General features: G+C 37.3%; 4 protein-coding genes across 7 annotated transcripts in view; 3 read left to right on the plus strand and 1 right to left on the minus strand.

Annotated features, from left to right (window-relative positions):
* Positions 1 to 804: 804 nt before the first annotated feature.
* On the plus strand, positions 805 to 39,240 carry LOC102805812 (nischarin-like). Of its 2 annotated transcripts, none has more exons than XM_085496714.1 (13): positions 805 to 962; positions 2,812 to 3,075; positions 5,111 to 5,255; positions 7,745 to 7,812; positions 8,375 to 8,470; positions 17,221 to 17,316; positions 19,184 to 19,315; positions 22,480 to 22,734; positions 25,836 to 26,003; positions 26,452 to 26,529; positions 26,690 to 26,816; positions 31,616 to 31,889; positions 35,035 to 39,240. In XM_085496714.1, exons 1-13 carry the CDS (start codon positions 876 to 878, stop codon positions 37,040 to 37,042), a joined length of 3,798 nt encoding a protein of 1,265 aa, XP_085352840.1. In that variant the 5' UTR covers positions 805 to 875; the 3' UTR covers positions 37,043 to 39,240. The 2 variants fall into 2 exon arrangements, with proteins under 2 accessions (XP_085352840.1, XP_085352841.1); XM_085496715.1 differs by having other exon boundaries at positions 26,690 to 26,780.
* A 1,717-nt stretch (positions 39,241 to 40,957) lies between these two features.
* LOC100366981 (alpha-N-acetylgalactosaminide alpha-2,6-sialyltransferase 1-like) lies at positions 40,958 to 93,043 on the minus strand. Of its 2 annotated transcripts, none has more exons than XM_006821242.3 (8): positions 92,724 to 93,043; positions 69,300 to 69,433; positions 65,935 to 66,115; positions 64,666 to 64,843; positions 61,863 to 62,025; positions 61,183 to 61,300; positions 53,140 to 53,297; positions 40,958 to 43,461 (listed from the first exon to the last, which is right to left on the minus strand). In XM_006821242.3, exons 2-8 carry the CDS (start codon positions 69,428 to 69,430, stop codon positions 43,200 to 43,202), a joined length of 1,191 nt encoding a protein of 396 aa, XP_006821305.3. In that variant the 5' UTR covers positions 69,431 to 69,433; positions 92,724 to 93,043; the 3' UTR covers positions 40,958 to 43,199. The 2 variants fall into 2 exon arrangements, with proteins under 2 accessions (XP_006821305.3, XP_085352845.1); XM_085496719.1 differs by lacking the exon at positions 92,724 to 93,043 and adding an exon at positions 70,112 to 70,222.
* Positions 93,034 to 117,049, plus strand: LOC100367137 (uncharacterized). Of its 2 annotated transcripts, none has more exons than XM_006821243.3 (10): positions 93,034 to 93,238; positions 94,836 to 94,952; positions 97,043 to 97,205; positions 98,161 to 98,322; positions 98,561 to 98,742; positions 109,029 to 109,123; positions 109,467 to 109,667; positions 110,440 to 110,555; positions 110,698 to 110,828; positions 112,890 to 117,049. In XM_006821243.3, the coding sequence occupies exons 1-10, from the start codon at positions 93,091 to 93,093 to the stop codon at positions 113,009 to 113,011; spliced, it is 1,437 nt and encodes a 478-aa protein (XP_006821306.1). In that variant the 5' UTR covers positions 93,034 to 93,090; the 3' UTR covers positions 113,012 to 117,049. The 2 variants fall into 2 exon arrangements, with proteins under 2 accessions (XP_006821306.1, XP_085352842.1); XM_085496716.1 differs by having other exon boundaries at positions 93,034 to 93,235.
* Positions 117,050 to 138,222: 21,173 nt separating this feature from the next.
* LOC100367280 (sodium- and chloride-dependent GABA transporter 1-like) overlaps positions 138,223 to 144,179 on the plus strand; it is a 14,625-nt gene continuing 8,668 nt past the window's right edge. Inside the window, exons 1-3 of the mRNA XM_006821248.3 lie at positions 138,223 to 138,535; positions 143,871 to 144,002; positions 144,122 to 144,179. The exon at positions 144,122 to 144,179 is cut by the window's right edge and continues 207 nt beyond it. Coding sequence (XP_006821311.1) covers positions 138,223 to 138,535; positions 143,871 to 144,002; positions 144,122 to 144,179 — 503 coding nt within the window. The remainder of the gene's footprint in view (positions 138,536 to 143,870; positions 144,003 to 144,121) is intronic.

Genomic DNA, 144,179 nt, shown 5'->3' on the forward strand with positions numbered 1-144,179 from the left:
TATACTCAACAGAGGGAACATTTCCATGAAGATTAGTATATATAGGCATACCAGGTAAATGTTTTGTTTGGATATGCAGTTTCATTATTTACCAAGATTACTTAAAGTATTTCTGTTTGCGAACGTTAAATAATTCTTTTTAAAATACAGAACATGTATTTTATTGACATTTTGGAAGTATGGTGTCACTATGTCATTTCTGAATGTATTCAATAGAATTAGCTTAAACTAGAAAGTAGAAGGTTGTTTTAGAATCTATTCGCCATACCAATTTAAACTATACAATAGAGTAGGCTATATCATTATTATGTACATATTATGTAATATAGAGATGTCGTGCTCGTAAAAAAAAAACGGCGAGCCTTTGCTTTATTGAATAGTACAAATGACCCCTATATGTCTGCCACATCTTTTCAACTTTTAATTATTCAAATTGGCTAAATGGCATATTATAATATATGCATTTTAAAACAATACAATCAATATGGCGGATGCGCACATTTTTTAAAAGCTTGCTCATAATTTTTTTTCTGTTTCTGCATCAAAACAATTATTTGTTTTTTTCCCAAATTTCTCCAGCCTCCCCCAATTTTCTAATTTTGCTAAGGCATTTATGAAACTGTTCGTCATGCTTTCCTTTTCATTGCTTCCTGCTAGTTCTATTTACTCGTAAAATGTGGCGTGAAACCTACATTACACATTGAGCTTTAAACACGTGATAGATCAGGTGTTTCGGTCAATTGAGGTCAGGTCATAAACATTAGAATTCCATTGGTTGCTGGCAGTATGCAAATAATAGAATGCAACATGGCGGCGACATAGTGGGTTGAATATTTTCCGGGGCTTGTACTGTTTTGTTCGTTGTGCTACATAAAATGGCATCATTTATTGACGATGTGGATGATATTAGACGCAACAGAAAAGTGACAATAACTGGGACTGATCACATCGAAAATTATACGGTATGTAGCGAACATTTTGTAAAGCTTAAAAGTAATGTATGATGAATTACAATAATGATACTATATGAGTATATCATCAATATTAATAGCTGGCTGGCCATCCGCCCATTTCCTGTTTGGTTCCTCTAATATTTTCGGACGTGTTATATGTTTGGCAAACTTACCACAATTCTTAGCTCCGGTATTCGACCTGCACCAGCGAACAAGAGACAGGTCTGTTGACAACCAAGCCTGTCTGCGTGGTCCTGGTCCCAGACCCTGGGACTGAGACTGCATGCTTTTCACGAGTTTTAGCCAACATTTTGTTAACAGGATACTGTCGTCAAATTCACCTGTCTAACTTGTACTGCATTAATTGCTTTGTGTATTAAATTAGTACATTGACCATTTTATGATTATATTATCCTATTATGTCAATTTCTGATCACTGATCTAATTGTCCATAAAATCAATTTGTAAATTCGGGAACTAGTCTTATGAATCAAATCATATTTTAGACTAATTAGACAGCTCTAAGCGTTGATGGATATGCATTTGTTGCTACCAATGGTTTTTGATTGGTAGCCACAAATTTTCTTTTCACTGCGAGATCTTGTGTATTGCCTGAAACATGGACCGAACATTGATAATGGATAAATGATTTGATTTTGAATTTAAATTTCTCCTTTTTATATAATGTAGCTCAATGCCTATCTTTCAGAGAGAAATATAGCATTGAGATACCCTTACTTCATCAAAATTGACAATCATTAAATGTGTATAGTATCAGAGGTACATTACTTGGGGTTTGTAACTACGGTGACATGATACCAAGATCCCGCCACAATCTCGCTCTCGCATAAACGTTCCAACTCAGAAAAAATGCGAATGCGCATGCCCGAGGTAACTAGGATCCTGGGATGTCCTGGTGGATCAAAATAGCTGCCCACGATATGACGGATTACGAGAACTATATTTTCTGTACATTTTCGATGTATTACATTTTTCACTATGATAGTGACAAGAAAAGTTTATTTTTTTCATTACAAACCTTGAACATTGATATGTGTCATGTCAGAAGGTCGTAGCCTCAGTCTCGCTATCTACGAGAAGAGACTTGAATGGGATCTTGACATGATGTCACCATTCAGTACTATGCGAGTTGCAAACCCCAAGTAATGTACCTCTGATAGTATATTATTAGGCATGGAAATACCCCCTAAAATATGTTGAACGGAAAATGGTCTGTTATGTTGGAATTATTATGAGCTTGTGTCAATACAAAGATATCACTGTAATAAAAAATATACCATTATTATGTCTTCCCCAGTAAAAGTAAAATAAATTAATATAAATATCTTGATGTTTTATCTATCATATCAGAGTGGTACATGTACAACTCTCATGTGACCAATATTCCAATCTGATGATGTCATCACTTGACAGCTGATTCATAAAGACTCAACATGTTGAACTTTGTGACTTGCCACCTTTTTTGTAGTGTCTGGAGCTCAGTCACTAAGTGCCATCAAGTGATTCATATGATACACTACCTGAAAAATTAATTTGGCAGAATTAGTGGACATTCTGATTGTAAAGATGGTATGCTTTTTAGGAATTTCAAAATTGAAGAAATTGAAAAATGAAATATGACATTGGGATACCCTTGCTTCATTGAAATTGACCATCATTACCAAATGTGCACAGTTTCTTATTAATTAAGTATTGAATCCCACATGATATTTTGAAACTACTGCTATCGTATGTCTTGTTTTTGTGTTCAATTTCATGCATAATGCAGGATCTCAGAGTGAACAGAAAATGCTGTACTGATATTGACATAAAATTATTATTTTATTTTCATCAACAGATATACAATATTGAAGTGTCAGTGTGTGATTGTCAATGGAGTACCCGACATAGATACAGTGAATTTGCTGACCTTCATGAAAAACTTGTCATTCAACATAAAGTTGAAAAAGGACTACTGCCACCGAAGAAACTTTTAGGAAATCTTTCCAGATCATTTATTGAAAAACGACAGAAAGATCTAGAACAATATTTACATTCTCTATTGCAGAGGTTTATTTACTTGCCGAAGTCTTTGTCATATTTCCTAGGATTCAATAAATATGTGAGTTGTATATTTTACTTTTTAGATAAAAATGTTGAGCGAAAGCGATTTTTAGGTGTAATTTTAATTTTTCAGGAACCAGATTCATAATAAAATGTTTGTGTTATGGGAAAATCAAAAGTAAAACCAATTTCCCATATTATTGCTACAATACATATTTCTTCTAATGTTTTGTGTCAGGCAACAGTCCCTGGCACATTGAAAGTCACTGTTGTCTCTCCTAACTTTTTTATATGCAAATTGGGAGTACTGACACTAAATAAAAGATGATACTAAATACAAATCTAGAATGCATTCACCACACACTGTTATTTTAAACAACGCCTCGAATACCATCTGCTGGATTGCTTTGATTTGTAATTTAAGAGTAGCTCTATTAGATAAGGGTACCAGCATTTTTTTTATTTAGATATATGGTAACAAAATTTGATTTCAACATTAAAAGATATTGTTTATCAATATTGTTTTTTTAACCATGCGAGTACCTTACTTTTATTTTTTAATTCTTTGCTTGGAAACTATCAGCCGAAGTGCTCTTTTATTTTGTATCTTAAATTCTGTCAAGCATGTGTTGTTTTGTCATGTTATATGAAGTGTTTTTAATTAATAATCCTTTTTGCTTAAAAATTGAATACTAGAATGAGCAACAAAGTTATTTGTACGCCCTCATGTAGTCTACTTTTTCAATTAAATTCCAGTGTTTTGGTAAAATGATCACAAATTAATTTTTTACAATCAACCTGCTTTAGCTGAGCTCTGGTCAAGAAAGAATCAACTGCACTACAAAAAGTCACCATTTCGGCCATTGACCTACATGGATGTCATTTCGGCCATTGACCTACATGTATGTCATTTGTGGTTACTAGCCTCAAATAACTCAAGATGTTTTTATGTTTTTAACTCCTATATATAAATATTATCTAAAAATATTTTCAATTGTTTGTAAACAGGAGTTTGAAAATAGTGCCAATCAAGTCTGACCCCTGGGGACCCATTATAGAATTGAAAAATAAAAAAAGCTAAATGTTCTCTTCCAGTGTTAATAAAAAAACATGTACATTGGATTTTCTAACTGTAAGAAATACTGTGTCTGCTTAAACATGTGTCAACATTATAATGATCTGATATGGAATATTATTCCATAATTTGGCACCACTGTATTTTGGCATAAAAGTGTCTTGATCTGTGTTATAAAATTTAAAACCAGCTCAGAAAAGCTTAAAATTAAATTGAAATATTTATAAATGCTTGAAATGCAGTGTTCAAAACTAAGGCAAACCTTTTGAGCCTAGAGCAGTAAAGCCAAAACATTTTAGAATCCTTCGACCTACGGGTACTCCTCATTAGTCTGTTGATGATTATATAATGATAAATACTGTTCTAAATGACATTAGGTACAAAAATTTCTCATAAAAAAAATTAATTACAAAATTTGCAGTCGATACAGCACTTCCTTTTAGTGTATCCTTTAAGTAGAACAAAAAAAATAATAGTACTAATGTTATTTTAGACGTAAATTGGAGAGAAAACTGTCTTCCATTTTCCATTTGAAATGCAAACAATCACTATGACATAGGCACAGTCGTATTTACCTCTATTTAAGCTTTCAGATGATATATAGGTTGCTGAACTGTGAGTGAATGTCTGAATCACAGATCTATTTTTAAATTCATTTTTTTCTCGCTACCTCAACAAATTTGGTACAAAACTACAATTTTGGGGGAATTACAATAGTGTTTTAAATGTTTCAGTAATTTTTATATAATATACTTTGTGTAATACATTGAAACATTTCAATTTAAAACCAATAATATGAAGAGTGAATCACAAAATAACATTTAACATAATGACAATAAGAACTCATTGTAATTCATCTAATGTATGCCCTGTCTGCGTTATTAACGATGGTCTCAGGCAGCGTCTACATTTGACTTGTTAGAATGGCTACAAGACAGGTAATGACAGTGTGACGTGAATATTCTTTGTCAAATTTCTACACTTGCCATCAATTTATTTGACTCTGTCTACATTTTAGGAAATCCATGGAGTGGTGGAGGCACTGGCTGAGGAGCTATTTGAGAAAGGAGACATGATCCTGTCAGCTGGTGAGGTTTATCACATGACACCCATACAACTTTACGCCATTACAGAAAGGTTGAAGTTAGCTCTTCCCACTTGTGGTGAGTCATCCATTATTAAGATTACCCAATATGGTCCAAGCATTGTGGGTTTCACCCAATATAGCCTCAGCATTGAGGATTTCACCCAATATGGCCCTTGCATTAGGGGTTTCACCCAATTTGGTCCCAGCATTGGCGGTTTTACCCAATCTGGCCCAAGCATTGGGGGTTTCAGCTAATCTGGCTCCAGCATTGTGGGTTTCACCCAATATGGTCCTTGCATTAGGGGTTTCACCCAATTTGGTCCCAGCATTGGCGGTTTTACCCAATCTGGCCCAAGCATTGGGGGTTTCAGCTAATCTAGCCCCAGCATTGTGGGTTTCACCCAATATGGTCCCAGCATTGTGGGTTTCACCCAACATGGCCCATGCATTGTGGGTTTCACCCAATCTGGCCCCAGCATTGGGGGTTTCAGCTAATCTAGCCCCAGCATTGTTGGTTTTACCCAATATGGCTTTTGCATTAGGAGTTTTACCCAATCTGGCCCCAGCATTTGGCGTTTCATTTGCGAATACCTTACTGCAAAAAAATATAAATTTACTCAAAGTTAATACTAAGCAGCAAGATGAACACTGAAATAGTGTCTATGAATAATTAGTCCCCGTTTGGAAGAACTTGGAAAACTGGGACTATTAATTTGGGTTCGTTCCGTCCATCCGTACGTCCGCCTGGAGCAATATCTCGGACACCCATTGATGGATTTCATTCAAACTTTACTTGAAAACAATACATAATGTCTTACATATGCGCGTCAAGTTACTTTATGATCGGGGAATGACCTACTGGCGGCCATTTTGGATGTAAAATTTGCTATTTGTGATACCTAAACGTGTCCGCAGCAGTTTCTCGAAGATGACTGGGCCGATTTGGATCAAAGTTGGTATGATGATCATACATATTGGGTTGTAGGTGCACGTCATTTTTTTTTGTGATTCGAACAAATATGGTGGTGACTGGTGGCCATCTTGTTTTTCATGGTACCTATGCTACTTTATCTTGAATCCAATGAACGTTTCTGTTTAAATTTTGTACAAAGATAGTATACCAATAGATACATCAACATGAACATTATTTTTGTAATTTGATTCAATATGACTGCCCAATGTCCAATTCTCGTGTAATCATCTTATCATCATATTTTTTTACAAATCCATCTCCTATTAATTGTTTCAATCTAATCTCAATGACTTCATCAGCATCAAATTGATATGTCAGATCACACAATTTTGGAAGGGGACTGTGTCATTAACAATGACTTGTTTTAATTATGTTTTGAATATACTGAGAAAAAATGAGATGAGTTGTGTTTGACCCACCTTGTTTTTCTCTCTTGCAAATAACACAATTTTTTATTTGAATAGACAGTGTACCCGTAAGTAATGTAAGTTCATTAAATGGAAGTTAATTGAAAGAATTAAATAATAATAATTTTAATAATTATAATATAAATAAAAATAATAATTTTATAAAAAAATTGGGGAAACTAAAGATGTATACAAGCAAGATGTTTTACATGTTTGTATGAATAGTGATTTGATACAATTTATTGTGTCTTTAGGTTTTAAGCAGAGAGACAAATGTTTTGTCTCCAAAAATGGGACTATCTATTTGGGGTTGCGCCTGTCAATTCAGAGCTATTTCTCTGTTTTTTCAAACCTTGTGAAAACCAGTATATGATGTCATGTTTGGGATTTGATTGAATATACTGACTGGCAGCCATTTTGTGTGTAATACTGTATTTGCTCTATTACAAGCCTATTAAAATACTGTATTTGCTCTATTACAAGCCTATTAAAATACTGTATTTGCTCTATTACAAGCCTATTAAAATACTGTATTGCTCTATTACAAGCCTATTTCCAATAGAAGTGTTGTATATAATGTATATTGATCATTTAAGATTAAAAATCAGACATCTCTTACTAATACAGTGAACGTAAATCCAGAAACTTTTATGTGTTCGCAATCGGTCTCCGAGATAACTGGATTAATTTCAATCAAACTTGATAGGAATTATCCAGGTGCACATTATTATTTTTGTTGCGATCTAATTAATAGTTTGTTTTTTGTCAGGTATTGCATCAAACCATTTCATTTAGGCTTAATCTTATCGACTTCATATTAATTTTAAAATGTAACATTTTGTTGCTACAATTATTATCAGTAGCAGTTGTTGTCATTATAAAACAGTTCTTAATGCTGACAGAGCTGTTGTATTTATTACAAGTATACCCCAAGACAGTACAACAGGAGGGTAGACTTACACATAGTGGAGGGTAATGTGGTGCATATACAGTTACTGTCTGAAAGCATACATGTATACGTATATAGTGTCTTCTTAATAACTTTAATATTTTACATTATTCTGACTTTGTGTTTGAAGTACTTGTGATTGTGAATACCCTTTTGAACCATGCCCACCATCTTGCCTCCACTCTTGCTGACAAGGTGGTGTGCGTGTAATAACAGTTGATAATTTCATATTTCAGAATCAGGTGACAGGAGGCGTGACCTTGGTCATGTCATGGATTTCATTGCAAGACTCAAGTACCTCAAGGTTAGCTCTGACACAAACATTGGAGTACACCATAGTGAAAATATGCAAATTACAAACTAAAAAATAACTGAAATTAGATTTTCAGTACTTTTGCTGCATTGTCTAAAAGTAAATTTCTTTGCTGTTCGTATTTTTTGCATGACATTAAAAAGTGGGTCTTGACTTCAATTTCCTTAAATGTACATAAGTAACACATCTTTTTGTTGATCAGAGTTTTATGTTTTGTCTAACTACACATTTCAATAATGACTTGCCATCTTTGTAACCTTAGTAATGAGTCTCAGAATGATTTAATATTTGTAATTACACATTTAGTATGTCCATATAGCATTCATTCTGGTGATGGTATAAAGTACAGTCACATAATATGCAAATTATACATAATATGGCTTATAAATAATATGATTTTATTTGTGCTGAGTCATCCATTACTCATTTTGCAGGTTACCAAATAATAGTCACCCCAAGGTAGTTTATTATAAAGTGTATATTACACTAGTATGTATGCATGTTTTATTGGAACTAGACTAAATACCTAATACTGTTGTACATTTCCTTGCAGATAACAGGCTTTGATGGAGCACTAGGTACAAGCAGTAGAACTGTCAATGAACTGCCTTTTGATATGTCAATTTTTAAAGCACTAATACAAGTTCAAGTAAGTTTATTCACTACATCTGAGTTATTCCCAATATTTTCTAATGTTTTTGAATGACCCACCATTGTTTACTATGTATACTTGTATTGTTTGCCTTGAAAAGATGTCTTGTTACAAACAACTATGAGTAACACTTTATTTTGCATAATTGACTCATGTGTGCGAAGCACAAAAGGGAGTCTTTGCAGTTACCCTGTCTGTATGTCTGTATGTCTGTATGTATGTATGTATGTATGTATGTATGTATGTCACTTTTTTTGTTCCACCGTTATCTCAAGAACCACTAATCAAATTTTGGTAAAACTTGGTACATAGATGCTCTGGGATAATGCGCAGAGTTGATTAGGTTTTGGTAAAAATCTATGAATATTAATTACCTAATTTGCATGATAATTAGCTGATTTTTAGCTGTTCCAAGACTGTTCCACTGATATCTGAACAACCACTCATTGGATTTTGATGAAATTTGGCACATGGATGCTCTGATCTAATGCGCATATTTCATTAGTTTTGGGTAAAAATCTATGAATATTAAATGCCTAATTTGCATGATAATTAACTGATTTTAAGCTGTTCTATGACTGTTCCACTGATTTTTGAAGAACCACTCATTGGATTTCAATGAAACTTGGCACATGGATGCTCTGAACCAATGCGCAGATTTGATTAGTTTTGGGTAAAAATCTGTTAATATTATTAATTACCTAATTTACATAATGCTTAATCAATTTTCGGCTAATCATAACATTTTAGTTTTTAGGGTAATATCAGTACATATTAATTACCTAATTTGCATAATTAATTAATTTTCAGCTTTTGATATTTCGAGTAGTAATGATCACGTTTCAATGAAACTTAGTACATAGTTACTTGAGGACTGTGCAGAGACCTAATTAGTTTCTGGGTAAACATTTGTGCATATTAATCACCTTATTAGCATAATTAATTAATTTTCAGCTTTTCACCTGATATCTCAAGTACTAATCATCACATTTCAATGAGACTTGCGACATAGATATTCTAGGACTATGCAGAGACCTGATTAATTTTGGGATAAATAAATGTGCCTATTAATTACCTAATTTGCATAATTAGTTAATTTTTTGCTGTTCTATGATGTCTAAAAACCACTCATTGGATTTCAATGAAACTTTTAAAGAGTACCCATCACATTTCAATGAACCTAGGACTATACACCATATTAGTTTTTGGTAAATATTTATGCTTCTTCATCACCTAATTAATTAATACTGATATCTCGAGTATTGATCATCACATTTGAATAAAACTTGGTACATAAATGCTCTAGGACAATAAACAGTCTGATTAATTTTGGGTTAAAATCTGTTCATATTAATTCTCTAATTAGCATAATAATTAATATTTTTTTGGTTCTAATCACATTTCAATGAAACTTGGTAAATTGTGCAGGGGTTATTAGTTTTACACTTAAATCTGTTCATATTAGTTACCTTATTTGCATAATTAGTTTTCAGCTATTCCATCAATATCTCAAGTATAAGTAATTTTGAATTAATTTTTAATGTGTCTCCAAAACTCTCAGCACACGGGAGTTCTTTCTAAGCTTTCTTTGATTTTCTAATTGTACTTAAATCAAAATTGTATTGCATAAAATTGATGATTGTATACAACAAACTGCATAATGTTTTCTATATCTTTTTTAATAATAATTTTAATTTAAAAATTTGCTTGAAAAATTGAGTAGTTGCAATGATAAAGACAATATAAAGACCACTAGTACAGGTTGCCAGGGCATTATTCAAATTGAGTATTCTCTTGCTACAAAAATGTGCGAGCAGTTTTAATGACTACAAATCATTGACTGACTTTTATTCAACTTAATTTTATGGCATTTGTGATGAAAACAATTTGCATAAATCATAATTTTCACTGCTACATGATTTTCAATGGCTCTGGAAATGCAACTTTAGCAGATACTGCTTGTTGCCATGGGAGTCTTTGCAGTTACCCTGTCTGTATGTATGTGTCTGTCTGTGTGTGTGTGTCTGTGTCTGTGTGTGTGTCTATTCACTACGTTCAATTACCCACCATAGACTCCGGTCAGTCAAAATGACTATTTTGAACTGTAGGCATTAATCAGCGATTCTGCCGGTGACGGAGAGATAGAATCCAGGTCAGGTGAAGCCCCATGACCTCAAGATTCTTTTACCCCTTACGTCATGAACCCACGTGACCGAGGCCACCTGGCAGCGCCCCAGGTAGCCGTCCATCACTCTTAATTTCTCTCCGCCTCGAGTGGGGATGAAATCTAGCGAGCTCTGCTGGATCGCCTGCTTTTTTTCCTGTCCGGATTTATAGCTTGGGTTGTTGCCGCTGCTCGGCATCCGACATTGTAGCTGGTAGGATAAGTTTTCCTTGTCATTTTTACCCTCGTGTCGTTTTCCCCTTTGTGTGTAGTATTTTTCACAGCAAAGAAATCAAAATCCGGCGCCACTACGTAACCAGATGGTTTTCATGGCGGCACCTTTTACAACTGTAATTCGTTTCCCTCATGCATGTCGTCTTTTATTTTCAATGTATTTAGCAGTATATAGATGTAATGACAGCACCAGGGCTCGCTGCCATTTTCTTTCTGGTCTCCTCGTGTTTTGAGTCGACCGTGCAGTGGTTATAGTCAGAATTTACCAGCATAGAACCCGCATCTGAGATACTTTGTCGTAGCTACGTGCGGGTTTCGGGGTTTTTGCATGAAAGCGTATTTTTTCACTGGAGTTCTGAGGCCTGAGATTTTCTTTCAGAGCCAACAAAATCGCTGAGACTGACCGCGTCACAGCAAGGTCGCGCGTCCAGTAAACAAATCGGTTAAAGTGAGTTGCGTGTTTGGCATGAGTGGAAAGTCCTCACGCTCGACTACCGGTACTTCATGTACCGGGACGTCGAGTAAGAGGCCCTCGGTCTCCCCCGCTGATCGGAGGGCATCCTCAGTCTGTTTTTTCAGGCGGTGTTTTACTCGATCTTACCGGCTGCAGCGAGGCTGTGCCCCTGGAGGCTTTCCTCCTATGGGGCCTGTTGCGGGTCTCTTTGTGAACCCTTCCTCGCACGGCGCCGGATTTGCCTCCGAGTTGAGGGCTTTGGTCGAAGGACTTTCAGGGCAATTGCGTTCCTGGCAGGCCGGGTAGATCAGACGCAGTTGGAGAGAGCTGTCTCCACTGTGTCCCCTCGGTGGGCAAGCAGGAAGAGACACGAAAGCATGTTTGCATTCAAACACGTCTCTTCCGGGGAACCCCCATTCCCAGGCACGGCTCTCCCACTATTTTGGGGGTGGCCGAGGCTCAGGCTAATTGCACCGGTCCTTCTCTGGATCCTCGGGCACTGAATGCCAACGGGGTGCTGGCAGCCAAGTCTCCGATCTCAGGGCAGGCCTTTCAGGGCAGGGCACTCGTTGACCCCCCCTACTTTCAGCCAGCTAGGGTTCGTCACGCGGTAACGGTACAACGGTAACGAATTTTTCCTTGTGTCCGGCCCCCGCTGTGGGTTTTGACTCCTTTCTTCCGACCCACAGGCGTCCCCAGAGGGAACCGACCCTGTCATGAGACGCACAGTTGAACACGCTCCCTCTCACATATTTAAAGTGAAAGGAGATGCAGTTCGCTCGCGTCGGATACAGCCGGTACTCCGGGCGGTCCCTCAGAGTCTTCCATCTGTATGACTCGGTGAGCCACGCTTTTGGGGTGAGGCGGAGTATCATCGATCCCAGTGATACAATGTATATACCCCCACCCTTGATCCTAAAGCGACCACTTAAAGTTGCTCCAACGCTTATGGGATCACAGGCGTCGGGATCCAAAGCAACCCCATCGGCAAGTCTCTCCCTGTCCGCCTGAGTGCGGAGTGGGGCGCAGAGCACGCAAACGGTGTTGATGGGTGGCATTGGTCAGCCGCGGAGGATGTAATGCTTAAGGCCCCTGGGTGGGGATAACATTAGGCAACACTTCCCACTAGACCAAACGCTACCCGGTCGGTGTGGTTTCAGGATCAGACCCCATAGCGTGGGATGAGACCAAAACGCCCCCAACCGGATTCCAAGGCTCCTTCCCCAGACCCCGGTATCACAAATTTGGCAAACCTGGGGATAGCCGCGTTCCATGGGTGTCTTTGCCAATTGAAGACGTGTTCGGTGAATGGCCAGGCCACAACTTACTTCAGGCCTTGGGGAACTCACCTCATGGGGGAAGGGAGCCCCCCCCCTCCCTCTCGCAACTGCCGAACACATGGCCACATATCCCTGTCATACACAGATTGCACCGGTGTAGTCCGGTTTGGAGACGGTGGGTGACCGATCCCTGGACCTTTCCAGGTGGTCACATCCGTTTACGGGATACCGCTGAAACCTCCATTTCCCCCCATCAGTGTCCCCCCTGTTGGGCACTGCCAGGGTACTCCCACAAGGCGGAAGCAATCAGACAGGAAGTAGCAGTTTGCTGGGGAAAGACGCCATACACAGGGTACATCAGCCGGAACTAAGGCCAGGCTTCTACCCAAATGTGTTCGTAGTACCAAATCTACAAGTGGCAGGCGTCCAGTTTTGGACCTAGGCAGACTGAATCAGTACGTGCTCCTCGACCGGTCCCACATGGAGACACCATTCAAGGTTCTTCTCTCCATCCACCGTTTTGACTGGCTAGCCCCACTAGACGTAAGCGGGGCCTACCTGCACGTACCGATGCACCCAGCGAGTTGCCATCTCCTTCGAATCGCCCAGCTGGGCCAAGTATTCAAATTTCGAGTGCTCCCCGTTCGGGTTAGGCACAGCGCCTTACATGTTCACCAGAGTGATGAAACAGGTAGTGCTGCTGCTTCACCAGATGTCGGTACACCTCAATCCGTACCCAGACTTCCGGTTACCAACAACCCGGGCAAGGGGTAATAGCCAAATGCGTCAGGCTAACACAGGATTTACTTCACCAGTTGGGCTCATAAGTAAATCGACAAGTCCCACCTCGACCCAACGTACAGTTGGTGTCCCTGGGCATGGAGTTTTGACACAGAGGTAAGCTTGGCTTAGCTATTTCAAGCGTATTGCTTAGCGCTAAGCAGCCTAGCTGAATGCCTAGTCAGCATCCCCTCGGTGTCCCTCCATGAACTAATACGGATCATCAAAATGATGACCTCGGTTCGAAGGGTCGTTCCCCAGGCCGCACTACGCAGCCGCTCGGTATAACGCTTATTATAACGCCAAGCTCTCCTATGGGAACTAGATAGGCGGGTTTCAATCTCAAACCAAGTGAAGGAAGCCCTGCCCTGGTGGTTGTCACTGGCCAACCTCGGACAGGGGAGCCCCTTGGGCCCGCTCGCCGTAGGTATGACTCTGGTAACAGATACCTCCCCCTAGGGTTGGGGAGCGCATCTATTGGGCCAACAAGCCCAAGGATATGGCCCCCCATTAGTTTCAGGACTACCATATCAACCGGCTCGAACTGAGAGCAGTGTACTTAGCACTACCACGCTTTCTACCCGTAGTTCGAGACCACAGAGTTCTGCTTGGCACAGGCAACACAGCGGTGGGCTCCTTCAAGGAGGGGGGGGGACGCATTCCCCATCGTCAGTCCTAGCGGAGCAAAATCTTCTTTTGGTGCCTGGAATACATACAATGTGGAGCTATCCGCACACCACCTTACAGGGGTGAGGAACAGTCTGGCGATGCCCTTTCAGGGCGGCTCTGTCTCCAGAACACGGAGTAGCTGATACCCCAGTGGGTAGCCTCTAGGCTGTTTCGGCCGTGGGACGGCCCAAGGTTGGACCGTTTTGCCGCACCCCGGAATGCAAAGCTCCGGACGTACGTAACACTCCTGCTGACTCCAGGAGCCTGGGCCCGGGTCGCTTTGCTAGCCCCGTGGACCCACTTAGTTGTGTACGCCTTTCCTCCCTTCCCGCTAGTTAACCGGGCACCGGAGAAAACTTCGACAGGGGCACACCTGCATATTATCATGGGTTGCACCCAATTGGCCAAGCAAGGCCTAGTTTCCACTTCTGTTGAAAATGCTAGTCGAAGCGTCAGCAGTGCTTCCGGACTTACCGGACCTGCTGTCCCAACCAGACGGCGCACTACCAACGAGCCCAGCAGGTATCACTTACACACATAGAGGCTCTCAGTAGACCTGCACATATGAAAGCCTTATCTGAGCGGGCTGCCAATGTCCTGACCAGGGCGAACAGGGATTCCACCTACGCGGCCTACATTTCTAGGCCGCAAGCATACACTGATTGGTGTAGCGGAAGGGAGATTGATCCATACCATCCCTCTATTGGCCAAGTAGTAGGCTCCTTCGTCCACCTGTTTGACGAAGTGGGTTTGTCCTACGCAGCGAGCGTTGGCTACAGGTCGGTCTTTCCCCCACCACTCAGAACGTACAGGAACAAGACTAGCCGATTGTCCTATTATTAGGAGACTATTTACTGCTTTCCAGACGCCAAGACCCCATACAAGGGAGCCGCCCAACTGGGACTCGTCGGCTGTGTTGTCTGCTCTAAGCAGACCGCCCTTTGAGCCTCTCCAATCAGCACCACTCAAATTTTTGATGTGGAAAATAGTCTTCCTACTGGCCTTCGCCTCAGGTAGGCGCCGGTCAGAGCTAGGCACGCACTGTTTTTCGCGGACGGTTGTGCTGCTTTTATGGAGGATCAAGTTGTACGAAAGACACGAATCAGGTTTCTCGCCAAGAACCAAATCCCAGGACACGATCCTCAACCGATCGTCATCCCCCGGCTGACAAATATTGTCAGTCCGGAGGATCAGGAGGAATTGCTTCTCTGCCCGGTCCGAGCGCTGAGTTGCCACGAGAACCGTACCAGGTTTTCTAGATGGGGAACCAAACACATGTTTTTGTATTACGGCCCTGGCAAACAGGATAAGCCGGCTTCCCCGACTTCCATCTCCAGGTGGATTACTGCGACTGTACTGGAGGTCTATAATACACTATCCTCCTCAACACAGACCTTGCAGAGACACCAAGTACGAGAACATGAGGTCTGTGCGATTGCTAACTCACTAGCGCTAGCGTCAGGTGCCCCCCTCAAACACATTCTGAGGGCAGGCTTCTGGAGAACGCGGAACGTCTTCATCACCCAATCTATTGAGCAGGGTCTCTTCAGGTTAGGCCCCATCGTAGCGGGTCAGGCCTTGTTTGCTGACCCAGCCCGAACGACCACAGGGGCCTCTGCGCATAGGCGATAAGTCAGTCTCGGCATTTTTGCGGGCAGATTGTCTGTTCCACTAGCACTTCCTGGAAGCTCCCAGGTTTCGCTTCTGTCGACCTACGCCCTCATGCGAACTGTTTCGGTCCTACTTCAAGCTTATCACCCCCGAATTCGGCTTGGGTCTAGCTTTCTCGGGCACACCGAACCCTGTCACCACAGCAGCATTGGCTTCTTGCTTCGGGGACAGCACAGACAAGGTAAGACACCACCCTTCTTGGGTCTTAACTTAGGTTTTTGGGTTTGTTTTTCATCCCGGACTGGGGAAAAGTTTTTCATCATTCTCCTTTTTTTTTCTGTTTGCTCAGAAAAAGCCGCCACCTATCGGTGTCTGACTCTGCCTACAGTTCAAAATAGTCACTTTGATTGACCGGAGTCTATGGTGGGTAATTGAACGTAGTGAATTTAGGCAAGGGTTCTCCGAACCCGCCTATTCACATAGTTCATATCCACCATAGACTCCGGGTCCCCCCCAACCTCCCCACTCTTTCCGTCGCGTTGGTTTAAGTCCTTGAGGCGGAGAAAAAGGAACCAGAGTGATGGATGGCTACCTGGGGCGCTGCCAGGTGGCCTCGCTCACATGGGTTCGTGACGTAAGGGGTAAAAGAATCTTGAGGTCATGGGGCTTCCCCTGACCTGGATTCTATCTCTCCGTCACCGACAGAATCGCTGATTAATGCCTACAGTTCAAAATAGTCATTTTGACTGACCGGAGTCTATGGTGGGTATGAACTATGTGAATAGGCGGGTTCAGAGAACCCTCGCCTAAGTCTGTCCTTTCCACAGATATCTCAAGAACCATATGTTGGTTTTTAATAAAACTTGGTGTGTAGATGCTCTGGGATAATGCGCAGATTTGATTAGGTTTTGATTGAAAGCCATTAAATATTGATTACCTAATTTGCATAATTAATCAATTTTTTGAGCTTTTGGTATTTCAAGTACTATTACTTCATTACTTTTCATTGAAACTTGGTACATAGATATTCTAGGACAATGCACAGACCTGATTAGTTTTGGGTTAAAATCAGTGCATGTTAATTACCTAATTTGCATAATTAGCCAATTTTCTGTTTTTACACTGATATCACATGTATTAATTATTCCATTTCAATGAAACTTGGTACATTGATGCTCCAGAACAATGCACAGACCCACTCAGTTTTGACCTAAAATCAGATCATATTAATTACCTAATTTGCATAATAAATCATAATTTTTGGTTCAAATCAAATTTTAATAAAACTTCGTACATAGATGGTCTGTGATAGTACTTATCTTAATTCAATGAATCTTGGTATATATGTACTCTAACACAATGGAATGATCAAATTAGTTTTTGGTTTATATACATCTATAATAATTACCTAATTTGCATAATAATTTACTTTTCAGCCAAGCTTCTCATTTGAAAGTTAATCTTAAATTTTGAATTCATTTTAATGTGTCTCCAATACTCTCAGCACACAGGAGTTCTTTCTAAGCCTTCTTTGATTTTATTTGTCTCCTCTCAGATAGATAAGTGCAATTCAAGAATTATATCAGGATTGGATTATTTAAAGAAAACTTTGTCAACATTAAATGTGCATCAGTCAACGTCAACCATTAGAGTAAGTACTTGTTCAGCTTATCCTCACTTACTTATTTTTAGCTCCACTGTGATATCTTCAGTTCTCTAATTTTCATGACTATTTTTGTCATTTTTGGTAAAAAGTGATATTTTCGACTTATTGTTAAAAACGGCAAGTCTAATGGCTTTGATATTATATATACTACATAGGTACTACAGGTAGACCTTCCTCAGATTTGTTCATTTCGTGATGATTTTGTTCTTCAATTATCTAATTTTAATGATTATTTTTGATAAAAAGTTATATTTTCAAATTTTTTTTGAAAACAGCAAGTCTGATTACTTTAATACTATACATATTGTTCATTTTCTGATGATATCTTCTGTTCTTTAATTGAAATGTGCATTTCAGGCTGCTAGTCTTTTTTGTAGCAGCCACAAAAACCATTGCACCAGTTTTGAAAAAGGCAATCTGACAACCTGATTTTTTTAGCTCCACTGTCGACTTTGTCGAGGGGAGCTTGTCATATGAGTGATTGTCTGTCGTCATTCGTGTTAATGTTTTACTTTTTCGACTTCTTCTTGAAAACTATAATCCTGAATGCTTTGATACTTGGTGTATATGTACCTTGGGTAGACCTCTCTTGGATTTGTTCATTTCATGATGATATCTTCAATTCTCTAATTTTGGTGAATATTTTTGTCATTTTTGGTAAAAAGTGATATTTTCGACTTCTTGTTAAAAACCGCAAGTGCAATTGCTTTGATATTACATATATAGGTACTACATGTGGACCTCTCTCAGATTTGTTCATTTCGTGATGATATCTTTAATTCTTTAATTTTGATGAATATTTTTGTCATTGTTTGTAAAAAGTGATATTTTCGACTTCTTGTTAAAAACAGCAAGTCCAATTGCTTTGATATTACATATATAGGTACTACATGTGGACCTCTCTCAGATTTGTTCATTTTGTAATGATATCTTTAATTCTCTAATTTTGGTGATTATTTTTGTCATTTTGGTAAAAAGTTATATTTTCGACTTCTTGTTAAAAACCGCAAGTCCAATTGCTTTGATATTACATATATAGGTACTACATGTGTATCTCTCTCAGATTTGTTCATTTTGTAATGATATCTTCAATTCACTAATTTTAGTGAATATTTTTGTAATTTTCAGTAAATAGTGATATTTTCAACTTCTTGTTTAAAACTGCAAGTCCGATTACTTTGATATTACATATATAAGTACTACATATGGACCTTTCTCAGATTTGTTAATTTCGTGGTGATATCTTCAATTATCTAATTTTGATGATTATTTTTGTCATTTTTGGTGAAAAGTGATATTTTTGAATTCTTGTTGAAAACAGCAAGTCCCATTGCATTGATACTATACATATTGTTCATTTTCTAATGATATCTTCTGTTCTTTAATTGAAATGTGCATTGCTAACAGTGGAGCTATCTCAGCCGAGAGGCTGCTTGTTGAGTTATCAAATTAAATTCAAATCGATAAACAACTGTGTTGTTTTTGTTTGATTTTATTATTTTCTGGTTTTTCAAATAACATGTCAGTTGGAGTTTATGGCAGAATTATTATAAACTGTCAAAGCCATTCTCCTCTAACTGTTGTTGTTTAATATTCTTGTCTGGTAATCTCCAGATAAATCTGTGAAGCATTATCTGCAAAGCAAATAGTCAGTGGAAGTCACAATAACAATAGCATCTATGAAAGCTCACTTTCCTTTTTTAGCATCCTTGTATGACCTCAGCCCATCACCCATTGTTAGTGTTAGGGTTGTTATTTCTACATGTACAGAATTGGAACAGCACGTTCATCATGAAGAGTATATGTTGCATAATGTCTACCAGATGAGTGATATTTGTTATTTTTGATACAGGACTTGTTACTGCCGACATCCAATCACTGGGAAGCTGGTTCAAATGAGTTTACAGCCATTGTACCAACATGGAGTGTGTTGGCCACAGCAGACTTCAGTCATAACACAATTGAAAACATTGATGAATCAGTGGTGAGTTATTAAAACATTGATACATCAGTGGTGAGTTATGAAAACATTGATGAATCTGGTGAGTTATGAAAACATTGATACATCAGTGGTGAGTTATGAAAACATTGATGAATTAGTGATGAGTTATTAAAACATTGATACATCAGTGGTGAGTTATGAAAACATTGATACATCAGTGGTGAGTTATTAAAACATTGATACATCAGTAGTGAGTTATGAAAACATTGATACATCAGTGGTGAGTTATGAAAACATTGATACACCAATGGTGAGTTATGAAAACATTGATCATCAGTGGTGAGTTATTAAAACATTGATACACCAGTGGTGAGTTATGAAAACATTGATACATCAGTGGTGAGTTATTAAAACATTGATACATCAGTGGTGAGTTATGAAAACATTGATACATCAGTGGTGAGTTATTAAAACATTGATACATCAGTAGTGAGTTATGAAAACATTGATACATCAGTGGTGAGTTATGAAAACATTGATACATCAGTGGTGAGTTATGAAAACATTGATACATCAGTGGTGAGTTATGAAAACATTGATACATCACTGGTGAGTTATTAAAACATTGATCATCAGTGGTGAGTTATTAAAACATTGATACATCAGTGGTGAGTTATGAAAACATTGATACATCAGTGGTGAGTTATGAAAACATTGATACATCAGTGGTGAGTTATGAAAACATTGATACATCAGTGGTGAGTTATGAAAACATTGATACATCAGTGGTGAGTTATGAAAACATTGATACATCAGTGGTGAGTTATGAAAACATTGATACATCAATGGTGAGTTATTAAAACATTGATCATCAGTGGTGAGTTATTAAAACATTGATACATCAGTGGTGAGTTATGAAAACATTGATACATCAGTGGTGAGTTATGAAAACATTGATGCATCAGTGGTGAGTTATGAAAACATTGATGCATCAGTGGTGAGTTATTAAAACATTGATACATCAGTGGTGAGTTATGAAAACATTGATGCATCAATGGTGAGTTATTAAAACAGTGATCATCAGTGGTGAGTTATTAAAACATTGATACATCAGTGGTGAGTTATGAAAACATTGATACATCAGTGGTGAGTTATGAAAACATTGATACATCAGTGGTGAGTTATTAAAACATTGATACATCAGTGGTGAGTTATGAAAACATTGATACATCAGTGGTGAGTTATGAAAACATTGATACATCAGTGGTGAGTTATTAAAACATTGATACATCAGTGGTGAGTTATGAAAACATTGATACATCAGTGGTGAGTTATTAAAACATTGATACATCAGTGGTGAGTTATTAAAACATTGATACATCAGTGGTGAGTTATGAAAACATTGATACATCAGTGGTGAGTTATTAAAACATGGATACATCAGTGGTGAGTTATGAAAACATTGATACATCAGTGGTGAGTTATGAAAACATTGATACATCAGTGGTGAGATATGAAAACATTGATACATCAGTGGTGAGTTATGAAAACATTGATACATCAGTGGTGAGTTACGAAAACATTGATACATCAGTGGTGAGTTATGAAAACATTGATACATCAGTGGTGAGTTATGAAAACATTGATACATCAGTGGTGAGTTATGAAAACATTGATACATCAGTGGTGAGTTATGAAAACATTGGTACATCAGTGGTGAGTTATTAAAACATTGATACATCAGTGGTGAGTTATGAAAACATTGATACATCAGTGGTGAGTTATGAAAACATTGATACATCAGTGGTGAGTTATGAAAACATTGATACATCAGTGGTGAGTTATGAAAACATTGATACATCAGTGGTGAGTTATGAAAACATTGATACATCAGTGGTGAGTTATGAAAACATTGATACATCAGTGGTGAGTTATGAAAACATTGATACATCAGTGGTGAGTTATTAAAACATTGATGAATTAGTGGTGAGTTAGGGACGACGTCAAAAGATCGATGTCGGATAAAAAACTTAATTCTTTTAGTTTTTTCCCAAAACCCCCTAACTCCACTGAAACTTAATTGATAAATATTGATCATGGCGTTAAATTACATTCTCCTACATAAATATTGATCATGGCGTTAGACTACATTCTCCATTAAATACAAATTGATAATCGGACAGTAGTATGGCATAGCAGTTGGTTGTAATATTGAAGCGGAATATACGTATGCGCAAACTACTTTTCTGGGTTCTGTGCATGGTCTAGGTCCATGCCCTGAAATTGACCTCATGTGACGCACATATTTACACTCGAACCAACCCATTTTCTCGTCTTGGATGTTTTTTTTTTCATTTTCTGTTATTTTTGTCTATGATTGAATAAAAAAAAACGAACTACAAATACTCCAAGGTTTTTTTTACTTCATTAAAAAATACAATCGTTTTTGTAGGATGGAAACTTTTTGAGGTCAAAACCCCCCACCCCCAAACTAAAGCAAATAAGTTTTTTATTCGACATCAATCTTTTGAAAACACACAAGTTAGATATAATTATTTATTTTTAGCAAAAATTTTTAGCAACTTATTTGTTTAATTGCATTCCATGATTTTCACAGATAATACAGAGCAATTTAGACTGTTTGCTTTTGGTATTTTCAGTTATGTTAGTTACTTTTCACGTAAATCTCTTCCTAATATGATGTTATTACGAGGATACCTCAAAATATGCATGAAGACAATACAGCGGGAGTATCGACTGGCTTGCATCGGAGGTCAATGCGATGGCATACTGTCTGAGTGCATACTTTGAGGTATCCTCATAATAACCTTATTATTATACATCTTTTCCTTCTAAGGATACATCATGGGAATGCTGAAATCCAAAACCTTTAGAACAGAATCAGCGACTTCTTAGTGTGGAGTCCGGTCAAACCTTGGTGGCAGCCATGTTTGTTTTTATTATTAAAGAACGCGTACGCGCAAAATCATTCCATATTTAGAATTCCCATTTTCTAATATGATAGGATGAAAATTACGGCACGCTGTAACTTATGGTGTTACGGTGACAGATGTATAATAATATGTATCATTGGATATATATACAATAAACTTACATTGGAAACAGTCATGGTATGTTTATACAATAAATCAAGAAATTCTTATCCTAGCCCAACTTTTCTGATATAACCTGTACTTGTCTTTCAGAAATTAATGCCTAGAGTGGAGTATTTGGATTTGAGTTATAACCAGATTGTATCAGTGGATCATTTACAGAACTTGTCATGTCTGACACATGTTGACCTGTCACACAATGAACTAGAGTGTGTTGATGCATTCAATACAAAGTTTGGAAATATTAAATCATTGAACCTTGCTGGCAACCGTATTGAAAGCATATCTGGTCTGGCTAAACTCTACTCTCTAGTGCATCTTGATGTCAGCCATAACAAGATAGAAGAGGTGAGAATCAACAAACTACTATCATGACCCATGTTGTCATAGCAAAAAAAATGCAGAAATTTATTCTTTGATAGTGGATCTATATATGTCACTATAATTACTAGAATGTGTGACCTTTCAATGTCATGTAATTACTAGAATGTGTGACCTTTCAATGTCATGTAATTACTAGAATGTGTGACCTTTCAATGTCATGTAATTACTAGAATGTTCTGACCTTTCAATGTCATGTAATTACTAGAATGTGACCTTTCAATGTCATAATTACTAGAATGTGTGACCTTTCAATGTCATGTAATTACTAGAATGTGTGACCTTTCAATGTCATGTAATTACTAGAATGTGTGACCTTTCAATGTCATGTAATTACTAAAATGTGTGACCTTTCAATGTCATGTAATTACTAGAATGTGTGACCTTTTAATGTCATGTAATTACTAGAATGTTCTGACCTTTCAATGTCATGTAATTAATAGAATGTGTGACCTTTCAATGTCATGTAATGCCAGGATGTGTGACCTTTCAATGTCATGTAATTACTAGAATGTGTGACCTTTCAATGTCATGTAATTACTAGAATGTGTGACCTTTTAATGTCATGTAATTACTAGAATGTTCTGACCTTTCAATGTCATGTAATTAATAGAATGTGTGACCTTCCAATGTCATGTAATGCCAGGATGTGTGACCTTTCAATGTCATGTAATGCCAGGATGTGTGACCTTTCAATGTCATGTAATGCCAGGATGTGTGACCTTTCAATGTTGTGTAATGCCAGGATGTGTGACCTTGCAATGTCGTGTAATGTCAGGATGTGTGACCTTTCAATGTCATGTAATTAATAGAATGTGTGACCTTTCAATGTCATGTAATGCCAGGATGTGTGACCTTTTAATGTCATGTAATTACTAGAATGTGTGACCTTTCAATGTCATGTAATGCCAGGATATGTGACCTTTCAATGTCATGTAATGCCAGGATGTGTGACCTTTCAATGTTGTGTAATGCCAGGATGTGTGACCTTTCAATGTCGTGTAATGCCAGGATGTGTGACCTTTCAATGTCGTGTAATGCCAGGATGTGTGACCTTTCAATGTCGTGTAATGCCAGGATGTGTGACCTTTCAATGTCATGTAATGCCAGGATGTGTGACCTTGCAATGTCGTGTAATGCCAGGATGTGTGACCTTGCAATGTCGTGTAATGCCAGGATGTGTGACCTTTCAATGTCGTGTAATGCCAGGATGTGTGACCTTTCAATGTCGTGTAATGCCAGAATGTGTGACCTTTCAATGTCGTGTAATGCCAGGATGTGTGACCTTTCAATGTCGTGTAATGCCAGGATGTGTGACCTTTCAATGTCATGTAATGCCAAGATGTGTGACCTTTCAATGTCATGTAATGCCAGGATGTGTGACCTTTCAATGTCATGTAAGGCCAGGATGTGTGACCTTTCAATGTCATGTAAGGCCAGGATGTGTGACCTTTCAATGTCATGTAAGGCCAGGATGTGTGACCTTTCAATGTCATGTAAGGCCAGGATGTGTGACCTTTCAATGTCATGTAATGCCAGGATGTGTGACCTTTCAATGTCATGTAATGCCAGGATGTGTGACATTTCAATGTCATGTAATGTCAGGATGTGTGACATTTCAATGTCATGTAATGTCAGGATGTGTGACCTTGCAATGTCATGTAACGCCAGGATGTGTGACCTTTCAATGTCATGTAAGGCCAGGCAGGATGTGTGACATTTCAATGTCATGTAATGCCAGGATGTGTGACCTTGCAATGTCATGTAATGCTGGGATGTGTGACCTTTCAATGTCATGTAAGGCCAGGATGTGTGACATTTCAATGTCATGTAATGCCAGGACGTGTGACATTTCAATGTCATGTAATGCCAGGATGTGTGACCTTTCAATGTCATGTAATGCCAGGATGTGTGATCTTTCAATGTCATCTAATGTCAGGATGTGTGACCTTTCAATGTCGTGTAATGTCAGGATGTGTGACCTTTCAATGTCATGTAATGCCAGGATGTGTGACCTTTTATTGAAAAAACAAACAAAAAAACATTTATTTTCAGTCGAGCAGTCAGTGGCACTAACTTTATTAGCTTCGCTGTCGACAAAGTCGACACAGCGGAGCTGTTCATATTACTGATTGTCCGTCGTTGTCGTCATCGGCGTCCGTTGTCGTCAACTTTACAATTTCAACTTCTTCTTCGAAACCGCAAGTCAGAATTTTTTCAAATTTGATATGCAAGTAACTTGGATGGTTCTTTCTCAGATTTGTTCAATTCATGTCAAGATCTCAAATTCTCTAATTTTGATGAATATTTTTGGTAAAAAGTGATATTTTCAACTTCTTGTTAAAAACAGCAAGTCCGATTGCTTTGATATGACATATATAGGTACTACATGTAGACCTCGCTCAGATTTGTTCATTTTGTAACGATATCTTTAATTCTCTAATTTTGGTGAATATTTCTGTCATTTTTGTTAACAAGTGATATTTTTGACTTCTTGTTAAAAATAACAAGTCCAATTGCTTTGATATTACATATATAGGTACTACATGTGGTCCCCTCTCAGATTTGTTCATTTCATGTCAAAATCTCAAATTCTCTAATTTTGATGAATATTTTTGTTATTTTTGATAAAAAGTGACATTTTCAACTTCTTGTTGAAAACCGCAAGTCCAATTGCTTTGATATTACATATATAGGTACTACATGTGGACCTCTTTTAGATTTGTTAATTTCGTGGCGATATCTTCAATTATCTAATTTTGATGATTATTTTTGCCATTTTTGATGAAAAGTGATATTTTTGAATTCTTGTTGAAAACAGCAAGTCCCATTGCTTTGATACTATACATATTGTTCATTTTCTAATGATATCTTCTGTTCTTTAATTGAAATGTGCATTGCTAACAGTGGAGCTATCTCAGCCGACAGGCTGCTTGTTGTAAAGATTCATGAAATTCACAAAATTGAAGATTTGCTTATCCACAATGCAACATTCACATTATTACCGTAACTATGTTTGTTTTCATTTTATGCAAATCAGTTTAATCCATGCCACGTATTCTTTGTAGGTGATTGAAATAAAACACCTTAAAGGATTGCCATGTCTGGAAAAAATATTTTTCTTAAGTAATCCAGTTACCATAGTAACTGATTATAGAACTAAAGTCCTGGAGGTTTTTAATGATAGAGCAAGTGAGATTACTTTAGATGGTCAGATTACGAGTCAGAAAGAGCTGGTAAGTAATTCTTTCTTAGTATGTTGATATTTTACACATGTACCCATAGTGAAATGAGAACAAGCATCTTATGTGTCATGTCATCTTGTCATGTCTTGCTCTTCTAGTCTCTTCTCCTCTCTCAATAAGTACACTTCACCAGATATAATTACAATCACTTCTTACCACCTTATATTGCTTCATGTATTTCTTGCATTGATCTAGTGCTCACTTTAAAAATGACTTTTAGTCATAAATGCTGTGGTATTTAAACAAAAATATTCCAGTCCTTCACAGTTTAGTCAGATTTTAGATTTAGTTCTACAAACTCTATGTTCATGTCAAGCCAGTTATGTGCTATCATAACATGTATATTACTACTCTAAATAAGACTAATTCAAGCTGCATGTTGTAATGCTCTGATAATTATGTAAAATTGAGGAGAATTCTGGAAAATTCATTGATACAGGATACAGTAGCGGTCCTACAAGCGATCCACAAAGCGAGAGAAGCCAAAGGGAAACAGGGAAAAAATTCACCGAAAAAGGTTTGTTATTCTGAATCAACTGTATAGTTTTATTTTAGCAATACTGTGATCATACCAACACTGAGCACTGGTCAGTTTGTTGCCGTGATAATTTATGCAAATCAGTTTATTGCATCACTTCCCACCTAATGATTTATATTCTTGTACATTGCCATTTCAGAAGCATACAACACATGTGCATGCAGCAGAGATAGCGGAAGCCAATGATGATTCTGATAGCAGTTCACAATATCAACAATATAGTTTTCAAGGTAGTGCTAGTTCTACTCCACCTTCTACTGGCCAAGGTAATCAAGTATGTATCAGTCACAATCAAATCTGCCTGCTGCTGCAAACCTGACCATCTTATAAACTGCCCTCTAGTGGCAATGTTTAACAAATCTTTTCTTTTTATACTCACAAAATTAATGAAATGTTTGATTTAATTATCATGGTAAGCATGATGATGTCTAACTATTTGACTTCATGTGTTGGTATCGGAACTGCCACCATGTAAATTTTCAGTGTACCAAAAAAAAAATAAACAGAAAACAATAAATTTTGTAGCTCAAATCACTGGTTCATTTGCACCTGTAAAAACGGAGGAGTATAAAGTGTTGACCAGTGTTGGAAAAAAATGTTTGAAAGTTATGAAAACTAATACAAATAATAAACGGTATCAAAATGGCCTACTGATTGAAAAATCATTGAATCCTTGTGAAAAATTAAATAAATTATTGCACTTTATATTATTGTGAAAAAAACACAACAACTTGCGACTGTGTATTTCGAAACAAATAAATACAATTGACAAATCTTGTTATTTTTTAATGGTCATAATAAATATAATGTGATATTTGTTATTTGAAAGAGCTGGATTTAGGCAGAGTAGTTTACCTTACTACTGAGATACAGGCTTCTGTCCAATTATGGTGATTTCATCCAATTATGGTGATTTCATCCAATTATGGTGATTTCATCCAATTATGGTGATTTCATCCAATATCCAGTATAATAGATTTCTCAGCACAGAATAAAATTCTGCATTAAGATACCTTTGATAAAAAAACATTTTGTAAAATAAAATAAATAATAAATCTACTAACTCAACTACCAATAAAATTATGTCACTGTTTTGATTTGAAATTGAATGAATTTAACTGTTTTGTGATGACAAAAAATAAATGTGTCTCAATAACCATGCAACTCTTGTTGTCAGTTTCAGTAATAATGAACACAAGTGATATTAGATGAATATTTTAATAAAGTAAATACTCGTATTGATAAAACTATTCAGATGATAGGAAAAGAAAACATGAGATTGGCATATCACAGGCATAAGAGTAATTCATGTGACTTAACATACTATGACATAACAGTTTAAAATGCCTTACGTTAATGAGATGGTTGATATCTAACCTTGATTCAAATGTGATTTTGCTTTTAATTGCACGATATTAATACCACATTTTGGACTCTGAAGAATTTATTTTAAATAAGTTTTACTTATCTTTTATTCATCTTCTGTTTATCAGCAGGGTTTGTATTTATTTTTATTCCCTTTTTTCTCTGTATCTCATTATCTCAGTCTCTCTGCATTTCTGTACCTCTGTATCTCTGTCTCTGCATCTCGGTCTCTGCATCTCTGTACCTCAGTATCTGTATCTCAGTCTCTCTGTATCAGTCTCTCTGTATCTCAGTCTCAGTCACTCTGTATCTCAGTCTCAGTCTCAGTATCTCTGTCTCTGTATCAGTCTCTCTGTATCTCAGTCTCAGTCTCAGTATCTTTGTATCTCAGTCTTAGTATCTCTGTATCTCAGTGTTTCAGTGTCTGTATCTCAGTCTCAGTATCTCTGTATCCAAGTGTCTGTATCTCAGTGTCTGTATCTCAGTGTCTGTATCTCAGTGTCCGTATCTCAGTGTCCGTATCTCAGTATCTCAGTCTCAGTATCTCAGTCTCAGTATATCAGTCTCTGTATCTCAGTCTCTGTATCTAAGTGTCTGTATCTCAGTGTCTGTATCTAAGTGTCTGTATCTCAGTGTCTGTATCTCAGTGTCTGTATCTAAGTGTCTGTATCTCAGTGTCTGTATCTAAGTGTCTGTATCTCAGTCTCAGTATCTCTGTATCTCAGTGTCTGTATCTCAGTATCTCTGTATCTCAGTGTCTGTATCTCAGTATCTCAGTGTCTGTATCTCAGTCTCAGTATCTCTGTATCTGTATCTCAGTATCTCTGTATCTGTATCTCAGTATCTCTGTATCTCAGTATCTCTGTATCTCAGTCTCAGTGTTTCAGTCTCTGTATCTCAGTCTCAGTATCTCAGTATCTCTGTATATCTGTATCTCAGTGTCTGTATCTCAGTGTCTGTATCTCAGTCTCTGTATCTAAGTGTCTGTATCTAAGTGTCTGTATCTCAGTGTCTGTATCTCAGTGTCTGTATCTCAGTGTCTGTATCTCAGTGTCTGTATCTCAGTGTCTGTATCTCAGTGTCTGTATCTAAGTGTCTGTATCTAAGTGTCTGTATCTAAGTGTCTGTATCTAAGTGTCTGTATCTAAGTGTCTGTATCTCAGTGTCTGTATCTAAGTGTCTGTATCTAAGTGTCTGTATCTCAGTGTCTGTATCTCAGTGTCTGTATCTCAGTATCTGTGTATCTCAGTATCTGTGTATCTCAGTATCTGTGTATCTCAGTATCTGTGTATCTAAGTATCTGTGTATCTAAGTATCTGTGTATCTCAGTATCTGTGTATCTAAGTATCTGTGTATCTCAGTATCTGTGTATCTAAGTATCTGTGTATCTCAGTATCTGTGTATCTCAGTATCTGTGTATCTAAGTATCTGTGTATCTAAGTATCTGTGTATCTCAGTATCTGTGTATCTAAGTATCTGTGTATCTCAGTATCTGTGTATCTAAGTATCTGTGTATCTCAGTATCTGTGTATCTAAGTATCTGTGTATCTAAGTATCTGTGTATCTCAGTATCTGTGTATCTAAGTATCTGTGTATCTCAGTATCTGTGTATCTCAGTATCTGTGTATCTAAGTATCTGTGTATCTAAGTATCTGTGTATCTCAGTATCTGTGTATCTAAGTATCTGTGTATCTCAGTATCTGTGTATCAAAGTATCTGTGTATCTCAGTATCTGTGTATCTAAGTATCTGTGTATCTAAGTATCTACGCCAGACTTGCTGCTTCATATACATGACACTTTATTACATTCACCATTCTACAAAATTGTTTTAGTGTTCACTGTCATATTTGATCAATCACTTTATGCATGGCTTCAAAAGCCGATATTCTTTTCAATGTTATCATACCTTTATATCTTGAATTCAATGACATCATTAGGGTTCATCACAAAACCACTGTATGATTTCTATACACTGTTGTATGTCATCACATTCACCCAACATGGTATGTGAAACAACCTCACAAAGTAAGGATTATTGATGTGGATAAATGTACATGACATTTTCAACCAATCACATCTGGCAATACATTACTGTGCTTAGATATTTCTAGCATAGTATCTAGGTGTTAGTGGAGTAGTGTATGCTGTGACTATACCTTTTCACCACCACTTCCCTCTCTATTCAGCACAAATTCACAAAATAGTCCTGTTACCATACTTCCCGAGTATAAGCCTGAACATGTAAAATCGGGAAAATTGGGGTGTGGGCTTATACTCGAGGACCATCTCAGAAAAGATCATTTTTTGGTGGGTTTAAAATTGTAACTATCTTTCCAACCACAAAAAATTATCCAAATTACATTTTTCGTTCACAGCGCCGGTCTCGGAAAAATATTACATCTTTTTGATTTCCACAACACTTTTTACAATGAAGAAACTAACATGTTTATAAAAATACACACATTTTATTACAATATGATTTACATATCGTCTGAATTTACGGTGAAATAATGGGTAGGGTCTGTGGGAAAACTGTTGAAGGTTAGATCTTTATCATTATCTTCGTTGTGGAATGTTTTTGATTGTACGCAAACTCTCAATACAAATCAATAACCGCCATGGTGTTTTTCATCATGATTTGACCTGAACAACTACCTTTGACCTAACAGGTCACGTCTTTTGGTAACTAATCAAAATGCTGTGTCATACAGATGAAGTTTTCAGATTATTGACAAAGTAATTTTTCAACGCAATGCGGAAGTGAATTATCGCGATGTAAAAATGTGATCTGATTTCGACCAAAAACGGTGATTTTTTCCCCTAAAGCTGTTGATTCACAATTTTTGAAGGGTAAACTGAGGGTGGAGGAAGTATTCAAACTTTTTACGGTTTCCAACAAGTCATGTCAAAGAATAGTTTGCTCGTTCACATCCCATTCACAATGGTCTCAATGGACGCGATTATTCAGAAAAGTAAAATGATGTTCAATGACCAACGACTTGACGATCACATTTTTGGCGTTTCTAAAACTACTACTCAAAAGAAATATGGATTACTTCAGTATTGCAACATCGGGGTTCATCCTGAATAAATAACAGAATAGAAAAGGTGCAAACCATGTTCCGTACGTTCGCCGGCCATGCACGTTGAAATTAATGCGAGTTTTCTCGCAAAAGCAGGAACCACATTACCATATCAGTCATGATTATTAAGCAATGAAATGAAATACACTTTTTACATGCATATTTAAATAAATGTCATCAACACCCTGGGTCTATACTCGGGATGCCCTCAACTTGTTAAATGTCTAAAAACGGAGGGGTGGGCTTATACTCGGGGAGGGGCTTATGCTCAGAAAAGTATGGTAATAGTCTGCATTTCCCTTCAGAAGATTGGGACCAAAATAGCCAAATTTTTCAAGTAAAAACTGAAAATTGACCTGAATTTTGTCTGTTGGCTCCAAAATTAGGGTTCGTTTTCAGAAATATTGAAGAATACAAGAAAAAAATACAGAATAATGTGAAAGTCTGGTGGTGAGAAGGTTAATATTGACTGATCAGTGGGTTATTGCTGAGTGATCATTGTGACCTGTACCTTTGTATACAATTCAGTGAACAGTGTTATCAGTGACTGAGTGATTAAGTGCATGTTGTAATGTTACTGGTAAATAAATTAATAATACCAATTCTCTCTTTACAGTGACAGAAGGTACAAGTCCAATTGACAGCGAATTTCGCTCACAGATAGAAACAATTCGCAACATTGGGGGAGAGGGATGGTTAAGAATGCTGAATGAGATACAATCCCCTGAGAAACCAAGTTCATCTACTACATCTCAAAATCAACAGGGAACTCCTCATGTAGCTGAAAAGATGGGAAGGGCTGAAGGAGGTCATGGGACTATGAATGCACATCAGTCACTAAAACAAGCAGTCATGGAGGAAATTGCTGACGGAAAGAATGCTGACAGTCGGTATGTCACTTGTATTTGAAAAGAAGCTGTGAGCATCATTCAGCAGCAAAACTGATTATGAAAATCTCCATAGCAATATCCATTTTAATACTACATTATCTCATGAAACAATGTTGTTAGCAGCCTTTGTTATGACTTTGCCTTCAACCACACTCCTTAAAGTGCCTGTGCAATGCCCACCCACGCGTTTCCCCTTTTAGATTCGTGTCCCACTGAAATTGGCAGTTGAAAATAGTTACTCGTATCCAAGTAAATTTGAGATATTTCTCGCCCACCTTTACTGAAACGGTCGACTGTTTCCGAAAATGCGCCACCAAATGTCAAAATATGAGAGGAAGCTGTAATTTTATAACACTGCGTTATTCAACATACTTTTAAACGCGCTTCTGTTTTTGTCAATTATATTTTTTTTGAGACAGAGTTTTTAAAAGTTGTCTTCAGCACAAATATTGATGGTGAAACGTTGTGTGGTGGGCAGTTGCAGTAATACGTATAGTCATAGTGTAAGTACCGAATTGGATGTGGATGAAAGCCGTGAAACGAGAAAAGGTTAGGGTGGACCTTCTCCTTATAGCGTCATATGTAGTGTCCACTTCACCTCAGATTCTTTTTTCGAAAAACTGTCCGTGAAAAATCAACAAGGTTTTAACGAGAAATGCCGACAACTTAAACCTGGTGCAATACCAACACTTTTGAAAGAAATAGATTCCGGACCAGCCCATGTTCACCGAGGCGGATTTCAGAAGAGAGAGAGAGAGACGTCAGACAAACATGAAATTACGCAGCCCTGCATTTTCGCAGGCTAAAAGTTTCTGAATTGCTCGGTGATTGGTGTTGAACGTCTAATTCACACCTTTACTTGCAGCTTGATCTGCATAATAATTCATGGAATAAGAATCTGGGCTTGGTCTGTCAATGCGTTTCCACCAAATAAATGTTTAATATGATGTCATGTTTATGACAATCACGCTAACTCAAATTCGCTCTGATTTTGTTTGTATATGTGTCGCTCTCAATTATTTGTGTTATTCAATTAAATGCTGCCATTCACGCACTTGTCCTCGTCGTGACCATACGCGTTCACCTATTTCAACTGAATGTCAATTTATTTCCACGTGGCTGTCACTTATTTAGTAACCGTGATTTGTCTTTTTTTTTTAATTATTTCTCTATTTTTTTATCACTATAGTTTAATGTTTAGAATGTCAAAATATGTTAATTCTTTTTATTTTAATTTTGAATGTTTGTTTTTGTTTTTTACGATCCATGAAATAAAAGAATGTAGTGACGTGCCCAGTAACCTGCTAAATAAACGAAGTTTAAACGAAGCAGGCAATAATTCTGAGGAAACTCATGATCTAAGTTTATGGAGCATAATAAAGAGTTCACACATACTTCTTTAAAGTTATCGATAAGATATTTTATAAAGAGTAGTACGCTAAACCTCTTACTGTCAAGCAGCAGTGTACAAATGTGCACCCGTGACGGTGACGATCACAGTGACTAGCTACACCAGAACGGACATAGTTCGCATCTAACTCAACCCCATGCAACATATTTGATACTATGTGTACATTATGGTCCATTCTTCCTTGACAAACAAGTACATAAGTGACAATTTAGTCAAAGATAAGAAAAGTGCACAAGATATTTGCCTTATTTACTCGTATCAGCAATGGAAGCTGCCCAACGAGTTCCCCTTCTGACATCACAAGGGGAATTTCTGTATGCAAATGAGAAGCTGATGAGGAGCCTCGTTTCGAAATACACAAAAATAAGTTTAAGGTAGAAGCCTACTCATAAATTAAAAAACCCAGAATTTATTCATTTTGCAATAAATTGTACCCCAAGGCAATATAAGGATATTGACCTGAAAAAAGTTGGGTGTCACCAGCATTTTTTTCGAGAAATTGAGGGTTTTATTTTAGTGGAAAATCGCCATTTTGACACTATTATAATGCTTTTACCACAGGTTTTTATGGCAGCGATATTATGCAATATCTCAAAATCTAGCCTGGTGACATAGGCTGAAAAAATCATGTATTGTTAATGATGGAGTACTTTTTGTTGTTCTGAATTATTTAAAAAATCTGGGTTTTAAAAAGTGTCAAAAAATGCAGTTTTTCTTTAACATTGTGTTCTATGGAAATGTTCTAAAAATAGCAATTTTCAAGAAATATTAGGACACATTTCTCAAAAAGCATAACTAACACACAAAATAATGCTATTTCATTATACCATAAGACATTAGCTTCATGATTGTACATAATAAACTAATGAACATTGTCATGCGATTTATGACCAATTTTGTCAAAAATTGTGACTAGGCTTCTACCTTAAAACCCATTTTTTCACTTAAAAAATTAATTTATGCTTAGAAACATAAAAAATAATAATATTTATGTATCAATGGATAATTTTAGGCGTGAAAATAGCAGCCATTTCACAGGAACTTTAAATTTGTGTCAAGTGTCAGCTTGTTGGAAATAAAAATACCAAAGTCAATTGATACTACTAATCATACAAGAAATCTTGTATCAGAGATTGACAGGTAGATAATGGTTTGCATTATCAGTTTATTTTGGTGCACACTGTAAATATTCATTGGTAAATGTCCTTGAGAATATAACTAACTGATCAGTATTTGTTTTAGCATGAGGGCTTGATTATCTGCTTGTTTATGTTGATTTTCACCAACGAATAGTGTTTGTTATATTTTGTTAGGTAAATAATGATAATAATAATAATAATAATAATGTTTATTCAACCTTTGTATCGGCAGCATGAAAACAGTACATATCTTTAAATTACAGATGTTTGTGAAGAGCATCAATGTCCAATATTTCATTATACATCATCAAGTTTGTCAGGGCCATCATTTGCCTGTGTTTCTCTGTGATACAAAATGTTAGGACATTGAGTAACGAAACCTTTGAGTTTCGAAATCAACTATGCCCATATTTTAGAAACCACATTGTAACTCAATGTTCAATTTACAGTTAACTAAACCTCAAGTTATGGGCCACATACATTTTTGTTTTTGTTGAACATCCACATTTAGTAACTCAAACTTTAATTAACAGTTAACAAAATTTATGGACAATCATGCTGAATGAAAAGTAAAATGGTGTTTGTTTATTCACAGATCCATGAACTCATTTGATCAGACAGACAAAGACGGTTGTGGTCAAGGAATCCCATTACCTGCATCACAACAACAGTTTCTGTGTATACTAGAATCTATCTCCAAACACAGCCAGGCTGATGAGTTCCCTATTGAGGATCTTTTACTCACAAGGATTCCAATTCCACCTGGAGAGTATTGCAACTCATTGGACAACAGTGGTGAAATGGAGGGTGAGGACAGCAGACAACCCCCAGAGGGGGAGAGTGATACATCCGAGGCTGAGGCAACACCTTCTGAAGACAGTCATATCAAGAACCAAGACCAGACGCAAAGCTTGCAACATTATGTCGATAACATGCCAGTAAATCAAATGAAGGATTTTGTGCAATATCTGGTTGAGTTGTGTGTAGGAGCCAGAGCTGCTCTTGGAGATGTCTCTGTTAAAATGGGCGTGGTTGAGAAGTTCCGGGAGCATCTGGAGAAACGTTTGCAGACACTGATGCCTGGTGCATTGTTTGAAGTAATGAATTCAGCAAGAGAGAGGATAACTCCCCAATCCTCTCTCAGAGTTACTTTCAAAGCTGGTTCCACTGAAGAGATTGCTGTCACATCAGAAGCAGCAATATGTCTGCCAGCACCACTACCTGTACCAGTAATTGATCCAGTTAGGATTTACTCAGAAGAAGCTTTGAATGAGCTTTCCAACTATAATGCAAAAGCTAATCTTAGGGTCCCTGATGCAATGAAGAGTTTGGCTTCTCTTAGAGGTTTGGCTTTGGTGAAATATTACCATGAGAACATTGCTCAGATCAGCAGTGATCTAGAGGAGTTGAAATTTATCATGTGGTGTGGCGTAATTCCTCACAGTACGCCAACCAATGAAGTAGTGACCTGTGTGATGCTCAGTTCCAGAGCGCTCTATTTTGTTTCTGATGAAGAAGTGGAGCTGTGGAGAAACCAACCCACAAGTGTAACAGACTCTTGGAAGTGCCATCGAAGAATGCATAGTGATTCTATACTGGAACATATGCAGAGAGCGGCAAAGGGAAGATCTAAATCATCTGGTGGTAGACATGAAGGCACAAGTCATTCTAGCGGTGTCATCATGGATGTGAGTCCTGACAGCAGCCAAGGGCAAGTCAGATGTTTTCATGTGTTACAGCTTAACAACCTCAAGCAAGTATTCATAGGGATGTTTGATCAGAGTTTGCGTCTGACTGGACCAGATACTGCAAACACACTTGCCTGTATTACCAGAGACTACCATCTGACACATGGATTCCTTGACGCCCTCATGGCAGCTCTCTGTTTTGTCAACATTGCAACGCCATCCCCAGAGATGGAACGCAGTGCATCTGATTTTGAAGTCTACAGTGCTTCTGCGAAAGCAAGGTCATGTTCTGAAAACTTAGAGTTTGTTCACCCGAGTAAAGTGAGATTTGTCTACCCAAATGAGGAAGTTGTAAGTGACTTGACATTCACCATCATTGACAGCATCAAAGAATATGACCCAGTCAATGATGTCACAATCTTGATGTATTCACTACTATTTCAAGTTTCTCCATGTGAAGAAGAATGTGACGAGTCTTCAAAGCTACCGTCAACGTCTATTACATCCAGGCTGCTTGAACCCAGAACCCTAATAGTGACCAACTCACACGTCATGATCTGCCTACAAGACCATGTTAGCTATCCACTACCAGATTTCGCTAAAATCCTCCCTGAAAACGCACAGTACAAGGTGTTAGAAGCAAAGAGACTGACTGATCTCAGGAGGGTGGTAATCAGTGACTTCGGAGCACGAGACATTGCCCTGGTCTTTGAAAAGACTGAAGTGGTGGTTGATGTCACAAGGGACTATTACAGTGCTCGTGATTCTCCAATAACGGATGAAGCAGGTCAGCAAGAGATCCAGTGGACTTTCATCTTACAGACGGTGGAAGAAAGAGAACGATTAACAAAGTTGCTTTCTAAACAATGGACAAACATTACAAGTAAAGAGTTATCAGTGCAAATAAATACATGACTAGACAAGATAAAACATGATTGACTGTATGGTATCTGATTATACAGCTGGATCAATATGGTCGATATTATGGTTTATTCTGTTATGAAAGTGACATGCTTTGTTGCAGCCAAGTCTAATAGCGATTCACCATTGGTGAAGGGTTAGACCAAAAAAAAGTGTTGCTTCTCAATCCATGGTAAATTGAAAAATGAAGTATCATGTGGTTTTAATTTTTTTTAATTGATATTATTTAATACAACAAGATACATGTACAATGTTTATCACTTATTGAATACATGCATTAAAGCTTGATTTGAATCAACAAAACATTTTCTTAAACTGAAAACAAACATTACCCTATTTTATCATATGTGGTACACTTTACTGGTACAAACAAAATTTGTGTGTTGCAGATTTGAAACTGATGCATGCGATGGCAAAAATCATATTAATCCATGGGGGGGGGGGGCTTAGTGGAAGCTCAGGTCTAATGTGACTCGTTATTCAATTGTGTTCTGTATGACTACTGTGGCATTTTAAAAATTATGATTTCAGTATAAATTTTGAAATTCTGAAAACAATAAATCAGTTGCCATATAGACAGAAAAAATCATGACACTTATGTTAACATAGCAACAGAAATGACGCCTACATTTACTGGAATTATGTCTCATCTTTTCTATATATATAATGTGTATCACAAAGAATGTGAATACTGTAAGGCAGGACTTTTTTTATTCCTTGTTTCTCAAGTTTTTATATAGGCAATTTTTTTGAGGAGGGCGAAAAAAAAAAAAAAATTCTTTTTTTCCCCATTAGATTTGTGTGATTCACAAAGAATTGTAAGTGAGATCATTGATCGGAGAGAAGAAATGAAATAAAATTTTATTCCATGTATAACCTTGCGCGAGACTTCGGTACGAAAATGCAACTTGAATTTGGTATGAGGCGGGCAGCAAAAAAATGAAGATAAAAAAAAATATTTTTTTAGCAATTTTTTGCGCTTACAAGTCGGCGGGCGCGAGAAATTACGCTGAAATAAAATTTTATTTTTATTTCATTTTCAGCTCCTGTTCATTCGGCAGGTTCGCGAAACAAGGGATAATAAAAGTCTGGCCTAAACAGGATTGAAATGTTGATATGCTGATTGTGATCTTATCATTTGATTATGAGATTAGATTTAAGGGTAAATTCACACTGAGCTGTATCCTAAGCTGATGGTTAGAATCCAAAAAACATTGAAGACAGAACCATGTAAATTTTCTCTTTCTGAGACAAGTTTTGACCTGCATATTAAATTGGAGACCACTGATCATGTTCGACATCAGGGTAATTCATGATTGTATGTATCTCGTAACTATTAGCAGTGCTACCAGATTTAACCTAGCTGAATGAATTATCTTATGTAGCCATGTCCGTGTGATGAACCATTTTGAGTAGATGTATTTAGAGTTGGAGGGCACTAAGACAACATTGCTGAATAATACTAATAAGTAGTTATAAACATTTGTTTATACTATTTCCAGGTGCTAATCTTTGAATGTTAAGTCTATATATGGGCAATTTTGTTGCCACTACAGTAAAACTGATGAATTATTGAAAATGTCTAACTCTGTATTACCATACAATCAATAATTGTATCTCACAAAGCATTTAAATGAGCATTGCAGATATTGTCTAACATGTCAGTCTTGAAAGAAGCTTTACCTTATGACTACTGTGGGTTTTATAGTAATGTACAGCACTGTGGGCTGTAAGAAATGTGTTGGTGCCAATCGATCATGGCCAGTAAACTGATATTGCATTATTCAATGTCAGTATACTTGGAGGAAGGCTTTAGAAAGATTGTTGAATTTATTATCAGCTTGACTCCAGATTTGAACTTGACATAATTGTTATCTTCAGTTGTTTCTGGGGAAGTGACAAAATCTGTTGGATTTGGGTTGTAGTAGGCATTGGCAAAAACTATGCATAAAACTGTTTATGATATCCCTTACAATGCAATATTCAATGCAGTTATAGCTGTGTTAATTATGACTTGTCATGGAATCAAAACTGATTAGTGTTGTAAAGAGTGCATTTTGAAATTGTTTTTAATCATTTTTTTAAAAACTTAATTGAATTTGTTATTTACAAAAGTTGGATATGTGGCTGATTAATATGCAGATTATTGTATCATGTGGTTAATTTCATACAGTAAAATAGCATCGAATATACTTTTGTTTCACTGTTTTGATTTCAAGGGTGCAAACTCCCCTAGGACATAGTGCATAGAAATGTAATATGGGCAATCTCAAATTCCCCATCTAGCCAATTTCAATCAATCACATTTATCATAAGCCTTTTCAGTTTCTTATCTTCATTCAATCTGATTAGTTTTTTTTATGTATTAATTCTGAACACAAAAAAATGTTGTGAATAATATATCTTTATTACTACACAATTGCACCATCACAGGGTACTGCAAGGTGAACAATCTGACAACTGCCCACCAAGTTACCTTAGATACCTAGTATCAAAGCAATTGAGCTGGTACTTTTCCAGAAAAAGTCTAAAATAGCATTTTCTACCAAATATTTCAAAAAAAAATTGAAGACATCTTTACGATATACATGGTTATTCACCAAGTATCGAAGTAATTGGCTTGGTCGTTTTCAGAAAGTCAAAAATTGAATTGTTGACAGTTGAACATACTAGGATCAACAATCACCTATACATGTATGAACAGCCTCGCCCAGTCAGAGCTAAACAAAATTATATCCCAATCCCTCACCATTTAACATATTTGCTGTACATCCAATGGAGCAACCTTGCATACTTATTATCATATACGCATTGGATAGAATAAGACTTTTTCGTAGTCAAAGCAAAATGGTCATCTTGGAATAGAATGTGACCCTTTCATGCTACGATTTTACAGCAGCAAAATGCTGTGCGTCTTTAAGGAAATAAAACATGTAGATAATCACTGTTTTAGTATTCAGTTCAGTCACAGACATGAGAAATTTTGATAATAAATTTGATTAACAAAATTTGCATAAATTAAAAATTCAGTAAAATACATGTTTATCCATGGTAGTTCCTCCATTAAAAGCACACTTACACTAACAATTGAATTTATTAACACTGGATCTTTGCATGTCAAATGTGATTTTGACCAGACATGCCATGCGAGTGCATTGATTCAAACATGAAATACTAAAGCTGTTTGGCACTTTCCAAGCAACTTGTGACCAATTGCACATTTCTGAATTAAATGACTGTTCACTTGCCCGGATAAGGACTGTTCAAGTTAGATCTATGCACTCAAGAGTTGCCGAATGCGTGTATGAGCGATCTGAACTGAGTATGCATGTAGTGGGGGAAAAATGTGCCTGATAGAAAGCCAAGATCTACCTTGCTGCACATGCCAAAATCATTCCCCTTGGTGGTGAACTTAAAGGGGAACCGCTCAATCCCATGGATTGCACCAAAGAATCATGGGACTCTATTGTTTATGTTGTTCACAATGTTAATCTATCTTTTGTTATCCATTGTTATTTTAATCCAGAAAGTAAATTTGTTGTGAGATTAGGCTCAACTGGAAGGTGCCCCTTTAAGAGATAATATATTACACTATTGCAATATCTTTTTACCTTAAAATGCAAACAGTACATCAATGTAATGGCTTTGAATTCTACATTGTTGATCCTGGGCGGTGCAATTTTGATGATTAACAGTAGGTCCTATTAAGCATCAATAGTCCACATAAAGGAATATAATATTTGGCACATGGCGTATCTTGCAATGCAAAACGCACCTACAGCTTGCTCATTTTGTTTCACAAATTTACTGTGTATCAAGACAAAAATAGACTTGTGTATGAAGCCACATATCTATGTACAATAGTCCCCAATGTGTCACAACTGTCACTTATTCATACAATATAACGAGTATTGTTAAAAACATTTTATTTTTTATATAAGACTATACATGAATAAAAAAGTTAAAAATATATTGTTTTTATAACACAATTTGCATGTTTAGTATTTGGGATATTAAGATTAATCAATAGTTTCACATACTTGGGTTGGTTTGAACTGAACATGTGAAAACATTTTATGACATTGTATTAGCACAGGGCTAACTATCGACTGACATATATACAAGTAGATTAGCCTCTATCTATCGCTCTCTATGTTGAGTTTCAATAAAAAAAGAAAAAAAATGTTTTGATTGAACAGTTATGTTTCACTTCCTTCTACATATTCTCCTGTATTAATACAAAGATTGTTTCAAAAATGTTGTATAGCAATAAGCAATTTATTTACAAAGTATTTCAAAGCCTTACCTGAAACTGTTATGATCAACCTTTACACTTTATCAGCAAATATTGGAATACAATTAAAAAATATGAAAATGAAAACATTTCTCTAAATATTGGAATTCATTGTGATGCATACTGATAGAAACAACAAGTTGAAATAATCAGTGATGCAATCCGTTCACACAAGTACATGTAATTTACTATACTATCAGACATGGCAACACTGTACAACTCAAAAATTAATAGGTTTAATGCACACTGTTTCCATGACAACTACAGATGCCAATCAGTGGAATGATACAAGTATTTTTTTTGAAAATTATCTTGTGCATGATATAGTAATATTAATGATGGTAATTTTGAAAAATCCATTGATGTTTGGGAATAAGTTATTTATTATTTCATTGGAATATGAAAGTACTTGTATATGCATTTATTATTTCACAGGGACATGAAAGTACTGGTATATGCATTGATTTATGGAGAACAAATTTTTGCTGGGAAAAATACATGTTTTATCAGAGAGTTGGAGAACTTGATTTTTTTACAAATAAATGGAAAGCATTCCATGTACTTTTGAGTACTATGGAAGAACCCCATGCTCACCCTGATGTTTGTGATGAATCAAAGTTACTTGGTATTTTTATGCAAGTGAAAATACAACAAGGATACACTACATCAAAGAATAAACATGCATTTTAAAGACGTCAATTAAATAACATTCATTTGCATATCTTTTGAATGTGAATGTATTTTAAAGACAAAGCTAACTCTTGTTACCTTTACAAAATAAACTCAGGTTGCAAAAAATACAGTGCTAAGTATTTTGGGGAAATGAACTACATAAACTGTCAATCAAAATAACAAATCAATGCACTTAACATCATTTAAATATTGTCATTGTCTATACTATTTTATGTTTAGTAAATATTTGTAGTCAAATTACACCCGTATAAAAGTGACGCTATATGATGACTTATATATCTAACACTCAACAGGTTAAGTAGAAACAAAATGACTGTGCATCATGTGTTCAAAAAGTCATCAAAACTGTAATCACAATGTACATGTACTTGTAATGTAACAGACCCCATAATACAAACCATTTTGTACAAAATTGTCAGCATTCCATTGAGACAATGGCATATGTTGTCAATAAGCTGAGAAATATAGTGTATGGTTTGTGTGACAAATCAAAGGATGATTTCAATGCTAGCATACTTTAGTCATTACAACAAATATAGTATTACATGGGATCCTACTCGTCCTTCTTAATAGTAAAATGTCAAACATAAAATAAACATTATTAATTGGTAGAGGGATACTATAAAAAATAATCACCAAAACCATTTGCATTATTGTGTTTTGCCACTCCAGATACATCGCCTTGTTAAATAGAAGGTACTGGTACATTGATGTGTAACTGTACACTGTTCTAACTTATATGGTCTCAGATCACTACACAAAATAGCCATAAATCTTTTGGAATTACAATGAACATAGCAATAAGTTATTACTGAATGCTACATTCACAATGGTCATCAAGAGTGAAGTACTACAGAACTACTACAATTCCATGGGTCTAATTTATAATATATTAATGCAGAGGGGATGATGCTGGCTGGAGAGGCCTTTAGCTGTCTTCACCATTTAACAAAATTTTCAGGCTTGTAATTTTCATGAAATATAAACATTGATTGGAAAATATTTGTCATATAACAAATGTGCTCTTTGTCATGTAACCATGTTAAAGGTATAATAAAATATAATTTTATGTTATAGACTATTATAGTGTGACAGCCTATAGAGTATGAATTAATTTTAAATTGACGTTGGTTGACATTAGTGTATGCTACAAGCACAAATTTTCTATGAAAACTGAGCAATATCTCTTTTATACCATGTGACCACTCCATCTTTATGAAGCTGATGCATGAGTGCGATTTCTCTCTGATAATCATGACTACCAGTTACTTTGTCATATTTGACATAGTCTTTATCATAATAATGCATGCTATAATCATAGGTATATCCCATGCCATATATGGTGACGTGATCACATCCTCCATGCAAGGCAGTCATCAACATCATACCTCCTGTAGTAGGACGAAAAGATTTGGTATTTTCCCAGCTGCAATAAATAAATAACATAGATATAAAATAAGGTGCACATTCCAAAGCTGATGGGGCTAGGATTCCAAATATGATTTACACACAGATATATATTACTAGGCTGGTGTGGCTTGGGATATCTGGGACTGATTTACACACAGATATGTATTCCTGAGCTGGTGTGGCTTGGAATATCTGGTTCTGATTTACACACAGATATGTATTCCTGGGCTGGTGTGGCTTGGGATATCTGGTTCTGATTTACACACAGATATATATTCCTAGGCTGGTGAGGCTTGGGATATCTGGTTTTGATTTACACATAGATATGTATTCCTGGGTTGGTGTGGCTTGGGATATCTGGTTCTGATTTACACACAGATATATATTCCTAGGCTGGTGAGGCTTGGGATATCTGGTTCTGATTTACATACAGATATGTATTCCTAGGCTGGTGTGGCTTGGGATATATGGTTCTGATTTACACACAGATATGTATTCCTAGGCTGGTGTGGCTTGGGATATCTGGTTCTGATTTACACACAGATATGTATTCCTAGGCTGGTGTGGCTTGGGATATCTGGTTCTGATTTACACACAGATATATATTCCTAGGCTGGTGTGGCTTGGGGTATCTGGTTCTGATTTACACACAGATATGTATTCCTGGGTTGGTGTGGCTTGGGATATCTGGTTCGGATTTACACACAGATATGTATTCCTAGGCTGGTGAGGCTTGGGATATCTGGTTCGGATTTACACACAGATATGTATTCCTAGGCTGGTAGGGCTTGGGATATCTGGTTCTGATTTACACACAGATATGTATTCCTGAGCTGTTAGGGCTTGGGATATCTGGTTCTGATTTACACACAGATATGTATTCCTAGGCTGGTGTGGCTTGGGATATCTGGTTCTGATTTACACACAGATATATATTCCTAGGCTGGTGAGGCTTGGGATATCTGGTTCTGATTTACACACAGATATGTATTCCTGGGCTGTTAGGGCTTGGGATATCTGGTTCTGATTTACACACAGATATGTATTCCTGGGGTGGTGTGGCTTGGGATATCTGGTTCTGATTTACACACAGATATGTATTCCTGGGCTGTTAGGGCTTGGGATATCTGGTTCTGATTTACACACAGATATGTATTCCTAGGCTGGTGTGGCTTGGGATATCTGGTTCTGATTTACACACAGATATATATTCCTAGGCTGGTAGGGCTTGGGATATCTGGTTCTGATTTACACACAGATATGTATTCCTAGGCTGGTGTGGCTTGGGATATCTGGTTCTGATTTACACACAGATATATATTCCTAGGCTGGTGAGGCTTGGGATATCTGGTTCTGATTTACACACAGATATGTATTCCTGGGCTGTTAGGGCTTGGGATATCTGGTTCTGATTTACACACAGATATGTATTCCTGGGGTGGTGAGGCTTGGGATATCTGGTTCTGATTTACACACAGATATATATTCCTAGGCTGGTGATGGTTGGGATATCTGGTTCTGATTTACACACAGATATGTATTCCTGGGTTGGCGTGGCTTGGGGTATCTGGTTCTGATTTACACACAGATATATATTCCTAGGCTGGTGTGGCTTGGGATATCTGGTTCTGATTTACACACACATATATATTCCTAGGCTGGTGAGGCTTGGGATATCTGGTTCTGATTTACACACAGATATGTATTCCTAGGCTGGTAGGGCTTGGGATATCTGGTTCTGATTTACACACAGATATGTATTCCTAGGCTGGTAGGGCTTGGGATATCTGGTTCTGATTTACACACAGATATGTATTCCTGAGCTGGTGAGGCTTGGGATATCTGGTTCTGATTTACACATAGATATGTATTCCTAGGCTGGTAGGGCTTGGGATATCTGGTTCTGATTTACACACAGATATGTATTCCTGAGCTGGTGAGGCTTGGGATATCTGGTTCTGATTTACACATAGATATGTATTCCTGGGCTGGTGTGGCTCGGGATATCTGGTTCTGATTTACACACAGATATGTATTCCTAGGCTGGTGAGGCTTGGGATATCTGGTTCTGATTTACACACAGATATGTATTCCTGGGCTGGTGTGGCTTGGAATATCTGGTTCTGATTTACACACAGATATGTATTCCTGGGTTGGTGTGGCTTGGGATATCTGGTTCTGATTTACACACATATGTATTCCTGGGTTGGTGTGGCTTGGGATATCTGGTTCTGATTTACACACAGATATATATTCCTAGGCTGGTAGGGCTTGGGATATCTGCTTCTGATTTACACACAGATATGTATTTCTGGGCTGGTGTGGCTTGGAATATCTGGTTCTGATTTACACACAGATATGTATTCCCGGGCTGGTAGGGCTTGGGATATCTGGTTCTGATTTACACACAGATATGTATTCCTGGGCTGTTAGGGCTTGGGATATCTGGTTCTGATTTACACACAGATATGTATTCCTAGGCTTGGGATATCTGGTTCTAATTTACACACAGATATATATTCCTGGGCTGGTGTGGCTAGGAATATATGGTTCTGATTTACACACAGATATATATTCCTAGGCTGGTAGGGCTTGGGATATCTGGTTCTGATTTACACACAGATATATATTCCTAGGCTGGTAGGGCTTGGGATATCTGGTTCTGATTTACACACAGATATGTATTTCTGGGCTGGTGTGGCTTGGAATATCTGGTTCTGATTTACACACAGATATGTATTCCTGGGCTGGTAGGGCTTGGGATATCTGGATCTGATTTACACACAGATATGTATTCCTGGGCTGTTAGGGCTTGGGATATCTGGTTCTGATTTACACACAGATATGTATTCCTGGGCTGGTGTGGCTTGGAATATCTGGTTCTGATTTACACACAGATATGTATTACTCGGCTGGTGAGGCTTGGGACATCTGGTTCTGATTTACACACAGATATGTATTCCTAGGCTGGTGAGGCTTGGGATATCTGGTTCTGATTTACACACAGATATGTATTCCTAGGCTGGTGAGGCTTGGAATATATGGTTCTGATTTACACACAGATATGTATTCCTGGGTTGGTGTGGCTTGGGATATCTGGTTCAGATTTACACACAGATATATATTCCTAGGCTGGTGAGGCTTGGGATATCTGGTTCTGATTTACACACAGATATGTATTCCTAGGCTGGTGAGGCTTGGGATATCTGGTTCTGATTTACACACAGATATGTATTCCTGAGCTGGTGAGGCTTGGGATATCTGGTTCTGATTTACACATAGATATGTATTCCTAGGCTGGTAGGGCTTGGGATATCTGGTTCTGATTTACACACAGATATGTATTCCTGAGCTGGTGAGGCTTGGGATATCTGGTTCTGATTTACACACAGATATGTATTCCTGGGTTGGTGTGGCTTGGGATATCTGGTTCTGATTTACACACAGATATATATTCCTAGGCTGGTGAGGCTTGGGATATCTGGTTCTGATTTACACACAGATATGTATTCCTAGGCTGGTGAGGCTTGGGATATCTGGTTCTGATTTACACACAGATATGTATTCCTAGGCTGGTGAGGCTTGGAATATCTGGTTCTGATTTACACACAGATATGTATTCCTAGGCTGGTGTGGCTTGGGATATCTGGTTCTGATTTACACACAGATATATATTCCTAGGCTGGTGAGGCTTGGGATATCTGGTTCTGATTTACACACAGATATGTATTCCTAGGCTGGTGAGGCTTGGGATATCTGGTTCTGATTTACACACAGATATGTATTCCTAGGCTGGTGAGGCTTGGGATATCTGGTTCTGATTTACACACAGATATGTTTTCCTAGGCTGGTGAGGCTTGGGATATCTGGTTCTGATTTACACACAGATATGTATTCCTAGGCTGGTGTGGCTTGGAATATCTGGTTCTGATTTACACACAGATATGTATTCCTGGGTTGGTGTGGCTTGGGATATCTGGTTCTGATTTACACACAGATATGTATTCCTGGGTTGGTGTGGCTTGGGATATCTGGTTCTGATTTACACACAGATATATATTCCTGGGCTGGTGTGGCTTGGGATATCTGATTCTGATTTACACACAGATATATATTCCTAGGCTGGTAGGGCTTGGGATATCTGGTTCTGATTTACACACAGATATGTATTCCTAGGCTGGTAGGGCTTGAGATATCTGGTTCTGATTTACAAACAGATATGTATTCCTGGGCTGGTGTGGCTTGGGATATCTGGTTCTGATTTACACACAGATATGTATTCCTAGGCTTGGGATATCTGGTTCTGATTTACAAACAGATATGTATTCCTAGGCTGGTAGGGCTTGGGATATTTGGTTCTGATTTACACACAGATATGTATTCCTAGGCTGTTAGGGCTTGGGATATCTGGTTCTGATTTACACACAGATATATATTCCTAGGCTGGTGTGGCTTGGAATATCTGGTTCTGATTTACACACAGATATGTATTCCTGGGTTGGTGTGGCTTGGGATATCTGGTTCGGATTTACACACAGATATGTATTCCTAGGTTGGTAGGGCTTGGGATATCTGGTTCTGATTTACACACAGATATATATTCCTAGGCTGGTGTGGCTTGGAATATCTGGTTTTGATTTACACACAGATATGTATTCCTAGGCTGGTAGGGCTTGGGATACCTGGTTCTGATTTACACACAGATATGTATTCCTAGGCTGGTGTGGCTTGGGATATCTGGTTCTGATTTACACACATATATTCCTAGGCTGGTGTGGCTTGGGATATCTGGTTCTGATTTACACACAGATATGTATTCCTGGGCTGGTGTGGCTTGGAATATCTGGTTCTGATTTACACACAGATATGTATTCCTGGGTTGGTGTGGCTTGGGATATCTGGTTCTGATTTACACACAGATATGTATTCCTGGGTTGGTGTGGCTTGGGATATCTGGTTCTGATTTACACACAGATATATATTCCTAGGCTGGTAGGGCTTGGGATATCTGGTTCTGATTTACACACAGATATGTATTTCTGGGCTGGTGTGGCTTGGAATATCTGGTTCTGATTTACACACAGATATGTATTCCTGGGCTGGTAGGGCTTGGGATATCTGGTTCTGATTTACACACAGATATATATTCCTGGGCTGGTATGGCTAGGAATATCTGGTTCTGATTTACACACAGATATATATTCCTAGGCTGGTAGGGCTTGGGATATCTGGTTCTGATTTACACACAGATATATATTCCTAGGCTGGTAGGGCTTGGGATATCTGGTTCTGATTTACACACAGATATGTATTTCTGGGCTGGTGTGGCTTGGAATATCTGGTTCTGATTTACACACAGATATGTATTCTTGGGCTGGTAGGGCTTGGGATATCTGGGTCTGATTTACACACAGATATATATTCCTAGGCTGGTGAGGCTTGGGATATCTGGTTCTGATTTACACACAGATATGTATTCCTGAGCTGGTGAGGCTTGGGATATCTGGTTCTGATTTACACACAGATATGTATTCCTGGGTTGGTGTGGCTTGGGATATCTGGTTCTGATTTACACACAGATATGTATTCCTGGGTTGGTGTGGCTTGGGATATCTGGTTCTGATTTACACACAGATATATATTCCTAGGCTGGTAGGGCTTGGGATATCTGGTTCTGATTTACACACAGATATGCATTTCTGGGCTGGTGTGGCTTGGAATATCTGGTTCTGATTTACACACAGATATGTATTCCTGGGCTGGTAGGGCTTGGGATATCTGGTTCTGATTTACACACAGATATGTATTCCTGGGCTGTTAGGGCTTGGAATATCTGGTTCTGATTTACACACAGATATGTATTCCTAGGCTTGGGATATCTGGTTCTGATTTACACACAGATATATATTCCTGGGCTGGTGTGGCTAGAAATATATGGTTCTGATTTACACACAGATATATATTCCTAGGCTGGTAGGGCTTGGGATATCTGGTTCTGATTTACACACAGATATATATTCCTAGGCTGGTAGGTCTTGGGATATCTGGTTCTGATTTACACACAGATACGTATTTCTGGGCTGGTGTGGCTTGGAATATCTGGGTCTGATTTACACACAGATATGTATTCCTGGGCTGTTAGGGCTTGGGATATCTGGTTCTGATTTACACACAGATATGTATTCCTGGGCTGGTGTGGCTTGGAATATCTGGTTCTGATTTACACACAGATATGTATTACTCGGCTGGTGAGGCTTGGGATATCTGGTTCTGATTTACACACAGATATGTATTCCTATGCAGGTGAGGCTTTGGATATCTGGTTCTGATTTACACACAGATATGTATTCCTAGGCTGGTGAGGCTTGGGATATCTGGTTCTGATTTACACACAGATATGTATTCCTAGGCTGGTGAGGCTTGGAATATATGGTTCTGATTTACACACAGATATATATTCCTAGGCTGGTGAGGCTTGGGATATCTGGTTCTGATTTACACACAGATATGTATTCCTAGGCTGGTGAGGCTTGGGATATCTGGTTCTGATTTACACACAGATATGTATTCCTAGGCTGGTGAGGCTTGGAATATATGGTTCTGATTTACACACAGATATGTATTCCTAGGCTGGTGTGGCTTGGAATATCTGGTTCTGATTTACACACAGATATGTATTCCTAGGCTGGTGTGGCTTGGAATATCTGGTTCTGATTTACACACAGATATGTATTCCTAGGCTGGTGAGGCTTGGGATATCTGGTTCTGATTTACACACAGATATATATTCCTAGGCTGGTGAGGCTTGGAATATATGGTTCTGATTTACACACAGATATGTATTCCTAGGCTGGTGAGGCTTGGGATATCTGGTTCTGATTTACACACAGATATATATTCCTAGGCTGGTGAGGCTTGGAATATATGGTTCTGATTTACACACAGATATGTATTCCTAGGCTGGCGTGGCTTGGAATATCTGGTTCTGATTTACACACAGATATATATTCCTAGGCTGGTGAGGCTTGGGATATCTGGTTCTGATTTACACACAGATATGTATTCCTAGGCTGGTGTGGCTTGGGGTATCTGGTTCTGATTTACACACAGATATATATTCCTAGGCTGGTGAGGCTTGGAATATATGGTTCTGATTTACACACAGATATGTATTCCTAGGCTGGCGTGGCTTGGAATATCTGGTTCTGATTTACACACAGATATGTTTTCCTAGGCTGGTGAGGCTTGGGATATCTGGTTCTGATTTACACACAGATATGTATTCCTAGGCTGGTGTGGCTTGGGATATCTGGTTCTGATTTACACACAGATATGTATTCCTGGGTTGGTGTGGCTTGGGATATCTGGTTCTGATTTACACACAGATATACATTCCTGGGCTGGTGTGGCTTGGGATATCTGGTTCTGATTTACACACAGATATACATTCCTGGGCTGGTGTGGCTTGGGATATCTGATTCTGATTTACACACAGATATATATTCCTAGGCTGGTAGGGCTTGGGATATCTGGTTCTGATTTACACACAGATATGTATTCCTGGGTTGGTGTGGCTTGGGATATCTGGTTCTGATTTACACACAGATATGTATTCCTGGGTTGGTGTGGCTTGGGATATCTGGTTCTGATTTACACACAGATATACATTCCTGGGCTGGTGTGGCTTGGGATATCTGATTCTGATTTACACACAGATATATATTCCTAGGCTGGTAGGGCTTGGGATATCTGGTTCTGATTTACACACAGATATATATTCCTAGGCTGGTGTGGCTTGGAATATCTGGTTCTGATTTACACACATATATGTATTCCTGGGTTGGTGTGGCTTGGGATATCTGGTTCCGATTTACACACAGATATGTATTCCTAGGCTGGTAGGGCTTGGGATATCTGGTTCTGATTTACACACAGATATATATTCCTAGGCTGGTAGGGCTTGGGATATCTGGTTCTGATTTACACACAGATATATATTCCTAGGCTGGTGTGGCTTGGAATATCTGGTTCTGATTTACACACAGATATATATTCCTAGGCTGGTAGGGCTTGGGATATCTGGTTCAGATTTACACACAGATATATATTACTAGGCTGGTGTGGCTTGGGATATCTGGTTCTGATTTACACACAGATATATATTCCTAGGCTTGGGATATCTGGTTCTGATTTACACACAGATATATATTCCTAGGCTGGTGTGGCTTGGGATATCTGGTTCTGATTTACAAACAGATATATATTCCTAGGCTGGTGTGGCTTGGGATATCTGGTTCTGATTTACACACAGATATAAATGCCTAGGCTGGTGTGGCTTGGGATATCTGGTTCTGATTTACATACAGATATATATTCCTGGGCTGGTGTGGTTTGGAATATCAGGTTCTGATTTACACACATATGTATTCCTAGGCTGGTGTGGCTTGGGATATATGGTTCTGATTTACACACAGATATATATTCCTAGGCTGGTGAAGCTTGGGATATCTGGTTCTGATTTACACACAGAAATGTATTCCTAGGCTGGTGTGGCTTGGGATATCTGGTTCTGATTTACACACAGATATATATTCCTAGGCTAGTGAGGCTTGGGATATCTGGTTCTGATTTACACACAGATATATATTCCTAGGCTGGTGTGGCTTGGGATATCTGGTTCTGATTTACACACAGATATGTATTATTAGGCTGGTGTGGCTTGGAATATCTGGTTCTGATTTACACACAGATATGTATTCCTAGCCTGGTGTGGCTTGGGATATCTGGTTCTGATTTACACACAGATATATATTCCTAGGCTGGTGAAGCTTGGGATATCTGGTTCTGATTTACATACAGATATATATTCCTAGGCTGGTAGGGCTTGGGATATCTGGTTCTGATTTACACACAGATATATATTCCTAGGCTGTTAGTGGCTTGGGATATCTGGTTCTGATTTACACACAGATATATACATGTATTCCTAGGCTGGTGTGGTTTGGAATATCAGGTTCTGATTTATACACAGATATATATTCCTAGGCTGGTAGGGCTTGGGATATCTGGTTCTGATTTACACACAGATATATATTCCTAGGCTGGTTAAGCTTGGGATATCTGGTTCTGATTTACATACAGATATATATTCCTAGGCTGGTAGGGCTTGGGATATCTGGTTCTGATTTACATACAGATATATATTCCTAGGCTGGTGTGGCTTGGAATATCTGGTTCTGATTTACACACATATATGTATTCCTGGGGTGATGTGGCTCGGGATATCTGGTTCTGATTTACACACAGATATATATTCCTAGGCTGTTAGTGGCTTGGAATATCTGGTTCTGATTTATACACAGATATATATTCCTAGGCTGGTGTGGCTTGGAATATCTGGTTCTGATTTACACACAGATATGTATTTCTGGGCTGGTGTGGCTTGGGATATCTGGTTCTGATTTACACACAGATATGTAGTCCTGGGCTGGTGAGGCTTGGGACATCTGGTCCTGATTTACACACAGATATGTATTCCTAGGCTGGTGAGGCTTGGGACATCTGGTCCTGATTTACACACGGATATGTAGTCCTGGGCTGGTGGGCTGGGGATCGGAATTGAATTTAATTTAATTTTTGTACCTCACACATGTATGGTACACGTGACCAGAAAAGACACTAGACTGATACTTACATTTTATGGATGTATCTCACAAAATCTGGATGCAAAATGCGCAGAGATTCACTTTTCACTGACATTTTTTGTTTTCTTGATGAAGTTCCCTTTCCAATAATGCTTAAAAGATAACTAAGATCAGCTTTTCTGCAGGGCATGAACACATATATGGTACCCTGCAACAAATAAATGAGCATATAATATAAACATTTTGTTACTCGTTGTTCTCTTCAATTTACTTCAGTTTTAATGATGCAAACAGATGTCCCAAACAGATGGACAATCCAAATCCACATATACTCAGGTTTCTGTAGAAGAGAGTGATCTTCTACTCTGATTTCGTATGTACACTAAAAAGTGGGAGCATATCACATGACTTAGAGTTTAGACTTATGTTTAGTTAAGAATTTAGTGAAGAATGAGGAATAGAATAGAATGGAATAGAATAGAATAGAATAGAATAGAATAGAATAGAATAGAATAGAATAGAATAGAATAGAATCTCACTTCAAATATTTTATAGAGTATGTATATTGATTTAACTCAATAAATATAGAAGAAAGAACTCCCATGTGCTGAGAGTATTGGAGGCATATACAAGATTTATGGTATATAAAGTTAATTTTAAGATTAGCTTTTTAAACAAGAAGCTTGCTGATTAATATTTTGAAAACATTGTGATCCAGTTTTGAAGTTTATTACTACCTTATACTAAAATATGTAAAATACACCACGAATATTCACTTTTGAGATATCATTTTTGGTATGTGTTGGTTCTTGGATAAATTCTGTCTCGTCGTCCTGTACTTCGTTTAGTAATTCAGACTTCTCAGATTGCGTAAAAACTGATAGTTTTGTGATTTGGCACCTGAGCTAAATCATTTGCCGGGGACGGCCACTTAGGTACATTGTATGTGCACTGTAACTTGCAGCACATGAACCTACAAGCGTTAGGTAATCAAACAAAAAAAGACGTTGTACTAAGATACATAAAGTATGTTCAAGGTCTTCACTTGTTCATAGCATAAAAAACGATTTGCTCCCTCCCACACCCTCAAATCGACTGATTTCCATTCCCCTTCGGTCTTAGTTTAACTGTTTAATTTGCATAAATCTTGCCTAATTAATGTTGTTGGAGCTTAACAGTAGTATGGAAACCATGTTTCGGAAAGACCAGTTCGTTTCCTATCTACTTCTTTCACCATGGAGCCCTGGGCATGGAGCTACCTCCATGGTTTCACAAACACCATTCGTACGCAACACATCAGAAATCCCAAGATTTATTTATTATATACCAGTACTACTATTAGCTTCGCGGTGAGTGGCTTTCGCGGTAATTGGGTTTCGTATCTGTAGGGTTTTGCGGGGAGTAGGGCTTTGTCTCAGTAACTGGTCCTTTCATCCTTGTTGAGAACTAAAGTTTTATGTTTCTTTAACAACTGGCACTATTCTGGGAATACCATCCTAGCAGGAGTTCCAAAATAAGACCCATGCTCTGATAATGCCTCTAGTTTCAAAGACCAATAAACATTACCATTATGATCTTATTGGTGTTGCAAAGGATAGTTGAATATTGTTTATTGAAATTAATAATCCCCATAACCGTTTTCCAATATAGATAAATTGTAGTACGTAACAAACTGTATTACTCAGTCTCAACAATGAAATAAAGGAATGTATACATTTACACTACCCCCGGTATTTATACTGTACTGATAGAAATACAGTATTTCTAAAGATGCAATAAATATTGTTATTGTTATTACTAATGCATTGCAATACAACTAATTTAAATTGAAAGAAATTACAATATAAAGTATTCATCAGTAATATTTCTCAAAGGCGTATTTATTAAGATATACTAACAAAAATGAAATATTAATTATTTCATATTTTATTATATAACCTGCACAACAGTAATCAATATTTTTCCTTGCTAGAATGATGTGTAACTTTATACGGGAATCCTGATAAAGTTCACAACTGGCGATTTAGCAGTATTAAGGATTGTCAACTACCCGTGAATTTGATTACCTAACATGATTAGGTTCATGTGCTGCAAGTTACATAGCACGTACCTAAGCGACCGCCTGCCCAGCAAATAATTAAGCCAAGGCGGTTTTGATATCGAAATCAAGAAACTCTCCGATTTGACACAATCTGCGAAGTTCGAATTACTAAATGAAGTACAGGACGACGAAGCTGAAATATCCAAGAACCAACACATACCAAAAATCTCAAAAGTGAATATTCGTGGTGTATTTTAATTCTAATCAGACCTGAAGTGGGAATTTGTTAGTACTCTAAATAACATATTGGCGATCCGCTCTGCTAGGATTGCCCTTAAAATGCGTGTGTGTGTCTGTGTGTGTGATTTCCAGAGTTTTCACGTATTATTTCTTCTGTGATTTTTTTGGCTTTGCTGATTTTGCTCAAAATTGGCAGGAAGGTCACACTTTCACCCTAGTTCTTTAAAATCTTTAAAAAAAAATTTGACCCACCGTAGCTTCGCCCCAAATGTATCTCCTATTACAAATTTAGGATAAAACATTTCAGACATAGCTCATTCTACTCAGCTTGAGTGTGTAGTACCGCCACTAATTGAAATACTTTCGCCCCAAATTTATTACCTATTACCAGTCTTGTAATAGCAGTGTGTAAATGGTCATGCTTTTTGTTTTGGCTAAGTTGCCTGCACACCGGTAAGAGATCACCGGCGCCGACATTGCAACTTTGAACTTTGAATGAACTGTTAATGCTGCCTTCAATCTAGAAAATACTATTGCAAAAAGGTTGGAAATAACAAATTTAACAGCAGAATACGTCCTAGCAATAAAATAAAGTGACTTCTAAAGACTGAGTGTTTTCTTTGGCGAACTTTGTATACAGTGCCCAGTGCCTACGGTGGCAACAGCCGAAAACATGCTTGTTTTTTTTAGAGGAGTCATCGCCAACCAGCCTACCGGCTTGTTTTAGTATAATCTAGTAACAACTTGTCAATAATTATGGGATGATTTGTAGGCATAAGATTGTTATGTGAACTTCGTTCATTAATAGAATACAATGTACTGTGCGATGACACTATTTTCAGGGCCTAACTGATTCAGACTCTATTGACTATGTCCCGGGCTGTTTACTGGTACCAACCTACTTACTTGTCAGTGTCTAACTGTTATATACAGCCATGGAGCTAATTTTTAGCTCTATGATACAGCCCAGAACATGTCAGAATAGTAAAAAAAAGTCAGCTAATGTCAGTTGCCCGTGCCATGAAAGCCGGCCACACAACCAAAACAATCTGTCAGCCTTCGCCACCCACAGCATTGATATGATTTTATATTGCATAGAAATAAACACTAAATGCTATCGAACCTGAAACAAAAGTAACCGTTCGATCTAAACGACCTGAGTCTATGAAAATTGAGTTTTATCTCCTTTGCGTTTCTGATCGACAGAAAGTCGGGGCCAATCTACCATGATTGTTTGCTTATCATCAATTCACAAAGGTCAAAAACATTTTCAAACATGAATTTAACGACGAATGTTTTTGAAACGAATCAATGTTCTGGTTATCTCTGGTGTGATCGACTGCAGTCTTTGGAACAAACTTGAGGAACAGTAACACGGAATTTATGGTACACGACTTAAAAACGCAATTTACACGTGAATTTAAATGTTTTAGTTGTATGTGGTGTGGCACTAGTGTGGAAAGCTGTCGAATAAAATGGCAACAACCTTCGAACGCATTGTTATGCTAATTTGATTTCCGGCATGTTAGTTGACAAAGAAATGAAAGATTTCTTGAATTTTTGGCGAATAGTTACGTGGATTTGAACCAAAATGTTATCGGCAAAACTCAGAATGCGACAGTGACAGCCACTGAAACGTAATTAAAGGCAAATGAACACGTCAAGCAAAAGAGACTTTTTCCAGTCGTAGCATAAAATGGAGGCACATACCATTTTGACTCTTGAGGGGAATGGAAATCAGTTGATTTGAGGGTGTCACAATAAGCGAGGGAGTAAATCGTTTTTATGCTACAAAAAAAATGAAGACCTTGAACGTACTTTTTGGACTTAAGTACAACATCATTTTTGTTTGATTACCTAATGTTTTTAGGTTCATGTGCTGTAAGTTACCAAGCACATACCTAAGCGACCATCCCTCAGCAAATAATGAAGCAAAGGCATTTTCAATGTTCTCAAGTTCTGATGTTTGAACGTAGAGCTGTGGAGATGACTTCATCAAAACAAAATGGAAAACATTTCAAGATTAAGAGAAAGAAAATTCTGAGAATGAGTGCAATCGGCAACAGAAGACAGGCGCCACCAATTTCCGCTCCCCCATACAAAAACCACACTGCCATTTTGGCTTCAAATAGCGAGAAGACGACCGAACAAGAATTTCTGTCAGCTCTCAGCAGAGTAACAATAAAAACATTTTTCCCGAGAATTTACGGAGATAATACTATTGTGATGCACTTGTATATACTTTGTATATACTTTATTGTGTATACTTTGACATAGTCTATTATTAACGTTATTTTATTATGACATCTGCGAGTCAGATTTTATCCCAGACCCCTGGTGAGTCAGATTTATATACAACCAGCTGATCGGTAATTTGCATACATGTGCGTACAAGCTCCACCCACTGTTGACTTTATAAACATAGCGAGACATCAGAAGCTTGGCTCACGAAGACAGTTTCGCCAACTCCGCATTTTGTAGAACAAAAACGCTCACACAAATAGATTTTTTTTTTTTAAAAACAGTGTTGTTCTAGTTGTGCTACTCGTTCTTTTCGTGGTGTTTCGACAGTGTCCAAAAGGTATGCAAAGCAACATTCATGGTTTCGCGTAGATTTAAACAAAATGGTGATTATCTCAACTTCATTTTTGACTTCAACCAGGAACTTCAAAACTATTTAGCTCCCAGACTATTTTGTCATTTCCTTTGGTATTTTCAGGAACAATTGTTCCGGTCTGGCACATTCAAAGTGCATCGTGTGAATTCATTGTTCGAGAAGAAAAAAAAAAATCGGCATCAGCGTTAATTACCCATCTATTCAAAAGTGTGGAACATTTAGAAGGCATTGTGAAAAAAATATTCAATGGAAATACTACAAACTTTTGTTCTATAATCCTAGTGAACATATGTTTTAAACAAGTCAAACTGCCATTCGATAAACCTATGCGTTCGGAAGTTAAATAGTTTTAAACACAATTTAACCAAAAACAGGCATTTTCAACCCATTTTCGATACTGTTAGCAACCACAAAAAAATGCATCATACTGTTGAAAAGCTGGCAAAATAAGCTTTCAAATGGTATATAACATGACAAAATTAACATATTTGTTAGCAGTGTAATTTATTGTTTAAATTTCCTATAAATCATGGTGCATTGCCATCTTAAAAGTCAACAATGGTTTAGTTCAATGGTTTAGTTTTGGTGGTGGTCACTGCCATCCCTGCCATCATGCCAATAACCTTTTGGTCCCAATTTACGTAGATATCACTGAAACAAATTGCAACTATTGCAAATGGTGAACGCCTATGTTTTGACCTTTGTTGCCATGTTTATTTCACGATTCACTTTCCAAATCTTTGTTTCCTGAGCGCCTCTAATAAATCTAACAATTAATCTAACTGCTGGACTAAATTAATGACATAATCAAAAATTCATAGCAGATTGGGCGAAAAATCAGTCATTTTTGACTTCAAACTTTTTTCACTTGGAAACGCTAGGGCGATAAGACTAGACACAGGTCATTTCAATTGGGCGGTTTCTTTTGTTTTGAGTTTGTTGTTAGCCTGGAACAATAACCCGCTGTTTTGGTTAATGTAGAACAAGTTCTATTCAACATGTTCTATTCTATTTTGATGTGACAATCCATAGACATGTATTTTTAAGGTCTAAGGTCAATCAAGCAATTTAGTAATTCTTACTGGAAAGTATCCTGTATACATTTAGCACATCTTACATTGTAGCAATGTTCACGTCACTGCACATAAAGACACTTGAGCGTTTTAGGATAGTGTGAATATAAGCAAATAGATGGTAATACCATTTATATCACTCATGAACATTTTCAAATACTGGCCGTGATAGCCGTATTTAGTGTTCATTTCAATGCAATCTGTCCATACTCGCTGTTCTCAATTTTTATGTGATCACTGCTGTGGATGGCGGTGGACGACAGATTGTGATAGGCTTTCAGCTTTATTATTTCACATTTATGATATTTTCCTGGTCGCATTTTGTATATACCAGTGCAAATTACGTATTTTTTAGCTCCGCTGTCGACTTTGTCGAGCGGAGCTTATCATATGAGTGATTGTCCGTCGTCGTTCGTCGTTGTCGTCCGTCGTCGTCGTCCGTGTCAATGTTTTACTTTTTCGACTTCTTCTTGAAAACTACAAGCCTAAATGCTTTGATACTTGGTGTATATGTACCTTGGGTAGACCTCTCTTAGGTTTGTTCATTTCATGTTGATATCTTTAATTCTCTAATTTTGGTGAATATTTTTGTCATTTTTGGTAAAAACTGATATTTTCGACTTCTTGTTAAAAACCGCAAGTGCAATTGCTTTGATATTACATCTATAGGTACTACATGTGGACCTCTCTCAGATTTGTTAATTTTGTAATGATATCTTTAATTCTTTAATTTTGGTGAATATTTTTGTCATTTTTGGTAAAAACTGATATTTTCGACTTCTTGTTAAAAACCGCAAGTCCAATTGCTTTGATACTACATATATAGGTACTACATGTGGACCTCTCTCAGATTTGTTCATTTCGTGATGATATCTTCAATTCTCTAATTTTGGTGAATATTTTTGTCATTTTTGGTAAAAACTGATATTTTCGACTTCTTGTTAAAAACCGCAAGTGCAATTGCTTTGATAGTACATATATAGGTACTACATGTGGACCTCTCTCAGATTTGTTCATTTTGTAATGATATCTTTAATTCTCTAATTTTGGTGAATATTTTTGTCATTTTTGGTAAAAACTGATATTTTCGACTTCTTGTTAAAAACCGCAAGTGCAATTGCTTTGATATTACATATATAGGTACTACATGTGGACCTCTCTCAGATTTGTTCATTTTGTAATGATATCTTTAATTCTCTAATTTTGGTGAATATTTTTGTCATTTTTGGTAAAAACTGATATTTTCGACTTCTTGTTAAAAACCGCAAGTGCAAATGCTTTGATATTACATATATAGGTACTACATGTGGACCTCTCTCAGATTTGTTTATTTCGTGATGATATCTTCAATTCTCTAATTTTGGTGAATATTTTTGTCATTTTTGGTAAAAAGTGATATTTTTGACTTCTTGTTAAAAACCGCAAGTCCGATTGCTTTGATATTACATATATAGGTACTACATGTGGACCTCTCTCAGATTTGTTCATTTTGTGATGATATCTTCAATTCTCTAATTTTGGTGAATATTTTTGTCATTTTTGGTAAAAAGTGATATTTTCGACTTCTTGTTGAAAACTGTAAGTCCGATTGCTTTGATATTACATATATAGGTACTACATGTGGACCTCTCTCAGATTTGTTCGTTTTGTGATGATATCTTCAATTCTCTAATTAATTTATTTTGGTGAATATTTTTGTAATTTTTGGTAAAAAGTGATATTTTCGACTTCTTGTTAAAAACTGTAAGTCCGATTGCTTTGATACTATTCATATTGTTCATTTTCTAATGATGTCTTCAGTTCTTTAATTGAAATGTGCATTGCTAACAGCGGAGCTATCTCAGCCGATAGGCTGCTTGTTTTATTATTAGTTTGCAGAATTTCAATCCAAAACTAATGAGGTCTTTAGATTGTCCCGAGCCATCTATGTACTATCGGTAAGTTTTATTGAAATGCAATACTTTGTTTTTGAAAAACTGAAGATTGGCTAATTATTTTAACCTACCCCCTGTAAATTAATTACTAGATGTTTGTATCGTCCAGGAGAATCTATTCATTAAGTTTCATTGTAATCTGACATATAGTTCTTGAGATAAGTGGGTTTAGATGAATGAATTATTACCTCGTCTGTTGGTAAATTATCTTTACTTGTACGTGCTAACGATCTGTCAAAAAACACATAATGGGTAAGTTTGACCCCAACATCTTTCTCATATCCTTTCCTCACAGCATTGTTGACTCTGAAAAAACAATGTATGATATATTATTTTGTGTTAAACATCTGGTATATTTACCCATATGCTACAACACTGTACAATTACAGATATTAGAACTTGTGTGCGTGTCATATTATACACATAGCTTAATATTATTGAGATAGTTTGCTACTATTAAAACTTATCATATTTTTCTTGACTTTTATTTTATGCTGTTCACAAAATTCTGATAAAAAATATGTTCACCAAACTCCTTTTTGCACAAAAAATGTGTCAAACACCCACGAAAATAGAGCCATTTACCATTGGTTATTATGGTAAAAGGACACATAGTAGCAGATTTGATGTTTACAATCTATCCAACTCCAGAGAAACATTTGCAATCATTCATGCACATTCATTTTTATCTGTTATTCTCTGTTTAGTATATTTTGAGTGCATTTAGAAAGCATAGCCTGTAAAATTTTGATACAGCCTCCATAATGAACGAGTGACACATGAAAACATATTGTTTTGTTACATATTATGTATTATGAAGTATAAATGTAGAGAAAGATCACTTTCCATCTGTAGTGACTATACATACCTAAACACCATATCATGACTGTCAATTTCCCTGCCCATATTAGAACCATTTAGCACTCCACCAGTGCCAACAACTGCACATGTTATGCATGGTGGTCTTGTCTTGCCAGGAAATGTAAATATACTATCTTCAACTGGAAACTCTTTGTACACATCATAAAGCTCTGCAAAACACAATTTAACTATTAAAACTCTGCTCTTATTAATATGGGATAAACAGACTAATTATATGTCTGTCAGATTGGATATTCAGGAGTGTCTCCCACAACACTGCACTCACTTCATCTCACATGTGAGCCTAGTCAATTTAGGTTAACAAAACCAGACTTCGGCTTTTCAAAACCCGATTGGTTAATTCAGCTTTACAAAACCAGATTGGTCAATTCAGCTTCACAAAACCAAATTGGTTAATTCAGCTTTACAAAACCAGATTGGTCAATTCAGCTTCACAAAACCTGTTTGGTCAATTCAGCTTCACAAAACCTGATTGGTCAATTCAGCTTTACAAAACCTGATTGGTCAATTCAGCTTTACAAAACCTGTTTGGTTAATTCAGCTTCACAAAACCAAATTGGTTAATTCAGCTTTACAAAACCAGATTGGTCAATTCAGCTTCACAAAACCAAATTGGTCAATTCAGCTTCACAAAACCTGTTTGATCAATTCAGCTTCACAAAACCTGATTGGTCAATTCAGCTTTACAAAACCTGATTGGTCAATCCAGCTTTACAAAACCTGATTGGCCAATTCAGCTTTATAAAACCAGATTGGTCAATTCAGCTTCACAAAACCTTATTGGTCAATTCAGCTTTACAAAACCAGATTGGTCAATTCAGCTTTACAAAACCTGATTGGTCAATTCAGCTTTACAAAACCTGATTGGTTAATTCAGCTTCACAAATCCTGATTGGTCAATTCAGCTTAACAAAACCTGTTTGGTCAATTCAACTTTATAAAACCTGATTGATCAATTCAGCTTTACAAAATCTGATTGGTCAATTCAGCTTTACAATTCCTGTTGGTCAATTCAGCTTTACAATTCCTGTTGGTCAATTCAGCTTTACAAAACCTGATTAGTCAATTCAGCTTTACAAAACCTGATTAGTCAATTCAGCTTTACAAAACCTGATTGGTCAATTCAGCTTTACAAAACCTGATTGGTCAATTCAGCTTAACAAAACCTGATTGGTCAATTCAGCTTAACAAAACCTGATTGGTCAATTCAGCTTCACAAAACCTGATTGGTCAATTCAGCTTCACATAACCTGATTGGTCAATTCAGCTTCACAAAACCTGATTGGTCAATTCAGCTTTACAAAACCTGATTGGTCAATTCAGCTTCACAAAACCTTATTGGTCAATTCAGCTTTACAAAACCAGATTGGTCAATTCAGCTTTACAACACCAGACTGGTCAATTCAGCTTTACAAAACCTGATTGGTCAATTCAGCTTTACAAAACCTGTTTGGTTAATTCAGCTTCACAAAACCAAATTGGTTAATTCAGCTTTACAAAACCAGATTGGTCAATTCAGCTTCACAAAACCAAATTGGTCAATTCAGCTTCACAAAACCTGTTTGATCAATTCAGCTTCACAAAACCTGATTGGTCAATTCAGCTTTACAAAACCTGATTGGTCAATCCAGCTTTACAAAACCTGATTGGCCAATTCAGCTTTATAAAACCAGATTGGTCAATTCAGCTTCACAAAACCTTATTGGTCAATTCAGCTTTACAAAACCAGATTGGTCAATTCAGCTTTACAAAACCTGATTGGTCAATTCAGCTTAACAAAACCTGATTGGTCAATTCAACTTTATAAAACCTGATTGATCAATTCAGCTTTACAAAATCTGATTGGTCAATTCAGCTTTACAATTCCTGTTGGTCAATTCAGCTTTACAAAACCTGATTAGTCAATTCAGCTTTACAAAACCTGATTAGTCAATTCAGCTTTACAAAACCTGATTGGTCAATTCAGCTTTACAAAACCTGATTGGTCAATTCAGCTTAACAAAACCTGATTGGTCAATTCAGCTTAACAAAACCTGATTGGTCAATTCAGCTTCACAAAACCTGATTGGTCAATTCAGCTTCACATAACCTGATTGGTCAATTCAGCTTCACAAAACCTGATTGGTCAATTCAGCTTTACAAAACCTGATTGGTCAATTCAGCTTCACAAAACCTTATTGGTCAATTCAGCTTTACAAAACCAGATTGGTCAATTCAGCTTTACAAAACCTGATTGGTTAATTCAGCTTCACAAATCCTAATTGGTTAATTCAGCTTAACAAAACCTGATTGGTCAATTCAGCTTTACAAAACCAGATTGGTCTATTCAGCTTTACAAATCCTGATTGGTTAATTCAGCTTAACCAATCAGGATTTGTGAATTCAGATTAACAAAACCTGATTGGTCAATTTAGTTTTACAAAACCAAACTTGATGTAATCTAAACTTGCATTAAATATTGTCTTCCAGTCATGTTGATTACAGACTGATTATTTCAAACTTGGAGATAAGCACAACTATATAATGTGTCAAAATGAACAAAAGATTGACAGGGGACAGCTAAGATGCTATGACAATACTGCACTCTGTGTATCTCACACAAGATATGCAAAGTTCGTAACAAACTGATGAAAACAACCATAATATAGTCTATGTTATTCACAAGAGAAGTGGCAAATCGGTCAAAGCAATCTCCTTAGACGGATGACTTCCATAACGTGACTTTTCTACTAAATCTACAATTTGTAATGAACATCTTTTTTTTTTAACAGATTCGTCATAAGAATTACCTTTTTCTGTGATATTCTCATGGTATTTGTATCCAAATGGCATCCAATAAGGCAATAATCTTTCATATTCAGATGTATTCAATTTATTCTTGTTTGTCAGTAAATTTATATCAGGTCTGTATTTCTCCCGAAACCAATCAGACTCAATCACCTTTCTCTGCAATGAGGTAGGACATGACTATAAAAAAAGAAAGCACATATTGTCAATTTCAATATTTTCACTGGATGTAATCTTGTATTGTTCCTCAGCACAGGTTGAAAAGTCAAAAATGATGGCCTATACAAAGAAAACGTTCATGAATGCTTAGTTAAGAAACAAAAAATCATTGTATATTGGTAGATTTATTATTATAGTCATAACCATTCATTTTGGTAAGTCAATTCTGAAATGACTACCATTGTGAGCACATCCAAATATGATTCTCAGACAATGAATTTTGCCTGTTATTCTGTAACTTGTATTTGCATTTTTTTATAATCATAAATGTAAACTAAAATGTACACCATCCTGGTTACTATACTGAGCAAGGACTGGAAATTTGTATATTCTTAGTGAGTTTGGCAATCCCTCGGTCTGTACTAATTATTGGTCTCTCACAGACATGATTGCAACTGGATTTTGCTGATAACAGGTTGTTTGAATTAGAATATGAATAATTTCAAAGTGTTATTACTTGTTATAAAATGCACAAAACAATTTTGAACACAATTCTAATGATGCATTTTGCACCAGAATTACCAAATCGCTTGCTGATGCTAATTTTTTTTCACATTTATTTTAGCTATCCATGGTGAGGTTAAGTGTATTGAATGAGCTACACCAAAGCAATTACATGTACATGTCAAGTACAATACAAATTAAATTAAAGATATGTATGCAATAAAAGAGGTGAAGCACTGTTATTGGCAATGATATCTGACATGAATATTAGAAACCTTTATTTATTGTTGATATTTAAATTTGTACATGTGTTCATTTCATTTCAATTGTTACACATATAAATATCTAAGAGTATTGTAAAAAATAGAATTTGAAATAGGTATAGGTATATATAACAATAAGTATGGTGCTGTTAATAAATTCAAACCATATGAAGCTGTGTTTCAAGCCAATACTTAATCATTAAGTAGATTAATTATCAAACTCATTTATCAAGACTGTGATTCTATTCATATTTATTTGTAACACTGAAAACTAGAATTCAGCTTTGATTATGTTTAAATGTATTAAAAATAAAAGTTATTTGGCAGCCATCATCATCAACTTACTGAATGCTGAAAGTTAGGGTTGACTCGAAAATTGAATTCTTCTTTTTCCTCACTGAAGGACACAAGTCCATCTTTGAGTAAGCCAGCAGTGAAGGGAATTTTCACATCAGATACAGACACTGGTACTTCTTTAACGATGTACTTGGATTCTGCCATATGAGTCTCACATGGTGATTCAGGACTGTCAAGTGAAGAAGAACACTAATCAGAGAAAATTATAGTGGTTTTAACACAACAAAACCTTGCCTGCCATACAGCTGCATAGCAAAAGAAAACACAGTGAAAGATACAACAATGCATTATAAGTGAAATTCGCTGCCATACTTGATAAATTTCTATTTTTATTACAAATATTCACAGCAAAACAGTCTCACACACCATTGCAAGTGCATAGATATATAAGCGAAGGTCTGATTCCTATAGCTTGCCTGGATTTCAGATCACATTGTACCCACCCTACAAACTATGTTCATTATATTATTTTGCTTCTAAGTTTCATGAGAAACAATATTTTTTTGGTGTGCTCAAAAAAAATCATTGCATTCACCTTCAAATTCAAGATGGCGTCCAATATGGTTACTGAATGGTAAATGTACACATATCTGGCTAAATACATATGATAGAATGTTAGTTTAAATGGCTGTACGCATGTTTATTGACTAAATAATCCACATATTTGCATTCCAAGTAGATATCAATAGTTGATAGCAATATGTCCATGCTAATTGAGTCCACACTCACATTTTAGTGAATTGTTCGTCTCGTAGACCTGACAACTTTTTTTTAGTAATTATAGAAGTACCAATTAGCCATTCTTCAACAATCAGTAGTCAAGAAAAATATACTGACAAAATCGATGGAATCGGAACATCATAAACCCCCATAAGGGAGTCAGACCAAGTGCACGTGAAAGGTAAGCATCTGCTGCGGGCATGTCGAACCCGCCGTGATGTTCCAGTCATGTAAGCGAAAAATGTCAAAACAAGTTTACTAGACAAACAACCACACCAAACCACAAGGACAAACAGTTGTCTTGTATGATATTGGATAGTGAATCTGTTTTAATGATACATGTATAATATTGCTCACTTCAAATTGACAAATATATACCAAATTGTGTACAAACAATTGCGCAATGAGCAGTTCATAACTATATGCCGGGCTATGTTTTTCATAGCTGTGTGGACCCTATACATAGGGTATTATATACTGTTTATTTATAAACTGCTAAATTTATTTGCAGATAGAAAAAACAATTTGCAATTGAAAGTTTGAGTGACTTTTATTTTGAAATGCAGAATATAAAATATACAATGGGCAATTAAAGCTATCATTACTGGTTACGAATATTTATAATTGTGTGCGGCACACACACACTAACATATCAAAGTAACACACACGTTTTAGTATTTAGATCTGAATAGTAACTACCAGTATATGATAATCGGAAATCGTTTAAGAACATTTTTAAGCGAAACGAAACTTTTACTAATTAAAGTCCATATATTTTCGGCAAATGTTTCATCTAGTTACGACACGACTGAAAGGTGAATTTACTGGTCAAGTTTCGAACGACAGTTGTAAATATTGAACGTGTGAGATCCTTGTTTTTTTATTATCTGTAATCAGCGAAATGAACCATTTACTGATAAATATAGTTATTTTCTGCAAATGTCATACTAGTATACACACATTACTGAAAAGTGAATATACAGTTCAAGTTTCGACCGATAGTTGTAAATATTGTACGTGTAAGACCCTTGTTTCGCTGATTAGGTATTTTTAATTATCTGTAATTAGCGAAACGAATCATTTACATATTAAATATTGTTATTTTCGACAAATATATTGTAAATATTGTATATATAAAACCCATTGCTACTGATTACAGTTTAATTTTCATTATGTGTGTTATCCCCTCTTCGTTTCGTTTCTTCGATTACAGTAAGCCAAAATGTGCCAATGACACGTTAAATCTCAAAGGGCCTTTTAAAACTGTTTGTCCACTTTTTGGTATGCATTGCTAATTACGACGACAAAGCTGCCTTTTGCTGATCACAGTCTTTTGAGGAACTGTGTGCTGAATGAGTTCGATTTTCTCGTTCAGGATTCTTTATTGATATTTCTTGATAGGTGCCAATCAGTCAATGTACATATGCTGTACATCTCGTGGGAACCTGTCTAATTATCAACCTCGGCACAATTCCTGCCAAGTCACCAAATGTGGAATTGCTATTTACTTTCAGCTGCTGAATAAGTGTCATGGTATGAACAAATGGATCATCAGTTGTATACATAAAACGTGGTTTGCACCAAATATTGGTGAATATCTTACAGTTTGATAAGAAACAATACTTTTATCATCATGGAGTGTTAGTTCGTGAACTTTTTCTTTCACAAAAACATATATTTATCCACTTTCACAAATATTCTATCACAAATGGAACCAGCTATATTAGGTTGTACAGGCTTGGTCGCCATCTTGGACGCCATCTTGGATTTGAAGGTCACCGCAATAACTGTTTTCTAGCACACCAAAAAATTATGGTATCTCATATCATAGAGATGCAAATAAACACAGTGAACTTAGTTTTTAGGCCGGGTACAATGGGAGTGCCTATTATGTGGGATCAGACCTCGCTTAATATGTAAATAGCAGTTTTTATGATCAGTTTATTCTGACAACCATTGTAATTTCTGACACAAAACTCATTATAACACAATTGTTATAAGAGTTATAAGTCTCTCTCTACACATGATGTCCCTTGCATATACAGCATCTCTTTACAAGATTAGGTTAGCTTTGGTTTAATTTACATGTACATATGTACATGCAGTATTGGTACATGTATTAATATCAATTGAAAACTGTAAACTGATTCAACCTTGCAAAAAAAAAATTAATTTGATATCCAAAAGCATTTTTGAGGATGAGATTCACTGTGACTTAAAGAGGTTTGAAGAAGTTATGTCATGTTTGTAATACTATCATAATTATAAGTTCATACCATCAGAATACAGAAAATAAAATAAAAATTATCATAGAAAATGGTTTTAAAATTGTCATTTTTACACAAGTAAGTTATTTATTTATCTCAAAATTTTGCATGAAAAAGTTGTATATTATTATTAATATGAAATCGTACATTGATAAATCATATCAAAAAATTGATAAAATTTTAAATTAATAATTTAGTTTTGCTCAGTAGTGCAAAATTTGAATGTCGCTTAAGTTGCCTTAATGACCTTGAACGAAATGCTCACCACAAAAAAAATTTTGTACATTTATCTTAAATTGAAGTGGTAATACAGTATTCAGTCTTTTTCATTATGCTTATGATAATCTGCAATATAAGAAGACCTACCAACTGCACCTTGTATCTTCCTTCTTTGTGAAAGTTACTATAGATGTCGGGAAGATGGCAAAGTTAAAGATAGCCAGACATATGACAAGCAATACTGCTACAAAACTTAACCGACGGGTTATAAGGTTCATCGCCTGTGTAGACACAAAAATATAATACATTGTATTCATTAAATCCCAATGCAACTTGCGATATAAAATGGATCAAAGGGGAACACAGTATTTAAGGTACAGATGCACCAAGTGAGTGTGAATATCCACAATGGCTGTACACTTTGGGTTTCCTTGAGTGAGTTGTGTGTGACCCAGATGTTGTTCACCAATTGAGTCTGTACTAAATAATTAAAGAACGGTGATTGATGCATCTTGTCCTGTTCAATATGGGTCTCATGTGATGTGTACACTGTAATTTACTTCATGATAAATTATTACTTAGTGTGTGTATCAACATGCAATATCAAACAGAGATAAACAAAATACACTTTGCTTTTCAGAAATATTTTGAAGAGTCAAATCAAATTCCTAATTTCCGAGTTACTATTTTTCGCACGAAATTCGATAGAGGGCGTTCTCAAAGTACCCGGATGACAGTCCGTTCAACGTTCGTGGTGGGGTTGAAATTTAAGCAGCCTCTGCTGTAAGCAATATACTAGTAGTTACTGTTGCCGAATTGGTCAAGAATTGGTCAAAATTGTTAACTGGTATTGTAATGCCCCAGGCCATTCCCGGGGTTCGATTAAAAACAAAATTAAAATCAAAATTAAAAAAAAAAACAGCGAAATATCCTGAGATGAAAGGCGTAACTTTTCATACATTTCTTTCGTCCAAGAAATCAATACTTCAACGCCAGTGAATTCGAATGCGTCGTCGGGAACCTGAGTGGACGCCAAGCTATATTCCCGGGTTTGTTCACGGCATTTTCCATCCTGCGCCAGTATTTTTTAGTTCAATAACTGGAGACAGCCATCTTTCAACCCCAGTTATACATCGATTGAAAAACGAAGACTCTGTCAGCTTTCCGAGACGAGCGCAAACGGAAACATTGAGCCGGATTTGATGGAAAATTAGCTCGTTGCCGATTCCCACATCGATCTTCTTGTTCAAAATCCTTATGATGGCATTTGTTGCGAAGTTGAAGTTAAAATAACTACGGAAGGAAAAAACATGTGTCCATTTATGATAACTGCATCTGCTGATCGCCTGGTGAATAAAATATTAAATCAAACTTACTCTACACAGTTACACCAGAAACTATTTTAGAGTTTGATTTAATAATAAACCATGGCTTGTAAGGATTTTCCTTCATGGACCATTGCCGAATACACTCTGCCATAATGAAAATAAATTCTGTATTCTGCACATGATGAAGCTTTATGAAAATGATGATTCGAAGTAATTAACCTTTATCAAGTCGATATTCTTTCAGTCTGGCTGTTGTCCAGTCACTTCGATGCAACAAATATGCGAACATATCAGCTATTTCAAACAAAGGCAAAGTATGAAGGTTTTTTTTGCCAAGATTTTACGTTACACAGATCTACCAGAGTTATCGTCGACTCACCGTGTTTTACAGTACGATGATTGTTTGACTCTTGGCGAACATTTAACTCGTTTCCTAACTCAACAAGTTCAAAAAGTTTAGCTTTATGAACATTGCTGCAAGTTATACTACGATCCTGAAGAAATTTGCGAAGTTCTGGATTTTTTTGGCTTATCCAATCTATTGATTTACGCATGTAAGAATACAGAACTTCAATAAAAACAACCCCACTCAGGCTCGTCATCCGGATATTTTGGATGCGCCCTCTAGCGGAATTCTGTAGAAAACTAACAACTCGAAAATTAGGAATTGACAGGGAACCCACCCCTTGTCCTCTGTACCTCTCTCTAAGTACACATACATACATGTCACAGAAAAAAAAACGTTAGTTGGATTACATGTTACACATATATCTGCTGAATAGTACAAAGTCATTAAAACCATAAGTCATGTGTGTATGAGAAGAGACAGACGCTGAGATGATAATAAAGTACACACAATAAATCATACTCTGTTGGTTTTACAGGCTTGCAGAACCTTTCAAATATAAATACAGACAGAATATAAATATATTACAATTCTACTTGCTGTTTTGCATACAATGTATTTGAACGCTGAATGCTGATGGAGGAGGATAATGCGTTTAAAACTTCAAATGTGTAGAATTATCAATAAACAAACTAAAAGTGAAAATTAATAATTTAAAAAAGAGAGGGGTGGGGAGATGATAGAAAGTGAAAAAATGACAGAAAATATACACATAATTGAAAAAAGCAAGCATTTATACAGTAATATCATCCTAAAAATTAATCCATTTAAAATACTACAAGAGCTCTTAAAATAAATCAACCTCAAAACTGATAGTCAACCCAAAAATCACCAACAACATTGTATGGCGAGTGTGTAAATGAAATATTCAAGGTTATTATATAGAAAATACATATATGACAGAAATGAAGCATATTAAAAACAAAAATGTTAGTGTTCCATATGGGTCACATACAACTTGTGGAACACATGGTAATTACAAGCAGCCTGTCGGCTGAGATAGCCAAGCTGTTAGCAAGGCACACTTCAATTAAAGAACTGAAGATATCATTAGAAAATGAACAATATGTATAGTACATGTATCAAAGTAATCAGACTTGCGGTTTTTAACAAGAAGTAAAAATATCACTTTTTACCAAAAATTACAAAAGTATTCACCAAAATTAGAGAACTAAAGATATCATCACAAAAGGAACAAATCTGAGAGAGGTCCACATGTAGTACCTATATATGTAACATCAAAGCAATCAGACTTGCGGTTTTTATTCAAGGTTATTATATAGAAAATACATATATGACAGAAATGAAGCATATTAAAAACAAAAATGTTAGTGTTCCATATGGGTCACATACAACTTGTGGAACACATGGTAATTACAAGCAGCCTGTCGGCTGAGATAGCCAAGCTGTTAGCAAGGCACACTTCAATTAAAGAACTGAAGATATCATTAGAAAATGAACAATATGTATAGTACATGTATCAAAGTAATCAGACTTGCGGTTTTTAACAAGAAGTTGAAAATATCACTTTTTATCAAAAATTACAAAAATATTCACCAAAATAGAGAATTTGAGATTTTGACATGAAATGGACAAATCTGAGAAAGAACCATCCAAGGTACTTGCATATCAAATTTGAAAACATTCTCACTTGCAGTTTCGAAATAGAAGTTGAAATTGTAAAGTTGACGACGTCGACAGACAATCAGTAATATGAGCAGCTCCGATGTGTTAAGACAGCGAAGCTAACAAAGTTCATTCACACAAAATGTGAACAAGTGTTAGGTAATTTTTATTTGTTTCAAGCCATTGCAAATCAAAGAATTTAAGAAAGATCTATTGTGTGCTGGGAGTATTGGAGACACATTAAAAATCTATTAAAAATTACTTGTACCTAAGATATTGATGGAAAAGCAGGAAGCTAATTTTGCAAATCAGGCAATTAAAATGAACAGATTTGAGTGTGAAACTAATAAGGTCTGCAAAATCTAACAGACCATATATGTACCAAGTTTCATTGAAATGTGATTAGAAACAACAAAATTATGAATTATTATGCTAATTAGAGAATTAATATGAACAGATTTTAACCCAAAATTAATCAGGCCTGTCTATTGTCCTAGAGCATTTATGTACCAAGTTTTATTGAAATGTGATGATTAGTACTTTTAATCAGTGAAAAAGCTGAAAATTACCTAATTATGCAAATTAGGTACTTAATATGCACAAATATTTATCCCGAAACACTCGATCTCTGCATACTCCTAGAGTATCTGAGTACCAAGTTTCATTGAAATTACTAATTTCAAGTATTACTATTTGAAATATCAAAAGCTGAAAATTCATTAATTATGCAAATTAGGTAATTAATATGTACAGAAAACTGTTACTCTCCAAAGAATACAATTTTTACCTCATTATGCAGTGCGCACACCCCCACTCCTTTTCTGTATCCATTCAGTGATGTCAATGCATATCATGAATAAATAATAGCAACAGATTAGCTGCAGATAAGACCAGTCTGTGGTGGTTTCGCGTTCACCCCACCTTTCGCAAAACTATTTTTTCCAATTTTTTTTTATAAAAATCACCACAGCTGGGCTAGTCTAATATAACATCTATGTACCAAGTTTCATTGAAATGTGATGACTAGTACTTGAGATATCTGTGGAAAAGCTGAAAGTTTACTAATTATTATGTAAATTAGGTATGCACATTAGTTCAGAGCATCTATGTACAGTACAAAATTAACTAATTATGCAAATTAGGTAAATAATATGAACAATTATTTACCCCAAAACTAATCAGGTCTCTGCATATCCTAGAGGATCTATGTACCAAGTTTCATTGAAATGTGATATTAGCAGTTGAGATATTCGTGGAAAAAGCTGATGATTAATATTCACAAATATTTACCCCAAAACAATCAATCTCTGCATAGTCCTTGAGTATCTATGTACCAAGTTTCATTGAAATGTGATGATTACAACTTGAAATATCAAAAGCTGAAAATTAATTAATTATGCATATTAGGAAATGAATATGTACTGATATTACCCTAAAAACTAACAGGTCTGTGCAGTGTCGTATGACATCTATGTACAAAGTTTTATTGAAATGTGAAGATTAGTACTTGAGATATTAGTGGTAAAGCCAAAATTGACTAACCATTAGGCAAATAAGGTAATTATTATGCACAGATTTTTACCCAAAACTAATCTGTGAATAGTCATAGAGTATCTATGTACCTAGTTTCATTATAATGTGATAATTAGTACTTGAGATATCAGCAGAAAAGTAAAAAATTAACAAATCAATATGCAAATTAGATAATTAATACGCGAGTGATTTCTACCCAAAACTAATCTGCTTTGTCCAAGAGCATCTATGTATCAAGTTTCATCAAAATCCAATGAGTGGTTCTTTGGATATCAGTGGAAAAGTTATAGAACAGCTAAAATTCAGCTAATTATCATGCAAATTAAGTAAATAATAAGCACGGATTTTAACAAAAACCTGATCAAATTAGCGTATTAGCCCAGAGCATCTGTGCATCAAGTTTCATCAAAAACAAAAATATGGTTCTTGAGATATTAGTTGAACAGACGGACACACACACATATATGCATACATACATACATACATACATACATACATACATACATACATACATACATACATTTGAATATTTTATTCTCGGTTAAAAAAATCAGATAACATTGTCTAGTTTAAATACAAACGAAATCATATATCAGTAAGTATAAAACATAATCGAATATAACGTATACAAAATATCGATATAAAAAAAAAACGAGGTATAAATTAACAGTACAGGTAAACAGTCATTCGAGTAAATATAGCAAAATATACAGAGTAGAATTGTAATCGAATATATACAGAAAAACGATTTCGAGAACAAATCAAATGTCTGATTTTATTATGAAAATAATCTCATTGTTTATTACATATATTAAAAAATTCTAAAAAACCAGCTGAAAATTATTGTCCATTTAAGTCAAAATTGGCGATATTATAAGTTCGTCTTGATCAATGGTAGCTAGGACATCGTTGATGCACCACTGGGCGATGAATACTTTGAGCGAGTGACATAGGAGATGGTACTTATATTCAGCTCTTATTCTTCCTTTCAGTCTATGCTTGAAGCACTGTACGACATCAGTTTCAGGTATATATACATAGTCATACATACATTTCTATTGTTTTATTCTCAGTATAAAAAATATTACATTATTTAGTTACAGATTTAAAAATAGTTTCATGTTTACGATCAAAAAATATATTCGAGAGTCAATAAACAATAAGGTTAGTGTACACGTTTACATAATACTCGAGATATGTGCAATATTAAAATATTGTGATAATAGAGTAAACGCATTACAAAAAAGTTCATGTATAGTAAAATTACGAGTTATTAAAAACGGTAAAATCGATAATGATAGATTGTTATTTCATCAGATATTCTCGTATTTGCAGGTTCATGCCATCTGCAGCAGCTAGGACGTCGTTGAAACACCATAGAGCTTCAAATCCGGTACGACATTTTGCCAGTAGATGGTAATTGTGCTTGTTCTTTATCCTGGATCTGATACGGCCTTTAAAACATTGCAGCACATCTGTATCAGCTAAGTCCTTGATTTTATTGTAGCGCGTTATATGAATAGCTGCTTTAATATTTCCAACAATAAAGCATAGGAGGCATTGTTGTGGCGACACTTTTTTTGACTTCCTAGGTGAGCCCAGAATATAATGTGACAACGGAAGTAATCGCACATCCAGCAATTGAGAAATTAATGTATTAAGAAGAATAAAAACAGGTACGAGTCGTTGACAATCAATAAAAATATGCACCAAGTCATCCTTTTCTCTACAAAAGGGGCAAAGGTCTGAATCTTGGAAACCAGTTTTGAGCAGAAAGCCTCCAGTGGGATAGGCACCATGTAGAATTCGCCATGACAAGTCTCCGTCTTTCTTTGTAAGTGGCGGCAAATAACACTCTGAAAAGTTGGGTTTTTCATGTGGACTCAGAGAGAGATCGTGCCACACTGTACCATCTAAAAGGTTATACATACAGACATACAGACATACAGACATGCTAACTGCAAAGACTCCCATAGTGTGCTTCGCACACAGGCGTCAAAAACCGAATAATTTATTTGTACCAGTATGAGAGCTTTCATAGTTTTTTTCTTTCGTGGTTTCCTTTTACGCTATTTTAAAGGCTAGTAAAATATTATTACATGTAATCACATTTGCTACAAAATTATCCCATGGTCACAAGCTGACTACCAACTCTTTCAGAAAAAAATTATCCAGCAATATGAGAACAAAGATCATTTGATAAAATGATGTTAGAGTAGTGAAGAGTTTGATGTATTGAAAATACAATTTATTCAAAAATTTGTGACTGCAATTGTGAGACACCAGACGACAACAGCTTGAACTCTTTCAACACATTACCTTTAAGATTATAATCTTAACAAATAATTTAAAAGTAATATTCATATTTGTAACATCTGTCTGTAATGATAATCCCGTTCTGTTCCCGTACATATTGCACAAACTCTGTTGGCTGGTGTTCTAGATACATATAAGTTAGAACATGCATTTACGTAAATGACAGATACATTGTATAAGTGACAGTCTATTATGATTCATTGTACAGTAAAAATAATACAATTTTGCATGTGTGCTTCTATTGCAGACGAGCTTCTATTAGAGCAAATACTGCATGTACATGTCAAGCACTTGTGAGTTGAGCTTCTACTGAAATAAAAATATATTTAGCCATGATGGGTAATACAACATAGTTATTTTTGTCATTTACCAACTTTATATTAGCACATTTGCAAATGTAGGCAGAGGGTTCTCAGAACCCGCCTATTCACATAGTTCATACCTACTATAGACTCCAGTCAGTCAAAATGACTATTTTGAACTGTAGGCATTAATCAGCGATTCTGCCAATGATGGAGAGATAAAATATAGGTCAGGGGAAGCCCCATGATCCCAAGATACTTTTTCCTTACGTCACAAACCATGTGACCGAGCCCATATGGCAGCGCCATTACGGCTGGGTATTCACTCTGGTTCCTTTGTCTCCGCATCAAGGACTTAGACCAACGCTATGGAAAGAGTAGGGTGGTTGGGGGGGCGACCCCGGAGTCTATGGTGGGTATGAACTATGTGAATAGGCGGGTTCAGAGAACCCTCTGCCTAAATTCACTACGTTCAAAAAACCCACCATAAACTCTGGTCTGTCAAAATGACTATTTTGAACTGTAGGCAGAGTCAGACGCTGATAGGGGGCGGGTTTTCCGAGCAAACAGAAAATGTCCAGTCCGGGATGATACACTATACAACAATCACTCAACACGTTAGTTAAGACCCAAAACAGGTGGTGTCTTACCTTGCCTGTGCTGTCCCGGAGCAAGAAGCCAAAATGCTACTGCAGTGACAGGGTTTGGTGTGCCTGAGAAAGCTAGACCTAAATCCAATTCCGGGGGTAGTATGCTTTCGAAGTAAAGACCGAAACAGTTCTGCATGAGGGCATAGGTCGAAAAAGCGAGACCTGGGAGCTTCCAGGGAATGCTGATGGTAGAGAAATCTGTCCGCAAAAATGCTGAGACTGACGTATCGCCTATGCGCAGGGATCCTTGTGGTCGTTCGGGCTGGGTCAGCAATCAAAGTCTGACCCACTACGACGGAACTCAAGCTGAAGAGACCCTGCTCAATAGATTGTAAAGAGATTCTGCAGTCTCCAGAAGCCTGCCCTCAGAATGTGTTGAAGGGGGGCGCCTGACGCTGGCGCTAGTGAGTTAGCAATCGCACGGACCTCATGCGCTCGTACTTGGTGGCTCTGCAAGTTCTGTGTTGAGCAGTGTTCGAAATTAGATGAAAATCATAAAAGGCCTGAAGGACCTATGTCAAATTGAAACTGTAGGTCCTTCTAGCTAACTGTGGGCCCTGATATTTAACAAACAAAGTCTAAACGGATTATACAAGCTTGCAATTGCAAAACCTTTATTTACTAATTAATCAGATATATTATCTGCAGCCTCAAAGAGATCATCATCATTTCTTTCATCGTCACTAAACTCATCAAAATCTTCAGAAAAAACACTGTCATGATCACTGGCCGACTCTGAATCTGACATGCATTTTGCATCATGTTCACGATCATTGGCGTCAGCCTCAGCTTCTACAAGGATCAATTCTGCTGCACGATCCTCGACAAGGCCGGCAATACATCACCTTGTTGTTGTTGTTATCAAAAATTAACCAGTCTTTGAAGCGCGAATTCTATTGGTTTGAATCGGAGGCTTGATCAGCCTACAACCAATCAGATCGTTTGTTACAGTTCCCATGTTCGGCGCATTTCGCGATCATTCGGCAAGCTTGAATTATGACTCGTACGCCTAAGTCGATGAGTGATGCCATTTGTTTATCAAACGTGCAAGAAAACGCAATTTTGAAACAATTCTGGAGTTACTATCGATATTTATATATTTGGTCTTACAATCATACTAAATAGAGGAACGATTTTTTTTAAATATAAATTCATGGTCGGTCACAAGGACTGATGGTTTTTCACAGCTCTAGGCCCTTTACACCCACTGTCGGCGACAGGCCGACGGACCAATGTTAATTTCGAACACTGGTGTTGAGAAGGATAACGTATTACAGATCTCCAATACAGTTGCAGTAATCCACCTGGCGATTGAAGTCGGGGAGGCTGGCTTATCCTGTCTGCTAGTGCCGTAACACATGTGTTTGGTTCCCCTTCTCGAAAACCTAGAACGGTTCTCGTAGCAACTCAATGCTCAAACCGGGCAGAGAAGTGATTCCTCCTGATCCTCCGGGCCGACAATATTTGACAGCCGGGGGATGACGATCGGCGTGGGATCGTGTCCTAGTATTTGGTTCTTGGCGAGAAATCTGGTTTGTGTCTTTAGCACAACTTGATCGTCCATAAAGGTGAGGGCCAGTAGGAAGACTGTTTTCAACATCAAAAACTTGAGTGGTGCTGATCGGAGGGGCTCAAAGGGTAGTCTGCTTAGAGCTGATAACACAACCGACAGATCCCAGTTGGGCAGTTCCCTTGTACGGGTTCTCGGCGTCAGATTATGGAAAGCAGTAAACAGTCTCCTAATAATAGGACAATCGGCTAGACTTGACCCCAAAGAGTTCTCTATGGCGGGGGACAAGGCTGCTCTGTAGCCAACGATCGCTGCGTAAGACAAATCCACTTCATCAAACAGGTGGACAAAGAGTCTGCTACCTGGCCGATAGAGGGATGGCATGGATCAATCTCCCTTCCACTACACCAATTAGTGTATGCTCGCCACTTCGAGTTGTAGGCAGCATTGGTGAAATCCCTGATCGACCTGGTCAGGATGTTGGCAGCCCGCTTAGATAGACCTTTCGTCTGTATGAGTCGACTGAGAGCCTCCATGCGTGTAAGTGGTACATCGCTGGGCTCGTTGGTAGTGCGCCGTCCGGTTGGAACAGCAAGTCCGGCAGGTCCGGAAGCACTACTGCTGTTTCGATTAGCATTTCCAGCAGGAGCGGAAACCAGGCCTTTGTTGGCAATTGGGCGCCACCAGAGTCAATATGCAGGTGGGCTCCTGTCAAAGTTTCTCTCGTAACCGGTGAATTAGTGGGAAGGTAGGAAAGGCGTACGCATTCATGTGGGTCCATGGGATCGATAAGGCGTCCATGGCCCAGGCCCTTGGTGTTGGCAGGAGTTTCACGTACGTTGGGAGATTGGCGTTTCGGGGTGTGGCAAACAGATCTATCTTTGGACCGTTCCACAGCCGAAACAGCCTGGAGGCTACCCACTGGGGTATCTGCAACTCCGAGTTCTGGAGACGGAGCCGCCTCAATAGGGCCTCTGCCAGACTGTTTCTCACCCCTGGAAGGTGGTGTGCGGTTAGCTCCACATTGTATTCCAGGCACCAATAGAGAATTTGCTCTGCTAGGACCGACAGCGATAGGGAACGCCCCCCCCTCCTTGTTGATGTAGGAAACCACCGCTGTGTTGTCTGTGCGGAGCAGGACTCTGTGGTCTCGAACTTCAGGTAGAAAGCGTAGTAGAGCTAGGTGCACTGCTTTCAGCTCGAGCCAGTTGATATGGCGGTCCTGAACCCATGTGGGGGGCCATATTCCTTGGGCTTGTGACGACCACCAGGGCAGGGCTTCCTTCACTTGGTCCGAGATCAATACTGGCCTGTCTAGTTCTTGTAGGTGAGCTCGGTGTTTCAATAACAAGCTTGGACCGGGCGGCTGCGTAACACGGCCTAGGGAACTACCCTTCGAACCAAGGTCATCATTTCGATGATCCGCATTAGTTCTCAGAGAGACACTGAGGAAACGCTGACTAGTTGTTCGACTAGGTTGCTTAGCGCTAGGTAACGCGCCTGAGATGGATGAACCAGGCCTACCTTGGTGTCAAACTCCATGCCCAGAAACACTGACTGTTGTGTCGGGATGGGACTTTTTCTGATTTACTAAAAAGCCCAACTGGTGAAGTCAATTAGGTGTGTGTGTGTTCTCTTCTCCCATGAGGTGAGCTTTCCCGGGGTCTACTGATGTTACTAAGTTGTAACCTGGCCCCTTGCCGAACATATGCCCATTCCCCCACTGCCAGGGTGGACACCAACCGAGGAGGAGGAGCCACCACCTGGTCCCTTCTTTCCTGGGGCGCGCCGCTACTCTTCCCTCCTGTGGAAGGGTACATGTATGAGTGCTTGCCTCCTGGCTGAGTCTGGCTAGCGGACCTAGTCTTAGGGCGTTGCGTTTTCTGTGCTTGGGGGCTCCCTCCATTTACCCTTGGCAGTGGCCAACTGGCTAGCGGATTCGACTTGAACCATCTGGTTTGTTAGATCCTGAAGCCATCTCCCCATCACATGTGGAAAACACATGCGTCCAAAACTGTGTCTCGCTGCACCGTGGTAGCCCCGGCCAAGTGACCCATATGACACTGGAGGATATCGCACATAGCTATGCGGTGGCCCACCATTAACTGTGTCTCCTGGTCTAGAAGGCGGATGCACTCTGCCTCCAAAGTCTCAGAGTCCTGGTCGCGCACAAAAATGCGCTCCAGTCCAGTGCCACACTCAACCAGGAATGATGTGCGGGCAGGGTCGATTTGGATCCAGTCGCCTGTGATCCCATAAGCGTTGAAGCGACTGTGTGTGGTTGCTTTAGGATCGAAGATAGGGGGATATACATCAGGTCACCTGAATTGATAATATTCCGCATCACCCCAACGGTGTGGCTCACCGAGTCATTACGGATGGAAGACTCTGAGGGACCGCCCGAGGTACCCACTGTTTCCGACGCGGATGTACTGCCTTCTCTCAACTTAAATATGTGAGCGAGAGCGTGTTTAAGAGTGCGAACAGGTTTGGTTCTCTCTGGGAACGCCTATGGGTCGGCAAGAAGGGAGTCAAAACCCACAGCAGAGCTCGAACTTAAGAGTAAATTATTGTGTCTTGGCTTGCTGAAGGCGAGGGGGAGGTACAACGTGTGCCCTGCCCCAAAATCGGAGCCTTGGCTGCCAGCATCCCTGTTGGTGTTTTGTGCTCGAGGTCCCCAGGGAGACACAGTGCAACTAGCCTGAGCCTTGGCCTCCCCCAAATCAGCAGGAGGGGGGGAGAGATGTGTCTAGAATGCGAGCGGTGCTTGTTGTGTTTCTTCCTGCTTGCCGACTGAGAGGCCGCAGTGGAGACAGCTCGCTCCGACTGCATCTGGTCTACCCGGCCTGCCAGGGACTCAATCTCCCCGATAGTCCTTCAACCATTGCCCTCATCTCAGAGGCAAAATTGGCGCCGTGCGAGGACGGATCCACAAAGTAACCCGGAACGAGCCCCAAAAATGACCTCCAGGGGCACAGCCTCGCTGTAGTCAGTAAAGTTGGCTAACACACTCCCTGCAAAAACAGACTGTGAGGATGCCCTCCGATCAGTTGGGAGAGACAGAAAAACGTTGGTACCTCCACTGTCGGGCCTCTTGCTTGACGTCTCGGTACAAGTACCGGTAGCAGAGCGCGAGGACTTCCCACTCATGCCAACACACAACTCACCCTTATCGGTTTTACTAGACGCGCAACCTTTACATGAATGAGCAACATGGTCTGTCTCAGCGATTTTTATGCAGAGCTGGAAAGTATCCCAGGCCCCAGAACTCCAAAGAGTGCATATGCCCTCCTAGCAACTGAGACACAAGTAACATTTAGCATGTGCACAGCCACTACAAACCCGTCTCACAACCTGAACCACTACAAACCCGCCTCACAACCTGAGGGGACAAAGCCGGCGGTGAGCCTCTGGCACTTTCAGTACATCTATCCATTTCTAAATACATGTGTGAATAAAATGAAGACGACATGAATGAGGGACACGAAATACAGATGTAAAAGGTGTCGCCACAAAACCAACAAGTGGTTACGTAGCGGCACCAGGTTTTATTTCTTTGTTGTGAAAAAATACTACACACAAAAGGAAAAACGACACAAGGGTAAAAAAGACAAGAAAAATTTATCCTATTAGCTAGAATGTTGGATGCTGCCGCAGCGGCAATAACCCAAGCTAGAAACCTGGACAAGAAACAGCAAACAATCCACGCAGAGTCGCTAAACTTCATCCCTGTCAATGCGGAGAAGAAAGAAGAGTGATTATCCAGCCGTAATGGCGCCGCCATATGGCCTCGGTCACGTGGTTAGTGATGTAAGAAACAAGTCATGCATGGCACAGTCCTTGTTAGTTATCGAATTTAAGATATATAGTTTTGTTTACAGTAATATAGCTGGAATATAACCATGTCAGGAATATGATTATGATGACTGTTTAACATTAAAGTGATTGATTGAACAGCATTAATTAAAACGAAATCAGCCATTTTGAACACATGTATATATCATCTATAACATGGTGTATAATGAATATATAAAATTAGAACATAATCAGTCAAATGTCAGAGATATGGCTCTAGAAGCCCATTTATTAAAACAAAATGGCCGCCAGTCAGCCATTTTGAATCCGATCTACAAAATAAAATGACGTGCATCAGGAACTCGTAATGTCTAATGTATGAACCAAGCTTGAATGAAATCCATCCATAAATGCCAGAAGTGCTTGATATTTGATGATTTTTTAGCACAAAAATGGCTACCATTCGGCCATTTTTAATTGGATCGTCAAACCAATATATCTGTATATCTATGACATGATGTTTAATGAATATTTAAAATTTGAACATAATCAGTCAAAGCAAGTCAGAGATGTGGCACTAGAGCCACATTCATTAAAACAGAATGGCCGCCAGTCGGCCATTTCGAATGTAATCTGAAAAACAAAATGATGTGCATCAAGGTCCTATAATGTCCAATGTATATATCAAGTTTGAACAAAATCCACCTGTAAACAGCCGAGAAATGCTTAATTTTGATGATTGTTCAGTACAAAATGGATGCCGTTTGGCCATCTTTGATCAGATCATGAAACAAATTGATGTGCATATGTATAATGTTATGTATGATGCCAGATGTATGTGTGAAGTTTGATCGTGATTCATCCAGGCATTTCTAAGATACAGGTTGGGACGCACGTACGGACACACGGAAGCACAGAGGTCAAAACATAAGTCCCCATTTAAAAAAATCTTGGGGTCATGGGGCTTCCCCTGACCTAGATTCTATCTCTCTGTCATTGGCAGAATCGCTGATTATTGCCTACAGTTCAAAATAGTCATTTTGACTGACCGGAGTCTATGGTGGGTAATTGAACCTAGTGAATTGATTCAAAACTCTGGTAGTCACACGCCAAAAAACCAAGCAAAAAATATCATGGGATTACATATAATTATTATACATTTGTCATCGTAACACCATAAGTTACAGCGTGTGGTAATTTTGCGGTATTTTACAGGGTATTTTCACCCCTACCATATATGGAAATGCAAATTCCAAATATGGAATGATTACGCGTGTAAGCATCCTCTAATAATAATCAAAGAAAGCTTAGAAAGAACTCCCATGTGCTGAGAGTATTGGAGACACATTAAATATAATTCGAAATTACTTAGCTGAAAACTAATTATGCAAATCAGAAAATTAATATGACCAGATTTGAGTGTAAAACTAATGAGGTCTGCGCAATGTAACAGAAAATCTATGTCTCCAAGTTTAATTGAAATGTGATTAGAACCAACAAATTATGAATTATTATGCTTATTAGGGAATTAATATAAACAGATTTTTACCCCAAACTACTTAGGTTTGTACATTGTCCTAGAGCATCTTTGTACTAAGTTTCATTGAAATGGAATAATTAGCACCGTGAAAACTCCAAAATTTCGACCCCTCTAAAAATTCGATCGCCTATTTATTTGCCGGGTTTCGGTGTTTTATTTACCTCCAAATTTTCGACTCCACTAAAAAATGCCGACTCATTCTTATTCGAAAATTGCGACCAGTTTTAGTTTTCCCCCAAACGAAAAAAAAACCGATGTGAGCGTTCAAACGGGACCTTCCTCAAAGGCATGAATCCGGGTTTCTGATTGACTGAGAGATTTTTATTTTATTGGTAACGATAATATATTCTAAATAAACGAAGTTTCAAATAAAAACGAACACAAAAATCTCGGCATGCTGCGTTTCTGAATTGTTGATTATTACTGTACTCAGTAGTGATTATAATAATGTACACAAAATAAATTTGTTGAATGGTTATGAAAAACAAATAAAAGTCAACTTAGTTTCATCGTAAGCGAATGATTCCGGTCCCGTATAAACGTTTGATGCCATGTTCTCTTAGGTCAAATAGGTCAAATTGCTAATTAACCAATCAAAAAGCTGGATGATGCCAACGTGTTCAAATTACCATAGCTTATTTAAATATGTTAATGTTATTGAACGCAATGCGGAAGAGATTGATGTTGTAGTACGATATTTTGGCTTGGATTTGATGCGAAAACGGCATGATTTTTTTTAAATAAAAAAATTAGTTGTTTTTAAAAAATAAACTGGTCATCTGAAGAATAATTTAACATTGTTCACAGTGATAACAGCTCATTCTCGAAAGGAAGCTTACCCGCTCACGCTAGTCACGATAAAAATCATACACGTGTACTCTTGAATAGACAGACGTCAATGACTACGGTAAAACTTAGACTCTATTTTAGCCGGCAGGATTGATTGAAATGTCCGAAAAATGACGCAAAAATACACCTTAAAAGTCCCATTTTATTTTCTTAAATCCCATTTTACTTTTTAATCCAAGGGCGAATTTACGGCAGAATTTGGTCCCTCAAATAAGGGACACGTGAGCTTTGATTCTAACCGGATACATTGCACTGGGTCGGGGAGATCGTTTGCTAAACTTCCATGTATCTTTTGTCCAATGGGTACCTGTACTTCGAACATTCGCAAGTTTTCCTAGGTAGTGCGAGACAGCTTTGTCTTTTGACCTATTAGTTTTGTGCTGACCTCTTCTCCGCGTCTTGATGTTTTGTTTTGCTTGTCATAATACTCACTGATTGATGACTTTGTTTAGATTTTGAGTTACAACTCGGCCACGACCTTTGCTTTTACCTTGAAACATGAGGAAGTTTACGTCAATTGACCGACATTGCATTTTTTAAAAACTAATGAAGCACACTGTCTATCATCCCCATTTTTTTTTGCTGATTTCTACTCTGAAAAATTTGACCGTCCAAAAATGCACCTTAATTTTGACTCTAAAAACACGTCACATTTCTAACACCAATTATTTAAAACCGGTCGAAATTTTGGAGTTTTTACGGTACTTTAGATATCAGTGTGAAAGCTTAAAATTGGTTAATTATGCAAATTAGGTAATTAATATGTACAGATTTTAACCCACAATTATTCAGGTCTGTCTATTGTCCTACAGCATCCATGTACATTCATTGATATGTGATGTATAGTACCTGAGATATCAGTGTGAAAGTTGGTTAATTATGCAAATTAGGTGATTAATATGCACAAATATTTACCGGAAACTATTTGGGTCTGCATAATTCTAGATTCATTGAAATGTGATGATTAGTACTTTAGATATCAGTAGAAAAGCTGAAAATTAATTATGCAAATTAGGTAATTAATATGCACAATTATTTACCCTAAAACTAATCAGGTCTCTGCATAGTCCTAAAGGATCTATGTACCAAGTTTCATTGAAATGCGATGATTAGTACTTGAGAAACCCGTGGAAAAGCTGAAAATTAACTAATTATGCAAATTAGGTGATTAATATGCACAAATATTTATCGAAAACAATCAATCTCTGCATAGTCCTTGAGTATGTAAGTACCAAGTTTCATTGAAATGTAATGCTAACTACTTATATCAAATGCTGAAAATTAATTAATTATGCAAATTAGGTAATTAATATGTACTGATATTACCATAAAAACTATCAGGTCTGTGCAGTGTCGTATGACATCTATGTACCAAGTTTCATTGAAATGTGATGATTAGTACTTGAGATATTAGTGGAAAAACCGAAAATTGACTAATCATTATGCAAATTAGGTAATTAGTATCCACGGATTATTACCAAAAACTAATCAAAACCTAGCATTAGTTCAGAGCATCTATGTACCAAGTTTCATCAAAATCCAATGAGTGGTTGTTTAGATATCAGTGGAACAGTCATGGAACCACTAAAAAATAGCTAATTATCATGCAAATTAGGTAATTAATATGCACGGATTTTTACCAAAAATTAATCAAATCTGCGCATATGTTCAGAGCATCTATGTACCAAGTTTCATCAAAATCCAATGAGTGGTTCTTTAGATATCAGTGGAACAGTCATAGAACAGCTAAAAATTAGCTAATTATCATGCAAATTAGGTAATTAACGAGCATGGATTTTTACCAAAACCTAATCAAATCTGCGCATTGGTCCAGAGCATCTATGCACCAAGTTTCATCAAAAACCGATGTATGGTTCTTGAGATAGCAGTGGAACAGTCGGACACACATACACACATACATACACACATACACACATACACACATACACACATACACACATACAGACACACTAACTGCAAAGACTCCCATTTTGTGCTTCGCACATGGGAGTCAAAAACAGACATGGCTGCTACTAGGGTTTGACCGGACTCCACACAAAGAAGTTCGTTGATTCTGTGTTAAATCATTCAGACTCGTCGGTCTCACAATAAAGTTAATGCATGTTTTTCTGACAGCTTGTAAAATTGCAATTAGGTTATCATCATTAAGCAGAGATGTTAAAAAATAACGCATTCGATTTCAGCAATTATTTGAGCTCTAATCTTGACAGAAATTCTGATTAAATCTGCTTACAGTTGTCTAAAAAAAATTGCAACAACTGTTGTCACTGAGCATTGCTTACAGACATCGACAAATGAAAACACTCAAGACAAAACAAATGTCAGAGTTGCATCTTTATTACTATTAAATATAATTGTGGCCGAATCAAAATAGTACTCTCAAAAACTTCATGTATACACTGGCGACTTATGATTACTTGAAATCAGACACGCGCACTTCTCATTCCATTATTGGTCTCATGCCTACTATTACATGTAAAAGTGAGTGTAGTCCCTTGTTACCAGACACGTCCATCTTACAAGGTCATAGGATTCAAACTGCGTGAATATTTAATTAAAAAACTTCATGTTAAACTGAGCTTAGCTTTCATTACATTACCAGCATTCCATGGTTTGTCCCCACACTTACTTTTAAAAGTGAGCCCACTCAAGCTTTCGATTGTTTGGCTCCGGGCTTACTTTTGAAAATGAGCATACGCTCAACTCGTATCTTCGTGAAAACTGAGACGCTCAGTTACCACGCTCAACTACCACCTAGAGACACATTTACATACATGTACCTCGAGAAAAATATGAACTGCCTTGTTAAATTCATTGTGTGACTACTGTATTATTTGAAAAGTAAAAAAAAAACCTCCATCATATTGCAAGCTCTGTTTTGTAATGCAAAGCAACTTAAATAGTTTGTTGGTGTCCAGCGAGAGAGAAGTCAACAGTAATTTTGCCTCCTGAGAATCTACATCTTCGAACTTTGCAATCTTTCTTTTTTTAAAGTATGTTTTTAAATTATTATCATAAAGCTCTATTATTCTGTTCTAATAGCTGAAACAAATTCCTGTGAATTTTAATTTGTCGAATGAACTGTTTGTCAAATACAGAATACATATTTTTTTAGTACATTTTTCTTTTCAAAATGTGGATACAACAATTTGCTTTTTATGTATTTTTTATGTGTTGTTTTTGATTTGATAACTTTGGATTAAACATATTTTCTATTAGCTTCAAATCTTGATCAAAGTTTGGCACTCAATTCATAGGAGTGCTTATCTTGCTTTCTGTAAAGATTTTAGGTTTGCAAATGTGTATCAGACTGTACAAAAACTCTCTCCATGAGTTGGTTTTGAAACCTAGTCTAGTATTCCATTGGATTTAGGAGATATATTACCGAGGAAATTATTACAAGATAAATGATTTGCTTCATTGAACACAGACAATGATGCATATTTCCACTGAGATCAGTGACCTTTGAATGTGTATCACCAGTGATCAGTCAAGTAGAAATAGTCAAAATATTTTATCAGATTTTCTCAATTTTTGCATGATATTTTCATACAGGACATATGTTGTTCATACTCAGGAAAGAGTTTATACTGATGAATAAGGTGACCAAGTTTGATAAAGTTTGGAATAGAATTAGTAAAGTTATTGTGCACACAATAACAATTATTAATGACGATGACAACAACGACGACGACGACAACGCTGGACAGAAATGTTTCCCTTAATATACATTTCCCTTCCATCTTTGATGTTACAGGCAAAGTAAAAAGCCATTTGACATGATTTGTTGTAGCCACATTCAAATATAATTTGCTGAAGGTGACTGACAAAGTGTTACATTGTTTACATTTTACAATTAATACAATATCATATCATGAACCACAGTCCCACAATTTAACAATTCACTTCTCTTGTAATGCCAGGACACAATTTGATTAAAACCTGATATTTTTTTTAATTTTTAAATTTTTTTTTTTATTTATATATTTGTTATTGTTACTTTTGTTTATTTATGACTATTTTTTGGTTTTACAGGTTATTATTAAGTTCATATGATATATAAAAATTTGTAATACAATAATATTTATTTAAAATTATTTGTTTTAAAAACTAATTGAAATGAATATTGATTCATTGGTACAGTAGTTCCTAAATTTTAAAGTTCCATTAAGCTTAGAATCAACCAATCAAGTCTAGTTCTGCTTTTTTATTTCATTTTTTCATTCTTCTAAAATATGTATTTCATTATTTTCATACATTCTATTTTACATTCAAAAGCACATTGGTTGTTTGTTAAAATAACAAAAAACAAGATATACTGGTACATTGTATTATAATAAAAAATATATATATACACATCATATACAATACATATTTTAATCATATTGTCTCTTGTCTAGCTCTAGGCTGTTACAAAATCACCGCATGGAACACCATAATATAACAAGTCAATTTGATATTACAATGTACATTTTACTAGCAGTGTCATTAGTTATATTGTTCATTCAAATAAATTTAAATAACAAATCAAGAGATATTTTCAACCATGATAAATAATAATAAATTTTTATTATTTACAATGTTATGATTTGAAACTCTGCATCTTACACATTATCAGAAAATTTATTGTTGAATAATGATAATTTGTGTAAACATGACTAAAGTATTATACCAGTAATTATGGGCATGAGAGTTCATAATATATTATACAGTATAATAGCATTCATGTAGATAATGAAATAGTGTGCATGTTTGTTACAATATACAGGAATAGTAGCTCAATTGAAACTCACAAACATATCAGTGTACATTAACATCAACTATATGTGTAGCACACTGGATGACCTCACTTTACCTGGATACATACATCTCAATAGTCACACAGTCATACCTGTATTACTGAAATACTTTACAATACTGCTGTTATACAGTGTTGTCAAGGTAATTCACTATTTCCTTTTAATTTCTATGTAAATTTCACACACAAATGACAGGATTTATCACAATAGAAAAGCTAAAATATAGGCATATTGTAACTGACATACTGCATGTAGTACATTCTATTACAAAACTATTAACCTTCCACTGTTAGACTGTTGACAGTAAACACCAGATGTTTTGAACATTTGTATGTACATGTACAATCATATTACTATTCCACATATAGTGTAAATTTTAAAAACTCATTAAAATCATGATTTTTTTTATAAATAATATATAAACTATGAGTAAGACATAATTTTCAGTTCCTGTTATTGAATATCATTGTTGTTTTTCCTGACTTTTATTATGTGCAAATTGTCACAGAAACTATTTTCCATGTTTAGCATTATGACAGGGGAATATGATCCCTTATGGTACTATTTATGCATCAACCAGGTGCAGTTGAACATTTAGTAGTGCTTGTAGACAGACCAGACACCTTATTTATGATCTCCTAGATATAAATAATTTAATACTCAAAAATGAAGGTACACTGATAGTTAACTTTTAAACTTGTCTTTTAACTTGTAGTCAAGTTATGAATGAGAAGTTCATTAAAATCCAATTGCCAGTTTTAATCGAAAAGATTAAAGTAAACTTTGTCATAAATACATGCAAGTCTATGTAAAGTAAACTTTGTCATAAATACATGCAAGTCTATGTAAAGTATAACTGCAGTCCTGAAGATCTGCACCACAGAACATGATGAGACATGTACACTATACCATCTCATTGTAGCTGCATATCAAGTGCCTAACAATTCACTCAATGTTATGCAAATTGAATTCACATGGCTCAAAAATGTGGTTTAGTCACCTCTATCAAAATAATTTTATATAAATAGAAAGATGTTAAACATGCCAAATAGCTGGTAATTAAAATGCAAATTAATAGATTAATCCAAACTGATTTTTGCCAATTAGAAGTAAGGCACAAAAGGCATAATAAGATTAGAGTACAGTATGTCAACTTTTATTGGAATGCAAGAACAGCACGTTTTCAAAAACATGGACATTGAATGTATTGTCAGTTTTGTTGACAGTCAGTCAAGGATTAATAATCTTCATTGACATACTATTGATTTAGAAGTACAGAAGTAAGGTTTCTAAAAACAATAAAATACAGGCAAAAATTTATTTGAATTTTAGAAAAATCCAGTGTCAAGAATTTCAGTAAAAAGTAACAATATTGTAATTTTTTTCATTTTTAAATATTTGGTATACCATTATACAAGGATTAAGAAAATGAATAAAAAATATGGGGTCATCAGTTCAGAAAAAATCAATCAATCAATTATAGTGAAATTATCGATAACACGTTTTGTTTGTTTTAGGGCATTTTACCATCATCTCCTATGGCAAGGAGATCTTAACATTTTGCTCGATGACATATGGTGAAAAAAGATATAAAATTTGTTACAAGGTACTTTTTGATGACCATAAGTAACGAAAACAATTGACAATATTTTTAACGAGTTTAAAAGGAAATATGTTCTCATTGTGGTCTATGGAAACAGTTTCTAAAATGGCATTTTATTATGGTAGTATTATTTTACTGGTTGACAATGTTCTAAAATATGCACACATGTAAAAAATGAATAGTAGTAAATGACCACAAGCATACAATTTAAATATAAATATAATGGAACTTTGGATATACAAAACTTCCAATGATTGAATGCAAGTCAAAACAAGCGCAGCTAAAAATCTTGCAAGGAACATTACAATGTTCTAATAAAAATTGATAGGGAGATAGCAGTGTATTTTGCCATTTGCTGTTTTACTGGGTTCTAATTTTGTTATTTTTGCTGATACAGTGTGTACATGCAAGTGGAATCCCCTAAACTAAATGCACTTGAACATGCACAAAATAGAGTTCTTGTTTCACTGTATAATATATGAATTTCAAACCAGTGAGTATGGTTTTGTAGTACAAGTTTGTCAAAATAAAAGATTATAAATGTTTTATTAAAAACTATAGTTGATGGTATCCCATGACAATTGTCAGGAATGAAAGGCTCTGTTGGGAGAGAGAGAGATTTGTTTTGACTACATGATTAGACAAGGTATAACAAGGTGAAATTAAATTAATGTATTACAGCAGTGCAAGATATTTACATACACCACGGTCATTAGAGCATCTAGGAAAGTGTCTGGGGATGTTGCAAAGTCCCTCTGTAATTACCTACCGGGTGCGGGAGTTAGGTGTATGTACTAGTAAATATCTTGCGCTTGCTGTAAAGGGTAGATTTTGTAATGGATTACACATTTGTCTACTTGCATGTACAACAATGGAGCACTTTTTTAGCTACATGATACAAAACATACAACAGGTAGCAAGGCTTTTTCCCCAAAACAGAGACGTGATCATCAAATGACAATTTATCAATACAACAGCCAGAAAGTAATATCTAATTTCATTTCGAGCAAGTGTCATGGACTAACCTTCGTATTTTTTTCATACAGGGAAAACAATAATGAATCTCACAATTGGGAGATATTTCCCACGGAGATATTCTCCTAATATTTCAACCTGTTCACACCTTGAAAGTTTAACCCGGCAGATTTCTCAAAAATGAATCACTCTAATAGTATTTTTTCAAGGGCACAAGGAAACTTTCAATGACGGAGGAGAGTACCACCATTTCGAGGGAAAGTGCCTTGCTGACAAGTCTATTATACTTACAGATGATTTTATATTAATTAGACTCACCTAACTCCTCAGTGATACAGGTTATTGTACACGATCATAGATGACAACTCAGGTAGACCATGGAGCTAAAACGACACTCCTAAGTCGAACTCAGCACGACAGTGAGCACTAGATAATTTATAAACTTTTTCTTCCAAGAAAGTATTTTTGAATCTATTACAACCAGCTCGAGATCTTCACAAGTGTGTTAATTTGACGAAATTAGAAAATGATTGTCACAACACTTGAAAATGCAACAGAAAACTGGTGTTCAAGCAACAACCGTACAGACGTTGGATATAAGTCTTCCACTCAAAAGTAGTACGCCGTCAACGTTGAAAAAGTTAAGATATTGACGCGAGAGTTTGAAACGAGAATTGAGTACAACATGGCGGACACGGGAGAGGGAGATTCCGAAAATATCAAGAAAGAGAATGAACTTAAAGTTGAAGACGGAAAAACTTTGTCGGTGGAAGATTGTTCCGCACCAGAAGGGGAGAAAAAGAAGAAGCGAAAACGAAAGAAGAAAAAAGGTGGTGAGTTCTCATTCAGTATACGTAGCATATCCCATCCAGCATTTGGTGGAGCAAACTCTTTTTAGCTCCATGCTTTCGCTTTTTAACCGTCGGTTAGGGTTGTTTCGATCGAAGTCTCCTACCGACGATAAAAAAAGAATTACAACAGTAAAACCAAGAGCTGCGAAACAGCAACTTAGTGCTTAATAATATGGTGCACATGCAGTGTATCGTCACGTGGGTGATGTGTCGATTATCTAAATATATTTTTAACATGGCTGGGTGTTTCCACCAATCAGATATCAGTATTCGTGACCTATATATATGCTTTGTATATATCCTATAAATGAACCAATGAATGGATGAGAATTTCAATTCGGATTCACACCATTGAACCTTGAGAATATACAAAATTCGCGCTGATGCTGTTGGGAATAGTGTTTTTTTTTTTTTTTTGCACTTTTAACCAGTAGTGCAAATTGACATGCATTTGTTTAAAGTGTTAATTCATCTCAGTTGTGTTTACCATGGGGTCTGTGTCGGACAGTCCTGTCATGATATGACTTGTACTTAATTGAATATAAAGAATTTCATACTACCAGCCTATTATTGCATAACAGGGCTCAGATGAGGATGTTGATTTTTAATAAATTATGGGCTCAGCTACATTTCACCCATTATTTTTCACTTTCCCTTTCATTCTCTGTTATTACAATGTTTATTTAACTGCGATGAAATTTATTTTTATGGAACTTGGACTTGTCAAGCTCATACCAACTGTATGCTCTTTACAATTAACTTTCACTCATAACTACACACCTGTGAGATGGCTGTGTGATGTTGTTCTCCTAAAATGTACAACTTTGTCATCAAGGATTTACAAGATAAGGTGTCATGCAAATGTTATGATATGTGAGAAAGATTCTACTTGAAACTACACAATTGCAAGACATTTTATATGTACAAATCAGATATTTCAAGCAATAGTCACATTGCCTAAATACAGCTTTAGGAATGATATTACAGTAGAACGTTTAAATCTAGAAAACAATATGTTACTGTAAATGCATTAATTAATCGCTGGTTTTTAATTTTTTCTATTTTCATTGAAAAGTAAATTTCGCTGAATTAAATCCATGTGAACTTGTAGTACAATGTATAACAATAGAACTTATTGTTTGTGTATTTGAAATTGCTCAAAACATCAAAATAGCTTAAGAAAATGCAAGTGAAAATAAATGCTTTTACAGTAGCTGTTAAGTTATTTTAGTTCACAATTTTATTTGAAGGTATAAATGCTTGGTAAAATATCTGGACAAGTAAAAATATTGGCCACAAGAGGGCGCTCATCCAAATGAAGTATAATGTTGCACGTTTTTGCTCTGCTTAGTTAGTAGTGCAAATCAAACAACCAGACTTTGAAGTGCAGTTATCTTTAAAACACCTGTCAAAAATATCTTGAATGCAGTATTTTGTTTTGCAGAATTTTTGTACAATCACAGAATGACAGTTGATTTACTTGTATCATGTAAACAGAAGAGTTGGTCAACTTGACATTCAATAGTCTCCAATAATATTAATTAATATTTAATATTTCTGTAAATTTTTTCATCTATAGGAGCTCAAGGAGAATCCGAAGTAGGAGAGCAAAGCAATTTAGAGAAAGATGTTGATGAAGTTACAGAAAAACTGGAAAAACAGAAAGTGAATGGAGATGATGATGGTGACGAAGGAGGTGTGTCGCATTCATTTTGATATTGCCAAGAAATTTCGAGACTATGAATTCATAAAATTTTCCATAATTTGGTTTATGTAGAGAGAGTTTTGGTCACAGGGCAAATGCGTTATTGGAAATTAATGTTTTCCTTTGTACACTGCAACTATGAACCTGTATAACTGATTATTTTTATATTTCGAGTGAGTTGCGCCCTCCACGATGCTCCAAACCCAACACAGGTCTGATAAAACGATGTAGTTTTCCCCATGGTTTTTTTTGTCCGTACCAATCAAATTGCAGTAATGTCAAATAGTGACAGCCATCAAAGAGTAACCATTCACGGCAAAGTTTATTTGTTTGTTGAAATAATGTGTGATAAGGAGCAAGTTTCTGCCCAATGTTTATCATCTTTTGAAAACAGTCTCTGTTTTTTGCCGACAATGCAAACGCGTCTTTGAGTGACAGTATTACCATGACTACCAAAATGAATATTCATTGAAACTCTTTGCAAGGAGGCATGAATTTTGTGAATTCGCAGTATTGATGTTGCCGACATGAGATTCAGGCGTTAGTAGGGTCTGATGCCGTTCGGTCGGCGAAGGTGCACCTCACACGTACATGCCAGGCTATGATTGTCATTGCAGTACAATTCCTGTTTCTTTTGAAGCACATTGGCTCATTTCACGCGTAAGTAGTTTATTGTGTCACCTGATATTAACACCTAATGATATGGTCAACTCAGTGTTCTCCACAAGGGGTTTTAGGCGGGCGGCCCGCCCATCAAGTTTTACGGCCGCCCAGTAACTCTCAACACCCGCCCACCAACGTACATCCAGCTGAAATTATTTGTAAAAAGCTTGCATTGTTCTTCCCAAGCCTAAACAAAAGAGTAGTTGCCCAACCCTTTATTTTGCTATTGTTTCAACAGTCCAAACATAAACAATGTCCATTGGAAGTCTGCAAGCAGTTATCAAGTGTATTCATGGCAATGTGTCAATCGCTTGAATTCATTGTCGCCCGACATTGTTGCCACTTATTGCTCACGATACGCAACTACAGTGGTTTCAATTTACAGCTGTATTTTTAATAATCGTCTTCCGATCACGAAAAAAAGAAGTAAATACGAACGAAATGTATATGCACAGAAAATAAACAAATATATTAGCAGATTGCATGTAAACTCGAACAAAAATTTTAATTCTAGCCGTATTTACAACGTTCGCTCGATTTTCATGGTGAAAACAGCATGGAGAAGGCAAACTGATGACCTTTTGGCCTACCCCATTCAACGACCGTCTGCTACCCACCGCTGTTGGCGCTGTAACGATTTAGTATCTATGTTGCATAGGGGAACAGCGCATTCTGGGTGTTCGTGTACTGAATTCGGAAAGCGGTAATAAACATCAAACATGGCTGCTGGATTAGTTTACCGCGAGTATTTGTAATTGAATAATATTTTAGTTATCTTTTCCACGTACTTTTTTCAATTTATCTATTTTTTTATGTCTAATCTTTCGAGAACATATCAGATTCTTTTATTTTGCCGATTGCTAGCATTTTTTTCTTGAATTCCATAAAAATGTGTGAAAACGTATCGTGGCCGTACATGCGTAAATGCATCTTACCGTCCGTCGGCACGGGTGAGTACTGATGCCACAAATAAAAATGTTATGGATTTTGTTTTGACAAATTGTCTGTTTTGGTTTCGTGGGCAAATCATCTCGTATATTTTCTACATTATAACTCAATTATGTTTTGTACTTGCTCTTGGTTACTCGAATTGCATTTCATGAACGCAGAATAATTTGCGAACGCATAAATCACCGATTTCAAACTTTTTGCATTTCGTAAATATTGATAGTGACCAATCTGTTTGTATTTCAAAAAATTGTAACATGTTCCAATTATTAAAATTAAATTAAAAAGAGAATAGTAAATAACTTAGTGTGTATTGCAGTTCATGTCATAAATGCGAGAATGCTGTATGTAAATGATATGCAAATTGATATGCAAATTTATGCTAATTAGGCCGCCCACCAGCTAATTTGGATTGTGGAGAACACTGCAACTATAATGAGATTAACACATTAACCTGGTGTTGTTGACAGAAAAAGTTGCTGCTGAACCTGAGACTGGTAAAAAGAAGAAGAAAAAGAAGAAGAAGGGAGGACAGAAGCAACAAACAGATCCCCCAACAATTCCTATTAGTGAAATATTTCCAAATGGAAATTATCCACAAGGGCAGATCCTGCCTCATCCTGATGTGGATGGGTAAGTCACAAAGGCAGCATTATTTGTTTATCACCAATAAAGATTATATATATGGATACAGTACTCATTTCAATCAATCTCATTCTTTTAGCACTTTTTATTGGCCGTTTATCGCTTAATTGAATCAAGGACCCTTCAGTTCGAAAAAATTATTATCAAGACAGTTCTGTGAGAAAGGCAATGCCAACTTTCGGACAGAGCAGAGAAATAAAGACAATTTTATGGTGTGGTTTCATTCTATGCAATAATGACAATGTCACAGTGATGTTGTTCTGATAAAAATTATGTTTTGATAATTGGTTGGGATCGATTTATGAGAGACATGGCTGTAAACTGATAGGTACATGCCCCTGGAAAATATAACAGAACAGAAATAAGAGTGGTTGATAACCAGAAATTGATTTCAACAAGTAGACATGAAGTCAAGTGGAATATGAGTGATAGAAAAGTGGAAGTGAGCTGCAGGTTAAGTGATACGAGTACTGTAAAGTATAGATATAAGCTTTATTAGTCCCCTTTTTCTGATTTTGTCCGACTAATAAAGCTATTAATTTGGGTTCGTTCCGTCTGTCCGTCTGTCCGTCCATAGGTACGTATGTCCGGAGCTATATCTCGGACACCTATTGATGGATTTCATCCAAACTTTACATGAGACAATACTTAATGCGCGTTACTTTATGATCGGAGCAAAAATAGCTGACTGATGGCCATTTTGGATGTAAAATAATGTCCAATTCTCGTGTAAAACCACTAAATCTTAATTTTTTACAAATCCATCTCCTATTAATGGTTTCAATCTAATCTCAATGACTTCATCAGCATCAAATTGATATGTCAGATCACAAAATTTTGGACGGGAACTGTGTCATTAACAATGACTTGTTACAACTGAATTAGCCTTTGTTTATCAGCATTACCTGCTATTATTATTTTTTTATACAATGTTTATTTTTAGAGTGACTGCTGCATGGCGGACCACCAATGAAGAGAAGAAAGCAATGGAGAGAGCAGAAGCAGATATATACAGTGATATACGTCAAGCAGCCGAGACACATAGACAAGTTAGAAAATATGTACAGGGTTTTCTGAAACCAGGTTTACAAATGATAGATATTTGGTGAGTGCATGTAAGGATTACCACTTTGCTGTCTTTATATTACATGTACACTCGTAATTGCAGTATTTGAAATTACTATACAGCCTAGAAATAATATTTAACCTATAAAAATAGAAACTTGCATATCCTGTGGTCTGGTTTCAATAATCAGACTCACTAACTAATTGTTATTTTGCTGCGTTGTCCACTAGCAGTAATTATAGATGTAATTGATACATGATATCAATTTATTTGGTAGTGAGAGACTTGAAACAGCTGGAAGAAAGTTGATCAATGAGAATGGTTTGAAAGCTGGTCTTGCGTTTCCTACAGGATGTTCATTGAATTATTGTGCTGCACATTACACACCTAATAATGGTGATACAACTGTTCTGACATATGATGATGTATGTAAAATAGACTTTGGTACACATGTCAATGGTAAGAAAACTATCATTCCATTCAAACCCATATCTGTATGTTGCTTACAATACTCATTTCGCCCAACCTCCCGCCCGCTTCCGGATTTCAGTCGCTTTTTTTTGCTCGCTTTCTTCAATTCGATTGGACAGTTTCCGTTTTTTTTTTTTTTTTCGACCGTGCAAATCCGGAAGTATCTGCTTGCGCGCTTTCTCGCCTGACGGCACACCGCCCGCATTTACAGTTCATTAACTATTGTTTCATGTACAAGTGTATCATTTTTGTTTTTATGATGTTAAAAAAAGAAGAATAAATACTTAAATTTATAGAACGGCCATTAAAAAAATATGGTGCATCACACTGCCATATAAAATTTTTAATAATACATACGCGTAGTAATAATGTCCACCATAAACAAGATCTGACCAAACATGTGAAATCAAATACGACACTGACACAGACACAACTAATATGAAATAAAACCATCTATTTTTAGTGGAGAGCGAAAAATGTCTACTGTAGAGTACGGTATTCGTTGAGTAACCGTGTGTAGGGTGACAGTTGACATGCACGCATGGTTTGGGTTTAACACAGGTCAAGTTGTAGTTATGTAAATCCGTGGCACCTATAACAATTGAAGAATATCTGCAGGAATAGTAAGACTGTGAAAAAAATCGACCAATCGATTGTTATAGAATGGCCGTACTGTACAATTTGTCAAACATATATAATACTTGCAAATGTAATGTCGGCCAGCGCCCATCTTACTTGTCCAAAGTTGTCGAAGCTGACATCAATGGAGATCGCGTTTTTTAACTAGGCGGCTGGCAAGCGGACTAACATGATACATAAACTTGTTGAATTACAATTATGGTTTTTATTTTTGCACCCAATGTCTTGATTCAAATTTTGCAGGGCATTTCGTTTTGCGAACTCGGGGCGAAATACTTCCATGAGCTGTGCGTAGTTCACTTACAGCCAAAACAAAGTCAGCTTGAACATTCAGTTGTGAGACGCGACAAAACAAACTCTGCCAGTGATAGATTTCGTGAATAAAAGAACAAAATAAACGCAATCAAAGGCGCCGACCACACGCGTTGGTAATAAATAAAACACGCTGGGACTAGGAATCGCACCTGCATCTCGACGACGTCTTGGAAAAATTGAAAGTTAAAAAGGAATCTGTGTCGGGGAACCATTGACAATGTTTGCATGAAATATCCCATAGCCTTGAGTGGAGATTGAATTTGCCTCTGAAAATCTTTCTACCGATTACCTGGAAGACTGCCATTGAGTGCCACAATTTCTGTTATAAGATTTATTCGGTCTAATAATACAAATGTTCACCCCAACAGAGATGGATGGATACAGTTTTAGTGACCCGAAAAGCTCATTGTCAACTGAGGCGAAGCACTACGATAAAGACTTTCCGTTCCCAATAAATAATAATAACAATGAGAAAAAGACTTCCCGTTCTCGACATTATGAAATTCTTTTGTCTTTTGGGGGAAAAAACCATAAAAAAACTGATTTTGACAAGGTTATTTTAGAAATTTATATTAAGAATAATTCATAAAAAAAATGTATTCCATAAATTAATAACCCATAAATTATTTTCATAATTACTGATTACACACGAATATTACAGAAAAAAATAATTTGCTATATTATCTATATTTGTGCCTTTTATTTGTCTTGAATTGTGACTGAAAGGAGCTGGATGAAATTACAAACTATGTAGTGTGTTCGACAACTCATGTATGAACTATAACTTAAATAAATATGATTTTACTTGGTAAAAATACTGTATTTTTTTACATAAAAACAAAAGAATTTCACAATGGCATTTCTGGCATTTATAGATGAATTTCGTTCAAACTTAGTTACAATAGACATATAACGGGTTCCTGATGCACATCATATTATTTTTCAGATCGGATTCAAAACGGCCATTTTGGTTTAATGATTGGGCTTCTAGAGCCATATCTCTGAAACAGGGGTTTCCCTAACTTTCAAAGTAAGAGGCTAAATTAAAATAGTAGGAGGCGCCCAACGGCTGCATAGCTTCGCAGCGCAGTGCGAGCAAGTTGCTTTCGGGGGGCAGGAGTGGAGTGACCAAAGACATATTCGTGACATTTGGTGGCAGGTTTGAATATATTTTTGCTCATTTTGCATGTGGGCATGTGGTTTAAATAAAGACCAAAATAGTAATTTGTTTATTGTGAAAGATTGTATTTGTGATCACTTTATTTATACATGTAGTAATATTATATAACAAACATATAGACATCTTAAAGCAATAGCAAAACTACAGGTTTAAATTACCATGCATAACTATAACATTTGCAGTAGAACCAGGCATGCTTTGCAATGTAAGCCAGTAATTACATATTACATAACACTACAAACTTAAATTCATAAAATCAGCCACAATGAACATGAAGAAATATAAAATTTAATATTATACTTGTAGATTGAATTCATGTTTAAAATCTATGAAAATACACCACCACAATAAATATGTACTTACTTAAATATAAATAACATAACACATAAATAGGTCTGTTTGGCTGAAACAATGAATTAAAAATAAAATAAAATGTGCATTAATTTATTTTAATAATCTCAGTCGTGTTTGTATGTAACTGACATGATGCTCAGTCTCACTACGGTGAAGTGTCAATTCTTCAATTTTGCGAGATTTTATTCCGTCTTGTTTCCCTGTGCCATCCTACGTTTGGACGCCATTTTTTCCAATCAACCACGTGACAACAGGTGTGACCTATGACCTTCAATTGAATTCTGCAACAGTAGACGGCCGTGCGAGATTGTTTAGACGGCAAATAAGCCGGCGACCGGCTTCTAATGAAAACCCTGCTGACATGCTTTGACTGATTATATTCAAATTTTATATATTCATTGTACATCATGTTATAGATATATACATGTATTCAAAATGGCTGATTTTGTTTCAATTAATGCTGTTCCAGAGCAATATCTCCTAATATGGACAAGTACAATGTATTGTTTGATGATCAGATACAAATGTCAATCATTTTAATGTTAAACAATCATCATAATCATATTCCTGACATGGTTATATTCCAGATATATGACTACATGTATGAACAAAACTATATATCTTAAATTTGATATCTAACAGGGACTGTGCCATGCATGGCTTGTTTTTCTCGAGTTCACTCATCGCTTTCCCACATGCATTTCTCTTTCTTTGCTGCTAACTTTTTTTGCACTCTAATATGTTGTTGTTTTTGTCTTTCTAAACATCAAGTTTATTTTTGATTGACATTCGACGAGAAATTGGAATTTGATGGCGGTTAGAATTTATCCACTTTCACAGTGATCAATATTGCGTTCAAGCTGAGTTACTAGTAATTACAAGCCTGATTTACATTTTCTTGTGGTGTTTTTCGTCAATGTATTACATGTAAATGTAAGTGCTTTGGGAAATAGCATAATTATATTGCGTGAATGAAAGAGTCTGGTGAGATTGTCGCAACATGTTCTATTTATTTCCAACGTGCGTGGTCGGCGCCTCTGATTGCGTTTATTTTGTATTTGTATTTTCGAAATGTATCACTGGCTGCATTTGTTTTGTTTTATGTTTTCCTCAACAATTAACTGATATCTTTCATTTATCGTCCTGCTGCTGCCAATCCAATAATTTGTCGCCGCATGTACTCAATCGATTAATTATCACAGTCATTATACTATGTCACAGGGTGCTAGTTGGGTTGAGCTAAGGTTTCAAATTGTCCCAAACAAATGACACCCATAACACCCCTGTGAACTGGGTCCTTTAATAATTCGAAACTTAAGACAGTTGTATAATTTATATGCGACATAAACAACAAGTATACGCTACACGAGTAAGGTTTAAACAACGTACTTTATTCCACACACCTAAAAGATGGGCAGGAAATGCCTGACCCGTTACAAGGGGTAGTGGGGTGCACGTTGTGTTGTTACACAAAAATATAACACTAGAAATATAATTCAGTAATAATATTGTAATATTTCCACACGGGAAAAGGGTAGGCAAGAAATGCCAAACCCTCTATAAAGGGGTAGTGGATTACGTTATATACTATTACGGGGAAATGCCTAAATCGATAATGTAAATAATTGTCTAACATAGAATCTTGCATGCATGCATAAAACTAAGAGACAAACGTACATAACAAACAACGGACGCATATAATATACTGGCGATCGGACACAGCCCTACCTACATACAGTTTCTTCAAAGTAGATGAAAACGGGTCTTTGCGTGATAACAGTGCATTTTCCAGCGAGTCTCTGCTAACGGTGGCGACGACAGTAATTACAAAACGCAGTCAGAAGCACTGAAGTTGTAGAATACATGCTGCACACTCAGTCGAGCACGATACCAATCAATTACAGAGTTTATCTGTCCAATATTCGTAACTTGTAGAAGGAGAGTGGTCCGGGTGGATTCCCTTGCACTGCAGTACACCTCCGTAGCCAGTAACATAAATTAGAAGGCACATCCAGTTCAGAACCAAAATCGGGAATGTCATTCACTAGCGAGTTTCCCCACTCGTTAACTGCAGTAGGCCGGAATTGGCCAATAGAATTATCTTTATGATGCACATTCCGTAGATCACAATACATTAATTTGTATGACAATACACAGTGTATTGTTCTAACGTTACTTGCAAACGCGTGATTAGTAGACATGTAAAAATGGTATACTGCCAGCAACGGCGAACCGACGTCCTCCAGAATAGATCACAAACTCCCATGATGCAATATTATTCAATGGCTTACTGCGGTACCTACAAGATCAGACATCCACATTTGATCACATGAATGTTCAGATCGGGTTCTATCAAAGTCCGCTTCTCTAGTGCTGACTAAAAGAAACATCTTGCCACTCTATATTTAACAATTATCTATCGCCAAAAACAACATTGCCTATCTATCGCCGTAAGACAAACACAAAACGCCACCATCACGACATACAACATAAACATGATTTAATGTTTGACATTCGTGACATACTAGTAGTTAGAGTCCAATTGATTTGTAGAAATTCAGCTATGCAATGATTATATGTGCAGTTTTGTTTTGTGCACCCAGACACGAGCAAAAGTTGACCCGATAGATTTTCTGAACTACAACATTTGTATTACTTATGCAAATTGAGTGAGGGTCACAGTGTTAGTTGTCTTAGCAAATAGCAAAGTGTCAAATTATTTTGAGTGCCGTTCAGAATAAATTTAGTCAAAATCACAGACAGAAACACACACACAACACACAAATACTAGTACTCAATACATATCACGATTGATTGACCAGTTATATAGCTGCTTGAATTACACACACAAGGACGTAAATATGTAAATACAGGTCACAGTTCAACTTGTATAGCAAACGATACAATGTGTCAAGTGATTTGAAGGCGTCTTTGTCCCCCTTCCCAATACAGAGACGCAATATGCATTTTATTTTGAATCGTCATTAAAACCTAAATTTATTACGAATGAAAACACAAGTTTATACATACAATGTACGATCATCGTTACTCCACCGGTCGGTTGGCAAGCGGGCGATGTTTCTGAAGCCAGCATGCAAAAAAAATGCGGTCGGAAAGCAGCGAGTGATCGGAAACTAAACAATAAGCAGTCGGGGGGGGGGGGGGGTCAGCAAATAAAAGCAGGAGGTTGGGTGGAATGAGTACTGTATAACTGTATTAGTAAAATTCTGTGGCCTTTAATGAGCTTATTTGGTATTCATCTTCATTGATGCATGGCTTTGAGAATGTCATCTACATTATGACAGAATAATATTAGACAGATGGTTCTCCGAACCTGCCTATTCACATAGTTCATACCCACCATAGACTCCGGTCAGTCAAAATGACTATTTTGAACTGTAGGCATTAATCAGCGATTCTGCCAATGACCTAGAGATAAATCCAGGTCAGTGGAAGCCCCATGACACCAAGATTGTTTTCTCTTACGACACGAACCACGTGACCGAGGTAATGTGGCGACTCCATCTTACCCTGATATTCACTCTGTTTCCTTTCACTCCGCACCGAGGACTAGACCAACGCTACGGAAAGAGTGGGGTGGTTGGGAGGGACCCGGAGTCTATGGTGGGTATGAACTATGTGAATAGGTGGGTTCGAAGTATGGCAGCAGCAGCACTACCTGTTTCATCACTCTGGTGAACATGTACGGAGCAGTGCATAACCCAAAGGGGAGAACCCGAAATTCGAATACTTGGCCCAGGTGGACGAATCCAAGGAGATGGCAACTCGCTGGGTGCATCGATATGTGCAGGTACGCATCGCTTAAGTCTAGAGAAGCTAGCCAGTCGAACTGGTGAATGGAGAGAAGAACGCTGAATGGCGTCTCCATGCGGAACTAAACGAGGAGGACGTACTGATTTAGTCTGCTTAAGTCCAGAACTGGATGCCAATCGCCTGTAGATTTTGGTAGATTTTGACAAACAGAAATTCGTGGTACCTGGGTCTGGGGAAGGAGCCTTTGGGTCTGGTTGGGGCGTTTGGTCTCATCCCTCGAGTTGGGGTCTGATTTCAAAACCACACCGACCGGGTAACGTTTGGTCCAGCGGAAAGGGTTTTGCATAAGATTACCCCACCCGGGGACTTTAGGTGTTACCTCCTTCGCGACTGACCAACATTCGCCCATCAACACCGTCTACGCCCCTCTGCCACACTCAGCACTTGGCTGGACCAGGGGAGACGTGTCGCAGGGTTGCTTTGGATCCCGGCGTCTGTGATCCCATAAGCGTTGAAGGAACAGTAAAAGGTTGCTTTAGGATCGAGGGTGGGGGTATATACAACGTGTCACCAGGATTGATAATATTCCGCATCAGCGTGGCTCACTGAATCATTACGGATGGAAGACTATGAGGACCGCCCGAGGTACCCTCTGTATCTGACCTGGACGAACTGCATCCTTTCAACTTAAATATGTGAGCGAGAGCGTGTTCGAGTGTGCCTCTCATGACAGGGTAGGTTCCCTCTGGGAACGCCTGTGGGTCGGCAAGAGTGGAGTGAAAACTCACAGCAGAGCCTGGACTTAAAGGTAAGTCTGGTACCGCGCGGCGAACCCTGGCTGGCTGAAGGTAGGGGGGAGGCGCAACGTGTGCCCTGACTTGAAAGCCCTGCCCCGAAATCGAAGGCTTGGCTGCCAGCATCCCCGTGGGTATTCAGTGACAGAGATCGCAGAGGTGACACGGTGCAACTAGCCTGAGCCTCGGCCTCACCCAAATCAGCGGGAGAGTCGCAACTGGGAATGGGGGTTTCCGGAAGAGACATGTTTAAAATGCGAGCGATGCTTTTTGTGTTTTCTCCTACTGGCCGACTGAGGGGCCGCAGTGGAGACAAAAGCTCGCTTTGACTGCATCTGATCTACCCGGCCTGCCAGGGACGGAATCTGCCTGACAGACCTTCGACCAAAGCCCTCATCTCAGAGGCTAACCCGGCGCCATGCGAGGACGGTTCCACAAAAAGACCCGCAACGGCCCCATAGGAGGAATGACCTCCAGGGGGCACAGCCTCGCCATTGCCGGTAAAATCAGGTAAAACAACAGACTGTGAGGATGCCCTCCGGTCAGCGGGGGGAGACCGAAAAATATCGGAACCTCCACCGTCAGGTCTCTTACTCGACATCTCAGTACACGAAGTACCGGTAGCCGAGCATGAGGACTTTCCACTCATGCCAACACACAACTCACTTTGACCAATTTTACTAGACGCTTGACCTTTGCTGCATAGATGAGCGATGCGGTCAGTCTCGGCGATTTTCACATTGCGCTGGAAAACATCCCAGGCCCCAGAACTCCAGAGATTACACACGCCTTCAGGGCAAATACCGAACCCCGCACACAGTCGAGACATAAATAGCATTTCGGTTCCATTCTGGTAAATTCTGGGTACAATCACTACATAGTCGCCTCAAAACCTGAGGAGACAAAACAGGCGGTGAGCCTCTGGTACTGTCAGTACCGGTACATTTAAAAGTTGGAAAAGGTGACACAAAGAGTCCAACAAGTGGTTAAGTTACGTACGGTTTTATTTACTTTGTTGTGCAAAATGCTACACACAAAGGGGGAAAATGACAAGGAAAACTTATCCTACCAGCCACAATGTTGGTTACTGTGGCCGCGGTAACAACCCAAGCCAGAAACCCAGACAGGAAAAAGCAGGCCTTCCAGGCAGAGCCGCTTAATTTCATTCCCGTTGGTGCGGAGAGAAGAAAGAAGTGATTATCTGGCTATGATGGCTCTGCCACATGGCTTCGGTCACGTGGTTCGTGAGGTAAGGGAAAAAATCTTCCCTTGACCTAGATTTTATCTCTCCGTCATTGGCAGAATCGCTGGTTAATGCCTTCAGTTCAAAATAGTCATTTTGACTGACCGGAGTCTATGGTGGATAATTGAACGTAGTGAATTATATTATTATACCTCTGTCACCGTAACGCCATAAGTTACAGCGTGCCGTAATTTTGTGATATTTTACGGGGTTTTGGTTTGCCAAGACACATTTCAGAAATTTGTAGATTGCTATGGGACAGTTACGCAGATGGGTTTTGTGATTATTCAAATAACTGTCTGGGCAACCAAAGCAAGTTTCTTTACTTTAATGAATGCTTTCACTGATTTGACAACTTTGCTACCTGTCCAATCACTTTTTAGAACTTTGCTGACAGATATTGTGGCTTGTCAGCTCATTTTTTGTCTCGCAACACAAGTTTTAGAACCTTGCAGACGGCTTTTCTGATTTTTAAAGCACATTTCTGAATTGGACATTAAATGACGCTGATGTCTCCTAATTTTTTTATGTGCAAATTGCAAGCACCATTGCGCCAGTATTTTCATCCTACCATATTAGGAAATGCTAATTAGTCCCCGTTCGGACGCAGTCCGAAAACGGGGACTTGTGTTTTGCCCTGTGTGCGTTCGTCCGTTCGTCCGTCCGTCCATCCGTGCGTCCGTCCGTCCGTGATCACCTGTATCTCGAACATGCATGGACCGATTAAGTTCAAACTTCACTCATACATCACACATTATATGGGACATATGCACATGCATTTTTTTCATGATCCAATTAACGATAGCCGAATAGCGGCCGCTTTAAGGCCGAAAATGCATTGAAATCGCACATTTTCACCATTCCGGACTCGGATCTCAGTTATGCATGGACGGATTTCATTCAGATTTGGTACATACATTCAACATAATGGGACCTTGATGCACGTCATTTTTTTTTTCGGATCAAGTTCGAAATAGCCGACTGGCGGCCATTTTGTTTTAAAGAATTCAGTTCTGGATTCGTATCCAAGACATGTCTGGATTGATCAAGTTCAAACTTCACACACACATGGTACATCATGTCACAAATAGATATGTGCATTTGTTTCATGATCTGCTTAACAATAGCGGAATGATGGCCATTTTAAGGCCGAAAATGCATCAAAATCACGTATTTTCACAATTCCAGAACCGGATCTCAGTCATGCATGGATGGATTTTGTTCAGATTTAGCACAATGTGTTGTACATATGCAGGTGCATTTCGGTCATGATCTGCTTTGAATGTATATGTCACTCAAATATGAACGGAACGGGGACATGTCATTGACAATGACTTGTTCCAAATATGGAATGAATACGTGCGTATGTGTTTTCTAATAATAAAAACAAACATGGCTGCCACCAGGACTCCAAATAAAGTTCACTGACGGATTTCGCCTTTCCTATGATGTATCCTTGGAAGGCAAAGATGTATAATGATAAGGTTATTACTAGGATACCTCAAAGTCTGCACTCAGACAGTATCCTCGTAATAACCTCTCATTATATTAGATAATTTAGTTACCATCTGCTAGTATGGCTTTGTTATTGATATAAAATTGCTGCATAGAGTCTAGAATTAAATACAATTATTGTCGTTTGATATACACTCAATACTTCTAATTTGTATCCACAATTTGGGATATACATAAAAGTAGTTAATAAATAAACGCTGCTCGGACTGATAAATGTGATATATGGTTGATAATATTTGGTAATCATTGTCCTAAACTGTCATAAATAGCTAGACGTTGCGAGCAATGGCTCTTTATCGATAATGTTTAAACGTATATGTAAAACATATATTGGAAGTGAATTTTAAAGTATAGTGTGTGTTTCAAAACCAGATGTGTGAACTCTTCTCAAGTCTGAGTCACCATTCTTATACAGGTTGCTTCCAGTAGTCAAACATTATGTCATATGTTTGTCCATCAGGTCGTATTATTGACTGTGCCTTCACCGTTGCATTCAATCCCAAGTATGATAATCTACTGGCATCAGTAAAAGATGCTACTAACACAGGAATAAAGGTTAGTAACAAATATTTCTCTTCATCAACATCAAATAGTTGGTCAGGAGTAATTTCTGCAATCTTAATTGTTTTTTTAAGTATTTATTTACTACACACTGGACAAAATGGATTCTCATTCTTCACTGTGATGAAGTCTTGGTTCTATATAAATGTATGATATGGAATTGTTGTGTATAATTTTGTATTTTCAGTTGTCAATTTGATTGATATGTGGTACAACATCATAGGGTTTCATGTGCATGTCATTTCACTGTTTTGATGGATTCTTTTTGATATCTTTCCTTCAATTCATTTCACAACTACGAAGCTTATTGTAAAATCTCTGTTTTGCTGTTTTTTAGGAAGCTGGCATTGACGTAAGGTTATGTGATGTTGGTGAAAGGATACAGGAAGTGATGGAGTCATATGAAGTGGAACTAGATGGGAAAACGTATCAAGTCAAACCTATTAGAAATTTAAATGGGCATTCTGTAGGGCAATATAGGATACATGCTGGCAAGACTGTACCAATTGTGAAAGGGGGTGAAGCTATCAAAATGGAGGTGAGATTCTGACTCCTATCTTATTTGAGGAGAATTATTGGGAATAATTATGATATCTGAAAGTTGTATTTTTGACAAAACTTAGTTGAAAGATCATTCAATTTTGAATGACATGGCTAAAAATAAAAATCTCATTCAAAGTTGCAGTGTTCACAAGCTATACTGATTGAAAACTTGCATGCATATTTGATTGACATTCTGTTATTTCAAACAAACAAACAAACAGACAAACAAACCAGATTGGAATAAGTTATACATTAAGTTAATGGAAAGGTAGACAGTGAATAAATAAACAGAAGAAATGTTTACTATTGCAGTTTAATCCTGTATAGGATTTGTTCATGTTGCTGACAGCAATGTGTCAAGCTGACGTTCATTTAATGAAGTTGAGGTTTTTGCCTGCATGACACATTCATAAAATTAAATCCAGAACCTATGTTTATCAGAAGAATAGTTAATGAATTTTTAAAAATAAAGATGTTGCATTTGCTTTAGTGTAATCTATGCAAATGACATGAGTGAATATAATTGGTTTATAAGAAATGCAAAAGACAGAAAACATACTATGAATGCTGGGATTGTTGCCATGCTGTTATAGTCATGTAACATGTTGAGGTACAGTGGTGTTATCCATTCTTGTAGTCACAGACACTGTATCCTTCTGTCTTATCTCAAAAGAGTTATGAAATATTCTTTATTTGATAGTTTTAGTCTTGTACATGGAGCAGTTATGCTCTAATGTGTACCTTGATTATTGCTTTATACCTTACAGGAAGGAGAGTTTTATGCCATTGAAACCTTTGGTAGTACAGGTAAAGGAGTTGTCCATGATGATTTGGAGTGTTCTCATTATATGAAAAACTTTGATGTAGGACATGTTCCTCTTAGGTAAGCGACTTCTGTTACAAGATGACCTGACAGATTGTATGTGTTCCATCCTGTGTCAATTTTTATGTAATTTTCAAAATATTTTAATTCAATATCTTCGAAGCCAATATTATAATGAATTATCACTTCCTTGACCCTTCAGACTGCAACGTGCCAAGACCTTGTTGAACACAATCAATCAAAACTTTGGAACACTAGCTTTCTGTCGTCGCTGGTTAGATCGACTAGGAGAGTCAAAGTATCTGATGGGGCTTAAAAGTCTCTGTGATGCAGGTAAGTATACTTATGTTGTTGTCATAGTAACAAAATGGTTTATACAAGATGGTGACTGTTCACAAACAGTCTTTGAACAAGTCTTCTAGTTGCTGATGTGATCTGACTAAATATTATAAAAACATAGCAACGTTCAGACATTATATCAGACATATGCACCTGCATTTATTTCATGATCATGTGCCAAAAAGCAGCCATTTTATGCATTTGGTTTAAATTTGGTACATACATTGAACACTATGGGACCTTGATGGACTTCATTTTCATTTTTGACTCCCGTGTGCGAAGCACAAAAGGGAGTCTTTGCAGTTACCCTGTCTGTATGTCTGTATGTATGTATGTATGTATGTATGTCACTTTTTTTGTTCCACCGTTATCTCAAGAACCACTAATCAAATTTTGGTGAAACTTGGTACATAGATGCTCTGGGATAATGCGCAGAGTTGATTAGGTTTTGGTAAAAATCTATGAATATTAATTAGCTAATTTGCATGATAATTAGCTTATTTTTACCTCTTCCTAGACTGTTCCACTGATATCTGAAGAACCACTCATTGGATTTTGATGAAACTTGGCACATGGGTGCTCTGAAATAGTGCGCAGATTTGATTAGTTTTAGGTAAAAATCTATAAATTTTAATTATCTAATTTGAATGATAATTAACTGATTCCAAGCTGTTCCATGACTGTTCCACTGATATTTGAAGAACCACTCATTGGATTTCAATGAAACTTGGCACATGGATGCTCTGAACTAATGCGCAGATTTGATTAGTTTTGGGTAAAAATCTGTTAATATTATTAATTACCTAATTTACATAATGATTAATCAATTTTCGGCTTTTCCACTGATATCTCAAGTACTAATCATAACATTTCAATAAAACTTGGTACATAGATGTCATATGACACTGCACAGACCTGGTAGTGTTTAGGGTAATATCAGTACATATTAATTACCTAATTTGCATAATTAATTAATTTTCAGCTTTTGATATTTCGAGTAGTAATGATCACATATCAATAAAACTTGGTACATAGTTACTTGAGGACTGTGCAGAGACCTAATTAGTTTTTGGGTAAATATTTGTGCATATTAATCACCTTATTAGCATAATTAGTTAATTTTCAGCTTTTCACCTGATATCTCAAGTACTAATCATCACATTTCAATGAGACTTGCGACATTTTCTAGGACTATGCAGAGACCTGATTAATTTTGGAATAAATAATTGTGCCTATTAATTACCTAATTTGCATAATTAGTTAATTTTTTGCTGTTCTATGGCTGTTGCACTGATGTCTACAAACCACTCATTGGATTTCAATGAAACTTTTAAAGAGTACCCATCACATTTCAATGAACCTAGGACTATACACCATATTAGTTTTTGGTAAATATGTATGCTTCTTAATCACTTAATTAACATAATTAATTAATACTGATATCTCAAGTATTGATCATCACATTTGAATAAAACTTGGTACATAAATGCTCCAGGACAATAGACAGCCTGATTAATTTTGGGTTAAAATCTGTTCATATTAACTCTCTAATTAGCATAATAATTAATATTTTTTGGGTTCTAATCACATTTCAATGAAACTTGGTACATTGTGCAGACCTTATTAGTTTTACACTTAAATCTGTTCATATCAGTTACCTGATTTACATAATTAGTTTTCAGCTATTCCATCAATATCTCAAGTACAAGTAATTTTGAATTAATTTTTACTGTGTCTTCAATACTCTCAGCACACGGGAGTTCTTTCTAAGCTTTCTTTGATTCTGATTGATTTCAAAATTTCTGACTTTTTATTTTAAAAAAGTGCATCTTTTACGTGCCTGGACCGATCAAGTTCAAACTTCATGCATACGTCCGACATCATATCAGACAAACACATGAGCATTTTTGTCACCATCAAAAAATTGCTGGCTTACTGGCGACCACAGAGCCATATCTCATACAAGTTGATTGATACTTGAATATCACCAACAAGTTGCATTTTCTCATGACATTAACAATGACTTGTTAACATAATTGTATTTAATATTTTCAGGTATAGTCGATGCCTATCCACCACTTTGTGACATGAAGGGTTGCTATACCGCACAGTTTGAACACACCATATTGCTGAGACCAACTTGTAAAGAAGTAATCAGTCGTGGGGAAGACTACTGAACATAATTCGGATACCAATTATGCGCACAAGTCCTTGGCTTTGTTTTCTTTTTCATTTTGCAAAACATTTTCCAGGGCATTAATTTCTTTCTCATCATTTTAGTGTAATTGGAGATGTTATGAAGTGCGCCCTTACTGTCTTGTTTTCATTTTTCAGTGATTCAATTCAAAGGTGACATTAGCTGCAACTTTAACATTACACACAAATATTTATACATAATCTACTGATATTTCAAAGTGTGATGTCATCACTGACGAGTGATTCCTTTTACAACGGCCATACCTCTCAGTCTATAACAGGGAGTCAGAAGTCTAAGATGACGTCACGCATGAGAAATACCAGCAGATTATATATTTATATACACATGTATCATACTCATAGACCCTGGAATGTAGACAAATTTCGATTTTTATCAAATAAATTATGGGACTATTTGACTAATTCTTTGCCATAATATTTTGATGTCTAAACGCAAAAAGGTGTCATGCACTGTGTATTGAACACACAATCAAACACTACTGTCATGAATCTCCATGTTAGTAGCCCAGGATTTACCATATTTGACTGCATATTATTATTATTTAAGATAAATCAACGGGAATGTGCTGTCGTAGAGTTACACATTATAACTGGATGCTTTTATTTACAGAGTGGTATCACAGTTCTGTGCACTAACACTGCCACTGACTGCGTACTGCATGTCTGTTTGTCTCATAAATGATTTTGCTAACTATTGAGTAATAAAATAGTTATTATTCTCAGTTACACATCATCTTGTACTCTTAGCTAATTTACAGTTGTTATTATTTATGTTAGTGAAATTCTCTGAGAATTATACAAACAATCATACCAAGGAACCAGGTAAGCAAGCTGGTGGCACATGCTGGGGCAGGCATTAGAAAATTCTTGGCATACAGAAATGCATAAAATGATACAATATTGTAATTATATCAATAGTTTTACCCAGTGCGTCATGTTTTTGTTTTTTTGTTCCCCACATTTTGTACATATTTCACAACATTGCCAACTTGTTTACAGTAGTGGCAAACCTGACTGTAAACTCTGAAAGTAGTCTCATTCCATAATAAACGCATGTACACCACAGTGTGACATCACATCTAAATGATAACATGCCTATAGGATTAGATGCATTGTTAAAATAGAAAATGTTTTGAATTCAATTATATTTTCAAAAGAGTTTGATTTTTGTTGCTAAAATGATTCATGTTCTGATTTCAATACTGTATACTTGCATCAGTCACCTCAAATATCAATTACATTTTTTCTGATACAAAAACAAGGCTTTTAGTGCTGTATGAATAGACTTTAGATAGCTGTATTTATTGCAAGTCAAGTGCAGGAAAAGTTGCAGCATACATGTATGTCCCTAAATAGAGGATACCTTCAATACATTACTGGTAGGTTAGAAACATGCCATACTAACAGCCAGCATAATCTGTCATCTATGATGCACATGTTAACAGTGATGCATTGTTATAATATTATCTATAATGTTATCTGCTGCACTGCTGTAAATTAGGCTCAATTAACCCTTGTGTGCTCAAATAAGTATAAAGTAGACAGGGTTGAATATATTAGGGTTAAAGGTAAACTTAACATCAATGGCCTTGGTTATAGAAATTACAGTGCTTCCAGTAATTGACATGTACTTAGTTCCCATGTACAGCATCTTCTATTCCTCAATCTTTTATTCTGTAATTTGATGAGTTACATTTCAGTTTTTATTCAGGACACCTTCAAAAATCACTTTTTCACCCAAGTTAAACCGTTAAAACAGTTTTGCCTATGTTGTACTTTACAATAAATTGTTTCCTCTGGATTAATGACACACATTGACATTTCAATGTAAATGAAAAAACAAATGAATTCATAACTCAGGGTTCTTCTCTTGCTTTACTGATAAAACATCATTGTACTGTGTATGCGAGAGTTATGTGTTTATGGTATTCGTATATACTTAAACCAGTGATCATTTAATGAGAAAACATTTTGTTGTAGTGCAACATTTAAAAATGTTGTGGCACCAAATACGTAAGCATATGGTGTAACAAGACGTATATTACTGATAATAGCTGGAAAATAATTTTTTGCATTGATCAAAAATTTATTTTCTGTCTAGGTGCTGGTTGCATATGAGTAGCCAGCTGTTTAGGTGCTGGTTGCATATATCAGTAGCCAGCTGTCCAGGTGCTGGTTGCATATGAGTAGCCAGCTGTCTAGGTGCTGGTTGCATATATCAGTAGCCAGCTGTCTGCGTGCTAGTTGTATAGAGTAGCCAGCTGTCCAGGTGCTGGTTGCATATGAGTAGCCAGCTGTTTAGGTGCTGGTTGCATATATCAGTAGCCAGCTGTCCAGGTGCTGGTTGCATATGAGTAGCCAGCTGTCTAGGTGCTGGTTGCATATATCAGTAGCCAGCTGTCTGCGTGCTGGTTGTATCCGAGTAACCAGCAGTCCAGGTGCTGGTTGCATACAAGTAGCCAGCTGTCTAGGTGCTGGTTGCATATATCAGTAGCCAGCTGTCTAGGTGCTGGTTGTATCCGAGTAACCAGCAGTCCAGGTGCTGGTTGCATACAAGTAGCCAGCTGTCTAGGTGCTGGTTGCATGTGAGTAGCCAGCTGTCTAGGTGCTGGTTGCATATATCAGTAGCCAGCTGTCTAGGTGCTGGTTGTATCCGAGTAACCAGCAGTCCAGGTGCTGGTTGCATACAAGTAGCCAGCTGTCTAGGTGCTGGTTGCATGTGAGTAGCCAGCTGTCTAGGTGCTGGTTGCATATATCAGTACCCAGCTGTCTAGGTGCTGGTTGTATACGAGTAGAATGATCATCATTTTACCTTGTGTTCATTTGATACCACCAAGGTTATTTTGGGTTACCCAGATTAAAATAATAATGCAGCTGATGACTCTGTGATGCACAGTAAGGACTAAACATCGAGGAACTTTAAATCACATTTCAAGTATATTTGTTATGTTTGTTCAATAACTTCAGAAAAAGATCTTGTTACCAGAGATGATGTGTAATTATAAAAATAAAATTTGAATGGATGTAAAACATCACAATTATTCTCGTGTAATGTGCAAATTATTGGAATCTATAAACTATGCATTCAAGTAAACTGTTGCAAAGACACAAGGAACATGCTACAACTTGCATGTTAATGTAAATTAGCTATTTAGTATGTTTGATTTTCACCCAATTCAGGTCTGGAGACATTTGTGTCATTATAATCACACCTTTGCAATAAGGCAAGTGACTTTGGGTCAGTGTATAAAATACAATGTGTAACATGGGTTATACCAATCTTTGCCTTGTGCTTATTATCCCAAGTATGTTTAGTTTTTATTCATCATTCCTTGTCAGCATTCACTCTACTTTTGCGATATAACTCTGTCATCGTGCCCCTACATTAATGTTAATGAGAATTAAGAGCTAACTTTGTACCCCTACATGTAAGTTAAAAAGAATTAACAGCCACCTTTTGGAACTTGGCGTTCGGCACCTGTTATAAAGCTGTTAATGTTAAGGCATCTAGGCACTCTAGGCTATCATTATGTGTTGCTATAATCTTGAATCTTCATTCTTCCCATTCTAGTATCAGCTTGTGTAAAAAAATCCTAATTACTGAGACCTGAATTAGAATAAGCAACAAAGTAAATCGTGCAATACCAATTACAAATAAATAACTATTAACGGAAAGTGATTAAATTGCATGCCCACTTTGTATTATATTCAGAACACCTATGAATATCACTATGTGAAATAATATAATTGGTTTGTTTGGAACAAATCATGTATGGTAATACTAAAGCTAGCATGCACTCTGAACTGTTATGATACACAACATAATCAACTAAGTTTAGTTATCAAGAAGACAATTTACAAAGACAGTGGATCTATTTTAACTATAAGGTAACTTGTTTTAAACCGCGCTCCTGATCAAATAAATATTTTATATGTACAATATTTCCACAAATTGCATTTGTTGTATATTAAATAAATATGCTTTACTAATAAGTAAATAGTTTATGCTATGTACAGTCGATTTATCACATTTGTTCATTTCATGACAATATCATTAGGGTTTCGAGCCCTATGGGGCGAAACCCTATTGTAATTGCTATGTTTATTATTATTCCGCCGTTTTTTGTAAGCGCTGTAACTTGAAAAATAATGCTGCGATTGATTTGCCATTTTGCATGCTGATAAAGCGCCATGAGTTGTGGTGCATACCCCAAAACCAGCTATGTAGGTCACATGACCTGGCCGCCATCTTAGGTAGAACACAAACCGAAAGTGCTCAATTGCACCACTTTCTGAGGGTCTAGGAACTTCCGTTTTTTTTGTGCAGCATCATTGGCTCATGTCTAGCAAATATCAGCAATAAAATCTTTAGCGGTCATGTGACCTTGGCCACCATATTGGATTTTCTGAAAATTGACAAAAAACTTAAAAAATCTCCTTCTTAAAAATGGCTCATTCATGTGATTAGAAATTTGCTTTGCAGCACCTATGGCCATAGCTCTACAAAGTTTCTGAAGCAGATTTGTGAAAAATAGCTTCCTTTGGCAGCCATATTGGATTTAGGAAAAAGTGAAATCACGCTATAACTCATGAACAATTTGCCTGATTTAAACCAAAGTTGGCATACAACATCCATTCAATAAGATGATTATGTGTTCATGAAAATATTTCCCATGATTCAAGTGGTTTTGAATTTATCACAAAAATGCAAAAAAAACTCAAAAAATTATCTTCATAAAGACTACCCGCTTGTTTGACAATCAATTTAGCATATAGTATCTCTGTTGAGATACTATATGCAATCAATCAAGCAAGTGCAATTTACCATTAGCCACGCAGGCTCGAAACCCGTCATCGCTGCTATGCAGCTATATTTGATTTTATAATTTGAATTTTTTGTAGAATAAGCATATACAAGGTCTGGGTATCAATAAAAACTTTGGAGACACAAGCAGAAAAATGAGTTTCAGATCAAATATGCAGATACTATCTATTTGTACGCAGTGACAAACGTCAACATGAGTTTATCCTTGGTGCTGTGTCTGTCCACTCTGTCATTTGAAACTAACTGGTTAATTATATGATCAACTCGACCAGGTTTATAATAGTAATCAACAGTGCCAACCAACCAATACACAACAAGTATTAGACTAACATAAAAACACAACTCTACTAACTTAAATAACATATCTGAGAAGTTAGCTTGTGAGACCTAATAAATTGTTTGAAACTTAACCAATGACATTTGCATTTAGATACATGTACTTTCTCTGTTTCATTGTTGATTTACTGAACTTGGTATGGTGTAATTGTCGGTCATAATGCATTCAGTTTTTGATCTAAATAGAATTGAATACCAGTTTACATGAAAATTATATGGTTATTAGTAAATATTTACAACAATAACTATTACAGGACAATCAATTAAGGTAGAGATGCAGTTTACCTGACAGGTATTTTAATTAGTTAATTAGGCAACCAAGATTACCTCCCTTGTCCACAAAACTATATATTTTTGGAAAGCTTATTGTATGAATTTTAAAATTTTGTTAGTATTTTTTTTATGGACACTGTAGTTTGAAATATGCACAAAAATGTGATTTTTTGGTCAAAAGTGATTTAAAAAAAATTAGCTTCTAAACCATGCTTCTGTTTCCTGTCAAAATTGGTTTATGGGTACATCTGTTTACTATGAATAAAGTTCCGTCTTGATAACTGTCTACCAGTTGTCAATTTTGCAGGGCAGCAGCTCAAATTTCACTACTTCAAGTTTATGCATAAATTAACACCCAGGCTAGTTGTCTGTACGATTGTTGTAACACTGTTCAACCCAAAACAATTCCCCGATGGCGTTTTGAAGATAAACCCATAGTCAATCATTTGTGAAAATTTCAAAAGAAAAGGTCAAAGCGTCTAAGCTATTTTGCGATGTGCACTAAAAAGAAGCTGAGATAATTGCTAATTTGCATATTTTATAGTTAAGTAAAAATATATGCTGATTTACATCACCATTAGATTTAACAGAGTTCCACTAATGATTTTAATTTCAAATTTTCACAGAATACAAATGTTCATACAATGCCATAAAAAAGTGAAATTTGTCAAAATTTGCAAAATAAATTGCATCTCTACCTTAATCATATTACATTAGAATCACAGACCTATAAACGGAATATTTTCACTAATCCTAATTGTGGGCTATGTGGAGTAAGAAAGGACAGTGTTCCTATGTTTGATTGCGAGAGCTTCTCTGTGACTGAAACACGTCCATCTCGTACATATCTTGTCAATGTTAACATGTCAACTAAAATCTGTGGATCCCCAAATGCAAATAGTTGCGTAAACTTGCTAGTCATAGTCTATAAATCGTAGCAAAGATCCAGAAAACTAACAAATCAATTTGTTTGGAGAATGTAACTAACAGTAGATGCATTATGAAAATAAAAACTGCATATAAGTATATACGCATCCACGCTATTCAGAGTGCTGATGTAATGTGCGTTCTAAATAAAAATTGATGGTTACATTTGCTTGCGACCGACATGCACATCACGTCAATACGAGCGCGCCCCATTGCCACATTTCTGGATCCGCCAGTGGACACACAAATGCGAGTGCTTCTTTACCTTTCTGTCTTGCGGCGTACTCGGACACACATATTGATATTGTTTTGGCACTTTTTGTACGCGTAATTAAGTGATAACCCTGTAATTATAGTTATCGTATCAAACTGTACAGAGTTTAGGAGAAATTGTACCAAGTTAAAGAGAACAGTCTTTACTAATTAAAATTCAGATTTTCTGTATTTATTATATTTTTCAAAACAACTGTATCAAATCAAATACGACTGTGTTAGACAATCTGGATTCTGATTGTTGGCTTGGCTTTGACTCAATCACAAATTAATTAGTTTTTAAGCTCCACTGTCAACTTTGTCGAGTGGAGCTTATCATATGAATGATTGTCCGTCGTCGTCTGCTGCCCATCGTCCGTGTCAATGTTTTACTTTTTCGACTTCTTCTTGAAAACTACGAGCCTGAATGCTTAGATATTTGGAAGACCTCTCTTAGATTTGTTCATTTCATGATGATATTTTTAATTCTCTAATTTTGGTGAATATTTTCGACTTCTTGTTAAAAAGTCCAATTGCTTTGATATTACATATGAAACTCGGGTATTTCTCGCACCAAGTCCACCGCGAGATATCTCGTTTTACGCACAATGGAGGACGTGGGTAACCGGATTTAGGCTCCGGTGTGAATCTCCCAATTTCATAAAAATAATCGTATTCAAATCTCAGGCTAGCTAATTTGGCGTGGTGAGGAGCATACAGGCATTTATACTGCCTGGGGGAACGAACAACTGACTTGTCAAATAAAAATAAATAAAATACAAATGTAAAGTAAACAGATTTAATATTTAAACTAGTAATTCACTCAATATAGAAACGCCATGGCAACAACATGTCAGTACAACGGCAATTTCCGAAATTACAAAATATGTGCTTTACAGAAATTTTACAGTGAGAACACAATAGCTTTACCGCTATCGTTAGTTCTCATAAAATGATACATAATACAATAATAAACTTATATCAACAAAATCGCCAACCAGTTCACAACGTTCTGTACAGTCCCGAAAATTCGCTGACCACGTGGCAAGTATAATCAGCGATGACGCAATGGCGTCGCCAGAGAACACAGCCACTCTCAGGAAATCACAACTACTCCCGATGATTCTAGGATCTACGATCTGATGTACGTCAAGTTCCTTGAGCCATACGTTGCAAAAGATCACTCACCGCCTATCGATCAGTTCCTGAGTCGCATTAATTCGGTCATCGACTACACAGTCCAACGCTGTACGTCAACAAAGTTGGTGCAATGCAAGTTCGACAGTCACTTTGATTTCTTCACGTACGGGAATTACATAAACCAGTCTGTGGGCTACACCTTGAACTCAGTTATTTCCTAGCTTTTCGTTTGCCGACTTGATGCTTGCCAGAACACGTTCGTGTTCACATTTTCAACAGAATCCCGCTTTCGGCTGCTGCCATCTTTGTCTCTGTCCTGCACCTTCTTCTCTTTGCGCGGAGTGGCGTGACATCCTGGGGACGCACCAATCAGTGTAGCGCGTCTCAACAGGCGTCAATCATGAGACCAAAACTTTTCCATGACGTCACAAATACGGGTTACCATAATAAATAACGCACGGGCCCGTAGTAACAAGAAATATAAAGAAAACTACATAGATTTAAAGAAACAGTAAAATTACCCTGGTTTCACACTCCCCCCCCCCCCCCCCCGGTCTGTCCAAGGATGCCACAGTGCACAGAAGCACTAGGGCATACCCAGGCAGACCCAAACGAAGCAGGGTAATGCAGAAACAAGGTCAACAAACTCGAAAAGCACAGCATTAGCGAAAACGTGGGCGTCATTTTTGATCGTCTTTTGAAATGTTTCAGAAGATAGAGAGTGTACACCTAATTGATTCACACTAGACGATATGCACACTTATTCAAACTCCTCACGAGTACCTGTTGGCCTTAGCCAGAACTAGAGGATATAGGGAATACAGTGCTGATGTCTCCCCTAGGGCAGTGTCTGTCGCAATCGTGCGAGTCCCACCCTCTGATATGCCCACGAACAACCCACCTGTGGGTGGTTCCGCAAACAACATCGTGACGCACCACATAGTCTTCCAGATTGCTAAGTAAACCATGCCCGCGCAGGGTAACATAACCTATTCGTAGGTTTCAGATTTGTCGCTAAAAATCCTGCGAGTAAACCAAAAATGATGACACGAACCACTACTGACTAAGAACACACGCTCCGCCAACCTGTCGAAACCAGGCTCTTCACAAAAAGAAGTCTCAAAACACTATATACATATATACAAATAGCTCACCCACTGGTGCCCTGGAACGTAAGCCTACAGCATAATGTCCATGGAGATCCCGCTGTGTCGGGTCATGCAATTCCATATCGCATCTGGCGTTTGACTATATAGGCATGCCTCGCCACGGGCATCCAAAACCAACAGTCAACAGACAAAGTGAAAACTAATTCATGACAGTTCAGTAAAGCAGATCAACCATTTCATGTTGCAAGTATACGCTACCAAAGTGATGGTAATACTGCAAACCGCAGATGCTAACCATGACGACAATGCACACCGCGCTGCAATCTCAAACAAGGCGACGGCTGATCAAACCGACCCTCTCTAACTGCTACACTAATACACACTGGGTGATGGTATCTAAACGCGGAGAAAACGTCGACAAGACCGCACGACGTGGGCCATGACAAGTCGACGCGGGTACCACAACGCAATGCCGCCCTAGTAAGCTTTAGTAAATGTGCCGCAATGCACACCGACTAACCGTACCGAATTCCCTTTGCTTTGGTTACCTTAACGCAGGAGGAAAACCCCCATCTATTTGGTGGATGGCGCACCCTCCTAGATCTACGTATCTGGTCGACACCAGATGTTGCAACATCAATAGTCGTCACCGTAATCTTCCCATGTGCGTCAGAAACTTTAGCCGACTCACATGGAGAAAACTTCCAGGTCTTAGGTGCGTGATGTACGCGTTTCGATCGCCGTGGTAACTGAACATCAGATGACGTGCAAGCCATCTCTGTCAGATCGTTATCCGACTGTGCCGGGGTACTAATGGCTGATTCATCCTCGTCAGATGCATCGTACATGGCACTTTCGTTTTCTATTTGCTCATTAACCTCGTGAACGGTATCAGACAAACGATCAACATCATGCCGACGTCTATCGATATCTCCAGCACTGGCTGGTAAAGGCGCGTCTGAAATACCTTGCGAGAAAGTCTCACGACTAAACGGATCTGGGGCTTTAACGTACCTTACCCCCGCCTCAGTAGAGGGCGGTGCAAGCTCATTGTCATAAGCACTTACTGCTATGCTCCTATGCGACCCCTCGATGGCTTCGTTCATTGCCATCCGTGGGTTTACAGTCCTCAACCCGTCAGCCACATTCTCGCGTACATAATAGTCAATATCGTCACTATCGTATCCACTACTGATGGACATATCTTCGCAGGGCTTAAGCAAATTTCAATGAACGGTGCGAGTTCTCCCACCCTTATCAGGTCTAATGACATAAACAGGGAGACCTTCAAGTTTGTTTACCACGCGATGGGGTGTATCTTCCCACCGGTCGGCAATCTTATTCTTGCCCCGAAGATTAACATTTTTATCAACACTAGATCGTCTGTGTGCAGGGTTTCATTCGGTATAATTTTAGCGCGATCATAACGACGCTTATTACTGGCTTGTGACTTTATATTAGCCAGAATAGCAATCTGTCTAGCCTTTTCTATTCTCTGTTCCAAATCATGTATTTACCTGGAGGTAGATACAATCGGTCTCTGATCATTGGGATAAACGTTTATTTGCACATCCAATGCAGTACGAGCTTCCCTTCCAAACATAAGCCTGTATGGTGAAAAACCCGTGGTATTGTGACGCGTACAATTGTATGCATGGACCAATGCGGGAATGTACGCTTTCCAATTGGCTTTCTTGTCATTTTCTAGCGTACCCAACATGTTCAACAATGTACGATTCATCCTCTCGCACTGCCCGTTCCTAATAGGATGGTAGGGCGTAGTACAGGACTTCTCGATGCCCAACAATTCGCAGAGTTCGCGCACCACTTTTGATTCGAAGTTACGACCCTGGTCTGAATGTAGGCGCTCAGGGACCCCATAGTGAACTATGAACCCCTCGTACAAATGTTTTGCGGTAGTTTTAGCGGTCTGATTTCGAGTCGGAATCGCCATAGCAAATTTGGTGAAGTGATCTGTGAGCACTAATATGTTAGCAATGCCCCTTTCGACTCCTCCAATGAAAAAAAGTCCATAGCAACCAGTTCTAATGGTTGTGTGGTCGTAATAGTTACCATATTAGCTCGGGTCTTAAAGCCTGCTGGGTCTTTCCTCCGAGTGCAGCGTTTACAAGTTCGCACGTAATTCCGCACATCGCTTTCCATATGCGGTCAGTAGAACCAAGATCACAACGTTTCAAGAGTACGATCACATTCAAAGTGTCCGATTTGATCATGCGCCCCAGCCATAGCGATCTTATGATGACTGGAGGGCAATACCAACTGAAAACATTTCTTATCCAAAACTATCATATCTAGTTCGGTATAAAACATTGTCCCTAAAACATAGTTTATCCATCTCGCGTAAAGCTGACAATACCAGCGGTGTCTCTTTCCCTTTCTGGCGACGATCGGGATGTGTTCCGATTCGCCTCCAATGGATTAGTCGTGATATAACGGGATCATGTTTCTGCAATTCAGCCCAATCTCGAGGAGACACTGAGATGAAAGATGACTCATCAGGGTACTCTGGCGGAGATAGGAACTCGTTAGGAATAGCTGTAGTCGTGTGTGCAATAGCCTCCACCCAAGGTGTCTCGTCAGATAAAAGATGACTCTGGCCAATCGCACGGACCTCAGCGGAACCGAGTTCTACGGTAGCGTCAAAGCGGTCATCCTGTTCATTTAGTGCAGCTGGCCTCAGCCGTGGCCGTCTGGACAGCGCATCAGTGTCTGCATTATTGCGTCCAGGGCGGTAACAAAGGGACATGTTGTAGTTTGACAGCGCTGCCCACCACCGATGACCAGTAGCATCAAGTTTAGCGGTAGTTGCTACATAAGTCAATGGGTTGTTGTCTGTTAACACAACTGTTGTATTCCCATAACAGTAATCATGAAATTTCTCAGTCATCGCCCACTTAATGGGCAGGGTAGTTGCGCTCACTGGGAGACAAACTGCGACTAGCATATGCAACAGGTCTAAGCCTACGACCCTCATCATCGTCTTGTAGTTGGTATAACGCTGCGCCAAGGCCTTGAGTACTAGCGTCTGTATGCAATTCAAAGGGCTTCAAATAATCGGCATATGCCAACACAGGCGGGTTACACAAGTGGCGCACGAGTGTGTCAAAAGCTTCTTGAGCTTCGTCGGTCCAATGAAATGGTGGCGGTAACTGCCTCTTTAATTTAGAATTTTTACAAGGTTGACCAGACGTTAGTTTGTACAAAGGCCGGGCAATAGCAGAATAGTTTGGTACAAAACGTCTATAGTAGCCCGCGAACCCCAAGATCTCACGGACATTAGTAGGAATGGGCCAATCACGCAATGCCTGGGTCTTATCAGGATCCGTTTCTACCCCATGCTCCGACACCACGTGGCCAAGGTACTTAACGCGATTTCAGAAGAACTTGCATTTTGAATGCTTTATTTTCAGGTCGCTCTCCCTCAATCGCTTCAAAACCTTATCTAACCTCTCGACATGTTCCTCGAATGTTTCCGAAAACACAACAACGTCATCGACATATGCTTGACATATGTGATTGTTATAATCACCCAGGGCTCTCTCTACTGCTCTTTGACAGGTCGCGCCCACGTTCATTAAGCCAAAGGGGGTGGATAAAAATTCATAAAAACCAAACGGAGTGGCAAAAGCAGTTTTGGGGATGTCTTCTTCTGCCATGGCTAGCTGCCAATAACCAGATTTCAAATCGATGGTTGTCACATGCAACGTAATAATACCGTAATTGATATAGTACAGGTGTGATGGTTCAAATACCAAAATGGCAACAGTAACAGAAAGACTTCCCTGGTGGCGATGATAAAATACGAACACGGAGCCAACAGATGAGGTTTCAACTGATACTGGTATTATTATACTCTGCAAACATTAAGTACAATAACGCGGTAAAACTCCACTACTCCAATGACTAGATACTTAAACTCCAATACAATTCAACAAGATCTCTGATCTGATCTCAGTGCTGAACAACTCCCCTATAAATAAACCATTACATCAGCGTACATAATGAGTCTGGAATTTACTATAAATTTCTAGAATGTTCCATGACCTTCTATTGCCTCCTACAGTGTTCTATTACCTATTCAACCAGTTTCTAAACAAAATCTAGAATATTCCACCCAGACACAGTACGGTTCTAGAACATTCTCAGTGACATGGGAGTGGTAAATAAGTCGTATGCGACAATGGTAGAAAACCATTTAGAACCGCGTAAGATGTCTAGGCCTTCCTCGATACGAGGTAGAGCATAAGCGTCTGGTATGGTTTGACTATTGAGTTTTCTATAGTCAACACAAATTCGGGTAGTCTCGTTTTTCTTTTTGACTAAGACTAATGGTGACGACCATGGGCTGCTAGACTCCCTGCATGATGACGCCACTGTTCAACATATCACGTAATTGTTGGTGCACCTCATCATACAATGCAGGAGGTATTCTCTGTGCACGCTGTTTGACGGGTCGCTCGTCACGTAAATTTATCTTATGTGCAACATTTGTGCATCGTCCCAAATCTCTATCAGATTTTGAAAAGCTAACATGGTTACGTTGTAAAACCACTTGCGCTATCTGCATTTGCTCTTGCGACAACTGTGCGTCGGTCATGTCAAATTCCAGTCCGCCTGCAGTCAACACAGTCTTAACAGGTGTGTCTTCTGCCGCGATAGCCTCTTCCTGATACGGTCGCGTCTCGATGGTCTGTGCTGCCCTGGCAACCCCTACAACCTCACCAGGTCTAACGCGCACAGGTGATTCTGTTCCGTTAGTAAGGACAACCTGTGATCTGGAAGCACTGCGTGCACAACTGACCACAGTGACCATAGGCCGAAGTGACCAATCACGAACATTAACTCATGATGAATCCGGTTCGATAACAGTCTCACACCGGCAGGGCCAGATTTAAGTGAAACAGGGATGCATGCAACAGTACCTGGCGGTATAGTCAAAGGCCTCGCAACATTGGCCCTGGCCCTACCCAGGTTACCCTGAGGACCCACGAAAGCGTCTTTCGCCCTCATAGAACACAAAGCATGATGAGCGACAGGATGTATACGTGCTCCATTGGCACGACTACGACCAAGATACGGACGGTCGTATAGTCCTAGCCAGTTAGTCCCGGCTGTGACAGGCAAATCCGCATTAATATTCGTGTCTTTTGCAACAATTGCCAAGAGAGTCTTAGTCGACGCGTCTCCAAACATTTTATGCTCAAATGATACGTCTACCTCTATGATCCCCTCGTATTGGAGGTAATCATCGGTGACACCTAGTATATCAAGTGATTGGTCGAGAGATGAGTAAGGTACATCGGAGCGTGTAATCGTCGCTAACGGTAGGATCACCACGAAGCAGTTTCACTTTGTAAATCCACAATGAAAAGTCAACGTCACCCTTTCGATCAGCATCTCCCGAAAAGGTAGGCAAACGAGGTGCCTGTAAAACGGTGTGAGGATTATGATCTCTCGGTTGTATCTTATCGTGGGTGGCGGGAATTTCATAATCGACGGGTTCATCAGATGGCGTATGGGTGCGTGACGGTTCATGAGTGTCAGCATCCTTTCGTATAGCGTGCTCTAACTTTAGACGCATATCCCAAACCTCTTTGTGTTCACGTAATTGTTGTTGAAGACGCCGCACCTGGGTATACAGGTCGTCGGTATCAACCGCATCAACGTTACCTGGCAGATCGTCGCCTTTTCTGCCACCAGGGAGCTTAGGCGTGGCACCCCCCTGTTCAACCGGAGTACCTCTGCCCCTCCCCCTAAGAGTGTAAACAGGCGTGGCGATAGGTGGTATCGCACCCTCTCCCCCAACTACACCCACATCGACAAACTCTTTCTTAATATCATCCATCTCACTGTCACTCATTCTATGGCATTCACGTCTCTTAAGCAACACCAAAATGGATATACGGTAAATACAGGGAAAAAAGCGTGAATACAACCAGTAAATATCAATCGCGATACGAATGACAAATACCCACAGTAAAGCCGTACTCACCGATATGCTTGTGTTCAAAAAAATCCCGTCTTCAAACCCACACGTATATTTTCGTGGGTAAAAAACAAATATGTCAATAAAATAAAATTACAAGTCTCAAAGTCTCAAAAAACTCTAATCCCCAACTCTCTCCAAACTATATATCCCACGTTGGGCGCCAATGAAACTCAAGTATTTATCGCACCAAGTCCACCGCGAGATATCTCGTTTTACGCACAATGGAGGACGTGGGTAACCGGATTTAGGCTCTGGTGTGAATCTCCCAATTTCATAAAAATAATCGTATTCGAATCTCAGGCTAGCTAATTTGGCATGGTGAGGAGCATACATGCATTTATACCGCCTGGGGGAACGAACAACTGACTTGTCAAATAAATAAAATACAAATGTAAAGTAAACAGATTTAATATTTAAACTAGTAATTCACTCAATATAGAAACGCCATGGCAACAACATGTCTAAGTACAACGGCAATTTCCGAAATTACAAAATACGTGCTTTACAGAAATTTTACAGTGAGAACACAATAGCTTTACCGCTATCATTAGTTCTCATAAAATGATACATAATACAATAATAAACTTATATCAACAAAATCGCCAACCAGTTCACAATGTTCTGTACAGTCCCGAAAATTCGCTGACCACGTGGCAAGTATAATCAGCGATGATGCAATGGCGTCGCCAGAGAACACGGCCACTCTCAGGAAATCACAACTACTCCCGATGATTCTAGGCTCTACGATCTGATGTACGTCAAGTTCCTTGAGCCATACGTTGCAAAAGATCACTCATCGTCTATCGATCAGTTCCTGAGTCGCATTAATTCGGTCATCGACGACACAGTCCAATGCTGTACGTCAACAAAGTTGGTGCAATGCAAGTTCGACAGTCACTTTGATTTCTTCACGTACGGGAATTACATAAACCTGTCTGTGGGCTACACCTTGAACTCAGTTATTTCCTAGCTTTTCGTTCGCCGACTTGATGCTTGCCAGAACAGTTTTCACATTTTCAACACAATCCCGCTTTCGACTGCTGCCATCTTTGTCTCTGTCCTGCACCTTCTTCTCTTTGCGTGGAGTGGCGTGACATCCTGGGACGCACCAATCAGTGTAGCGCGTCTCAACAGGCGTCAATCATGAGACCAAAACTTTTCCATGACGTCACAAATACGGGTTACCATAATAAATAACGTACGGGCCCGTAGTAACAAGAAATATAAAGAAAACTACATAGATTTAAAGAAACAGTAAAATTACCCTGGTTTCACATATATAGGTACTACATGTGGACCTCTCTCAGATTTGCTCATCTCATGATGATATCTTCAATTCTCTATTTTGATGAATAGTTTTGTAATTTTTGGCAAAAAGTGATATTTTCGACTTTTCGTTCAAAACTGCAAGTCCAGTTGCTTTGATATTACATATATAGGTACTACATGTGAACCTCTCTCAGATTTGTTCATTTTGTTGTGATCTCTTCAATTCTCTAATTTTGATGAACATTTTTGTCATTTTTGGTGAAAAGTTATATTTTTGAATTTTTGTTGAAAACAGCAAGTCCGGTTGCTTTGATACTATTCATATTGTTCATTTTCCAATGATATCTTCTGTTCTTTAATTGAAATGTGCATTGCTAACAGCGGAGCTATCTCAGCCGACAGGCTGCTTGTTTGAATTGTTGATTTTATATGTTAAATTTTCGATATTTTTCCAGGTTTAATTTTCAGCCGCATTTGTCGGTAATGCGTTGTTTTCTGCACTGGTATAACCGGTTATGACAATCTCGATGTATTGTCATTTCTGTTGAGTTGACCATATAACTAACACGTCTACAGACACAGTTCCAAGGATAAACTCGTGTTAAAGTTTGTCACCGTGTGTACTAATAGATAGTATCTGTTCCATTTAAAAGCCTAACACTATACTCGCATTCAACATTTGTGAAACAGATGATTGTATAGATTGAAGATAGAAAGATATTTATGGTTTAGCTTTTTCTGCTGTAATAGTTATATGGTTAAGTAAAACACATTTTTGGTTTATTTAAATTTGTCGCCCATAAGATATTTTTTTCTCAAATGCGTCTATATTATTTAGGTAAACCACCAAGCTACTAGTGTAATAACTCACTATTTTTATTAGTCTCCGTTCGGACGAAGTCCGAAAACGGGGACTACTAATTTGGGTTCCGCCCGTCCGTGTGTCCGTCCGGAGCCATTACTCGGACACCCTTTGACCGATCTCGTTAAAACTTGGCATATACACAATGTATGATGTCCTACATATGCACGTTATGATTCGATTAAATATGTCTGACTGGCAGCCATTTGTCCCTCAAATTTTCTAAATTCATATATTTAGTAACCGTGTTCGGAACTGTTTCTTGGAGCTGAACAGTGTGATTTCAATCAAACTTTGTATGGTGATCATGTATATAGGGTTACACGTGCACCTCGTATGTTTTTCAAAATTTTGACCAAAATGGCCGACTGTAACATGCCCGGAACTGTTTTTAGGAGCTGAACAGGGCGATATGATCTGATTCAGTTCAAAGTTACATAGGGCATTTTCAATAAAACTTTGTATGATGACCTTAAATATTAGGTTACGGTGCAAGCCATATTTCTTTCTATTTTCCACGTAAGCACTATACTGATAGTAACACAATCTATAATCTGTGTTAGTGTTAAAAAACATTGATCTTTCATTTCTACATATCACTTGTACTGAATGAACATTTTCATCGACTGCAGCTAATACTTAACAGGGACTATGCATTATCAATGCTTGTTTTAGGTGGATTTCCATTTGTAGAAATTATATAATTCTGGATATTATTTATGTGCAGACTAAATAAAGTGACATTATAAACGTAAGATATCTCAGTAAATGATATAAACAAGTCAATTACTGAACGGTGCATGACATCAGAATAAATATTTTTAATAAGCCATCCAGCTACATGTGTGAAATCAGCCAGATCCTTTGATGACATTCGAATGTACAAAATATTATATAAATGCTTTCTGTTATGTTAAATGTGATACACATACCACTGAATGCAAACACAATAAGAATACAAGTTATTTAATCCCAAATATTCAATATGCCATTCAATGATACAGTGCAGTTTTCCCAAGTAGCTTTACAGCGCCAATCCCCTCTATAGCTTCCATTGGCGCACCTTCAAGAAATTTGAGCTATGTGTTTCTATATGTACGGAACTTACATAATTTCTACAATTTGCTGCATATAAATAATCTTACTTAATGAATCCATTCGACACTGTATATCTTCATCCGTTTAAACTTTTGGTTGATCGAGTTTTCGTTATTCATCTGTGAAATATATATTTGATTGTTTTCAAAATGTTTTTGTTAAGCTGTGTGTGATTTGTGTTTATTTGACAACTTAAATACAAGGCAAATTCTTGATAATAATTTACCAATAACAGATCACCATATCTTTAAGTGATTACCATCATAATGTCGTTATTGTATGCGTGTTTAGTGATTAGATATATGTGAACTCGCACCGCTCTTTGATATCTTTTAATTCATTGTTTTTTCCGCACGTATTTATCGTGCATTTTGGTGGAATTATGGTTACCATTGTTACGGTCAAATGACAATACATCTCAAATTGCAATTGTTAATGGAATGACAGACATTTCTTTCTATGAAATCTGCGGCAGTTCCGAACATGTCACCCTGACCTAATTATGTGCAAATAGAAAGTGTTGATATATAGTGAATATTGCCACAATAATTATATTCCATGGCATTATGGCAATTTAATGCACTATCCTCGTGTCAACCAAGCGACTGAGGACATCAAATGAGGTTACCCCAAAGTCGTATCCGTTAGTAAATGAAACTGGGCCAGTCAACCACATGGTAGGATTTGATCTACCAATGCTACAGCCACTATGCTAACTGTGACCAGTCAGAAATATTAAATTCTAGTGAATTTTGATTGTTAATCCACGACCATGACGTCACACTTTTGTATTGTGTGGTTAATGCTTTTTGATGTTTCGTGGCAGTGGTCCATTTGGGACCAAACACGTCAAGCAGGCAGGGGTACATACACACTGCGCGTTTATAAGCGCAAAGTTCAATGACTGGTCTGAAACAAGGTTCATCTTCCCAATTCACGCGATTTGCATCAGATGCACGTGACTAATGTAAACCAATTGGATACGCCATGGATTGTGGTCACCTTTTGGAAAATTCCATGACGGAGAACGATGTATTTTATATCTTACTGCCACATCATAGTGTATACAATAGAAACTATGTTATCATTTTGGCAGGATTCTGCAAATGGACATTGTACTTGGCGCGGTGACAAAAAGTACCCAATGCCAGGTTAATCTTAGATGGTGTAGTGATACATATAGCGTCAATTATAGTAGATGCACTATATGTAGATGAAAGGGTCACTGTCCACATTAACAACCATGAAATCGTAAATCTTTAGCATAAAGTATATGATTCATGGATCAACGTGTTGAACTGCAAAGTGATAAATGGCGGTTCGTACAGTATAAATAACGATATGATATGACATGAACAAATATAAACAGAACACACCGACTCACAATTAGGGTGTTTGACCCTAATGACCCACGAGTCAAACTGTGACAAAACTCTTTTTTATTTACCCACTCCACCACAACCATTGGTCCAATGTCATCTGCAACTTGGGGGTTATTTTAACACACATTTTAATACAAAATATCGGAACTATCACCATTAGATCACCAAGGCGATGGTAGTCTAACGAATATATACAAGTATTAATTTATTCCATATTATTTGACTGTCATATATTTTAGAAGGCACTTGATTATAATAAGGTCAATGTCCTAAAGAGGAAGTGATATATATAATAAAGATCATTATTATGTTACAAATACTGAACCAGGAGTGTAGCTCTCGTATAAAATTAAATTGCTGAGGATGGATATCTTGATATCAAGCTATGGTAAAGGTTTGAATACATTGTGATACTTGACTTGCGTATACATGGCGTGATCGTCTCGTAGAGCGTGTAACCAAACAATGTCGTTTACACATGTTGTATACGTCGCTATGGGTTTTGAAATCGAATACTATCGATGCGGCGTGACGATTAAGTGCCTTGAATACGTTTTTTTTTTTGGGGGGGGGGGTATTTTACTCTCTGAGGGAAGGCTCGAGTAGAGTGGTCCGGGGGCATGCTCCCCCGAAAAAAATTTAAATTGAACTTTCCTGCGTTGTTGAGAGGATTTCAAAGGAAAAAATCAGAGACACTTCCGTAACTGCTTCAGACAATATTGTATTGGATGAAAACGAAAGGTTGAGTATATCTGTTATGAAATGGCCTCGGAAATGGTCTTTGATATTAAGCATATATAATGTTCTACCCCAATAGCATTGAGGGTCTTAACTTTAATCTTAACCTAACACCTAATATTTTTAATGATCTTAATATAAGAATATTAAGATCATTAAGATCAAAACATTGTGTTGGAAATGTTTTCTCTGTTGGAAATCGGTGAAACCACATCATGTCCAGCGGCAGGCTTTGTATGACATTTAGGGGACTGTGTCGGCGCTTGGTCGGCGTCATCCACAGGCCCAAGTGAGACTTCCGAGCGCCGTTTACCATAGCAACAGTCAGACGTCACTTTTTTGACTTGTAGAGTGATGCGTTCGTGGGGCGCGGCTCACATTAGTCCACCACTTTCATGGCGAGAAAGTTGTTTTTTCGTTAGTGCCGCGCCCCGTGCCTTTACCATTATAAACCGCGGGGTTCATCTTTATTCCATGACAAAGTGAACAGTTTTTCTGGGACTCCCAGCCTTGCTGGTGATACAAATTAGTCCGCCTTTAAAAAAATATTGTGCATTAAAAAATCGGACGGACGGGGAGGGGAAGGGGTGCACGCAACGGATACAGTGCACGTTATAGTATTACAAGAGCGTCTCATTTTCCACAGATTGATGGTTACTTTCATCCCGTTAGCTCTTGTGAGCGCTTCCAGGTGAATAAATAAAACGTACTAGTATCTAAATTGCATAATTTTGGTGATATTCGATTATGCTTATTGTTTTTGTCGGAATATAACTGGGATCAGCATACACACTAACAAAGGTTAATAATATTAAGTGTAAGCAATTGATTTGTCAACATAATTAAGAGCGACATGCGTTAGAATATATAACTCGAATATTATATTCATTAGTTGGGAGTTGCGTTCATGTGGAATAAAGAAGTTCGCATTAATGTTAAACGAAGTCATTGTAATATAGTAGCGCTGAAAGTAACACTTATGATTCATGGTGACCACCGCTACAACTCATTGAACACATCTGGATCTATCATAATTTTATTAAAAATATAACCATATGATTATTTATTATACTCTGATCATATCTGACATAGATTTTATACAAATGTCATCAAGTGCATTTCTCATTCTTTATATATAAATAATTTCTTTATTTTCTTTCACGTGTTTGTGGTCAGTAATTGTAGTGTCGCGTACATAAATTATATGGCTTAGAAATGGTCTTATTAGAACCAAATTCTTGTCTTTTTCATAATTCAGGCAAAGCTAGTGTAGCCAACCAAATGATGTTACGGTAAATCAAACCAATCACGGCACGGTAGAACCGTTTGATAAACAATAACGGAAATGCTTGTCCGGACAGCGCGTTTAATTAAAGAGCTGTGCATGTGCGAGATATATGGGACTCATATAAACAAAGATGGCGACTTTGACTGTTGCGCAGATCAAGGAGTACGAACTGACACGTTTCCAAGCTTTAATTAGGTAATTTTCATGTGATTGGAATGTATCGAAGGAGTCACCGGCGGTAATCAGTGCAGGTCGCGCCCAGGTCAAACCTCATACTTGTGATTTCCATTTGAAGAGTGCATTGGATTGTGGGAAAATCAATGTTTATCAACATAAATGTCGCACATGCGCAGTGCGACGACTACCGCGCTTTAACTACAGTGTATCTGCTATATCTATGTATATTGGAAAGCCGTCACCATTTGTTAGTATGCAAATTAGTGAACATCGAAGTGTTTGTTCATGATATGAATATAAACCGGTACAAAATATTAAAGAATCATTCCTCTGTGATAAATTCGAAAATCAACTTTTAATACCGGTCAATTAACTTCGTCGCATGTTATGACTTAATTGCCAAAGTTGAAATTTAAGATTAGAACCGAATGAATCGGTAACACTGAGTGTGAGTGTTTCTTCTTCGTAAATTATTTTATTGGTCTGTACATTAAGAACATATTTTGTCCATTGAATACGGCAACATGTAAATTAATACGGAAACAGGAGTAGGGGTACCAGAACTTGTTTCCATAGAAATAACCCTTAGTGATTTCTTTCATAGCGTCCTACTCTGGTGACTATTTTCAATTGCAAATTGGGAAAATAAATGCAATTAAATTCATGATTCAGAAAAAAAATTAAACGCAGTAGATACCCCAATTGTTCTAATGTAAACACTGGCCAGGTTTTGCACCATACGCTAAGTTTGGATATTTTGTATTCAGACACAAAGAATATTTCGCAGTAAAACATTTCAGAAAAATACTGAAAGTGGCCAGGGCGTTTCTTGAGTGAGCGTTATTTACATTAAATCGCCGCTGCCAACTCAAACATCTCCACCCAGGGCTATGGAACTGTTTGGTGGCTAACTAGTTTGAACCAAATGTTTGACTGCTGACCGTTCATTTTGTGTACCAAACTCGTTTCTTTAGATTTATACACAATGTTTACACAGACTATAATACATGTATGTTCCGTGGATAACTGGTTGTACACTGGGGGGGGGGGGCCACTGGCCTTTCAGTTTGGTAAGAGTGTAAACCATTTCCACCTCAAAAACCATACCCCATTATAGACCAAATAGTGATTTTGTATATTCCATCAGAGACCAAATTGTCACTAAATTGTCACTTGAATCTACTCATCACCCGGTCTCATCAATAAACGTACAAAAAAAACACACCCCCATTTCCGGTCCCATCCTAGACAGGCAAACCTGATATTGGACGTAAAGGCAAGTAAATCTTTACCCCATCAAGACCAAACTAAAAATTACTACCCAAAGGGCGACACGCCCCCGTAATATGATTTGCATTGAGTGCCCCCTGGGAGGGTTGTACCGTGCCTATTTGACGGTCGCCATGGGTACCTGTGTCACAGTTTAGCAACCGTGTATGTGTGTACATCTGAAAATGTTTGATCTGAATTGGTTTTCATAGTTCCAAAAGTGTGACATTTTCGAAGAAACATCATCATTCTCAGCGAAAACACTTTTTTGCAGTATTCCCGGCAGGTAAATATAGCGACGTTATTTCAGCTAGGTCAAATAATATATTGATAGTCAAGATAAACGTTTTATTAGGATGTGAACGAACGAAAAGAACGACCCCTCAAATTTTATAACGCCATGTTTAGACATAATTATTATCATAATGTATGGACCATGACTTGTGTGAGTACATAACAATGACAATGACAATGTGGAATTAAAAATTCTTGCTACAACATTTTCGGAAAAACAAATGACGGAGTTCTGGTCCAAAGAACGGTAAATGCAGACATCTTTTTCGAGTCAAACTACCAAAGTCTTTGGATATATACAATCACGCAGCCTGATGTAGGTATGCAGCACTGTTGTAAAGCAGGTAGTATTGCATTCATATTTACTCATACTTCTACAAATACATAATACTGCTGTGTAATAACTGTAGAAACTACTTCCCACGTGACAAGTTTGCCTTAAATGTATTTGTTGTAGTTTTGTCATGGATGCCGCACTGACTCTAGTTGATCTTCGAGTGGAGATAACGTTCTTGTAATATTAGCAACATTGTTGAAGGGAAATACGCTGTCCCAGTTTTCGAACGACAAAATAAAATCGGAAAAATTAAAAACGAAAGAACATGTATACTAACATATTGCATAATATATATAGTATGTGTATATAATTATGTTTTACTCGGTATAAAATAATAACACTTTTTAAATTCAAAAAAAAAAACGAAAACAAAAAAACAAAATCGCTGGATGTGTTTCATCGTTTGGAGTATCATATCCTACAAACGTTGTATATATTTTAATATAAGAACCAGACTATGGTGACTGTGATGACCTCGTAACCTTTGTATGTACACACCTGGAGAAATGGCGATTGGCTATCTTCAATGGACTATAGTAAAGGAAATTTCCACTCTGAATACTAGTATATCATAATGACAGACAAGTAGTACGTGCTCTTATCGGTGTGCACTCATAGCAACAATGTACCACTGTCTTGCAAGGTCGTTTTATACCATGACATCTTCGGGGCTTCCAAGTACAGCTGACATTTCCAAAGTATGCTACGTCACAGCTTAACAATTATTATTGATTCAGTGGTCTTTGCGAGTAGACACATTGTATGTAATTTTCAAACACGCTTGGCGCTGATACTTCGTAATAGATGTTGACACAATTGAATTATAACTCATTGTAGTATTTAACTAAATCACTGTCACAATTTATATATATATATATATATTTAATAAACATAAATAAATAATTCAAACCTTTCGACGAACCACTCGCCAAAGTATGTGTCTATATGCATCATTTTCATATGATATATTACCCATCGATGACTGAGTATTTAATCCAGTCTCTTGCCCACGTTACTTATTAACTACACTATCTGACCGTGCCTCTATAGATGTTAACACAGATACTATTCATATTTATGTGCGAAAAGTACTCTGAGAACAAAAGACATTTTATTAGAGAGTATTTCTTCAAACTCAATATTGTGATTGTTATTTATCTTTCGTTTTATTCTTTTCACTGTTATCAATCATAATAACATACGTTTCATTACCGTCCCATCAATGCCCATATCTTCATTGTTCTTATCTGATTTAAGTGGAATGACCCAAAAACACACAACCAATGAGGAAGCTGGAAATAATGGCGGGGTTCTCATGCTCACATTTAGTCACAGACACATTGATAATTGTCGTCCTATCATCACTCTGCTATCTACATCGCTTACCGAGTTGAGAGTCGTCCTACCATCACTCTGCTATCGACACCGAGTTGAGTATTTTGTTTTTGCTCTAATGTATATATTGCTATAATATCTTCAGCATTTACCACCGTCTTAGGATTTAATAATTATCTTTATCCTCGAACGCATTGATCAAGTGAGCAGAGCACATCGAACCTTCGTCTAAACCCGAGAATCCCACACCATGGCTAAAGGTGAAATATCAATTGTAAATGGGAAGATTCCTAAGGAGGAAGGAGACATTGAGGAAACGAATTACAACATGTTCACAGATGGTGATGTTCAGAATACTGATAATCACATAGACGGTAACATATCGGAAACAGATAAAGACAGTGAACTAGGAGAAAAGGATAAAGAAGACGAAATTGACGACCGAGACCCCGATAGGGGAGGATGGGACAGTAAAGCAGATTTTATATTAGCTTGTATTGGTTATGCTGTTGGTATTGGTAATATCTGGAGATTTCCATATATGGTCTATAAAAACGGAGGAGGTAGGTGATGCGTTAGGGGTCCGTATGGTCTATGAAACAGGGGAGGTAGTTGATGCTTTCAAATAAGGCCTCGTTACAAAGTCATAGCAAAAGGAGTGAACTGAGTTGTCGCTATGCTGATTATTACTGGCATGGCGAGGGGCATGAGTATAGTAGGACTAATTACTTAAATAATTAGTAAATTAATTAGTGAGTTAGTTATTGTGTGAATCTTAAGATATCAGTTATGTGCCGCGTGTAATTCATTTAACATGACAAACCAAGGCACATTGATATAGAGGCGTGTACACGTGTTACAATGAGACGTTTTAATTCTATTGAAATAAGTTTTTTTATGACAGCTTCTACTTTACTACTCCCAGCATGAAAACGATATTCATAAATAGCTGTTTTAACAAATAATAAATAATACAACAATGATATTCAATCTGAGATATCAGTGGAAATTTCCATTTACACTAAATACATACAATCACCGTGATTGGTTATGTGGGTATTTGGGGTGTCGCCACAGGTTGTAAATATCAATGAATATATATATATATATGTCAAAACCAGTCTTGAGGTAATATTGTAATATTGTATATATGAACAGATGTTGTATATAAACTGAATATAGCTCTCCATGCTCAAAGAACGAATCTACATGCTGTGTCAAAGTCCTCATGATAAAATGTTATTGAATCAATGAATTCTGTATACTGGAAATGTACAAATCTACTTCGCCATGGTCAATGTCATGTCGTCCGCAACACGCACACTGCCAACTTGAAAGATGTGAACTCTGACCTGTAAGGTGTTGTGTGATAATCTTTCAAATAATAACCAATATTTGTCCTAGATTGGCAGATTAGTCCCTCGTTGATTATTAAATGCTTCAGTAGTAGTATATGGCTCGGTGTTACATAGTTTAGGTGGTCTGACAGAAAATGAATGAGTTCAGGTTCCTGAACCAAGTACTGCTAAAACTTCTGTGCTTTTATAACATTTTATGGTTATTGTCGATTAACTATGTCGTAGTTCGTTGATTATTTCAACAAATGTACATGATATTTATGTGCAATAATGGAATATTCGGTTATTACTTGATACAGGACAGTGAAATGACAATGTGTCAAGCCATGAGGCCACATTTTTGTTACAATGACTCTCGGAATATTTAAAACGGTTAAACCCAGGAAAGTACTGCAATCATTGAATTCACACCTGTTATCAGTATTTTATCGAGCGGGGTAATTTTTTACAACACCCGGGGACACGAGTTTCAAACCGTATACGAACCTATCACAATTATTATTTATGGCAACAATAAACACTGCATACAATCTTATAAATGATTTCAATATATATGACAGCAAACGTTCATGAAATGAATGATTCGTATAGACATACGAATAATATTTGTGAGGTTAGGGGGTCAGCTGAAAGATGATTTAGTAACAGAGTTGATATTAACCACGCACACAGGCGTTGATGGGATTTTTCCATTCTACGTGTTTGCGATAAGATAGCGATGGTACGAATAGGAACAATATACATACTGCCACATGATTAGTTTGCATTTTCCTCTGATCTAGCTATAGATTCATTATATTTTTGTGTATTCAAGTGATAATGAAGATTTTATTGACAAATGTATTGACAACAAAAATGTGCAATACGATTATATGCTGTACTTGGCCATTGAACTCAAGCTGGTTTTTCCTCGTGTCTTACTAACCTTTCTATAGTAAGACCATAACAAAGCCATCTTCCATTAGTCCTTATTCGAACGTAATCCGAAAACGGGGACTTATAATTTCACTTCCGGTAGTCCATGCGTGCGCCGTCCTCTCACGTATCTCAGATATGCCTGGGTCGATTTCATTGTAACATCACGCACACATGTCATAGGAAAAATAAAGGAAGGAATCATACAAATAAAGTGCCCTCTCCGGTTTGTACCGTGTTTTATGTGTATGTGAATAATTATTTGGCACTAATGTTAACAGTCATTAAATACTGCACGGAGACTTGTCATTGAAAATGACAAATGTTTCAGTCACCATTGTTGAGGCTTAGGTCGACGATGACATCGCATCTAACTTTTTGGCCAGCTACTATCTTTGCAAATCATTGCCAATCCTCACAAGATCAGTAACTCGCGTCACATGCCATTATCTAATAAGACACATTCTAATTGGTCGAGAAATGCCGTTCTAGGCGAACTGACTGAACACGACTCAGATGATTTAGTTGCTCAGGTGTGGCATTGTGAGTGTAATTTGAGGGGATGTCACCGGCGACCGGACCCTCTAACAACATCATATTTAATCGGATCGGGTGGTTAGTATAAACAATGCGGCGTCTGTCCACTCTGGCATTACACGTAATAAACCGGCGTTTAAACGATGTTATAAGTAATGTATTGTATAAATATGACATTGTCAACCAGTGTGATATCACACTAACCATCACCCCACTCATAGATTGTCATGTATTCTGCCCGCCATATTAATTTGTGTAACTCTTATCTTTAATAACATAATTACCAACTCATATGCTAGCAGGTAAATGATATTTACCTTATAGTTTAAAACATGGTGATTGATAAAAGTATAAAAGCAGCACGAAAAAAGTTTTGGTCAGACTGGAATCTCAGAGGCACTTTGGGACAATTGTGAAGTAAGAATATACCATGAAGAAACGATAAAATTGAAAGATTATCAGTCAGTTGCATTGCGAGTCCACAACACTGAACGTATGCTAATTACAGTCGTACAAAAGACTGTACGCTTCGAGCTTCTAGTTCTAAGGTGTATATTTTTCGATCACCGGATTCCATAGTATCACAGTCTATAGAAGCTCCACACGCTGTGGTCGATATTGTACCTTTCCTTTGGCCAATTTTTCATCAGGAGGAACTCAATCTTGAAGTCATCTAACTTGAGACGTTGCACAGTCATTGCATTAGAAAATTCTGAGTTACAATAGCGGTTTACAATATGTAATGTTGCTAATACAATATCAGTTTACAAGTTATATACAGTTACACAACTCTTTGCCTCGTGCCCATTGATCTATAAAAGTTATATACAGCTACACAACTCTTTGCCTAGTGCACATTGATCTATACAAGTTATATACAGCTACACAACTCTTTGCCTCGTGCACATTGATTTATACAAGTTATATACAGCTACACAACTCTTTGCTCCGTGCACATTGATCTATACAAGTTATATACAGCGACACAACTCTTTGTCTCGTGCACATTGATCTATACAAGTTATATACAGCTACACAACTCTTTGCCTCGTGCACATTGATCTATACAAGTTATATACAGCTACACAACTCTTTGCCTCGTGCACATTGATCTATACAAGTTATATACAGCTACACAACTCTTTGCCTCGTGCACATTGATTTATACAAGTTATATACAGCTACACAACTCTTTGCTCCGTGCACATTGATCTATACAAGTTATATACAGCTACACAACTCTTTGTCTCGTGCACATTGATCTATACAAGTTATATACAGCTACACAACTCTTTGCTCCGTGCACATTGATCTATACAAGTTATATACAGCTACACAACTCTTTGCTCCGTGCACATTGATCTATACAAGTTATATACAGCTACACAACTCTTTGTCTCGTGCACATTGATCTATACAAGTTATATACAGCTACACAACTCTTTGTCTCGTGCACATTGATTTATACAAGTTATATACAGCTACACAACTCTTTGCTCCGTGCACATTGATCTATACAAGTTATATACAGCTACACAACTCTTTGTCTCGTGCACATTGATCTATACAAGTTATATACAGCTACACAACTCTTTGCCTCGTGCACATTGATCTATACAAGTTATATACAGCTACACAACTCTTTGCCTCGTGCACATTGATCTATACAAGTTATATACAGCTACACAACTCTTTGCCTCGTGCACATTGATCTATACAAGTTATATACAGCTACACAACTCTTTGCTCCGTGCACATTGATCTATACAAGTTATATACAGCTACACAACTCTTTGCTCCGTGCACATTGATCTATACAAGTTATATACAGCTACACAACTCTTTGTCTCGTGCACATTGATCTATACAAGTTATATACAGCTACACAACTCTTTGTCTCGTGCACATTGATCTATGCAAGTTATATACAGCTACACAACTCTTTGTCTCGTGCACATTGATTTATACAAGTTATATACAGCTACACAACTCTTTGCCTCGTGCACATTGATCTATACAAGTTATATACAGCTACACAACTCTTTGCCTCGTGCACATTGATCTATACAAGTTATATACAGCTACACAACTCTTTGCCTCGTGCACATTGATCTATACAAGTTATATACAGCTACACAACTCTTTGTCTCGTGCACATTGATCTATACAAGTTATATACAGCTACACAACTCTTTGCCTCGTGCACATTGATCTATACAAGTTATATACAGCTACACAACTCTTTGCCTCGTGCACATTCAACTATATTATAATGATAATTAGAGTACTAATATGGCTATCGTTAATTAACGAACTTGTTCGGGGTCTTGTAAGAGTCCGTTTGCCCCAAAACGTCTAGTCAGTTATCAGCTGCTAATTCGATGCCGGTTCATACCCTTTGCACACAATTTATAAATAGCACAAATATAATATGCGTAAAAAAAAGTAAAAAAAGAAGTGGTTAAATTGCCGCCTTGTTAAAGTATCACACCACTGACGTCATGATTTAGTAAAACAATGTAACTCCAAGGTGCGTTAAAATGACAAATACTAGTTTACGCTTGTAATGTTAACAGTGAGAAAACAATTCTTTTTTTGTATACTAAATAAATGATTGATAATCATAATTGATTTTTTAAAGTGTGATTTGATAAACAACATATATATATATAAAGTTAAGTTAATTCGTTTGAGGTCAGCAGTTTATTGTGTCAAACGTTACCAATTACTGATAATGGAAGAAAATATAAACAACATACTTCTAAGCTTGAAAGGACTGAACATCATGTTTTAACTCACATACCGTTCCCTGTATCTTACATTGGTCTGTGATTTCATGCGTCACAGTTCGTATTTGAATAAATGTAAATCGCACTATCTATTCTCTATCACCAACTCTAACCGCTCTAATATCAAGATCGCATCAACGTTATTTTTGTTTTTCACCATGATATCAAATTCGATAAGATTTGATTCAACAACGCCAGAATATATTCCTTTAAAGGTCAAAGCCATGAGGTCAGGTCAACCTCAAGAGTTGTAAACAAGATTGTCATCTAACGTATATTGTATAATTTGTACGTTACAGGTGCTTTTCTTATACCATACTTTCTGTTTATGGTGATACTTGGAATACCCATGTTTATGCTGGAGATCAGTCTTGGTCAATATCTACAACAAGGAGGCATCACTGTTTGGGAAATTATTCCGTGTTTCAAAGGTATTTATCATGAAGTAATGTAATTAATTAACTAAAATGACCAGCGTAATTATGTTAATATTATGAATGTAATTATTTGCTTTGATCCAAACATGTTAACAAGTGTTTATTTTCTGTAGGCATTGGTTACGGATCAGCAACAATCTCCTGTATATTGAATATTTATTATATCATAAT

Source organism: Saccoglossus kowalevskii, chromosome 3, assembly GCF_978046115.1.
Source record: "Saccoglossus kowalevskii chromosome 3, keSacKowa6.1, whole genome shotgun sequence".
NCBI lineage: Eukaryota > Metazoa > Hemichordata > Enteropneusta > Harrimaniidae > Saccoglossus > Saccoglossus kowalevskii.

What these genes read in the sequence shown, in the direction of transcription:
- LOC100366981 (XM_006821242.3), bottom strand. Translation starts at nt 69,430, where the DNA reads ATGAACCTTATAACCCGTCGGTTAAGTTTTGTAGCAGTATTGCTTGTC. An exon ending in ACCCTAACTTTCAGCATTCA is followed by an intron (nt 64,844 to 65,934) that starts GTAAGTTGATGA and finishes CTTTTTTTATAG; the next exon opens with TCATGTCCTACCTCATTGCA. An exon ending in TGAGAATATCACAGAAAAAG is followed by an intron (nt 62,026 to 64,665) that starts GTAATTCTTATG and finishes TGTGTTTTGCAG; the next exon opens with AGCTTTATGATGTGTACAAA.
- LOC100367137 (XM_006821243.3), top strand. Translation starts at nt 93,091, where the DNA reads ATGGCGGACACGGGAGAGGGAGATTCCGAAAATATCAAGAAAGAGAAT. An exon ending in ACGAAAGAAGAAAAAAGGTG is followed by an intron (nt 93,239 to 94,835) that starts GTGAGTTCTCAT and finishes TTTCATCTATAG; the next exon opens with GAGCTCAAGGAGAATCCGAA. An exon ending in CTTTGGTACACATGTCAATG is followed by an intron (nt 98,743 to 109,028) that starts GTAAGAAAACTA and finishes TTTGTCCATCAG; the next exon opens with GTCGTATTATTGACTGTGCC.
- LOC102805812 (XM_085496714.1), top strand. Translation starts at nt 876, where the DNA reads ATGGCATCATTTATTGACGATGTGGATGATATTAGACGCAACAGAAAA. An exon ending in ATCACATCGAAAATTATACG is followed by an intron (nt 963 to 2,811) that starts GTATGTAGCGAA and finishes TTTCATCAACAG; the next exon opens with ATATACAATATTGAAGTGTC. An exon ending in AAAACATTGATGAATCAGTG is followed by an intron (nt 19,316 to 22,479) that starts GTGAGTTATTAA and finishes CTTGTCTTTCAG; the next exon opens with AAATTAATGCCTAGAGTGGA.